Raw genomic sequence first — 142,085 nt, 5'->3', positions numbered from 1 at the left:
TTGCCTCCTATGTGGGAGACCTGGACCATGTTCCCAACTCCTGGTCCTGGCCAGCATTGCTGATACCTCGGGAATGAACAGGCAGGTAGATTTGTCTTTCAAAAACAGAATGAGGTAATGGTGTCGCAATACAGCACCATGTGTGACGCCAACATACTGTATGAGTGCTGGTCTGACTCCTGGCTCCACTTCTGCTCTAGCTCCCAGTTCATGAGCCAGACAAGGCAGTGGGGGACAGTTCAAGTACTCAGGGCCCTGCCACCAAGTGGTAGATGAATTGGCTGGAGTCCCAGGCATTTGGCTTCAGCCTGATCCAACCCTGGCCACTGTGCCCATTTGGAGAGTGAGCCAGTGGATAGAATACTTCCATCTCTCCCCTCTGTAACACTGCCTTGCAAATCATTTAATCAATTAAAAAAAAAAAACACCCTACCCCACAAAAAACAATCTTCTTTGGCTTATAGATCTTATGTCTGCTTTAGCAGGACTTTATTATTCCAAAATCATAAGCAGCTAACCCAGGCATGCTTCCAGAACATATAAGCCATCCCTTATCATCCACACCTTCACCTCTGTGAACTTCCAGTACAAGCAGTGGGACTAAGATAAGAGACTGCTGACTAATGGATTTGCTTTCCATTGGCAGTTTGCTTAATTTAAACACTTAGAGCATTTGCTTTTTTCCCCTTCATTTCATTCTTTTTCCTCACTGACCCAGTACTAACCTGCTTTAACCGACTGTAGCAGCAGATGCTATCAGCAGAGCCAAGTCTACCTCACGAGGGCATGGTGTCTTCCCATCTACAAACTTCACGGCTCTGAAGTACTTTTTTGGTGAAGTCCAGGCTGCCTCTGGTGCTGAGCAATTTTCACCTTTTCAGCCACTAGCTATGAATAGGTTGCTAATTCTAGCACGTTTTTTGTCTGCACATGAAAAAGTTCCCCATTCTTGTGGCTGGAGCTCGGACTCAGCCAACCGAGCCCTCCCACTATTTCTCAGCTTTCCGGGAGACTGCCCTGACCACAGGCGACAGTGCCCACAGAGCATTCTGCCTTCTTTTCAGCAAGGGAGTTCTTGCTTTCTTCCTTCTCACTGGGCTAGCTAAGGCTTCCTTGAATAAAATTATGGTAAGATGAACAGCCCATAATTTTTCTTGACTTTAGGGGGAACTCTGCCAGAGCTTACCATTAGGCAGGATGCTGGCTTCCGCTTTGAACAACAGGAAGTTCTTGTCATCCGAGGGTTCACAATCCAGGTCCCAGTGGTTTTGCGGAGACCAAGCACCATGACACAGCTGAGCCACGCAAGGTCAGTTCCTGCTCCCCATTCAACCCATGTGTCTCATAAGGGGCACAGACATGAAGGACGGTGCCCAAACCCATTCAGTCACTGCTCTGATCTGATGAACTACACTAAAACCACAAAACTTCAGGCTCATCCAAAGAAATACAAATGTGGCAGTAAAAATATAAATTCTTGCCCCTGCCACAGTTGATTATAAAACTGGAATTCGTTAAAATAGATTCAATTTTTCTAGTACTAATGCTAAGCTTAGCACAGGAAACATACACTTCTGTGTGCCTGAGTTTAGCCCCGGCCCTCCTTTGCCACTGTCACTCATGCAGGGCAACCCTGCGCTTGGGCGAAACGCAGGAAGCCTCCGGAAAGCATGGCCTCATCCTGATCCCAGGCCACTCCCACTGTATGACCTCTGATGTCACTCCCCTCTCTGACTCAGTCTCCTTGTTTTGAACAGGATGATACCAACCCCTCAGACTGTCTGAACACAGGTCAGGTATCAAGAGGACTGTGCGGGGCACAGGAGGGACACACCAGGACCAGCTGTTGGCATGTTTGTTTCTGAAGCTCCGAATGGGTGTGCACCATACCTCAATGTATATGGTGGGACTGTGTCCTAATAAACACATTGGAAAACACCCTAAGTTAAAGGGGAATTTGATACACTCTACCCACAGTGGAGCTCCTCAGCCTCACAGACCCAATGAGCTGCATCTGCCCCAAGGAAAAAAAATCAAAATCCAGGGTGTGGCTGCCAAGGACCACGGGCCATTTTCTGCACCATCACAGAGCTGAAAGATTGTCACCTGAACAATCAGAATAATCAGAAGTAGCAGAGACTGTTAGGCTAGCAAGCTGCCTGGCTGTTTCCTTAGCCTGTATGAAGGGGGTGAATGCTACTTGGCCATCTCTACTCACTGGCTAGCAACTGTTTCTAATTTTCCCTTCACTATTCCATGTCAGGCTTCTGGTTTCAGTGCTACCTTCCGCTCAGGCCCAGCATGAGCAAGCCCCTGGCCTCCTGGCTGTGGAATCAGTTATCTGCCCCTGAGATTTCAAAGGACTCACCTGTCACCTCACCTGCGCCTGCTGCTTGGAAGCCACAGAGACTTCTGTCGGCTTTCCTGACCTCTGCCATGGTTCCTGCATTGGCTGGACTCTGTCTTTGGCAGTCGGCTGCAATAACTTGATTTCCTAGAGGACAAGGGAAAAAGGAAAGTCTGGTTTAAATTCTACAGCCGTATAAATTGCTTTATGTTTTAAAAAGTTACTTGTAGGGCCCAGCATGGTAGCCATGGTAGCCTAGTGGCTAATTTCCTCGGCTTGCATGTGTCTGGACCCCATATGGACGCCGGTTCATGCCCCACCTGTTCCACTTCCCTTCCAGCTCCCTGCTTGTGGCCTGGGAAAGCAGTCGAGGACGGCCCAAAGGGGGGGCCTGTATCTGCGTGGGAGACTGGCAAGAGGTTTCAGGCTCCTGGTTTTGGATCAGCTCAGCTCTGGCTGTTATGGCGACTTGGGGATTGAACCAGCAGATGGAAGATCTTCCTCTCTGTATTTCCTTCTCTGTGTATCTGCCTCCCCGCCCGCCCCCAAAAAAATGTTAAAAAAAAAAAAAAACAAAAACACCAGTTATTTGCAACCTTGTGCCTTTATGTTCTGTTTTCTTCTGGAGAAGAGTACCCAGTTTATCTACTTTTATATTCCTCTGACCTCTAGCAGATAGTCTGTTCTACTACCCATTTATTCTTTCATCTTTTTTTTTTAAAGATTTATTTTTATTTTTATTGGAAAGGCAGATATACAGAGAGGAGAGACAGGAAGATCTTCTGTCCGACGATTCACTCCCCAAGTGAGCGCAACGGCTGATGCTATGCTGGTCTGAAGCCAGGAGCCTCTTCCGGGTCTCCCACACGGGTGCAGGGTCCCAAAGCTTTGGCCCGTCCTCCACTGCTTTCCCAGGCCACAGGCAGGGAGCTGGATGGGAAGCGGGGCTGCCGGGATTAGAACCAGCACCCATATGGGATCCCGGGCGTGCAAGGTGAGGACCTTAACCACTTGCGCCATCGCGCCGGGCCCTGTCTTTCATCTTTGAAACTTGCTTTTTCTCTTACTACCTCCTTTCTCTTGCTTTTTTTCATCTTCTTTTTCCCCCAAAGTTTCAAGCTGGATCATTATTTTCATTAAAATTTTTTTTTTTCCTTTATTTTACTGGAAAGGCAAATTTACAGAGATGGAGAAACAGAGGGATCTGTCTTCCATCTGGTGACTCACTCCCCAAAGGCCACAATGGCCAGAGCTGGGCTGATCTGAAGCCAAGACCCAAGAGCTTCTTCCAGGTCTCCCACGCAGGTGCAGTGTTCGAAGGCCATCCTCTACTGCCTTCCCAGGCCACAAACAGGGATGGGAACTGAAGCAGCTGGAACACAAACTGGCACCCATAGGGATTCTGGAGCTGACAGGGGAAGGATTAGCCAACCGAGCCACTGCACTGGGTCCTATTATAATTTATTGACTGTTTAAGGCTAAACATTGTCCTTTGAGCAAAACTTTATTGCATTTGATATTACTCCTGTTGCTTCTAAGCTTTTGAAATCATCAGCTACTGAGCCTGGTTCCTTTATCTGCAATAAATGTGTGATTTAAAAACACCCACTAGGGACCTGTGGGTTGGAGTATAACAAAGATCCCCTTGCCTGTGGTTCTAGCATCTCATGTGTGCAGTGCTCTGAGTCCTGGCTGCTCCACTTCTGATCTAATTCTCTGCTTATGACCTAGGAAAGCAGAAGAGGATGTCTCAAGTCCTTAGGTCCCTATATTCATGTGGGAGACCCAGAAGAAGCTCCTGACTCTGGCCATTACAGCCATTTGGGGTGTGAACCAGCAGACAGAAGATATCTCTAAAACTCTTTCAAATAAAATAAGTAAACCCAGAACAAGCAAATAAACAACAACCATAACAACAACAACATCACAGTCCTCTCTTATTTTGTGACTTTAACATGACTCATGTAAGAGAACATTCTGCAGACACTTGCTAAATGGAGCAGGGTTTGGTCATCACTAATCACCTAGTCGACTGTTAGCTGATCTCACAGCAATGTACTTGGTGCACAGAGCCTATAATAATACATGTGGTCAATAGCATCAGACTTTACAGACCAAGGATCATACAGGATAAGGGAGGGAGCATTAGCTTATCAATGGAACACGTCAATTGTTTCTATACTTTTGTTTGGAACTCTTTTGTTTTGTATATCCTACCAAGTGTTCTCATTCACATGCTATCCACTCAGTTGTTCTCAAATGATATCAATTTAGTTATACGAATGGTATCCACTCAGTTGTTCTCATACAAGTGTTAGCCTATCAATTATAATCCTGTGTTTGCTAACAATGTCCTTCTACAAATCCCCCTTCTGTGTTTTTTAAAGTTAGGCCTGAAATATGTAGCTGGGGGAACATGCTCTTGGAAGAGAAGAAAATGGGCAGAATCAATACTATATATTATATAAAGATGACTTCACCAGGGACCACATACCCTAACTGCCTATTATCCCATCTAGCTTCTCAACATCCTTTTTCCCAGGAGAATGAACCCTGGCTGCTGTCAGGGATAGGAGCCCCCGATGATGACCACCCTGGCTGCTTCATGCTGAAACAGAGGAGAAAGGGGACCACAGCAGCCAGGCATTCTCCAGGGAATGCATCTAGGGGTCCCTGGTAGAAGGTAGAAAAATAACAGCTACAATTTCTCCCAAGCTAGCATGTTTTTGAGTTCAACCTAAATCAGAGTGGCACAGGAACAGTGAAAGGATCAATATTAACATCCATCATATATAACAGCTGAGTACAAACTTAACATCAAAATTTCTATGCAGTTACACCTTATTTAGCACTAATAGTTTTTTAAATCGATAAAAATTTTTTGTGGAGAATCTTAACTCACAAGTTAAACTTTGCAGTTTATAGTATTCAAGCATGATTTTACAGAACTTCGTGCATTTCAGGATAATCAAAACAGTTTTATAATTCTAATAAGCTACATGATAACAATTGAAGAAAAGTCTTGGGCAGGTGAACAGAAAAATCCCCAACAACTCAGTGAGTGAGGAAGAACTGAACTCTACTTAAAGGCCAAACAGGACGCCTGTCCAGCAAGTACAGGTTAAGCAATTATAGGCGAGCTGGCCTTCTACTCTGAACTAATTTTGGGGGCTCCTGAACAACCTGATGGTCGGTCAGTGTAAGAGGGCTGGTAGCCAAGGCTGGAACTAGTAAGCACCAGAGAAAGCTCCTCTCCTGAGTCCAGAAGGAAATATACAATCCTTTTATCTCTGAGTTCCACCCGGGGCTCCTGGCTGTACTTCCTATGTCACCAGACCCTATGAAGAGGGTACTGGACTGCTTCCATCCTGTGTGGAAAATCCGATAGGAAATGACTGACCTCAGAGTTCTCGGCCTGCGAGGGCATTCAAATTCCCTGTGAACTCCTTGGCAACTGGGATGCTCGGTGTCCACTCCAACAATCTTTGATGAAATATCCACTGCTTCTGCAGCAAAAGCACCTGGGAGGCCTCTGGGGGTCTCTGGGACTAGGATACAGACTTCCTCCTGCTCCGTTATGGGGTCCCCTCCTGCTCTGTACACACAACCTCCTTTAACAGGGTGTCAGGGTTGTCCTTGGATACCACCATAAGTTTCTATGGTTTTTCTAATGTCTAAGGCAGTTAAGAATTTGTTATCTATAAATAATAAATTACAGTTAAAGTCTTTCTCAAACATTCTAAGAAGGTGGAGAATTTCTCTGCACTCCTGACCTGTAGTGGAACAAAAAGAACATTAAGAAACAAATCTGGTTTTTTAGTTCTTTTAGAGGCAGCTCCACTGGGGATTCCACCTTCACCAGGGTCAGGCTGTATCCAAGGGAGTTGCTGCACTTCGAGGTCAGATGAGCCATAGGGAAACCCACAGTTTTGAGGATCCATCAGGAATTCTAGGGACAAGAGCATAACCTTTCCCATGGGTTATTAGTGTTCCAGAATAGCAATCATTTACACAGGGATTTGTAAAATCTTATCAGAGAATGTAGAAAAATGTTTATTAACAGGAGTGTTAATGCCTCCTTGTGGCAAATCTAAAAAATTAAGTGTTAGAGACAGAGTATCTCTGCGTGATATAACCCCTTTTTTGTTTTTATGGCCTTTTAGGGTACAGTGTGCACATTCAATAATAGCTTGGCCTTGAGGCTTATAGGGAATACCTGTAACATGTTGGATGGCCAACTCTAAACAAAATGTTCTGAAACTTACTAGTTTATGCAGGTCTGTTGTCTGTTTTGATAGAAGAGGGAATTCCCATTGCTCCCTGCTCCAGCCATTTAAATATTCCCACACATATGAAGAAGTAGGTCTGTAGGACACACAAGCCTTTTTAAAAGCAGTGATGGTATTAACATCTAGGCTTTCATAGGTAGGCTGATTATTTTCTTGACTAAGTATAATTGGAAAAAGCAACTGGAATTCATGAAGTCTCCAGGGAATATCAGACATGGGAACGTCTTTGATCAGATTCAAGAGACTGCGTTGGCTGATATTTATCCTATCCTCATTTACCTTACTAGAAGATTCAGAGAAGTCATGGGATTTTACTATTTTAACATGGGAGCTTTAGTTTCTTTCCTAGCCACATTACAGTGGCATCTCTCATTAGGGGTGTCTCTCCTGAGTTTTCTAATTTCTGCATCTGTAGTACAAGGCCTTTCTCTTTTAGCTGTGTTAAAGTGGCATCTCCTGTTAGGAGGGTTTCTCACAGTTCTTTTTCATCTTCCTTATCCGCAGTAAAAGCCATTTCATTCCTAGCCACATTATGGTGGTGTCTCCCATCAGGGAAGCCTCTCACAGGTTCCTCTTTGCCATCCTCATCTGTACTATGAGGCGTTCCTTTTGTAGCCATATTACAACAGTCTTTCCGGTTAGGTGGATCTCTTAAGGATTCCCTTTCTCGTTCTTCCTTGTTTGTACTATGAAACATTTCTTTTTGGGCCCGGCGCGGTGGCGCAAGTGGTTAAGTCCTCGCCTTGCAACCCCGGGATCCCATATGGGCGCCGGTTCTAATCCCGGCAGCCCCGCTTCCCTTCCAGCTCCCTGCTTGTGGCCTGGGAAAGCAGTTGAGGATGGCCCAAGGCTTTGGGAACCTGCGCCCGTGCGGGAGACCCGGAAGAGGCTCCTGGCTTTGGATCGGCATAGTATCGGTCCGTTGCGCTCACTTGGGGAGTGAATCATCGGACGGAAGATCTTCCTCTCTCTCTCTCTCCTCTCTCTGTATATCCGCCTTTCCAATGAAAAAATAATAAAAATAAAAATCTTTAAAAAAGAAAAAAAAAAAAAAAAAAAAAAAAAAGAAACATTTCTTTTTTAGCTACATTTTGGGGGTGTCTCCTCTTAGAGGAGTTTCTTGTAGGTTCCCCTTCTAAAATTATAACAGCTTTAATTAAAGCCCATGTAATCCAAAAGCTAACATGAATACCTTATATCCTTCCAGCCTTTTCACCATTTTTTTTTTGAGTAAAATACTTAAATTCAGTTTCTAGTGTCCCTTCATCTGGGGACCAAAGGTTATATTCACAAATAACCTCTAGGGACTATGGAATTGTATCATAAAATGATTCAATAATATTAACATGTAAAAAAAACTGTATAAAAAGCAGCTTTATACAATAAAAATTCACTGAGTAAATGAAAAAACAAACAAACAAAACTAAATAACCGGGCCCGGCGCGGTGGCGCAAGTGGTTAAAGGTCCTCGCCTTGCACGCCCGGGATCCCATATGGGCGCTGGTTCTAATCCCGGCAGCCCCGCTTCCCTTCCAGCTCCCTGCCTGTGGCCTGGGAAAGCAGTCGAGGACAGCCCAAAGCTTTGGGAACCTGCACCCGCGTGGGAGACCCGGAAGAGGCTCCTGGCTTCGGATCGGCATAGTATCGGCCCGTTGCGCTCACTTGGGGAGTGAATCATCGGACGGAAGATCTTCCTCTCTGTCTCTCCTCTCTGTACATCCACCTTTCCAATGAAAAAATAATAAAAAATAAATCTTTAAAAAAAAAAAAAAAAAAAAAAAACTAAATAACCTCTAAATAAGAACGCAATTGCTGCCTAGTTACCTTTATTCCACTTTTCACTAAAAATTTCTGCATGAGAGACAAAAGACTATGCTCTACACTGCTTCTGGCCCACGTTCCCACTCACCACTTTCTGTGGGGGTCTCCATCGCACGTTTTTTATTCTTTCAAGTCCCTGTTTGGCGCCACTTATTAGCTGTCCTTGCAGTGATGGACTTGTGCATGGAGCCTATAACATGCGTGGACTCTGACAGGTGATCAAAAGCCGAAGTTTATTAGCGGCATCAGACTTTATAGACTGAGGGTCATGCAGGATAAGGGAGGGGGTATGAGCTTATCAGTGGAATCCATCAATTGTTTTGTATATCCTACCATGTTCTCATTCACATGCTATCTGCTCAGTTGTTCTCATACAAATGATATCAATCAGTTATACAAAAGGTATCCATCCAGTTGTTCTCATACAAGTGTTAGCCTATCAATTATAATCCTGTGCCTGCTGACCTTCTAGGATCACAATGTCCTTCTAGTCGACCACATCTTTCCACCCTTCCATTAAAAATTCACCACTCAGGCCCCAGCGTGATAGCATAGCAGTGGCTAAAGTCTTCGCCTTGACCATGCTGGGATCCTATATGGGCGCCAGTTCTAATCCCAGAGGCCACACTTCCCATCCAGCTCCCTGCTTGTGGCCTGGGAAAGCAGTGAAAGACATCCCAAAGCTTTGGAACCCTGCACCTGAGTGGGAGACCTACAAGAGGTTCCTGGCTCCTGGCTTCAGATCAGCTTAGCTCTGGCTACTGCGTCCACTTGGGGAGTGAACCATCCATCGGATGGAAGATCATCCCCTGTCTCTCCTCCTCTTTATATCTGCCTTTCCAATAAAAATAAATGTTAAAAAAAAACCCACACCACTCATATTGTTAATCTTTGATGAATCACATTCTTTTAAAAGTTTACTATTTTCACCAAGCAGAGCGAGACAAACCAACCTTCTCCCTGTTGCTTCATGCCCCACATGCCTGCCATAGCCAAGGCTGGCCTTACTAAAACCGAAGCTGGGAGCTTGAAACTCCAACGGGGTTATGGCAAGGATCCACATCCTTGAGCCATGTACTGCTTCCCAGGAGGCACAAGCCAGAAGCTGGATGGAAAGCCAGTGAGCTGGGACTCCCCTCGGAGCTTTCATGTGGGGATGCTGGCGGCTTCACCCGCTGAGCCACAAACCTGCCCGCCACTAACATTTGAAGTCCTAGAAATGCTGGACACCCAAGAAATGCTCTGCTCTTCTCCAGGTTTCAGGATTTAACAATGCAAGATCAGGAGGAACACGTCTGGTAACTTTTCATTTGAGAAGCAGCGCATACGAGCAAGAGTGTGTGCAGGAGCACATGTTCTGTTGTTCACTGATTCATACCTCACCAAGACCTGGGCCGTCCAGCTCTCCACAGAGGAGGCAGCAACCCAACCACCGGAGTGACCCACAGTGCCTGTCAGGGTCTGCACCAGCAGCAGGCACACTTGGGAAATGCCTACGACAGGGGACATGGTCACCTCTCCACCTGCAGGCTGAACACCTGCTCCCTTCAAAACTGCTGACACATCCATGCTCACCAAGCTACCCACGTCCATGAACAACAGTGTCAAGTCTACGCTTCTCCTTTTTAAAAAAAGTTTATTTTTATTGGAAAGTCAGCTATACAGAGAGGAGCAGAGACAGAGGAAGATCTTCCATCCGATGGTTCACTCCCCAAGTGAGCGCAATAGCTGGAGCTGAACCAATCCGAAGCCAGGAGCCAGGAGTTCTTCCAGGTCTCCCACACGGGTGCAGGGTCCCAAGGCTTTGGGCTGTCCTCAACTGCTTTCTCAGGCCACAAGCAGGGAACTGGATGGGAAGCAGGGCCAGTGGGATTAGAACTGGCGCCCATATGGGATCCCAGCGTGTCCAAGGCGAGGACTTTAACCACTACGCTATTACGCCAGGCTCTACACCTCTCATTTTTACTGGAATATTTTATTACTTTCTCAAATTGTGCAAATGACAGTTACTTCATCTAGTGTGTACTGACTCTCAGAAACAAAATGGAAAACTGGTTAAGGAAGCCAGTTATTCATGGACTACAAAATCAAAGTGTTCTAAGAAAATTTCTTTTCAAAAATTGATTTATTTGAAGGGGTTGGGAGAGGCAGAGAGAACAGAAAGCTGTCTTCATTTACTGGTTCACTCCTAAGAGGCTGCAACAGTCATGGCTGAGCTGGGGTCAAGTCAGATGCCAGAACTCCACCAGGATGTCCCACAGGAGTGGCCCAGGCTCCAGTATTTGGGCCATCCTCACCGGCTTTCCAGGCACATTACAGGAACTAGATCAGAAGTGGAGGAGCCACATTAGGGCTCCTACGGGATGGCAGTGTGGCTGGTGGCAGTCTAACTTGCTGCACGTCTCGGGTCCCTATTTTAAGGCATTTAAGAACACTAAAGCACATTATAATCTGACTTTCAACAAGGAAAGCTGGATGGGAATGAGGGATGTTATGAAACCCTCCTGGCCTTGGGCCATTCGGGCTGTCCTCTAGCTCCCAGCTGCACGCCAGGGTGTGAACCGGCTCTTGGTGGGAAGACAGCGTGCACAGAACTGTGGGTCAGAGCAGCTTGCAGTTTTTTGTCTGCACTGTGAACATGGCTAAATTTGTGTTTGAACTGAACTAACTCAGGTATTTAAAATCTTCAACAAGGATAACTTTCTGCAAAATTAATCCCTGTAACTTGACCCTTGTCAGCTACCCAAAGCACCACCAAGGCAGGCATGCTCTTTAGCTTCTTTAGGCTGACTTTCAAGCGACCAGTAGCGAGTGCCGAACTTCTGTGGCCTAAGAAGGTATAAAGTCCGAAAACACTCACTGTAATTTACAACCCCTGCGGGCTGCACACGCTCAGATGTGACCCCGGCACGAAGGTCTCAGTGCAGAAACTGGGCAAGAGGGCGAATGTAGCTCTCCAGGGATGCCAAGTCCCACGACTCAGCCCGGGGTTCTGGCCCTGGCTACCACACGACTTGAAATCCACTCCTCGGGGCTCAGGTACACAGCAGATGCAGCAAACACCGCTACCCTTTGAGATGCGCTAGGGAACCCCAAAGTCGCCTAACCTGGATTCAGAACCCGTAAGGGACCGGGTCCGCACGAATCCCAGCGCGTTTGAGCGTCATGGAATCCAAAAGCCAGGGCAGGCTCAAACTGCCAAGGTGACCACCGATTTCTTTCCGAGGGTTTCTCTTCACAGGTACACAAGACCGAGCAGGGCGCAAGACCAGCTGGGTAGAGCCATATGGCACCAAACAAAGCTCTCGCGGAAAAGGTAAACACAGCTGATGTGCTGACACACCCCAGGCAGTCACACTCTGCACCAGATGATCCGCACGCGGACGGCCACCCCCCAGGCTCACCCCGAAAAGCCCTGCACCCGCCACCAAGCTTCCCATAAGGCTGTAAACACGGTGTCGCACAGCAAGCGTTCTCAGGGAGTCCAGTGCCCCGGTCCTCCCGATCGGTGAAAAGAGATACAGCAGCAGGTCGGACCCGACCGCCATCACCACGGCAACCTTGGGTCTCCGACACTCCGGGGTGTGAGGAGTCCCCAGGGCAGCCGGCCGGATGCCCGGGACCCAGGGTTGGGGGAGGCCCTGCGAGGAGCGTCCTTGCCCTGGCGGGTCCGCGCGACCCAAGGCCCGGCACAGCCGCCGGCGCCGGGGAAGCAGCCCCGGGAGCCCAGCGGGAGCACGGGAGCCCAGCCGCTCCTCGCCGCGCGCACCGCCCCGGGCGGGGCCTGCAGCCGCCGGGCCCGAGGAGCCGGGGCGCGTCCCGGGGCGCAGGGGGCACGGGCTGGGCTCCGGGGAGGGCGGCCGCCCCCTCGGCTGCCCCGTCTCCCCACCTGGGACCGGGGGCGCCCCGCTCGGCCCCGCACTCACCCATCTCCGCGGGCGCCCAGGCCCGGAGCCGCGCAGGACGCCCAGCGAGCGGCCCGGAGCGCCGGCAGCCCCCGCGCAGGCGCACACCTCGGCCGAGCCGCCGCCGCCGGTCACGTGACAGGAGCCCTGCGCCCGCCCCGGGCCTCCCGGCGTCCGCAGGCGGCCGGTCGCGGTTGCGGGCTTCCTCCTGGTCGCTGTCCACCGGGCCGGGCAGAGGGTCACCCCGTCAGGCTGCGGGATCCCGCCAACTGGGGCACGGAATCCCGGTCGCCGTACGGTGGCCTCACCGGGCCAGAAACAGCCGGCGCCTTCTGGAGCCGTGTCAGGGCGCGTGCGCGGACCATGGCACCGTGCCCAGGGCTGGCTCGTCTATTGGGTTTTGGCCCGGGACGGGATTGGGGTCCCCAAGACGTCCGATGCAGGTGCAGACCCGCTCCGGGGAAGGCTCCTCAACACACCGGGCTGAACACCCAGAGCCCGGAGGAGGCTTTTCTCGTGGAGAGGAGGAGTTTCGCACTCTGAGGTGATGGATTTCAAAGGGCTGGTGGCCCGGGCGGACACTCCTGGGTCCCTGGACTATCAGAGGCGGACACCTGGTGCCTCATCAGAGCGCAGAAGGAAGAGATTGGGGGCACCGGGAGCATTGAATGGGGCAGCAGTCAGGGAGAAGGCGTTAACCACGAAATGGTGTTTGCCTGTGTGGTGCGACTGCCTTGTCTCATTCTCAAAAAATAAAGAAGCCAGGCAGCCACCTGGCATGTTGGTAAGCAGAGGCAACTAGTACAAGATCAGAACACAGTGGTCATTCCCTGAAACATACAGGCGGGGGCATCCCTGACTCAGGAGCTCTGGGGTAGAGGGCTGCAGGCCACGGTGGCCAGAGACCCGCAGGCCCTCCACTGGCTGGTCCTGGGCTGTGTGGAAGACTCAAGGCCCAGTTCCTGTCATCCTGTCAGCGCCACCCCCATCCCCATTGCTCCGCCTCCTCCACCCACTCTCCATCCTTATTCTCTCCCTTCAGCTGCTGTGCCTCTTTGCAGCCTGCAGGATGGCTTGTCACTCCCAGCTCAGCAACCTGCCGAGGAGCCCCTCAGCCTGTCTGTGTGTCAGCCATGGGGGATCTCTCAGTGTTCTGCACATCTCTGTGTTTCTTTAACCCTGCTTTCTCCTTCGCCATCCAGTCGCCACCAAACGTGGTAGCCCTTCAAGGTCCTCTGGCCTCCTCCTCCTGAAGTCTTCTCTGATCACTCCACACTCTTGCCTTTGCCATTGGCACAAGGTTTGGGGAGGGGGACAAGGCTGTTTTGATTTCCCACCCCGTGTTATAGTCACCTGTGAAGGCATCTTTCCCACTGCCAGCTCCCAAAGGTGCTAGCTTTTCCGTGGTCCTCCAATTAAGTGCTTGCCAAAAAAGAAAGGGGGGGGGGGCGGTGCTGGGCAGAATGTGCTTTAGAGAAATGGAGAGGAGTGCTAGTGAAACTGAGGATCTTGGGGCCAGTGCTATGGCACAGTGGGTCAGGTGCTGCCTGCAGCTCTGGCATCCCATATGGGAGCCGGTTCATGTTCTGGTTGCTCCACTTCCAGTCCAGCTCTGATTGTTGGGAGCTAATAAGGGATTTAATCAGTGGAGGAAATAATTTTCTCTCTCTTTGTAACTCTGCCTTTCAGAAAAGATTTTTTTAAATTTACATTTTATTTATTTTTATTGGAAAGTCATATTTACAGAAAGGAAAGAGAAAGATCTTCTGTCTGCTGGTTCATTCCCCAAGTAGCTGCAATGGCCAGAGCTGAGCTGATCCAAAGCCAGGAGCCAGGAGCTTCCTCCAGGTCTCCCATGCGGGTGCAGGGTCCCAAGGCTTTATGGCGTCCTCTGCTACTTTCCCAGGCCACAAGCAGGGAGCTGGATGGAAAGCAGGGCTGCCGGGATTAGAATTGGTGTCTATATAGGATCCCAGAGCATACAAAGTGAGGACTTTAGCCACTAGGCTACTGTGCCGGCCACCAGAGAAATCAATCTTTGAACAATAAAGTGAGGATCTGGATTCTTAGGGGGAGCATGTTCACATCTACTGGCTGCTCCTTCAGTGCCACAGTGGCCAAGGCGCTGGGGCAGTCCAAAGCCTGTCCCATACTCCATGCAGGTCTGTGTGTGATGGGGGCCACGCCCTGCTGCCTTTCCCAGTGAGCCCCAGAAGAAGCTGCGATTAGTTGCTGAGCTGGGACCAGACCCGCCTGTGGCCCTCTGCAACCCTGTACTGGATGCTGGAGCCTGCTGATGGACATCTGCTCAAGCACTCCTGGTTCCCCTACTCCACACAACGCTTTCTAGAAAGGTTCCTGGTACCCTCAGCTTTCATGGTTTGTGTTCATAGAAACAGCTGTGTGCAAGCTGCCGGGGTCAGTCTCAGCTACTGCCAGGCAGCAACTGGTCATTTGTACTCAGCCCCAGCAAGGGATCAGTGTCCTTTCTTTCCCTCTGGCTTGCACTGGCCAGGCCTGTGCAATCCTCTGCGCATTTCCACATCACTGCCCTTCTTGCCCAGGCTCCCTCTTCCGGGCCAGCCTGTCCCTGTGACTGTGGCTGTTGCTGTCGCTGTGGTTTTGTATCTTGGTTCACGCCCCCGCACTGCGCATGGTTTGTGCCGGGAGGCTCTGCTTGTGTCATGATCATGTCCCGTCACTGCTGACCTTACAGCCTCCCACTGCAGAGCCCTCTGTGCTGTCAGCACCCTCCCCCTTCTGGCCCCGGTTGGGGCTCGAATTGTGCAGTCCTCCTGTCCCTGGGGCTGGTCTGTGGCTTCCAGGACTGTCTCCCCTCCCTCCCTTCTTGGCTCATCTTCCTGTCTTTTTTTTTTTTTAATTAAAAAGATGTATTTATTTTTATTACAAAGTCAGATATACAGAGAGGAGGAGAGACAGAGGGGAAGATCTTCCATCCGATGATTCACTCCCCAAGTGAGCACAACCGCCGGTGCTGTGCTGATTCTGAGCCAGGAGCCAGGAACCTCCTCCAGGTCTCCCACATGGGTGCAGGGTCCCAAAGCAGTGAGGCCGTCTTCGACTGCTTTCCCAGGCCACAAGCTGGGAGCTGGATGGGAAGTGGAGCTGCCGGGATTAGAACCAGCGCCCACATGGGATCCCGGCGCACTCAAGGCGAGGACTTCAGCCACTAGGCCATGCCGCCGGGCCCATATTCTTATCTTTTTTATAAATGTACTTTGTTTTTGATGTTGTTTATGTGGTTGAGAAGGATGTATGTCCATGTGGACCACTGGTTAGGGTGGGAAGGGTCAACATATGGGGCAAAGTGGATGAGACAATCACTTCCATTTTTTTTTCTTCTTCTTCTTGTATCTAGGGGAGGAGAGAGGGAGAAAGGGCCGCTCCCAGCAGCCAAATGCATCAATACCCAGGAGTGGGGGGTCGGCCACTTGATGTCATCCTAGGGTCCCCAAAGTGGGGCATGTTCTGAGGGTGCTGCTCAAGTGAGTTTGATAGCTCTGAGACACTGTTGATTTTGAGGCTCCAAGGATGAGAAAATCCTTCCAAGGTCCATTGGTTGAGATAGTACATTTTAGAATTTCCAATCACCCAGATATTTGCTGTGAAAGTTTGGCCAAGAGGGTTGTCCAATTTGTTCTGCCCTCCATGCTCTGCCATGGTACTAAGCGTTCTCTGCAGGCTTCAGTGGACTGCCCATCCCGCATGTGCACCTGGGCGTGCCAGCCACTGCACAGGCTTCAGCGAGCAGGAGGCCCAGTTCTGATACAAGCATTCCAAGGTCAGACCACAGATTCTATGATCATCCCTGTAGTCAGATTTTAAGCCCAGTCATCCATTTGGTGGTAGAAGGGTTCCTAAAGAAACCTCATGTCTTATGTGAGCCCAGACCTGACTCCCGCGTTTGCCAGCCAGTGTGGCAACTCCGGTGTGTCTGCATTCGAGGGCGCTTCAAGTGGCTGGTGGGAAGGCAGAGAGAAGAGGTAAACGTATTCCATGCAAAGATGGAAACCATCCCTGTTTTTGTTGTTGTTGTTGTACCACCCACTTCCCATGTGTTCTTTGAAGACCCCTTTACGTACAACACACAGAAGGAAGCCAGGTTTCATCCCACAGGTCTGTGAGATTGTTCCATTTTTCAAGCCAGCAGGAGAAAGAGAGACAAGTCTTCCATCTCTGGTTCCTTCCCCAGCTGGTTGCAATGCCAGGGTGGTTCAAAGCCAGGAGCCAGGAGCTTTCTTCTGGGTCTCCTACATGAATTCAGGGACCCAAGGACTTGAGCCATTCTCCACTGTCTTCCCAGGCCATGAGCAGCGAGCTGGATCAGAACTGGGGCAATCAGGCCTGGAACCAGGGCCCACTACAGGCAGAGGCTTAGCCTACTCCACAGTAATATTCACCCTGCTTTTGTTTGTTCTCAGGTGAGTGAGGCCTCACTAACAGTGAGTTTGAGCTGTTTTACTTTACAACCATTTTCAAAACCAGCCAAACTTCGAACAGTTCCCCTGTCCCCATTTGTGACTGTGATCTTGTGGGTGTGCAGAAGGGGGGTGGGGCTGGGCTCCCCATGCATGCTGAGGGGGAGCCTGAGAGCTGTGTTTCCCTAAACGTTAGAGCCCCTTGCAGCTGCCCAGCAACGCAGGCTCTGCAGATGGCAACACCGTGTTACCATGTTACCTAGGAGCTTGCTGGAGAGACAGGCTTCCAATCAGGTGAATCCAGCTCAAGGGTCAACAGGCTCACCTTGTGACACATCATGGCAAATGGGAGATGGGGCCTAGTGTCTCGGTTATAGAAGTTCCATTAAAACAAACAAAAACAAAAACAAAACAAAAAATAACAAGCAAAAAATCCCCCATTGTGCCCAGTGTGATGGCTCAGTGGCTAAATCCTCACCTTGCAAGTGCTGGGATCCCATAGAGGCGCCAGTTCATGTTCCAGCTGCTCCACTTCCCACTAGCTCCCTGCTCATGGCTTGGCAAGGCAGCAGAGGATGGTCCCTGCCACCCACATGGAGACCTGGATGGTGACCCTGGCTCCTGGCTTCAGGCTGGCCCAGTCATGACTGCTGTGGCCACTTGGGGAGTAAACCAGTAGATGGAAGATTTCTTGGGCCCGGCGGCATGGCCCAGCAGCTAAAGTCCTCACCTTGAACATGCCAGGATCCCATATGGGCGCCGGTTCTGATCCTGGCAGCTCCACCTCCCATCCAGCTCCCTGCTTGTAGCCTGGGAAAGCAGTCGAGGATGGCCCAAAGCCCTGGGACCCTGCACCCGTGTGGGTGACCTGGAAGAAGTTCCTGGATCCTGGCTTCGGATCAGCATAGCACCAACTGTTGGGGTCACCTGGGGAGTGAATCATTGGACGGAAGATCTTCCTCTCTGTATATCTGACTTTCCAATAAAAATAAAATAAATCTTTTTTAAAAAAAAAGACAAAAAGATTTCTCTGTCTCTGTTTCTCTTGCCCTTACTCTGCCTTTAAGATAAATAAATAAATCAAAAGCAAACAAGAATTAGTGTGCCAGTTCATCCTAATGAGATACAGGGTGAACACGGGGTCCCTCCTGTAGGGCTCAGAGCCCAGTCAGTCCTAGAGACCAGTGCTGCTTGAGAAAGGCATAGAACAAACACAGCGCATATGGATCAGAATGGGAAACTCTATCTGCTGCCATCCAGGAAGGCTCCTTGGAAGAGGTGAGCCACCAAGCACTACTGGGAGTGAAGACAGGCAGGTCCTAGGAAAAGTCCAGGGCTGGAAGAAGCACTACAGGGCGAAACAGAAGACCTCTGCTCTCCCCGCCACCCACCTAGCTTGGGGCCGAACCCCAGGGACAATTACAGGTGGCTCAGAAAAGTGGCTGACCTCTGGGTGGGGTCAGGGGACACCTTATTTGGAATTGGAGTGAGCTGAACTTGGGAAACACAAACACGTTTTTATCTAGAAAAGATTGGGTCGATACAACCCCGTACGTTTGCAGGTCAGCCTGGGCCGTCAGTGCTTGAGATTTCCACCTCATTTGCATGTTTGGGACACTCTGCTTGGAATCTGGGAACCACCCCTTCCTGGTGATGCACCTGCCAGGAAATCCTCCTGCTCTCAGGGCCTCAGTCTTCCTGTCTGTAGAATGGGATCCTACTTTCTGAGGTCCTGCAGGAGGCACCTCTGGGATGGGCAGACCGCACCTGGTAGATGAGCTCAATTGTCCTCCAAGGAAAGCAAAGGGACTCAGAGGCTGATGTCACCCACTTCCTGGCTCCTGGGGCAGAAGCGCCCATGTCCTCCCCTCCTCCTGTCCTCTGCCCACCTGTGAACTGGGCCCGGCTGCTAAATTCAACTTCTGACATTCACGAGGCTGGAGTTCATAAGGAGCCCGAAGCTGGGCTGTAGGCGAGCATATCCTTTATCTGCACGGGGACTGCCAGCCCCACTTGCCCCTCTGCCAGGGCAGCTTCCTGCCCTTGTCCCCCAGGCCCTCTAAGAAGTTTCCTTTGAAATTCTGTGGCATCGCAGCTGCTCTTCTGGCTGACCTCATTGGAAGGCTGACTTCTACAGCCGGGGCTTGCTGGGGGAGTTGGCACAGGCCACTTGGGAGCCCCGCAGTGGCCCAGTGCGCTCACTGCTTCCGTGCCTTCCGCCGGTGGAGGAACTGGAAGCTTTGGGCAGCTCGTGGTGTGGCTGGTGGGGGTGGAGCTTGCCCTGGAGCTCGAGTGGCAGGCTCTACCCCAACTCCCCTTCACCCTGTCTCCTGTGCCCCAGGAGGGCAGGCCTCCCTGTGAGCCGCTCTGGGTACCTCCCATGCCTCCCAGCCCAAGGTCTTGTTCTCCCAAGGTGACCTCAGGGTCACTCTGGGAGATGGAGACTAAGGTGACAGAATCAACTGCTGTGGTTTTGCTCTGCATCACCCCACTGCAATGTGGAAAGACTTGGGCAGCCCCTAAGCAGGGACAACTGGTCACCCACCAAGCAGTGTCGGGCAGCCTTCCACCACTCTCCTCCCTTGCCTGAGCACTTGAACTTGGCTTGCCCAGCTTATACTGTGCCCAGTCCTTCCATGGAACTGAGCAGCCTTGCTTTGGGGTGCACGTGGGTGCTGTCACAATGGGGGGCAGATGATCTGCTGTGTCTCTGGGGGATGAAAGCCCAAGCTGTTCCTTGCCTCCAGCCCAGGGAGGCATTCCTTAGGAAGAGTCCAGAACACAGCACCCTCACAACTGCTGACATATCAACTAGATATGTCAGCAAAGGGAGCAACGAGCAGCTCTGCAGAAAAAGCTCATGAGAGCTTGCATGCCATGAAGCCCAAAAGGACATGGCCCTGCACGGTGGTGGGTGGCAAACAGGGCACATGGAACCTGGGAGTGGAAATGCCGCTCGAGGCCGGTCGTATTGAATTCATTCAGTATGCTTAGGGAAAGAGCTGGGCGGCACTCAAAGACACTGATGGTACAAGGTTCTAACTTCAGAGCTATTTTCACTTTCTCTTTTGTATTTTTCTAAAAAGACAAATTTAGGGCAGTGAAGTTAATCATTGTGTGAAACAATTTATTAGCTATTTGAAAGGCAAAATGTTAGAGACAGAGCTTGCATCCACTGAGTCACCCCCCCAAGTGCCCACAATGGCTGCGATTGGGCCAGGGACTCACTGGGGTTTCCCACGTGGGTACTGGGGCCCAAGCCCTCAGGTCATCTGCTGCTTTTCCAGGAGTGTCAGCTGGGGGCTGGGACAGGAGTGGGAGCAATCAGGGCCTGAAAAGACCCCCAGACATTGGGATGCAGGCTTCATGCCAACACTCTGGTCGCATATTAATTTTACAATCAGTAAGAACTGTTTCTGTGCTAGCATGGCCAGTCCTTCCTTCTCAGTGGAGCCGGAAACTGAAGCCTTGGAGCAGGGTGCAGAGGGAAGATACAGCACTACTATTTCCTTAGCCTGAGCTGCCCGTAGACCCTGTATGGGGGTCTCCTGCTGGGGCTTCCACCAAGCACCACTCTGGGCAACCTGCCTCTTCCTCCTAGGGGTTTCAATTTCTGCCATTAAGACCTGTTGACTGCAGTTCCATATGCAACCACACGAGGGCAGCATAGCCTCACTGATGGCTCCTTCAGCGCCTGCCCTCCCAAAGCCCCTGCCTCCAAGGCCAGAGGGGACAGTGGTTACTGCGGGACCTGACACTCCCACTCCAGAGGAAACCAGCAAGGACAATATTGTTTCATAAGCTTGGGGAAGACTCTCCCACCCTCTGTTATGCCTCCCAGCCTTGCTGTGCTTGGAATAGTTCACCCTCTGAGCTGACCGTTTGAGCCCCACCCAGCTTGTGGAGATGGACTTGCTGTGTGGTCCTGAACAAGCCTCTGTGCCTTCCTCGGCCTTAGCAGCTGGCCTGTCCAGCTGGGTCCCTATGCAGCTGGCCCTCCACAGTGGACTCTGGCTGGAGATGATGCGTTCCACCAGTGCCCAAGGGCCTACTCTTGGCCATCCGTTAGCTTATTCTGTTCAACCCAATTTTGAAGGGAAAGCAGCCCTGATGTCCCAGCACGCTCCAAAGCAGCATCTAGGAGTGGCCTCTCCTCTTTGTTATCCTGCTTGGCCCCTGAGTCCTGGCTGACCCCATGGGCACTGTGGCCAGGACACCATGCCCTCTCCTGAATGTATCTGCCCCTTGGGTCTGTGTGAAGGGATTTTGAGGGGCCTGGAAGTGTGGACCCAGGGACAGAGGAGGAGAGGTGTTCCCCCACCCCACACCCTGACTCCCAGGAAACTTCCTCCTCCAGGACCTGACTGCGCCTAATTCCCCACCCCTAGCAGACCGCTGGGCTGTGCTCCCTCTGTCACACATGATCCAGTGTCTACCATGCTGGAGACTTCCTGTCCAGGAGCGGTGGGTGGGCACTCAGCGAATGTCTGCTGACACATGCCGTTTCCACCATGGAGCATGCTGGGAAGCAGGAGGGTCCCCTGCTCGCTGGGACAGCCTGAAGCACTGTGTGCGCCCTCTATCTTACCAGTTTTGTGTTAATACCCATCCTCATGTGGGTCACGGACCAGGACTATTTTAGCAGCAGGTTCCCGAGATAGTTCAGGAAAGAACCAGCACCTTCTGGACAACTTTGCCTGATTCGGACTTTGGCCAGTTCTGGCAGGTGGGAGGGACAGTTCTCTGTCCTGCACACCTGCTGGGGTTTTAGCACACACTGACCCCAGGGTCCAGGAGGGGCGCAAGGTGGGCCTGGTGGGCTGGTTCTGACTCTGCCTGAGGGCCAGGGTGCTGGGACTGCAGGGGAGGCTGACGGGCCCTTGTCCCCAGCTGCCTGGAAGCCTGCTGGATGTCTGCAGGGCTTCCCTCTGGCCTGGCCTGGGCAGACTGGGCCTGTGGGGAAGCTTGCAGCCTCTTTATTCCTTGTAAGCCACTGCAGTCACCCGGGGCTGATCAAAAGGCATGGGCGTGGTGCAGCATGACAAAAGTTCTGCCATGGGAGCTCTGGGATGGTGTGTGCCTTCACTCCTCTCACCTGCCCTCCTCTCCCTTGGGCTGGCAGCAAATGAAAAAAAAAAAAAATACAGGGCCCAATGCAGTAGCCTAATGGCTAAATCCTTGCCTTGCATCCACTGGTATCTCATATGGGCACCGGTTCGTATCCCAGCTGCTCTCCTTCCCATCCAGCTCCTGCTTGTGGCCTGGAACTTCTGTCTGTCTTCTCTGTAGATCTCCCTTTCCAATAAAGATAAATAAATAGTGTATATAAACTGAAGCAGCAGCCCAGACACCCCAGCCCACAGCGGTAACCTCTTAAGGGCGTTTCGATTGTTAGGTGTCCAAGAAAACGTGCACACACGCTGGCGAAGGAAGTGGCCACAATGGGAGGAGGAAGAGGGAGCGGTCCAGGGAGCAGAGGGGGAAGAATGCCTTTTGGCAGCTCCCATCCTGTAAGCTGGCTCCTCTACCCGCCTGGGCCCTGAGCACGGAAGCAGCAGGCAGAGGATCCCAGGAGTCCCTCCAGGGGGCAGGGCGGCCTTTCCGGAGGTGAGGTGGCAGGCGTGGCCGTGGTCCTCAGAGCGCCCTGCAGGCCACGAGGACAGAGCCTTCCAGGGTGCAGCCTCAGCCTGCCCCGCCTGCCACATGCCTCAGCTCTGTAGCAGCTCCTCCCTGGGACAGACAGGTGCACACTCCCTACCTCCTCCCCCTCGTACACACCCCTGCCACGCTCAGCACTCCTCCCTGTCTCCTTCCCCTGATGGGAGGGATGCTTTGGAAAAGGTGACAGCTATGGAGTCAAGGTTGACTTCTTCGGCAACAGCCTGTGGTCCCAGGAAACACACCAGGATGACCCCAGAGGCCGGTGGCCACTAATGATAAACCACCAGGAAAACGATTTTGCCCACCGAAGGCAGAAGTCCACATCATCACCTAGTGGGCACAACTTTTAGTTCCACTTTGCCCTAACTCGGTGGGAGGCGTGGTAATCTCTCCCCCTTTGCAGCTGCCATCCTCTGCCCCCCAGAACTGCTTGTGACAGAGTAGCACCCAGTGCCAGCACCTGCTGGCCACGGCACCAGGGAGGACGGTGCCCAGATTCATACCATGCAGGTAAGGGTGACGTGAGCTTGGCGATGGCTCTAGCACCTGTGCCCAAACTAGATCACTTGTATAGGTGGTGTGTATGTGTGTGTAGCAAAGACCAGGCAATGCGTGGTAGCACTCTGGGGGGCCATCTGTCCCGAATGTGCCAGTAGAGCCCTGCTCCTGTCAAGCATGGGGCAAGACTGATGTCTGCCAGTGCACAGGTGACTCCATCTGTGTGAGAGTGGACAGACCATGGCAGGCTCCATGTGCCCGGGGAGCTGGGCTGCTGCCATCCTGGGGCCAGGGCACGGGATCCATGTGCCCGGGGAGCTGGGCTGCTGCCATCCTGGGGCCAGGGCATGGGCACCATGAGTTCCTGGAGCTTGATTAGCTGTGTGCCTGCAGGCAGGTTCCTGTCCCTCTCCCTGCCTCCCTTTCCCTCAAGGCAGTGCTGCTGCACGGATTGGGCCGGAAGCGCCCTCTGCAGATCCGCCATACTGGAGGGCCCTGGCAAGGTCACTGCTGAGGCCAGCGGGTGGGGGCAGGGTCTTGCAAGACACTTTGGGAAGGGGAGGTTTCAGGACCACCCCATCCCTGCCCCAGTGTTGTCCCAGGTCCATGGACCACTGCTGACTGTCCAGTCTGCGATCCCATGGAGGACCCAGAGGAGATGGCCCTTGCTCTGGGTATGACAACAGCAGGAATAAGAGCTCCATCTCTGGAAGATTTTTTTTTTCAAAACAGGATTAAGAATATATATTAAATGACTGTTTTATTTACACGCCCTCTTCATAAATAATTGAAGCCTCTTTTGGACCGCACACCATTGCTTGAAGATGTCCTGTTGATGGTGCTGAGCTGCCGGGAGCAGAGCCTCTGTCCATGGGAGCCCACGTGCACACACACAGGCATACCCCCCAGGCTGGGCTGGGAGCCCTGGGCTTCCTGCCCACCCTTCAAGGTGTGAGTTCCCAGGGAGAACAAAGCAACACGCCCCGGGGAGCCGGTGCCCTGCCCTCCCTCTGGGCAGCTCTGTTTTTGTTCATCCTTCCCAGGCATCTCTTTGGATTTGCAAATAGTTTAATTCACAGAAATTCAGGAAGGGTTTGGGTGGGGGCTGGGATGGCTTCCGTCCCTCCGGCTGCTTTCAACTAGGCCTTCTTCCCCAGCCCCGGCCGAGTGCTGAGTGGCGACAGCCTTCTGGGGACACGCAGTGGTACCATACACATGACACAGACTGGTCACTGGCAGCAGGCAGGCAGGCAGGCGGGCGGCTGCGGGGTCCCAGCCCCCACCCGGGGCCGCTCTGCTCACAGGGTCCGCACGGCCACTGGGTAGAGGAGGGACAGGTGCTCCGCACCTTTGATGGGCAGCTTCCGGGTGGTGTAGTAGTGGATGACTTCCGGGACACTGTCAAACGGTGGGCTGTTCTGGCCCAGGACGTACTTCTCTTTGGTTTTGGCCAGTTTCATGTGCATGAAACCCTGATTACTCCTGTGGAATCAAACACAGAGATTGGTTAAGAACCTGCGGGACAGGAGGCCAAAGTGACCCTGTGGCCGGCTCGCTTGGTGGCATTTGGCAATTCTTGCTCCAGTGGTCGTCAGCCCCCAAGCAGCCGGCAGTTGTACACCAGAACGCTGGCCTGGGAGCAGCTGAGACGAAGCTGGGCCCGGGAGCACCCCTGAATCCAGCACCTCACCAGGGACAGCAGGGGTCACTACTCTCCTTCCCCGACTGATGAATGAGGAGACTGAGTATGGCAGGCCAGGATGGCAAGCAAGCTGTTCCCACTTTAGCAGTAGCACCTGGTCCTTGGGAAGGGGCTGCCTGGCCAGGGACTACATTTCCCAGCTTGCCTTGCATGTAGTTAGCCAGGGGACTAGCTCTGATCAGGCCACTGGGGGACATCATCACCCCGAAGCAATCACACAGCTCCTTGCACAGCATCCACCCGCCTGTGCAGTGTCCCCCAAGCTCCCGTGGGAAAGCCACGCACCATGCCATGTAGATCCTGGGGGCTCTCCCCAGAGGAATCAGCCTCGTTGTTAAGTCTTGGGTATTCTGTCTGTCGGAGTGTCAGAAAGCAGATGAGACATTCCTCTGAGGCCCAGCAGTATCTTTCTGGCCTGGTGCTTGTCTGATGCCTCCAGGGACACCTGCACAGCCACCTGCTCTTGCCTGCTGGAGCCCAGTTCCACAGAGAGCATCACCCAGGCCCCCCTCCCTGCCCATCAGGCCAGCTTCCCACCTGCCTGGAGGTGTCTGCTAGGTGCAGGGCACTGGTGGAGACGAGGGCAGAACAGGTGCCCTATGGACCAGGCAGCCTCCCCTGTGTCAGCACTCCAGGCGGAGTACAGCCTGAGATGGTCACAGTGGCTGGGACCTTTTCACTAACATGGGTGAAGCCCACTGCCATCTCTCCAGCCACTGGGCCTCCATCCACTGTCTTTCCTTCGCCCTTGGTCAATCCTGGACACCTGTGACCTGACAGTGGCCGAGGGCTCATCAGGGAGCAGGAGGTGGTGGCCTGGCCAGCAGCTGCCCTCTGGTTCCTTTCTGTCACTTGCATCGCTCCCACCTTTGCACTGGGGGACCCCACCAATGCCTCCTGCTGCTGGCACTGGGTTCCTTGAGAGCCCGCTCTATTAATACCTTAATCTGGGTTCCAGGACCATTTTCAAACGGGCAGAACAAATGGCTAATGAAGTGCAGGCGCCGAGCACTACATCTGTTCATAATAATGTATTTAGAGATGTCACCCCTGGCTTCAAGGAAATCATTTGGAGAGCAATTACAGTTTCAAGAGAGAATAATTCCTGTAAAGAATTGAAATTTAAATCAAGATTTTTTAAGGCTGCTGAGGTTCTAATTACAGCGCCTGTGGCAAGCTCTGCTTCCCCAGCGAGGGGTCACTGCACCGGAGGCTTCATTACTGTCGCGGCTGGGGAGCATCGGGTGCACTGGCTCAGGCCTTGGGGTGCCAAATGAGGAACACGAAACCCCACGGGGGCCAGCACTCCTCTACTGGCCATGGCCAGGATGGCCGATCCCGAGCCAGCCCGCCAAGGACTGTGACTGTGCCACGGTGCCGAGTGGCTGGGAATAATACAGTGGGGAGAGTGGAAAAGCTGGTTCCAGTCCCACCACCTATTCAGGTCCCTGCTAATGTGCCTGGGAAAGCAGAGGAGGATGGCCTTTGTGCTTGGGTCCTGCACCCACTAGGGAGACCCAGACAGAGTTCCAGGGCTGTGGGCATGAAGGATGCTGGGCAGGGAGCAGAGTACGACCTTGGGAGGTACCAAGCTGGTAATGCCTGGGGGAGTAAGAATTCAGGGCAAAGCAGAGGCTATGGAGGACAGGTGGCAGGTGGGGCTGAGCCCGACACCTCAGTTGTGCAGGCAAGCAGGTTCCGGCCAACTTTGCATCCCACATGAGCTTCCGTGACATTTGTCACTCAGCAGGGAGGCCAGTGATGGTGGCAGTGTCTCCAATGTCGCTGAAGGTTGAAGGTGGCAGAGGGAGGAACCTCTGAAGGTGTTGAGAGATTCCAATGGGACAGACATTGGACATGGTGGTGAAGATGCCACCTGATGTGCCCAGGTACCTAGCTGAGGGCGTGGGTTCAAGTCCCAGCTGCCCTTGTACCTGCGGCCTTCTGCTACGGCACGCCCTAGGAGGCAGCAGGTGACAGCGGCAGCATTTGTGCCCCTGCCATCTATGTGGGAGATACGGCAGAAATTTTGAGTTCATGTGGCTGCAGGCACTTGGGGAATGAATCAGTGGAGATGGAAGATCTGAGTTTCAAATAATAATAATGATTAGTAATAAAAAAATCCCCATGTGTTGTCTTGGTCTCCACTGCTGACAGGGAGGTGGGACAGCTGTCAGGCTAAGGGCCGCCACACTTTCCTCAATGCCTCCCAACCAGTGGGGCCTGCTGGTGTGCAAAGGAAGAGATGAAAATCTCAGGGTAAGGTGTGTGCCCAGCAGGGTCGGGGCTTCTTTGCAATGGCCAGAGACCAAAGACGGGGGCTCTCTCCCTTCATCACCCGCTTCTGGGCGCCTTGGAGCCTGCAGTATGAGTAAGGTGGGAGGCCTGCAGGTGAAGTCAGACCCAGCCAGGTGGGCCCAGGGTTGGGCCTGCTCCCAACGGGGCAGCACTGATCCCCTGGGGAGCCACCCTGTGGTCTCCTTTGATAGGGACAGCGTGAGAGAGCGAAGTGAAGGGAGGAGTGTCCCTCTAGTGGGTGACCTGCCTCATTACCATCACAAAACGCTCCTCCCCAACACCCGGATTATCAAACACACCCCACCTCACTTCATCATCACGGGTTTAATAAAACACTGCGCAGCCTGCAGCTGCCTCTGGCCACCCTCTCGCCCATGGGAGCGGGGTGTGAGGCCTCACCTCTCGCTTTTAGACCTAATTGCTCAATGCATATTTCATGAAGGTTTGCGGGTGATAGTTATGTTAAATCGCTTCTTTTCACGATGAAATGACTTTAAAAAAATACTTGCATGCAATATTTATGCAGGAGAAGGGAAAGGAATTGTCCTCGGGGGATGGCAGGGGAGGACCCGGTTACAGAAAGTGGCACGCACAGGCTTTCTGGTGGCCGCTGAGTCGGAAAGGGAATTGGGAACTGCTCTCTAGAGCCTGAACGATCCGTGGCTCCCCAGTGGGCAGGCAGCACGCCCGGAAGTGGGCTCTTACCACTGCAAGCTCGTGAGATCCGCATGCAGGGAGCCCTGTCCTGTGTGTTCGTCCTGATGGCCATGCCTGGCACACGGAGGGGCACCAGGCCCACTCTGAGGTGGGATAAGCAAGACCTACACACTCAAACTCAGATTCCACTGATGACATGGGTACAGTTCTGTCTCCCCATCAAATGGGTGCCCTTATGGTGGCAAAGAGGCGGTACAGTCCCAGTCCCAGTGGACCCTCAGGCTTGAGACAGTGGGATGACAGGGTGAGCTCTCTATGAAGTCTGCACCAATAGCATGGATGCCGCCACTGGGGCCAAGGAGGCTTCCCTTCTCCTGAGGCCGACCCTCACCAGCCTATGCTCCTCTGAGATCAACGTGCTCACTGTCTGCTCTGCACTCCCCCCAGCACCTTGAGTTATCCAGCAGTGTTTGGGGGACACGGGGGTGCCCCGAGCATCCAGAGGCCAGGGATGCACCCAGACACATGCCTGCTCCCTGTGACCAGTCTGGCCCCAGGTGCCAGCGAGGTTAAACTCCGGCCTTCCCTAGTGGGCAGTGAGTGCCTTGAACTCACCACCTGTGAAAAGGAGGTACCAGCAGAGTCCACCCTCGGGGCTGCAGAGGGAGACAGGACACTCCTCCCCACCCAGGGCAGGGTACTACACTGGGGCCTGAAGACACTGGGGGATGGCCAGCTCGAACCTGACTCCAGGACAGTTAGCTTCCACAGCCCAACTGGGCATCGAAGCGGGCACCCCAAAATTCCCTCAGGAGCCTTGTTCCCGGGCAGTGTTCTGGGAAGCAGGCTGGCAAGCTGAGATAGGGCTGGCAGCAGATTCCAGCTCTGGTTTTTGAGGTCAAGAGCAGGGCCCTGATGGAGATGCAGGACTCAAGGCTTGGGGGCCCTGGCAGGAGCCTGCTTCTCGCACACTGGGCAGGAGATGGCAAGTGAGCTGCTGGCCATCTGGTCTGCCTGGCTGGCTCCATGCCGTCGGGGCCGAACCCTGAGCGCGTCTGTTGTCTGTATGTCTGGTCTGTTGCTCTCAGCCACACTGACCATCCAGAAGCTCCGGACACAGCTATGCAGTTCCTGGGCTAAGCAGGAGAACCTCAGTGCTGGCTGATGTTGGACAGGGCTCTTCTGCCCTTAGGTCCATGTCCAGGAACACCAAACGGGGACTTCACACCATCTCGGAGGCACGATGCCACACAGGGGACCTGTGAGCGTGGCAGTGAGGAGAGGCCTCTCTGTGAACACAGTCAGGGTCTCCGGCATCTATTGAGTGCCGACTGTGTGCATGGCACTGCATCCAACAGGGGGAGAGGAGACCCCAGTTGGGGGCTTTGAGACTACTTGGTGTGGCAGAGTTAGCTCCATTTGGTAATGCTCAGGGGTCAGAATGCCCTTGCTCCTTGCCCCCATGCCCCCCACTGTGGACACCACCATTGGCTCTGACTGCTCTAGCCCTGCAGTGATGGCGGCACGCCCCTCATCATGCCCCATCCTTGAGTCAGGAGCTCTTACCTGCTCCCAGGCTCGTACCCTAGGAGCCCTGGCCACAGGTGACATAGCTGCTGGCCTTAACAGCTACTCCTACAGCACTCATTAACTGGCACATCATCACACAGTGCACACAGTGGCACCCCCTCCCTAGGATGGTGGAGCCTCCATAAACACAGCCCAGGGACTCTCCTGATGGTATGGCCTTTGTCATATTATTCAGCATGCATGGGCCATGGGGATGACCAGCTTTCCCAGTATAGCCGCATGCTATGGGCTCCCAACAAGTTTTTCACTGTTGGGACCAAGTACTTTGTTGAGAAGCACAGCTCCCGTGGATGGAACACCTGAGTGAACGACTCAGGACACAGAGAGGCATGTGTTTCCTTGGTGGGAAGCCTTGTGTCCACGATGTGGTCATGTTGCCACCTGTGCGGCTGCCCCAGCTCAGCCCCGGCTCATGTCAGAGCTCACATAAGTACCCTGGTTTCATTGGCATTGCTAGCACACACCTCTGAGGTCTGTCCTCGAGGGCCACGCAGACAGGCTGGAGGAGCTGGACAGAATGGATCATGACAGCTCAAAAGTGCATAAGGCGTATCACTGATCACTGCATCGTTTACGTCCAGAGGGGCCTGGGAAGCAGTCTGGCCACTGCCCCCATTGTACAGAAGCAGGAAGTGAGGCTGCAGGGGTGCTAAGAGGTAGAATGAGATCTGAACCAGGGATGGTGGCTCTGGGCAGTGCATACTCTTGCCTTGATGCTCTACGGTGTGACGACCAATCCCAAACAACCGGCACAGGTAAGCCACACAGAAAAACTCAAAATGGAACCAAGAGCCAAATCAGGTCTCCTACCACCCACAGACAAGGAGTTTCTGGCTTCGCCTTACTTCAAAACAAAACAAAAATGAAAACAGGGGCTGGCATTGTGACAGCACCTGGTAAAGCACCAGGTATCCCTTGTCAGGATTCTCACTGAAGTCCCCAAGCTGCTTCGCTTCTGATCCAGCTTCCTGCTCATTCACTTGGGCAAAACAGAAGACAGTTCAAGTGGTTGCGGCCCCTGCCACCCATGTGGGAGATGAGGATGGAGTTCTGGGCTCCTGGCTTTGGTCTGGCTGTTATAGTTATTTCAGGAGTGAACATGCAGGTTAAAAACTCTGTATTGGGCCCGGCACAATGGCGTAGTGGTTAAGGTCCTCACCTCGAACGCGCCCGAATCCCATATGGGCACCGGTTCTAATCCCGGCAGCCCCGCTTCCCATCCAGCTCCCTGCTTGTGGCCCGGGAAAGCAGTCGAGGACGGCCCAAAGCTTTGGGACCCTGCACCCCCCTCCCCCCCCCGTGGGAGACCCGGAAGAGGCTCCTGGCTTCAGATTGGCTCAGCTCCAGCCGTTGCAGCCGCCTGGGGAGTGAATCATCGGACGGAAGATCTTCCTCTCTGTCTCTCCTGTCTGTATATCTGCCTTTCCAATAAAAACAAAATAAACCTTTAAAAAAAAACTCTGTATCACTCTAGCTTTCAAATAAAGAATTTTTTTAAAAAAAGACTCATTTATTTTTATTGGAAAAACATACTAATAGAGAAAAAGAGACACAGAGAGAAAGATCTTCCATCTGCTAGTTCACTCCCTAAATGGCTGCAATAGCCAGTACTAAGCTGAAACAAAGCCAGGAGCCAGGAGCTTCTTCCAGGTCTCCTACACGGGTGCAGGATCCCATATGGACGCTGGTTCGTGTCCCAGCTGCTCCACTTCCCATCCAGCTCTCTGCTTGTGGCCTGGGAAGCAGTCGAGGACAGTCCAAAGCCTTGGGAACCTGCACCCGTGTAGGAAATAAAGGAGGTTCACTGTAGAAAATCTAAAAACACAAGCAAAAGGTGCCAAAAAAAAAAACCCAAAAAAACAAAATGAGTCACCTGTCACTTCACCTTTTCAGACAGCCGCTGTTCCTCACAACTTGGTACAAGAACTTCCTTTACTTCTGCCCCACCCATGAGCCTATGTCTGTGTAAGCACTTCTGGGCTGGGCTGAATGCTACGATTCACTCACAGTCATAGCTATTCTAGGATGCTGTCATTATTTTTCTCCTGAATAGAATCCCGCCTGTCCCCCCAAGCACCTGCTATGTGCCAGGTCCACTGGCGGTGGGGAGATAGGAAGACAGTGACAAAGTGACAAAGACATCCTCACTCAGCCACAAGGTCATACTCTCATCTTGAGGGTCAAGGTCGGCAGCTGTGGCTGCCATAGGGGTATTGGAAAGCACGAGCTCCAAGTTCATGCACTCCAGTTTCCACCTGGAAATTCAAACTGAGTGATGCTTTATAGAAGAGAACCCAACTCGGAGGCTGGTGGGGGAGGGGCTGCCGCAGAGGCCGCCTGGTTAGCCATAAACCTTGCAGAGGCTACCTCCTCCTGAAAGCCCTCCAGCAGAAGACAGAGAAAGAGGAGCGAGAGGGCCTGGCGAAGTTGCCTAGTGTCTAAAAGTCCTCGCCTTGAATGTGCTGGAATCCTATGTGGGTGCCAGTTCTAATCTTGGCAGCCCCACTTTCCATCCAGGCCCTGCTTGTGGCCTGGGAAAGCAGTCAAGGATGGCCCAAAGCCTTGGGACCCTGCACCTGCATGGGAGACCAGGAGGAAGTTCCTGGTTCCTGGCTCTGGATTGGCATAGCACCGGCTGTTGCGCTCACTTGGGGAGTGAATCATCGGATGGAAGATCTTCCTCCTCCTCTGTATATCTGACTTTGTAATAATAATAATAAAAAAATCTTAAACAAAAATAAATAAATCTTAAAAAAAAAAAAAGGAAGGAAGAAAGAGAAGCAAAAAGAGAGATTAGCAACCCACCCCCCCCTCAGCCATGGTCTCCACCTAAAGCATTCTAGTTGCTTCCTCCAGCTGTCACTGCTGAGAGGCCTGGGGAATGACCCAAGCCTGCACTTGACACTGCTGCAAGCCCACAGCCTGAGTCCCACTGAATGCCACTGGGCCAAGGAAGGGGGCAATGCCATTTGCCCCAGGGGCCTTATTGTTTACTGAACTTGAATCGATGCAAAAGCCCGCAGCACACTCATGTCCCTAGGGCCGACACCACGACTGTGCAAATAATCCCACTTTCGGTTCCATTTAGCTTCTGAGTCCTCCCTGCCAGCGGGGATGGAGGAAACACTCGTGGTCCAGGGCTGCTGTTGAATACATCAAAGTAGAAAGAGGTTGGAGACGTGAGTGGAAAGAAATGCTTTTCTTCCTTGGACCACCTGGAGCTCAAAGGGAGCTGCCTCAGGGCCTAGGAGGCATGGACCAGCTGGCAGGCCAGGGAGACCCGATGCCTGCTCTGGCAGCCTTACCAGCCAGGCAGATGCTGGTGGAAGGATCCCAGACCCCAAGAGTGGCCAGGAAGGCTGGACAGGACAGAGCTTTGTTCTCAGGGTACAAAGGGCAACTCTGCCTGCTGGCAGGGAGGGGGATGGGCAGGTCGGGAAGGACATCCTTCCTCCCCTCGCCCCAACTAGTCAAATAGACCAGGAATGGCAGAGTGCAGGCATGGCAGAATGTGCGAGGGCTCCTCTAACGGCTGGATTTCAGGTAGTGGTGGCAAGACAGGAGATGAGTTGGGGAGGGAGGGGAGCCTGTTTTTCTCTCAAAACCAACTATATTTCAGGTCCATGTTGCCAGCTGGCCATGCTGTTCCCCACCCAGCTGCTCCCAAAACCCACCCATAGCACTGACTCCACGCCCCTCCTCTCTTCTCCCACTGCCTGCTCAGCAGCCAGTCCTTTCCCTGCTCCATCACGTATACACAGCCAGACAGAGGAGGGTCTGCACCCCTGAGCCGGCCCCGGCCTCGCTCCCCTCTCTGGCTTCTTCTACTCCCAGCCCCTTGTGGGAGATGGAGAACGTCTGAGAACAAACAGCCGACTCTCTAGGCCTTTCCTGGTCACGTGTCCCACTCGGGACGCAATCCTGAAGCTGTCAAAGTCTCAGTTCCCCCTCCTGGTAAGGGGGAGGACCACAGAGCTGTGCCTTCTCTAACGGCTGTTTGGGGGCCGGAAGCAGATTTCCCTGGGGGCTGGTCAGGCATTCTGACCAGGGGATTGCAGAGTCAGACAGACTAACCTCTTCAAGCCCAGGATATCCCTGGCATGCCGCTGCAAACCAGGGAGAAGTATCAGAGAAACACCTGGTGAAGGAGCCCGGCCAAGGTCCTGGGGCCAAAGCATCCAGAGACCTGGCTGGGCCCAAGATCCTCGAGAAGAAGAGGGTGTAGTCCATGAGGCAGAGCATCAGGGTGACAAGCCCAGCTTTTTTTCCCCTAACTGTGATGTAAGGTGAGTGTAACTACGTAAGGATGGAGGAGAAGGGCATGTGCAGGAGCCTTGGTCAGCCAGCCTTCAGCTCGGTCGCCCACCCCGCCCAGCATTCTTCCTGCTTGCTCCTGGCTGTCAGCCACCACAAACCATGATTGATCAAGCAGCTGCCCACCGGACCCAAACAGGCCACTGTTGCAAAACATGCTCCTTTGCTGCATTAATTCATGAGGGGACAAGAAAAACTCACTCAGCAGAGGAAGTAAGTGGTGTCTTCCTACCATCCCAGCTGGAGAATGGATCCTGGGACCTCCCCCCAGCCCCCCAGACTGGAAGCAGGTGCATTGACCCAACCCTGGAGCCTCATTCTTACAGAAGCACAAGGCAGGAGAAGTGAACCCACATCCATGGAGCAGAGCAGAGACAAGCTGGCCTTGTCACCTAGGACTCTGTCCCCTTTGCAGCTTCTATGGCAATGTCTAAAGTCTCTAGAACAGCCAGGGAGCAGAGATGACCAGCAGCTCCTAAGGCACAGTGCCATGCAAGGGGCTTTCCTGCCAAGCCCTCCTTCTTCGGCAATGATCAGGGACGCAGAGCCAGTTGCCTAGCATTGCATGGTTGCTGAACGGTGGCAGTGGGACTTGAACTCGGGGCTTTCTGACTACAGAAACTGTGGTTTTCCCTCTGCAGCTTGCAAAGGGCTTCCAGCCCTGGACTTGGCCAGCCTGCCTGCTCCTGAACTGCCCACCATCTCCCGGGCCTCTCACGACAGGTCTCCCTTGCAGCTCAAGCAGCCCCCTTGACATTAGTGTGGTCTGTAGTTCACAGCCTCTGGGCCTGGTCTGCTCTCACTGCACTGTACCTGACCTAAGCCCTGCTCTCCCTTCAAACACCTCCTCTTCAAGTCCCCGCTTTCCTTGCTGGCCCATAGGAACATCTCCCTTGGGTTGTTTTTGATATATCTTCTATGGGTGACTAGGGGAGGATTCAGGGACTTCCTGCTAACCTGCAACTCCATAAGTCACTGACATTGAACAGGGATGGAGGTGGGAGGAGGAGGAGGGAGACATATGGGCCATCAGGCTGGAGCACCCGGAAACAGCTCTGGAGCACTGGACTCTGGCTGTTTGCCTTTGGGATTCCAAAGCCAGAGGCCCCTTTTGTGAGGACTCAGGGGCGGCTTCCTCCGTTGGGTTCGGGACTTTCATGACTTGTTAGAGCTGGGGATTTCCTGTGTGTACTGTCCCTGCTCCTCCCTACCCCTGGGGAGTTCCCATGTGCCTCGTGTCTGTATTGCTTGGCAGGAACTTGGAAGCCAGGACTTGTGGAGGGCCATCCATGGAGAAGGATTGGTGGGGATCCTCCAGTCTGTTCCCCTCCACCTATCTTGCCAGAGGAGGTGGGAGATGATGCTGGAGTTTGATTTCTTTTTGCCAATCTCTCAAGACCAAGCTCTCAGCTTCCCAAGGCTGGTGTGAGCGTGTCCAGGGGCCAGGAATGGGTGCTAGGATTAAAAGAGGGAAGGGGAGCCCAACGACCCAGCAGAGACCCAGCCAGGGGAGTAGGGGGAGTGGGAAGTGATGGAGGCAATGAGGTCTCCTTGTGGAGGGGGACCTCTGAGACACAGGGGGGTGGCAGCCTGGCCATGAACCATTACAGATGTCAGCTTCCTTACATACAAAGCAAAGGGACTGGGGCGACCCTAGTTGGCCACGTGGCTCCCTGCTCCCTGGGATGAGCAGGAGGGCAGTGTTTTCTGGTGCCGCTGTCATTTAGGGCAATGGCAGGCTGGTATGGGGAGGCCCCCAGGATACCTGTGTGGGACTTCTGGCACATGCAATATCTATTGACATGGGAAAGTAGAGATTTGGGAATTGGAGAGGGGGTAGGGAGTTCGCCCAAGTGGAACCTCTGTGGCGGGGGGGGTCCCTGACACTGAGAACTGTGTTCCAGCTCCTCTGTGGGGGGAGATGCTGAAGTCTGCAGGGCTCTCCTACAGCGTGTGGTGGTTTTGCCCAGGCTATTGCCTCCACCTGAGACACATGCCTGACTTCTCCCTGAGGCTCCCCACTATAGCTCTTCCTGGCTGTCCACCCAAGTGCCAACTCGGGGTCCTAGATTACCCCATCCAGGCAGACTGTCCTGCAGTGAGACACAGCTGGAACCACCTTGGCATGCTGGCTTGCTCTCTGATGCCCAGCCAAGTGCCTGGTACAGAGGGTTCAGATGCATGGGATGGGTGGAGTGCCTTGTCCTCCGAGGCTGGACTTCCCCAGTCTTCCCTCCATGCAGAGCAAAGCTGAGGCTCTGGGTAGAAGCGGCTAGAGGCAGGCGGGAAGCAGCATAGCTAGGATTCCAGTGTCAGTGCGCACCCTGCCTGCGTGGGGAATGCCGTGCCCCACCCCACTCATCCAGGCAGGCCCTGCCCCTCACATGCCAGTCGACAGAGCTGGTATCCACCCCAAGCAGCTAGGACACTCAGTACTAGGACCATCCACCACAGTCAAGGTGATGAATGCCAGGATCTTGTTCTGTGGTCAGCAGGTGCACTTTGGGCTGTTCTGGGAAATAAGCCCACCTCCCTCTCAGCGGTAGTCTGGCCCAGGCCAGGATGGGTCAACTCACTCCTCTCTCACCCCAGTGTGGGGATTCACAGGACAGCTCAGCAGGTACATCCAGCCTTCTGGCTTTCAAGGGTGGTGACCTGATAGCTCTAGACAAGCATGCAAAACTATACCTCCACCTCCAGCCCCTCTGGGAGCAGACCAGCCAGCTAAGCTGCAGTCCCTGTGATTGGACTGACAGAATGAGTAGGAGACGAAGAGCCTGATGCCTGAATGCAGAACATTCTTGCCTGGGGTCCAGCCTGCATAGGCTTCTGAGCCATCTCCCTGTCACCCTCCTCTTCTCCGGGCCTGGAAGGTGCACTGGATTTAGTCAGAGCACACGGGGAACAAAGGGGTTGCTGGACCTGCAGACTGGGTTACCTGGATGTGTGTGGAGTTTTAACAACTCCTAAAGCAGAGATGGGAGTACCCTGCATGGCCAGCAGTGGTGACCCCAAGACTCAGAGATGGGAAGGAGCTTGTTCAAGATTATCCAGTGAGCACCGAGCAGTGTCCAATCCTGAACTTTGGACATTAGGTCCTTCCTGTGGCTCTCGGGGAAAAAAAATGGACTTTGTCCTAACAGTAGGGCTGATCACAGGAATCAGGGGCAGGAGGCCATGATGCCAAGATGGTACAGATGTGGCTGCCTGGGAGTGGGCCACTGCCACCTCCAGGGCATAGATGAGGCAAAGTGCAGAGAGGTGGTGGGACCAGCCAAGGTCATGTCCCTAGCAGATAGTATACACCAGGGAGGAGGAGCAGGGAGGAGGGAACATGGCCCTGCTGGCATTGAGACCTACTCGTGAGCTGGGCCTGTGTGTGTGGCTGCTGTCTGGGCATGGCAGGGTGTGGATTCCACAGGTTGGCAATGGTGTTGCTCATACAATGCCTTGCTGAGCTGCCACATGGCCTGGCTGCTCAGCAGGTGGCACCACGGGCCTTGGCACTGGCCTGGGACATAAATAGAGCAGCTATCCCAAGCTCTGCTTGGCACTGGGTACCTACCCTTTTGCTGTGTATTCAGTCAGTTCTTCTGCAGAGGGCCCTTGGGCCTTCAGGCCTGCCCTTCCCAGCCCCAGCCCAGACAGATGGGTTTCCACAGGAGATTCTCTGATAGAGTGACAGGGAACACAACCCAGGCCTCCCGGGACAGCTAGTGCTGCCAAGGGCTTCCTTTACCAGTCCCTGCCAGGGGATCTGTGGGTGAAGGTGGTGAGCACAGTGCCCTCATCAGCATCCCAGCAGGCCAGCTTTCTGTCACTGAGTGAGTGGGACAGAGGGCCTCACGGCTGCTAGGGGATTTGTGCTGGCTGAATGAAGGTTTATACCCCAATTATGTCATGAAGTTTTATTTGTGCCTCTTTCTCTGGGCCCCAGTTTTCTTACCCATAAAATGGGCTGTAGACAGTCTCTTAGGCATCACTCAGTAATGGCACTCAATAATGGGGTCCCTGTCCTAATGCCTTTCCCTTACTCCTGGGCCCACCCATCCTGATAGCAAGGTCTTGCAGGTGAGGAATAATTGAACACATGCATGTATACAGGTGCGAGCGAGTGCGTGCAAATACACACCCCTTCACCACTCCCCCCATCCCCAACACTGCTTGGATTCTTCCCAACAGGTATGAGGCATGTAAATCAGGTCAGCTGAGACAATGGCCGGGGCACAGGAAAAGGGCTGCTCTCCCAGCAGCAGTGGAAGTCCAGCCCTGGCCCTGCCATGTGGACCACACCCTCTCACTGTGTGCCTCAGTTTGCTCATCTGCAGAAGGGGGCCATATGTCCCTCATCAGAGGGCTATCATGAGGTTGGAGGGGGCTGAGGGGCTGTGGGTTCCCACAATCCTGGCTGGATAAATCCTGGGAGAAGACCCTCTCTCTCTGAGCAAGGCAGCAATGGCTACCACAGAGGCTCCTCAGAACGGAGGATGCTCCAAGAGCTTTGGGTTCCTGTTATTCACATAGCAGACTTGGAGTTCCACGCTTGGGGCTTCAGCCTGGCCCCAGCTGAAATCATTTGGGGAGTGAACCAGCAGATGGGAGATCTCTGTAACTCCTTTTGTAAAATAAATAAGTCTCAACAAGGAAATAAATAAATCATTACAAAAGAGAAGAGAAAAATGAGGGTCTGCTGTAACTCATGCCAGCAAGCTTCCTGAAAGGACACAAACTCGGGGGGGAGCGTGTGGCCTCACGGAGCTGGGTGGGCAGGGGTGGTACTCACTTCAGGGAGAGGGAGTAGTCGTGCTTGCTGGTTTGGCTGTTCCGGACAAGGTAGCTGCACTCCTTGCACAGTCGCAGCAGGTTCTCAGCGTCTCCTCTGCTGATGGCTCCGTGATACCATCTGCGGGTAGGGGGAGGCAGCGTGAGCTCAGAGCGCAGCAAGCACAGGGCAGCCAAGGGGCGCCCACGGTCCTGGCACCTGAGGGAGGCATGCCCTGAACGTCTTTGGTTGCTAGGTACACGTGTATCTGTCTGCTCATGGAACAGATTTTCAGCAGCTCCCAGGAGAGAGTGGTGCTGGAAGCCCAGAGTACCCTCCGCCAGGGGAAGTTCCTGCTGTGGTGGGGGAGCTGGGCAGCAGGCCCACTGGTTGTCACACAGCTGGGCCACATGACCACAGGGCCTGGGAGTTGCAGGGAGACTGTCGTTTCCAGCAGGGGGCCGTGGGGGACATCCCAGAGAGAGTAGTGTCTCAGTATAGACTGCGAGGGAGGAAGCTACGAAAAGGTACTTTTTCTGGCCTGGGGAAGGGCCGGTGTGAGGGCCTAGGCAGGGGCCTGGCAGGTGGGTTTTGGAAGCAGCCCAGGGCCAGAAATGGCTAGAGGGGGATGTCCCAAAGCAGGTGCCTTTCTCTGAGTGACAAGGAAGTCATCAGAGGACACTGACTCGGGGGCCACTCTCTCTCTGTGACATTCATGGGCAAGCTCGTTACTTTGGTCTGGGCACAGTGGTGAGATGGCTGCATTGTACTGCTGGCCAGTGGCCCTGGTTGGGCGTGTGGACACTCCAGCATCACAGAGGGGAGCAGCAGAGAAGGGAGTGGAGCCTGCATCTGCCCAATCCCCCCAACACAGAACCACTTGTAACTGCTGGCTTTTGGGAGGGGTGGAGTTTTTGTTCAGCAGACTCTCATCTGCCTGACAGCAATAGGCCCAGAATACCCCTTGCTTCTATGAGTGTGTCTGAGAGGCAGGCAGTGTAGAAGGGGCTGCCAAGAGCAGCAGAGATGGTGGCCAGGGTTGAGGCAGAGTCTGGCAGTGGTAAGGTCACCAAGAAGCATCGGCAGCAGCTAGAGTCTGATCCCACCACCCGCGTGTGGGTGAGCCCCTCTTCCGCCCTCTGCAGGCTCCTGCCTGGCCAGTGGCTGTATGTGTGTGAACGAGGACACTGCGCTGTCCTGCAGGTGGGGGGAGGCCCAGGGTGGATATTTCCATAGGCACCTGCCACCGTGTGCTACCTGTTCCTCAACAGCTAGCAGCATGACTGTCACACAGTTATCACTGGTGCTTAGAAAAAGCCAGGTCTTGGAGAAGCAGGTGTGACTGTCTCTATCTAATGAGAGCAAGACTGGACTGCTGTCTGTCCAGGAGGTGGCTATGGAACTGGCCAGTGGAGGGGAGAAGTGTGTATGTGTGTGTGTGTGTGTACACATGCAGACTGCAACCCCTCCTTCCTGAAGTTACAGAGAAATCAAGAGGGACACGGAGGATGCATGGGCTGCCACCACTAAAATGTACCTAGAGACCTGAGGCCCAAGCTGTGTTGCCGCCAGTTAGCACGGCTGCAGCTGGGAGACGCAGACGGAGATACCCAAGGAAATGGGAGCCCACGGCCTGGGTGAGTCTGCCTTAGGGAGAGACTGTGTGAGGCGGCGCTGGGGAGCTGACAACACCAGTGACTCAGGATGTCCCCAGAGAAGTGCTGCCCGGCATCTGCAGCTCCCAGGGCACAGCTCCTGGGGCCTCTGGGTACTTGTTAAAGGTAATCCCGGGGGTAAGCAGGCTAAGTTGCTGTTTCCTTCCCCTGAGACATCACAGGCAGACAAAAGCCGGGGACCTGGGGTCGGGGATGCAAAGAAACAAGGGGTGGAGGGCACTGGGTCAAGGTGCCGGGGATCTGGGCCAGCTCTGGGCAGGCTGGGCACCACTAGCCCCAGGGGATGTCCATGACAGCTGCTGCTGGGCTTGGCTGCTAGGCTCTGCCTGGACGGAGGAGATATTCCGGGCAGAAGCATGTAGGGGACGTAGCTGGATTTCCTGGAGCCACTGGGTCAGGGCACAGCTGGGGATTAGCACGACTCCACTGTCGTTGTCACATGGTCCCAGCAGAGGTCCATTAACTCGCCAAGTATTTATTCATCACTCGCTACTCCCTTGATCTCCAGGGCTGATGCAGAGTCGGGGGTGGGGTGGGGGGCAGTCAGCAGGCTGACCTAGCAGCTATGTCAGACAGTGGCAAGTGTGAAGTGGGCGTGATCGCAGGAAGTACAACCTTCAGGCCAAGTAAGGCAGGGAGGGAGGGTAAGGGAGACCAGCCAGGGGTAGAATCAAAAAAGCAGAGTTGGGGGGCAATTCCCAGGGCAGATGGCAGGCTAGAGAAATGGAACTCCTCCCTACAGGTGAGAGGGAGTCTTAGAGAAGGGAGATGATGACTGTGGCTAAAGGGCAAGGCAGTGAAGTGCCTGGCCCAGGGCAGTGCTGGGGGAGGCTAGGAGGGAGAGGGCTGGAAAATTCAGGGACAGGCCAATGAACACAGGTGGGAAACCTCTAGGGAAGGAGATGGAGAGAGGAGAGGGTTTGTTCAGCTGGGACCCAGCAGCCTGGGTGTAGAAACAGAGCTGTAAGCCAGAAAAGAAATCAGGCCCTCAGAGGTTGCAGGTGGGCCAAGACATGGCCTGGCTGCCAGAAGGGGCATGCAGGAGGTCAGGCATGTTGCTGACTTGTGAGTGGCCTTGCCCTTCCATGAGCCTCAAGGTATACTTGATCAAGGGAACAGAGGGTACACGAGGGGACCCCTGAAGTCCTGCCAGGCCCCCCTCCATCCCATCATGCTTGATGGCACCACTCCCACACTTACATTTGCTTCTCGAGTGGGACGGTGGGGTCTACTCTCTCACCCAGGATCCCGCAGAACTCAGGGCTGCCATGTTTGATGGGCTTGAAGCCTCCTCCAGGGGCACGAAGCTGACGTCGCCGGTCCCGGGAAGGTGAAGGGGATGACTGTCGTTTCTCGTTGCCGTTGAACTGGGCTGCAGGGCACAAAGCGAGTGCATGGTGACTGGCAGCTTGGCCTAAGGGTTGTGGGGAATGGGGAGCAGTGGCAAACAGGGCTGATGGGACTCTAGCTTTTGAGGACATGACACAAGTGCTGCTGAGCCCCACAGCATGTTTGAGGGTCTGTGAGGTTCTCCAATGAGGGGTCAAGGCTCTCCCTCTGGGCCAGCAACTTGCCTCCAAGGAGCTCCTCCCCTCCTGTCCCTGGCGAGGGCCACACTGGTCCATCTAGCTCCTTGCTGCTGTGGGAGCTCTGCTCAGGGGTCCTTTTGCAGTCCCCAACTCTGCTCCTCTTTATTCAAACTACCTGTGTGGGCCTCAGGGTACACAGGCAGCCTGTCCTGGGCTCAGCCAATATCTGGGTGAAGCTAAGAACCTACAGATAACCCTACAAAGGTAAAACAGCAACTGCTGGTCAGGGTCCTGGGGAACAACAGCTGGTCTACCTCACAGGCTGCCTATGGGCCTGATTCCTCTGAAGCACGGGGTACTGAGGGCTCCTACTTCCTGAGGATTTAAATCAACCACTGCACACAGACTGTCTTGTGGGGAGTCAGTGAATACTTCATAAATATTTACTTCTGAGACCAGCACTGTCTTCAGTGGATTAAGCTGCTGTTTACCAAGATGGCATCCATACTAGCCTGTTGGTTTGAGACCTGGCTTCTCTGTTTCTGATCCAGCTCCCTGTTAATGCACTTGAGAATGGAGGAGAAGACAGCCCAGGTACTTGAGCCCCTACCCTCCACATGGGAGACCTGGATGGAGTTCCTGGTTCTTGGCTTTAGTTCCGTCCAGCCCTGGCTGTACTGCCCATTTGAGGAGTGAACCGGCAGGTGAAGATCTGTTTCTCTTACCTTCTGTGATCTGCCTTTCAGGTAAATCAATAAACCTCAGAGACAACTATCCACTTTTATTATCATCACATCAGTTCCGTGCAAACACGGGGGAACCCAGGAGGCTCCTTCGAAGGTCCCAAGGGTCCTGAACCCCCTTTCTGCATCCTGCCAGGGACCAGTATGGCCTTGGCTAAGTGAGTGAACTTTTCTGAGGCCCATCTCCCATGTCACCACTTTGTGAGGCGTGACAAGAACAGGTGCCTGGCACGCATGGGTCATTGGGTCAACCAGGCATGGCTGGCAAAACATCTGGCTGTAGGTCCACAAGACACGTTCTTGGCCAAGCCACACATACAGGCAGAAGTTTTCCCGCTAGCCTGGGAATGCAACTCCAGGTTGACAGCACTCAACCCTCGCTTGTGGACAGTGGTGCAGTGCTGTCTGCTGGGACCTAGAAACAGGCATGAAACCTGTTCTAGACTCAGCCACCAACAACCACCTCCCTTGGACACCTCTACGTACCCCTGACTCTTACAGACACTCCTCTGTAGGGATGTCACAGTGGACAGCAGCAAGGGCCATCTCCGGCCCCTAGGGACTGTGTAGAACATGTGGCCGGCCTGTTTGTCCTGCAGTCCTGTAGATGTTACCTATGACCTTCCACAATGTGCATACACTAGCGCCAGCCATGGTTCAAGGTCAGGAACAAAACAGACAGAGCTCTTGGTCCTGGTGAGCAGACATAAGCACTGGACGTGAGCTTCTCAGCAGCTGGTGATGAGTGAGGGCCTCTGTAGAAACAGCTGGGGGAGGAGATACATCCATGGGAAAGACATGTGCAGAGGAGAGACCAAGCTCCTGGGGTAAACTTCTGCTTTGAGTGCTGCAGAAACAACATGGTTCAGTAGATGGAGAGGAAGGAGGAAGACATGGTGCCAAAGGTGGGAGCTGCTGAGACATTCTGATGGGGAAAGTCAGAGTGACAGAGAGATAGGGACAGAGATTGAGATCATTTATCTGCTGGCTCACTCCTCAAGTGGCTGCCAAGGCTGGGGCTGTGCCAGGCTGAAGCCAGGAGCCAGGAACTTCATTTGGATCTTCCCTGTGACAGGGGCCAAGCATTTAGGCCACGTTCTGTTGCTTTCCTGCGTGCCATGAGCAGGGAGCTAGATTGGACGTAAAGCAGCCAGGATTTGAATGGGCATTCACATGGGATACCTGAGCAGGCAGACTTACTTAATCTGCTGGACCGTAACTCGGGCCTGAGTTTTACTTTTTTCAACGGGATATTTGCTTTATACTTTGTGACAGGACTGCTGTATGGCAAAGAAAGGAAGGGCAGGGGGTATGTGGTAGCTCTCTGTCTTTTCCATTCAATTTTGCTGTGAGCCTAAAATAGCTCCTTAAAAAAAGTTTTTTAAATGGGGTTTAATGGATGATGAGAGCAGGTGCCGGGGGTATAAGGGAAAGACAGCAGGACCTGTGCAGGGTCCCAGATGCAGCATGAGTGCAGGAGTGGACCGGCCCTGAGGCCTGGGCACTGCATGGAGGGGCAGGAAGACTCTCAAACTTGTTGAACGAAGGCCTGGTGCCAGCCTAGAACTGCCCACAGCCCTGGATGCCAGGTCGGGGAGCTGGTAGGGTAGGTACTTGCTGAGGGCTCCAGCTCTCTTGTCTGGCACGGTTCTGTCCTGTAGCCAGCCACATATAGACAGTGAGGGCCTCTTGGCTGTCCCAGGGAGCAGGGTTGGAGCTGGGGTGTGAGCCATATCCATGGCAGGCACACTGGGATGGCACCAGCTAAGATCAGGGCAGGGATTTCTGTGGTGGGATGGCAGAGGTGTGCACATGGAGCAAGCAGGAAGGGGTCTCCAACCTCTTCTCCTGCCTGATTCCACTTAACTGTCTGGGGTCACCTTTCCCAAGAAGCTGTCCCTGACCTCACCCCCAAGACTCATTTGGTCAGTTTTCTTGGTCAGTCTTCTTGCAGGGTGCCCCATGAGCTGAGCGCAGGGGGCTGTACCACCTCTGTTCCAGTCTCCATGCCTAGCAACACACCTGCTGACATAAACAGGTACTCAAGGGAAGACGACAAGAGGAGACTTAATGAGCTCTTGTTTTGCTTTATTGGGGAGAAAAATATCGGTTTTCATATACGGTAAATTGGATAAAACCTCCGAATGTCCTAGTCAACACCATAATTCCCCACTGAATTAATTTATACATTCGCTGGCAAGCTTAATAATATAGCCATATAGTTTAGAGAGAACAGGTGGTGATGACTGACAGGCTTAATTAGGCAAATCATTTCACCTAAAATACAAATATGCAAACTCCCGGGTGCAGCAAAAGAAAAAAATTAAGAACAAAAGCTTCAAACACAACTGCTTTCATTCCTTCTAATTAAGTTTCTCTTTAATCTGCAATTTAAAGTGGCAATTCTTTTACTTTAGTGATTTTTTTTCTGCCAAAGATAAAGACACAATTCCCCCCAAGAATATCAGCATTTAGACAGAGACTGTGCATCGCCCCCCCCCCAGCCACCACGTGAGCTGTTAAAATGAGGAAGCCTAATTAATCCCACCTATAGGCAATTAAAAATGGAAGTTGGGATCCCTGCAGGGGCGAAGAAGTGAGGGTTGGAGCTGGGAAGATGACGTGCTGGGAGGACCTCTCATTGCACTGGGGCTGGCCTGGCTCAAACACACTCCAGGGCTTGGCTAGCCTTCCAGCTTGGTCTAGACACCTTCTGGAATGTTCTGACATCCCTTCAGATCTTCCCCTTGTTCTGATTCCCCTTCCAGGCTTTTGGAGCCCACCATCTGGAATTGGCAGACCTGACCTCCATCAATCTCGAAGTGTGATCCTCGTCAGTAACTGGAGGTCGATTCCAAGGCACCTCCATCAGTGCCCATGGTCACAGGAGAGCTTACAAACCCTCCTTCCAGGTATCAGATGCCACCTTCTTCACACCACAATACCCCAGTGAGCCAGAAGCTTCGAGAGACCTCAAAGCCTCCACTGATCAATCAGAAAGGCCACATGGGCACCAACAGTTTGGAAAAATGGCCTCATCTTTACTTAGTGCTTCCTATGCATTGACGGGCACCGTGGAAGACTCAGGGGGTACCTGCTCCTCCAAAAATTTATTCATTCATTCTGTTTGAAAGGGAGAAAAAGAGAAGTTGGAAGGGAACATGGGCTGCATTTGCTAACCACGTGCTGAGACGAGGGCCTGGTATTCACTCCTGATGTCTATCACTCACCAGGTCCAGGAGCCAGCCCCAGGCATGGACCCCTGAGCTATGCAAGCCCTAAGCTGGGACTCCCCGTGTGCTTACTGTGCTACAGCTGTGTCCCTAGGAGCAAACAAGGAGCAAGACCATGTGTTACTGGTTGGGAAGGAGGGAATGGATGACTTAGCCAGAGATCCAGCAAAATGCCAGAAACATTCACAACAATGCAGACACCTGCTGATGGCAAACTCCATCTGCACCACAAGTCCCTGCTGCTCACTTTCCAATCACAACTGATCCTCGCCGACAAACTCCAGGGAAGTAAACAACCTGAAAAAGCTACGCACGCACACCAAATCCTTGTGTAGCAGAATAACCCTATACAACATAGCTTTGTTTTCCTCAAATGTCTTGAAAGGATCTCCTTGAAGACCCATTTTGTGGATGGAGAAATGGACGCCCTGAGAGCCTAGCTCTCCTTCCAGGCAGGTTGTAAGATAGCATGCACCCCAGCAAATGTTCAGCTTGTGCTTGTAGGATCACCAACAAGGGGCCTCTGTGTTCACCTCACAGCCACTGGCAGGCCCTGGGGCACTGCATGGCCACCCGGTGTAGGAGGAGCAGAGAACAGAGGCTTTCTTTGTCACCGCCACCTGGGCCCCAGGAGGGCCACTGGGCTGGGGAGGCAGGCTTGGTTGAGGAGGTGTGGCTCTGCCTTCTGATCTGTGGTCCCCTCCCATGGGACACGTGGACAGCCAGAGCTGGGCACCTGGCCACAGGCAATCCAAGGCACAGGCCGTGGGTAGAGGAAGCCACTGTCCTGTCATAACTTGTGTTGCAGGTGAGAAAGAGAGGCCTGCAAAAGTGATGTCACACCCCCCCTTCCACCCCTTGCCTTGTCAACAGTTCCACTTGAACCTGGACATGACCCAGCTCTCCCAAATCCTGCAGGCCATAGCAAGTTGGGCACAAATCCTGTCCACGGAGCACCATATTCTTGAGACAGCTGTGGTGATGCCAGTGATGCCAGAAGCCCCCCTGAGCATTCACTATGTCCTCAACTCTTACTGCCAGGCACCACCTCACTTTACAGATGTAGAAGCAAAGGCAACTAACTGAACAGGCTTTTACAATCAGTTCACCTGGCCCAATCCCTCCTGGAGTCCCTCCCTGAGTTCCTCCCTGAGCTATGGGCCAAGCCCACCTCTCTAACATACTTGGGACCTGCTCAAGTCTGAGGCAGGTGGCCCACCAGCAGGCATCCCCCACGCTGATATTGGAACCCCAGTCCCTGAGAAATTGACTTTTCCATCATGGACAAGTCTAGGACTTGCATGGAGCCATGCAGAGACGAGTTGCCCCAGCTGTGTGGTTCACAGTCTCAGGCCAGCTGTGTGTTTTTGTCACTGCCTGCTGTACACAGCTAGGAGGGGGGCTAGGAGGATACAAGCTGGGCGCCAGCTGTACACACAGCTCGGAGGCTACCTGACATGCCTGGACTGCCACCACAGCTCAGCCACCGCCTGGCGTGGCCTCTTGATTGCAGCTGATTCTCACATAGGCAGGAACCCTTTCCGTTCCACCTGGGCGTTCAGATAGGTTGACCACAGCACCCAGAGCTCTCACCTGCAGGCCTCCCAGCTGGGGGACAGTGCATGGCATGCAGGAACCGCGCACACTCCCTCTGGGATAGCAGCCTTGCCCCCTACCCATTTCCTGAAGGCTTCCTGCATTCCTGAGGTTCGAGTTCTTTCATAATCCAACCCCTAAGCCCCTGCTCCAGCACAACTAAGTGCTCCATGGCAGGGGACACTGAGCTAGGTGGGACACAGGTGGGGACCACGACAGCCATCTGGGATCTCTCAGATCCACATGTAGAACTCTGAGCCCCCAACACACCTCTCGGCCTCTTCCCCCAACCACAGGAGGAAAAAAGCCTGTCCAGCGCAGCTAGCAGGCGATGCTGATGTCTTTCTTGTGGGTCACCCAGTGAATTCAGGCGAATCTCAAACAGAAAGCCGACTGGAAAAACCTGTCTCCGGTAACACATTAGCCACAGGAAGCTGGCGATCCAGATCTCCTGCTGAAACCCACCCCCTTTCCTCGTCAGACCTGCTGTTCACACGTGTTAAACATTAATTACAACTGTTACTCATTACAGAGCACAAAGCTCCCGCCTCCCAAGCGGCGATTGTTCATTTCCTTCCGGGGCCCAGGGCATTCTGGGTGGCTATGCAGAGGGCAGGAACCATCCCGGAGCCAGCTGCACGGAGACGGCATTGGTGGGTGTGCAGCAGGTGGCTGTGGCCAGGTCGAAGGTCTCCCCTCCCCCGCAGTCCACAGAATCCGAGTCCAGGCGTGTTTACCTGGGCAGGCGGGGCTGAGTCACAGGGTGCTGTGGGCACAGCAAGCACAGGGCAGTGCCCCACATGTAGCCTCCGTGCGTGTACACGGGAAGCATACAGCAGGGAGCAGGGAGCAGGCAGCCCTGTTTCTGCCTCAGCTACCCCATTCCCACCCAAGACGAAGGGCTCTGTTTGCAGTCGCTATGTAAGGGCAACTGAAACAGCACCCAGGGACACCCCAGGACCAGCGTCCAATCGTTCCTTATCCCCCCCCTCACTTTAGGGTTTTCTAAATTCAGGTCCCTAATTGCATTAGTTCCAAGGTGACTCAGGACTGCTTAGGGAACAGACACAGCTGACACCTTGCTTTCTCTGCCTCTGCTCTTGCAGCCTCACTGGCTGAAATCCAGAAGGGGTCCAAAAGGGGTGACTGGCAAAGCTGCGAGCCCTGCTCACGCCAAAAGTTGCAAGTGCAGATCTGACTGGTGACACCGGTCCAAGCTGTGGTGTGAATCCAGAGGAAGGGACCTGGTTTTAACCAGGGTGAGCCTAGGAGACTTCTTGGAGTAGGCGACATGTCCCCCTAACTCCGTTCTGACCCTAGCGTTAGCATGTACTCTGCTCTGGCTCTCACAGTGGGGTCCCAGGTCCCCAGAGCCATCTGCTGAAAATGCAGGTTCTTGGGCCTTCTGAATCAAGGACTCAGGGTGGGGCCACACAGTGGCTTCAACTCTTCTCTGGGTGACTCAAGCTCGAGATTACCTATTCCAGGTAAACCAACCAATGCACATGCGTCACCCCTGGAATGGGGAGGGGCTCCCCACGCCCAGAGCCTCATCCTTGGGAGGGACTGAATGAAGAACAGAAGCCTCTGGAGACTTGGGGTGCTAACTGCTGGTGGGATACATCCTAGGGTTTCCTACAGGACTGGGGGCTGTTTTACCACTCACTGCCAGAATGAGCTTAGTGAATGGGCCCTCGGTGGCTGCTTTAGAGTCGGTTTATGAATATGGCTTCTATATGAAACTAGACTTTATTTAATACAGCAAGCCTCCCCTGCACACTATAAGAAGTCTGACAAATGCGACACCCTTCAGCGACTTGCAATGACTTTCTGCCCAATCTTCTCACTGGATTGTCACAGAGCCCCCAAATGGTACACAGCTGTGCCTAAGCCCATTCTACAGCTGGGAAAACTAAAGGTTGGGGAGACTACACAGCTCATCTGAGGTCCAGAAGCTGCAATCTATGTGAAGGAGAAATGGTCTGATGCCTTCTAGGTGAGGAACCCACCAAGCAGTAGGGTGAGGGGCGGGGAGTTAGAGAAGGACCCCAAATAACCATGTTGTGCCAAAGAACTAGTTTGAGTCATGTCTGTCTTCTACCTATGCCAGCAGGCAGACCTGTCTCAGGCTGAGCCCAGGACGTTGCCTAAAAAGTAATTTCGCTGGAGATACACCTTCAGACAGTGAGTCACACATGAGAAGATTTTGTTTCTCGAGGATCTCTATCTGGGGTGCCACACGCACCCCATCCTCCCCATCTGAATGGCTCCTCCTTCACACACCCTGATTACCTGCATCTCAACCGCAGATTAACACACCCTTAGCTCTACTCGCTGGGTTAAAAGGAAAATGTGGCTCCACCCCCTGTGCCTGGCCTGGCTAGCTCTGCCATGGAGTCTTCAGCAGCCCCCTGGCACACCTGTGCCTGCCTCAGTTTCCCCAGAAGGTCAGGTGCAAATGGGACTCTGCTGTGTGGGGTCCCTCCTTGTTTTGAGTGGTGGCAGAACACAAGCAACCAGCAGCACAACTCCTGTGACCCCTGGCACCTGTTCAGAGCATCCTCAGTTGCAGCCTCTCCAGAGGCCCTGCACCAGCTGAGGCTGCAGGACACAGAAGGCACAGAAGACTGCTGGCAGGCTTCAATGATGGTCACGGATGCACCTGGATTCAATCCATGGTCATGGATTCAATCCAGGCTGGCATGGGGTGAGGGGTTGGGGAGAGGTACACATCCCATGGGATTAGGGCCTGGTTATTTCTTGTCTTTGGGCCTTAGTTTCCAAAGTAAGAAACTAAGAGAAGGAAGTAAGATCCAGGAGGAATTGGCAATGTACACACAGCAGGCACATGGCAAGCACTGGCTACGCCACCCTGCTCCCCCCGATGTGCTATCTTGCAGTGAGGATACCCTCCCTTACTTCCCTGATGAGGGAATCAGGGCTCCCAGGTCAGGTGCAGACCCTGCTTCTCCAGCTTGCCTGCTCAGCCTGTAGCCTCTCCTTGTGTGCAGGATCCACCTGCTCCCCTCACCAGCGGCACCACCAAGCCATGGAGTCAGGAAGACTCACTTTTCCAATACTTACTTCCAGACATCCTTTGGCTACACATCGAGGGGAAGGAGGCCATTTCTGGATTTACCTGTGGCCTTATAAAATGTGGCCATGCAGACTTGCACAGGGTGACTCACACCAGGCCACAGTGGGACCCAGCTCTGGAAGGCAGCTGTCCCTTGCACGTTGTGGTGGGAGAGTTGGGGGAGGGCTGGTGGACTGGCAGCTTGGTGGACAGAGCCTGTGGGGAATGGTCTAACCGGCTGTGAGTCCTTAGGAGGCAGAGACTGGGCTCTGACAAGCCACAGGGGTTTAGCTGAGGTCACACCAACCTCTTACAGGGTGAATGAGTGGGAAACACTCAGGGCCCTGGAAGAACACATAGATGTCTCATTCAGCAGTCTGCAACCTCTGGGAGAAGTGGAGGGTTGTCAGTTCCAAGGAACGAAGACACCGCACAGTCCAGAATGGCTGTTTTACTCATGGCTGGAGGGTGAGAAATCTAAGGCTGCGGACAGACTGGGCATCAACACCTACCTGTGCATGTGCTGGGCTGCATTCTGAAGCAGAGCCCATGGGCCCCCTCCCCAGATGCAAGACAAGTGGCAAAGAAGGAGGGTACTGTGGCAGCACAGGTGGAGCCTGGCTGTACTCCTGCAGCTGGTGGCAGGGCCAGCCTCCTGTTGCCAACCCTGCCTCGCCAGAGCTTCTGCCTGCAAACCCTTGAGGGGTGAGCAGCTCATGACACATTCGGAAATGCTGTCCACGGACCTGGGCTGGCAAGCCTGGCCTGGCCCACGGGGCCCTCTCACAAGCTCTGCCCTTGGGAACTGTGAACACATTCCCCAGGATCCCTCACCCAGCTTAAACACACTGAATCAGAGAACACGAGGGTTAAGCACAGAAGGGGATGTTTTTGCCCAGGTAAATTCACCCCATGGATCCCATACCCCAGGCTGCCCAGTCCCAGAAGCTGAGAGGGACTGAGAGGCATTTCTAATAGGTACAGCTGATGTAGTAAGGTCAGGGCCCAACCAGGCCCTCCTTAACCATACAGGCGACTTGTTGAAGCAGGAGTATCCATGTATGTGTACACACACACCCACTGATGCAGGTGGGAACTCTGGCCTACATTCCTGAGTAACTGCACTGCTGGGTGAATACACAGGGCCAGCAAGACACTTTTGCAAGCCCAGCAAGCTGTTGCCAGCCATCCTTACTGTACCAGCCTGGGAGGCCTTTCAACCTCTCATGTTCTGCTACTAAGGGGATGGGAACTTGTGAAGATGCATCCTACCTGCCCATGTTGTGCCCCATCACGCTGGGGGAGGACACGGCCATGACTAGTGGCCAGTGCGAGCATGGCATCCCTCCAGCATGGTGGACTGAGTGGAGCCAGAAGCAGCAGGTATGAAAGGAAGGGACAGGGACGGGAGCCTGCATCTGTCTTCTCTCAACAGCCCAGGATGGCTGATTCATGATGACACAGGGGAGCAGTAACCATCGATGCTGAACCAAGGCCGCAGTGCCCACTGTGGGCTCAGAAATTAGTCTTAGGTTCTACTGGGCAGAAGGGGGCAGGTCTGGCCTGAGAAGTTTTGGAAAGATGTGGTCCTCGAGGGTAGGTGCACACACACACACCCTACCCCCAGCCCCTACCTGGGCATTTTGCTAAAACATGTTCAGTGTGCTGAGGTAGGCCACTGCTTGCGACATTGGCATCCCTTATCTGAAGGCCAGTTTTATTCCCAACTGTTTGGGTTCCTTTTCACCCTTAGGGGTTATCTTGGTGTAAGGATTCTGTGTGTCACTCTTGAAAATAAATAAAAGAAAATAAATAAAAAAGATAGCAACCCAGACTAACTCTACACAGGTATAGGGATCTGAACCTTGCTCTTGTCCCCAGCTCTTAAGGGGAGTGGATGCTGCTGGTGCAGTTTCCACGCTTTGAACAGCAAAACAGACACAAGCTAAGAGCACCCCAGGGTGATCTACGGCTGGCTGGTTCATGCCTGGGTAAGCACCCACACCTGCTGCTCTCACGGCACAGCCCTTGGCCCTCAGTGTTTGTAGGAGCCAGTCAGCCCTTTCAGCAAATGGCTCTTCCCAGGCCTCCCAGGCCTGGAGGGAACTGACTTCTTATCCATCAGCCAGGGGCACATGGAGTCCAGTACCATGCCCGAGCCAGAACCTCAAGCCACTGCGTGGAGGAGGTGGTGTGAGACCTTGATTCTGGCTCTCCACCAGGTGCTAAGGATGTGGTGAGGTTAATGAGATGCAGTGTCCCTGGGGAGCCTGCGGCCTGACAGGTGATAGCAACACCTACAGAACTAATCTTGATGTGGTGCAAGAGATGTTCCACCAGTGATGTGTGTGGCAAACTCGATGGGGCAGTGGGGAGGGGTAGGTGAGAAAGCCACTGAAGCTGTGGTGCGATGGCTATGTTTCAGCTGGCTCTGATAGCAGGTATGGAGTTGTCCCGGGTGGCGGGAGGCAGAGAAGGCTGTTTCATGGGACGGGAACGCGGGCTTTGCATAGGACATGCTGTGTCCAGTGACATGTCTGAGGCAGGACAGCTCAGCTGATAATGTAGGGGCTCAGGACTGAGCCAGGGTTCACTGCTGGGTGTTGGAAAGAGAAGATGGGTCTAGCTGTCTATGAACAAAGGGCAGATTCAAGTCCAAGTGTATTTTATGGGAGCTTCAGCGTGGTGAGAATTAATTGGTTGCTGACTTCTGTCAGGCCCCAAATCTCAAGTGAACAAACACATGTTTGCATGTGGCTTGCTGTCTCCCAGCATTAATCATGAACACTTTCCTAGGCCATCCTGTTCAGTGGCTGCGCACGGATACACAGACACCCAGCAAAGTTACCTCTCCCAGTGGACACTTGGGCTGTATCTTATCTTTCAGGATCACACTCTCCACCTTGTCTGACTCTCAGACCATAGTCTGTGCACAGATGTGAAAGAGGAGATCAGGTCTGTGGCGTGGAAGCACAGATGAACTATGTGGGACCCCTGTGGCTAGGCCACAGGGCCAGAAGGGTTGCATGAGAGTGATTGTGGCAGAATGATGGACACTCAGCTTCCAGAAAGCCTCTTGGAGAGATGTGTGCATCTCTTGATGGGTTCTTGGCTAGGGGAGGGCCAGGCTCAACCTCTTAAGGGCAGCATGCCAAAGCTGCTGGCTCCTGCTGGAGAGGCGGAGCCAGGAACCATATCCTGTAAGCTGGGCTGGGTTGCCTGAGTCAAGCTGGCCCAGGGTGGGACTGTCCAGTCTCCTTCCAGCTCAGTAGGAGCTGCAGTGTAGACTAGGGTTTCTCTTGGTTTCTTAGAAAGCTCAGTCTGAACTCTGGATGTGGCAGAGTAAGGATGTCATTTTCTGTAGGACCAAGAGAGTGAAGAAGGATGACAGCAGCTGGGCCCTGCAGAAGGGACTTGGGATCCTGCAGGGCAGAAACCTGGAGCCTCTCCACGGCCTGGCACCCTCTGAGACCTATGTCATTTTTGAGGGGACCCCAGCTAGAATGGCTGGCTGGTCAAAGCCCCCAGGGTCTGTTGCAGGGCAGGGGGCGACTGTTGCCCATGTATGCTTCCTTTACCCATGGAGCACGCTGAGCAGGGCAAGGGTTCCCTACCTGCCAGGGCAGGGAGGGTGACCCGGTTCCACTCCCAGGGCTGGTCATACTCGTCGGCAGGCCTGTCATCATCCTGGGGCAGCTTGCTCTCGCGCAGCCGGGGACTGACGGTGCTCTCTGAGTCCGAGTCGACACTCTGGCCTTCGGGCTCATAAGGGGTGTCGTACAGTTGGATGCCTCTGTGCTGGGAGCGGACGCTTTCCTGCCGCTGGAATTCTGCGGGCCGACAAGGAAGGAAGCAGAGATGCCATTGGGTGTGTAGCACGCGCTTCCTCCCCGGGGATCCCCACCACGGCACGCCCGCCCACGAGCTCAGAGACGCTGGCCAGGGAGGCGAGGGCAGCATCCTGCTCTGCTGGGCAAAGCTTGTGCACAAACAGTACAGGCTCTGGGCTCTGCCCGCATGTACCCACTGAGATCAGTCATTTCAATTTCTCTCTCTTTAAATGTTCACTTACATAAACTGAAAGCAAGTTTCCACCTGCTGGTTCGTTTCCCCAAACGCCCGAAGTATCTGCGGCTGGGCCAGGCCCAAGCCTGAATGCAGCCTGGAACTCTATCTGGGTTTCCCACATAGGTGGCAGTGACTCAAGTACTCGAGCTGTCACCTGTTGCCTTCTAGGGACCTGGAGAGTAAGCCAAGTAGCTGGGTAGGACTTTAACTGGCACTCCATTACAGGATGCTGGCATCTCAAGTAGCACCTCCACCCACTGTGATGCTGGTCCCTAACCTAAGTTTTAAAGGGCAGTGCCCAGACATGAATATGAAGCCACAGATGTGTTCTTACAACCTCCCAGTCCCCAGCTGCACAACCAGCATACAGGGCCAACTGATATTCTCTCTCTCTCTCTCTCTCTCTCTCTCACACACACACACACACACACACACTTTTCAAAGAACCAACAAGCAAGGGTCTCCCTAGAAGGATCCCAGATGGTGCCTTTCTCCCTTGTGAAGCCCAAACAATCTTCCCCTGCCTTTCAACCTGTCCTAGAGCCTGTCCTAACCAGCCTGTCATCTAGCTGGACCCACACATTCGGGAACTTCTGAGAGAGGAAGGGGCTCCTGTAGTCTTCCAGAGAGGATGCCGAGGCCGGGCTTAGGTGGGCTAGAGGATGACCACCCAGCTGGGCCAGGCCCCAGACATCTGTATTGGCTGCTGCTTAGTCCATGAATGGCAACAGTGCTGGAAATAGAGAAACTAGGATGTGCCATCAGGGGCTTTCTGGGTAGAGGGTGAGTTGACTCCCTGTGGGTTGTGGACACACGTGTGCAGGAACTCCGTGTTGGAGACACGGGGAAGGTGGGCTGTCCAGATTACTCACAGAGAGCCCACAGGGACCCCAGCCACCAGGTTGCAGGAAAAGGATGGCCAGAGAGCTGACAAGAGGGGGTTCTGCATGCCCTGCAGGAGGACTAGGCAAGCCAAGGCAGTACCAACGGGAAGAACACGCTGGATGCCTCCTTGAGGCTTCGGAGAAGCAAAACACTCCTAACCACATTCACCGTTTTGGCTCTGTTGGAGGGCATAATTTAGTGGCCTGGATACATCTATGAAGTTGCACAACCACAGCTACTCTCTGCCTTTTGCACTTGGTCATCTTCCAAGCGGAAACCCTGCATCACAGAACACTGAGCTTCCTGGTGCCGGACACCCTGCACGCTGGCCTGTGCTCTCCCACTCTGACCGACCTGGGTGCCTCTAACAGCTGCAGCTGCTATGGGCTCGTTCCACTTAGCATGATGCACCCCAGTCTCTGGCATGTTGGAGCACCATGTGTGGTGTGGCATCCTTCCCAAGGCTGGGGAGCATCCTGCCACACAGGTATTTGTTGCCCACCCATGCCATGACACGCAGTACAAGGAGGTGAGATCTGATAGACAGTGGTGGGGGAGGAAGGGTAGGCCCATCTCCTTCCTCAGCCAGGAATCCTGAAGGCGTAAGGACCAGGCAGAAACCCACTCGCACCTTGAGGAGCAGCTCACACAAGCTAGGAAGGAAGGACACAGCCCCTCCAGGGCAGAGCAGGCGCTGCTTTCAGGCTTTGTGCTCCAAGGCCAGCTTATGGGGCGTACAAGAAGCCCAGCCTTGGTGAAACAACAGAGGTGCCGCACAGGCAAAGAATGAATGAGAACAAAAACCACTTAGTGGGGCCTGCTAGGAGGGGCCTGGGGCTCTCTCCTGATGAAAAGCCCCTCACAGCGGGCTTGGGGGTGGGGCCAGATCCTTTCTTTGGCAAAGAATAATTTTTTTCTCTCTAGATGGAGTATAGAGAGAAAAACTTTGCTACCTACCAGATTCTCAGAAACCCTAAAACGAAATATCTGTGAGGAGGTGTTTCAGACATTGGCAAAGCATGACTTCTATTGGGTTGTGTGAGACACCTGGGATGGTTGGCACAGAGGGAGGGAGAGGCGATGAGGAGAAAGGGCCACAAGGTAGAACTTTGCTACACTAAGGTGAAGACCAACTGGTAAGTGCCATGGACAAGGCTGTAGGGACCCAGTGCTGTGGTGCAGGTATGTTAAGCTGCCACCTGTGTGTTCATTTGTCATCCCAAATGAACATTTATTTGAGTCCTGGCTGTTCTACTTCTGATCCAGCTTGCTGCTGAAGGCCTGGGAAAGCAGCAGGGGATGGTCCAAGTGTTTGGGCCTCTGCCATCCACATGAGAGACCCAGAAGAAGCTCCTGGTTCTTGGCTCCAGCCTGGCCCAGCCTTGGCCATTGTGGACAACTTGGCAGTGACCTCTGTCTCTGTGTGTCTCTCCTTCTCTGTAACTGCCTTTCAAGTAAATCTTAAAAATCCCAAACCCAAACCAGCCCACAACAGTGTAAATTCCTAAGTCTACCAAACTGTTGGGCTGGCTCTTGCTGTTGGTGTGGGTCACCCCTGGCCTGGAAGCATTAGCTGCCATCTGGGGGCGGTGGGCTGTAGGCCGCAGGTGGACAGCTGGCAGGGGCCTGCCCTGGGTGAATCACCTTCCTGTTCACAAGCACCGTACAGCAGCTCACACACGCACACTTTCCAGAGCCCTGTCTGCAGGAGCACTACTGCTGCTGGCTCTCGTTCCAAACGCCTGCCGGTCATGGGTAGGATGGACAGCCGGAAGCTACTCTTGACCCCAAACTGTAGTGTGTGGTGGAAAGTCCCTGACAGCTGTGAGAAGGCATGGTGTTCAGAGGAGGTGAGGATCCTGGACAAAAGGCATCCCAGGCAGCAGATGAGCTGTGACGTCCCACACCTCTCACCCACAATTTACTGTTGCAGGAGCATCTGTGCCTTTCTGAAGCTGAGCCAGGCTGCTAACGCGTGCAAGCGAGCGCAGCACGGCGAGAACGGAAACCATTCAACCCAGCCTCCTTCCCCTTGTATTACACAGTGAATTGGAATTTTCATTAAGGCCTTGACAATAGTCAACAGTTAAGTAAATGATGGTATGTTAACTGGATGGAATATTAAGCAGCCATTAAGATGACAAATCAGAAGATTATGTAGCTCCAACGGCCGAGCGTGCATGAAATTATGCAGAGCTGAAAAAGCAAAGCGCCGGGACTGTTTATGCGACCTGGGCAAAGCATCTCGTGCAGGTTTTCAGGATACATCCTGCCCTGTCACAGCTACACTCTGATGACAGCAACACAGTAAATCCAGACACAGGAATAGGGGCTGTAGGCTCGCAGCAGCGTTGCAGACAGCCACTGCATGCTGGGGAAGGGATGAGGGCCTTGTTATTTCTGAAAATTGTTTTTAAATAATGAATAAAGATACTTGGAAGAGGAAAGACTGTAATTAAGGCAGAAACACATGAAAGTAAATATGATTTCCTGCTGGGAGGCCTTGCGGGAGCCATGCAGCTTTAGGAAGCAGCTGCCACTCCCTGGGGAAACGGCCTGTCCAAGCGGCAGCTCCCCTCCCAGGAGAGGCTGGCCAGAGCCCTGGGAAGCCGAGGGCCACCCTCCCAGGCCCGCTCGGCAGCCCTCACTGTCTCTGGCCTAATGACCAGGCCCATCCCCCTTATTAGCCAGGCTGATTCATGATGGTCCAATAGGGGAGCTGGGGGGCCAGATGTTTTAAGTCATAGGTTCCTGGGGCCTTGCTATCTATGCATTTATGGAAAGTGCCCTTTACTCTCGGGGTGGCAGGCTGTGATTTCATGCCTCTTAGGCAGCAAGCAGAAACATTAAATTGACAGGGTGGGGATTTCCGCTGAACTCGGGAGCACAAAAGGGTTTCAAGTGGAACGGCGTGTGGAGCAAGGACAGAAGAATGGGGCCTTTTCCTCAGAATCGGAGAAGGCAGGGAAGGCCTGGGCACACTCACTGTGAGGGCCAGGCAGGTGCGCGGCCCACAGACTGCTGCCGGGAATGGGTCATGAGCTGAATGAGGGACTCTGCCCTCACAGTCCCCTCCACCCCCGATGATGAGGCATCTGTGACAATAGATGAGCCTGCACTTTGACACAGCATCACCATTCGGAGTCACAGTGGTCACCAGCGACTCCGGGTACGCATGGAATGCCATGTGTCCACCCTCACAGTGTCTCACAGCAGCCACCCCACCCTGAGACCCTTGTGAGCCACCTCTTCCTCCCTTGCCCCAACACCTGCAATCACTGCTTCTTTCCTGATCATTAAAAAATACATTTCAAATGTCCATATGGGATCCCGGTGCATGCAAGGTGAGGACTTTAGCCATCAGGCTACTGTTCTGGGCCCTTTCCTGAACATCTTACAGGCAGAATGACACCAAACACAGATTTCCAGGTCGACTTTTTCCTCTTCATCATATGATTTTAGTTTCTCCTATGTCTCTTCATGCTTTGATAGTTTATTTTTTTTTAAAGATTTATTTTTATTTTTTTATTGGAAAGGCGGACATACAGAGAGGAGAGACAGAGAAGAAGATCTTCCATCCGATGATTCACTCCCCAAGTGAGCACAACGGCCGATGCTATGCTGATCCAAAGCCAGGAGCCTCTTCCGGGTATCCCACACGGGTGCAGGTTCCCAAAGCTTTGGGCCGTCCTCGACTGCCTTCCCGGGCTACAGGCAGGGAGCTGGATGGGAAGCAGGGCTGCCGGGATTAGAACCGGCGCCCATATGGGACATCGGGCGTTCAAGGCGAGGACCTTAAACACTGTGCCACTGTGCCGGGCCCGATAGTTCATTTTTAAAAAGTATCAATTTAGGGTCCAGGGCTGTGACATAGTGCCTGATATTCCGTATGGGTGCTGGTTTGAGTCCTAGCTACTCCAGTTCTGATCTAGCTCCCTGCTCATTTGCCTGGGGAAGCAGCAGAGGATGACCCAAGTGGTTGGGCCAGTTCTAGGTGCTGTGGCCATTTGAGAAGTCAGCAAATGGAAGAGCCCTCCTCTCTCTGTTCCTCTCTTTGTGCCATTAAAACAAACAAACAAACAAAAAACCTTAAAAACATTAATTTATTTAAATGGCAAAGAGATAGAAAGATGAATAGAGACTCTTGTGCCTATTGGTTTACTCCTCAAATGCCTGTTATAGCCATGGCTGGGTTAGGCTCAAGCTGACGGCCAGAAACTTACTTCGTGTCTCTCCACCAGGAGAGACCAAGTACTTGAGCTTTCACCTGCTGCCTCCCAGGGTGTGCAACAGGAAGTGCTGTAATCAATAGCAGAGATGGGATGCAAACCTGGGCACTCTAACATGGGATGTGGTGTCCCAAGCAGTAGCTTGTCCGCCGTGCCAAATACTGCCCTTGCTCTTTCCTTTCAGTGCTCAATTGTCCAGGTGTAGTGAAGTTGACATATCCATTCACTTACTGAAAGAAACATCTTGGTTGTTTCCCAGTTATAAATACCCATGTGCAAATTTGTGCATGGCTAACAAGGTTCCGACACTTCTGGGTAAATCCAAGCTACAGGTTGAAGGTCTCTTGGCTAAAATGCTTTCAGGCAGAAGTGCTTTTTTGGATTCTGGGATGTTCCCATCTTTTGCGTTTCAGACTTTGGATGCCTGACGTTCCACTTGTAGCATGACTTTTGGATCCTGACACAAGCACGCCTGGTTTTGTAGGAAGCTGTCACCCAGTCTCCCCAAGTGGCTCTTTGGTTTCTGCACTCCCAGCAATGCACCAGACCTTCTGCTGAGTGCCTTTTCCCTTTTCTTGCTTTAGCTGCTGATGCACTGAGTTAACTGTGACCCTGAACCTCAGCAGCTGTGACAGCTTAGGGAAGGGTCCCTGCACCTGCCCTTTGTTTTAGCCAGATTTGTACTCTTTCCCTAACAGCCTTGTTACATGTGGACATTATGGGAAGCCTCAGATCTATACTTTGATAGCAGATAGTCATTCCTCTAAGTACACATGTAACATGATTTATGATATATTTATTAATAAGAAGGTTAGAAGAAAAGCAAATGTTCGGGGTGAGGCGGTATAGTACAGTGGAGCCGTAGCAGCAGAGTGCTCATGTGTGTCTACAATCATCACACTAACTAGATTGGGAAACTGAGGCCCAGGGATGGGGACAGAGCAGCAGGGAAGAATCTGCAGGAAGCAGGGGCATCTTTCTCCGGTATTAACAAGCACATTCAGGGGGCCAGTATGATGGCACAGCACGTTAAGTTGATGCTGGTATCCCATACCAGAGAACTGGTTCAAGTCTCAGCTACTCCACTTCCTGATCCAGTTCCTTGTTAATGTACCAGGGAAGGCAGCAGAAGATGGCCCAAGTACTTGGGCCTCTGCACTTACATGGGAGACCTGAAAGAAGATTCTGGCTCCTAGTTTCAGTCAGGTCTGACTCTAACAATTGTGGCCATTTGGGGGAATGAACCAATGGCTGGAAGATCTCTGTGTGTTGCTTTGCCTTTCAATTAAATGTTAAAAAAAAAAGCGCAAAACAACAAAAATATAAACACAAAAAGCACAACAGTACCATGGTCTGAGGGATGAGTTGCATAGGAGTGGCGGAAGCCATGGCTCACTGCACACAAGCCGCAGCCCAGCCAGCTTCCAGGCACTGAACAGCCCGGACCTCCCCTCCCCACCCCGACAGGTGCTGCAAGTCAGGGGCCAAGGCTGAGGGTGGCAGCCTGGGCTAGCAAGCCTCCTGTGTGTGCCCCTTGTGGGCCAGCAAGGGAGGGGTAGGGCAGGGCAGGGCAGCTCAGACCCAGGGCCTGGAGACAACTCTCACACAAGCAGGAGGCTCCCCTCACCCCTACCCCTGGGGCCCCGCCTCATTCTAGTCGTTTCCGGAGCTGTCCAGAAGCCAGGAGACTGACTAATTAGAGTTCTTTTGCCATCTCTTTTCCAGGCATGCATAGCAACACCCAAGCAACAGAGGGGGAGCTGTGCGGAAGCAGGGGCGTGGGGCAGGAACAATAGCTGTGTAGAGTGGCTGGGGCGGGCAGGCAGGCAGGCGGGTGCTCCCAGCAAACCTGCCTGGCCTGCTTGCCTATGTTCAGCTCCACGGGGAGAGAGGAAAAGGCCTGGCTGTGGAGCTAGCCAGCCTTTCCCACATGCCCAGGAGCCCTCTCTGGCTTGAGGCAGCAGAAGGGAGACACTGCCTGTGCACTTGCACTTTCATCACGGAGAACAAGGCCATGCAGGCCTCAGCAGGGGCTTGGTGACCATCAGCCCAGTGAGTCCATCAGCCCAGCCTGTCACTCTGCATCTTTCAACTGGCTGCTTTTGCATGCAGGTCCTCTGGGAGACTTGCTGGGGTGAGTTCACTGTTGCTCCAGGCCCCCGGGAAGGGTGTGAATGGGACTTCTCTCCTTAAAAGAGCCACTCACTTGGGAGACAGCTGTTGGTTTCTAGGTTGACCAGGTGGGAGGGCCTACCTGCTTATTTTTCATCAAACACCTACAGCGTTCCTAGGTGGGAGACTAGGGACCCAGATGGTGCTGCTGAGCGCCACCTCCCTAAGCACCACGTCAGTAACAGAAAGCTTGCAGCACCAGGTGCTGCTCCAGACACTGGAAGGAAGTTACTTAGCCCCAAGATGCACAAGTGAGAGCCAAAGCTTTCTGGGTGCTGACATGATGCCACGAGAAGAAAATCTAACACCTGACCTCACCTGACAGGTCATGGTCAAAATACAAGTGCAATCAATTAAAAAAAAAAAAGTGTGCAAAAAGACCTCCAGGTGTATGTAGAAGGTATCTACGAGGTATGCATAAATTTCAGGTTCAGACTTGGATGCCATCCGACAAGGGATATTCCACCTGCAATGCCTTCTTTAGGGTACAAACGGAGGTTCTGACAGCGGCAGGGGCTCATGGCTCCAGGGAGCATCACTGGCAGCTTGGTGGAGGCAGAAGGGTTTACAAAGACTTCCTGGAGGAGGTGGCAAGTCCTAGGCCCTCAAATCTGTGTGCAAGGAAACTGGTCAGGGATGCTCCGAGGAGGCCAGCCGTGTCACCACTAACAACTGGTGGACTCAAGAGAGGAGAGTGTATTCAAAGAAGAGGCTGGAAGACACCGGGCAAAAGGCAACGGAGGCAGCCCAAGCACACACAGAGCTTTGGAGGGAGAGAAAAAAACCCAGAGGGCTTTGTAGGTAAAATTCCACTTTTGCAAGTTTATGTTGCCTGACGTCTGGGCCTTGCAAAGCACATGGGAATGGGGAGGCCACCCAAAGGAGGTGAGGCTGAGTTCTGGAGGACCCGTGGGTGCAGACGCCGAGGGCAGGAAGCTGGAGGAGGACTTGTAATCAGGTTACTGCCCTGTGCCTCCCTACCACAGCCCTAGTAGAAGGCAGCAGGAAACTTAGGGTGTGGTCATGGGCCACTGATAACACCATTCAGGCCTCCGCCCTTCCCAGAAGTGGGCCAAGGATGCCAAGGATTCCGGACAGAAAAGAACTGAGAAGAGCACTAACATAGCAGCCCTGGCACTTACAAGGGGTAGAGGTTGGCATAGGCTGGCAGTGGCATCCTTGGGGTGGACATCGCTCACCTCCCCATGCTGCAGGAAGAGGTCGGGGCCTCAGTAAACATGGCCAGCAGCAGCATGGCCAGCAGCAGCAGGGCTCCTGAGTACTGGCAGAGGAGCCCATACTGGGAGGTCAGTCCTACACTGATGGCAAATCTTCCAGTCTGCTGGGCACGGGGGGTTCTGGGCTCCAGAGAGGGCTGACATCCATTCTAATGGGACCACACCATGGGAACGGCTTTCACATGGAACCAGTAGTGATGGTGGTGGTGGTGCCTTCCCTGGGCGGGGGAAGGGTGCAGTGGGGGTGAATGCTGCATGTTCTCATCCAGGCCCTCACAACACACATGGCCCCTTCCCACCTAAGTGACATATGCCTGCAGCTGAGGGCGGCAGAGTGGCTGGGGCTGGGTCCGGCAAGGCACCACCTCAAAGCATTGCCAAATGCTGGGGCTTGGGCCACGAGCAGTGCAGCTGGTCTCTGGCAGCTTTCTGAGGTGGGACTTCCGGGTGACAGCATTCCAAGGATGGCCACAGAGCCAGCCTGACTCCAGGGACTCATGCCTTTGTCTATGAAGTTGTCTACAGTGCTTTTCCACCCCCTGGGGTAGTGATCCCTCCATCCTGCCAGGTACAAAAGGAAACGCATACGTTCAGGTCTGCAGCAAGCCCCGCCTCCCCTCTGCTGTCAGGGTGTACACCCATCAGGGTCACGTGGGTCATCTTGCAGGCCCCTCTCAGCCTTGAAGTTCATCTTCCAAAGGCTACACACATGTCTTGATGAGAACTGTCATGGGCAGTCTGGGAGGAAAACGGAGGATCTGAGGAAGAGGCTACCCGTTAGGGATGCAGTCTAGGGGTGACCACCACTCTGGCACTGAGGCACTGATACATAGACGCAGCAGGTGCAGAGCTAGGACCCTCTCTTGGACATGACTCTTCCCTCCCCCTGTCAGGTTCTCCTGCCAAATGGGTCAAATCCTACCTGCATGCCTGGGGCTGGCCACGGGCTCACTGCTTGATACCAAGGCGCTTGCTGTTGGCATAGTGCCCTACACCCAGGGCAGCCGCCCAGGAGGAAGCAACTTGCTGAAATCTGGCGAGGTCTCTGCTTGGCCTCCCTCTCTGGAACTGCTTCAAGAGACAGACTTAGTGACAACCTGAGCCTTCCGGACAGCGATAAGACCACCAGCTCAGGGCCAGAGTGGCCCTCATTCACTGGCTGGGTGACCTTAGTCAATTGCCCAACCCATGGTGCCTAGATTCCCTGGCAGATGAGGCAAGTGGGTGCAACTGGATGGCCTGACAGGTCCTTCTGACTGCAGAGTCTCTAGGGTTTGACTCTCTGACTCGTGCTTAGACACGCATGGTGGCTATGGTGTGTGAAGGCCAAAGTGGACCTCTCCGGTGGTACCCACCCCACATGTGGGGGGTCTTTGACCTCAGCATCCTAGGCACCTGCTGCAAACTCCCCCACAATTCAACTCCAATGGGTAATGAGAACCTTGTTCAGTGGACCAACCTGGATGGTGTAGGGGGTACCCAGATATTTGATCACACCTGATGCTGGGTGTCTTGGTGAGGGTACTTAAATGGGTAAACTGAATAAAGCAGATTGCCCCAAGCTCCATGCATGGGTCTCATTCAATCCACTAAAGGACTGCCTGCACAAGGCCCAAACAGGCAGGACCTCCCCACCCTTCTCCTCTCCTGCCTCTGAGCTGGGGCAGCGGCCCCTTGCCTGCTATTGCACTTGAACTATGCCTGAGACTCACTTGGTTCCCAGGCCTTCAGGCTTGGTCTGGAAACTCATCAAATGGCTGGTTGGTTTGCAATCTCACCAGCCAATGGGATGACCCACTAGGCTTCACAATCCTGGGGGCCAACTCCTATCTATCACACACACATATCAGAGAACCCTAACAAACACGTCCCTGCTTCCGTGTAGCTCCCCTCCCTGTGGAACAGTTCCTACAAAGACCAGATCAACACAGGTAAGGATGATCCTGAGGAGGAAAGCTCTGTCCCACAAGGCAGGGGGCCTTACTGTCACTCTTCTTCCTGAGCTCAAAGAGCTAGGCATGTACCTTCTCAGCAGTTCCCCAGGAAGGACCTGCAAGTTCACAGCCAAGAGATCCTGACAGCACCAAAGCCACAAGAGTGCACCACGAGAAAGTCCCACCTGGCCAGAGCCATGGGGCAAAGATCAACACAGGACCAGCCTGAAATACTGCCACCTATCCCAGGAAATACAAGTCCCTTTGTGTGTTCAGTGTGGGACACCAAGTACTGAAGGCCCATGGGACATTACAGAGGTAATGCTAGAGTTTAAAGATGAACCCAACTGAGTTGCTGGAGGTCCCTCCTTGCCTTGGGGTTGGTGGTGACTTCTCTGACACTTTCCAGCTATTATGCATGCTCAGCTCCCATCCCCAACCCAGTTCAAGTATATCTCTTCTGGACATAGCTCCTGGGAGTCCCAGCACAGAGCCTAGCTCCAGAGATGCTCTGAACGACACATACCACGTTTCTCAAATTCTGAACTTAGCAGGTGTCTATCCTTGCAAAAGGCACTGTCCTCAGAGGCTGCTGGAGGAATTTTAAATGGGAAATAGCCTTTTCAGAGGTGAACCTGGCAGCATGGAGGAAAATGAAACTCTACTTCCAGAAACCTACTCCATGACATTAGCGAGACACACACTCAGAGAGAAACAAATGGGTAAGGATGTTTGGGAGAATGACTGGGCACCCTTGGGCCCAGATGCATCACAGAACCAAACAAAAGAGGTGACAGACAGCCCCCCCGACAGGAGTGGTAATGGGGAATGGTGTTTAATGGGATGGTGTTTCAGCCAGGCCCTTACACGGCCCACAGAATCATCTACTCTGGCCCTGCCAAGGCCACCTACAGGCAGGACTTGAAATTCAATAATAAATCCACAGCAGGCTCATTTTAAACTTAATCATTTCTGTATGGCCTGTCAACAGAAAAAAGCTCCACCACTCCAGATTATACGTAGATAAGTATGTTTATAGGTATGAGGAGATGCGTAATTTTGTAAGCGCATGAGTGACGAGCTGAAAGAATACACAAATGATTAAGACTCATCTCTGGAGACAGATCTTGCCTTCTATACATCACGTGCTGAATGGCCTTATTCAATGGTGCATATTCTTCAATGGAATCATTAAATACACGTATAACAGGAAGTTGCAAATGTGGTGTGCGCACATACTACCCTCTTGCGTATTATTGTTGTTAGTGCCGGCACTTGTGAGTTGGGCCTTAAGCTGGGAGTACTGTACCAGTCAGCCCCGGGGAAAGGCCAGGCCAGGGCAGAGGCAGGGGATGACATGAGCGAGGGCCTCGCTGGCCCATCTCCAGAAAGGTGACTCCTGGCCTGTGGGTGGGGTGCGGCTAGAGGGGGAATACTTGCAGTATGACAAGTTCACATCCATGGATGGGAGAGGTTGTCTGACCCCACGTAAGAAAACGGGGTGGGGGAGGCATGGGGAAGGGTTAGGGGAATCCCAGAACCTATGAAACTGTGTCATAAAATTTAAAAAAAATGCTCAATAATTATTTGCCAATAAATAAATTCAATCCTTCCATAGCTGTAAAAAAAAAAAAGAAAAGAAAAAGAAAGAAAAAGAAAGAGAAAAAGAAAAGAAATGGGGCAAAATGGGTGATGGGGTGAGGGTCTCGACTCCGGTGAGAGAGGGTGAGGCAGGGTCTGGTCCGTTCAGCTCGGCTCATTCTCTTGCCTGCTCATCCTCCCAGGCACCTGTGTTGCTGGTTTATGGGACCACGCTCATCCATAAAACTGGCCCCAGTTCTAGAGAAACTCACACTCTAAAACCACAGCCCCCTCTGGGGTTATTCACCCAGGTGTGTCGGCTGCACATGTGCCACCAGGATAACGAGGCTGCCGTGTCAGTGGAGGGGAGGCAGGGAGCTTGTACCTCCTGAACCCATCACCTTTATTGCAGATCTAGAGACTGGGTAAATTCTGTTCCCAAGACTCATTTCTTCAGACTTCAGGCTGGATTCTCACAGATGCCTGGCTGCCACACACAAAGAGCAGTAAATGACCTGAATAATACCAGCACATTGAGTCCACTGACCACAGGTCCTCAACCAGCTACCTGCAACCAGAGCCAAATGCTGTGGGTACCAGTGATGGCCACAGGGTCTCGGGGACGCTAAAGTTAGGTTCTAGTCCCAGGCCCCTCGGAGCCCCCCAGCCCATGCTGGTCAGCAGGTTTCCTTTGTATGGTGGCCCACAGGAGGCACATGCATAAGGCTCTCAGCCAGCACTGAGTGGCAGAGATGGAAAGACCACTGATGCAACCGGCAGAGGGCTTTCACAGAAGGCACTGCCCCTGCCCCTTCCTTCTGTCTGGTACCAGGTGAGGGTCAGCACTCGCCTTCTAAAGTCCTGTGACCCAGCGAGTGGGAACCAGGTGAAACTGAGAAAGGGGGCAGCGTGCATGTGTGTGCCTTAAATTAGAAGAGAAGGGAAATCAGAGAGAGAAAAAAAATGAACCAAGTTAAAAATACGGCAGCTGAGACACACATGACTGCTAGACAGAAAATGTAACCCCAGTGAGACAGGGCAACCAAGTGGCACCAGACAGAAAAGATAAAGTTCCCACCCCAAAATAACCAGCAGTGCAAGCACGGGCTCGCGATGAGACATGAGCAACTGTGGTAGGAGCTGGGGACTGCAGTCCAGCTCTGAAAACGGGGCTTGTTTGTAGCCTGAAATTTAGGGTTCTCATCCAACCAGGAAGCTGAAAAGCTTACACAGAAACAGGCCAACTCCAAGAGCAGCGCTGCTTGCTGGCTCAAAAAACCCACAGAAAACTCAGTTCAGGAAGGGAGGCCTGGGTGGGGCAGGGGCTGGCAGCCAGGAGCTTGGCCTGTTCTTGCCTTAGTGCTCCAGGATCTGCCCCTTTCCCTCATGCAGCAAAGGGACCCCGGTCATCCTCATGCTGCCTAAGCCTTCCTTATTATGCTTTATCCACAGCTGCAACAACACCAATGAACAAGAGAGATGAGAAAGCCTTAGGGACAAAAATGCCTTGGACTCTAAGTAGGGCCACCGAGCTGGGTGACCCAGCAATTCCTCCACCCTCTCTGGGCTCCCAGATCCTTGACATCTGTACCATGTCAGCAGACCCCAGTAAGCAATAAGCCAACAGAAAATATGACACTCTTCTGCCCCACCCTCCCCCAATCTCACTCACACTGGCATAAGTGCAATTGCATTTCAAAAGCATCTGTATCTCCCCACTGGGACTCCAGAAACAGAACCCATGGGCCAAACCCTGCAAGTACAGGACTGGGAGTTGTGGATTCAAGCTTTGCCGTTTGCTAGCTTGGCCCTTGGGGAGCAACCAGCTCCAGTGAGGTACCTTGGCAGCTTGTGCTGTGTTGTGGAGAGCGCATCAACTTCAACTTGGGGGGGTTGGTAAATAAAGCCGGATGAAGGACATATGAGAGCCTTGCAGACCACGTCATGTGTTCCACATTACAGGGGATTCTGCGCACATGTGTGCACAGCCGAGCCCGAGTCCTGGCTGACAGAGGGGATGAATACGCCGCCAGCCAAATGGTGCTGTGTCCACCAGGAGAACACGACTGTGACACTGGCCTTATATGGCACCCTTTGACAGAATCTGCTTCAGCTTCACGAATCTGAAGTTTGATATATGGCCCGCCGAGGATTCGCTGTCAAAGTTCTGGACAGATATCACTGGATCCCTATTTTGACACGGTTCCTCCCACAATGCACCCTCCTTTCTTTGCATTGTATCATAACTCCCTCCTAATACGGAGATGTGGAGCTGCCTTCCTGGATGTTGCACTGGGTAACTCATGTGCTTGCATGAGGTGCTTGGCCAGCAGCTGGGACCCTATAACACTGACACGGAGGGACAGCTGAGTGGACGGGCCAAGCAAATTTCACATGACAGTTGCTGCCATGTAGACAGACATGTGACACTTCAGATTTCACTCACATACCCTGGACAGAGGGAGGCGCCAGTCACAGGCCACATGATTGTGGGGGTGAGGGGCATCCTGCTCTCACTCCCGGGACTGAGACAAAGAGGCGAGTTGCCTCTGGGAGAAGGGGAGTCCCATCTACCACACCCTCTGGAGGAATCCTCAGACTCTGCTGGGCAGACCCACTGGCCCCGAAGGCCTGATATTTCAGGCACCTGCTGGCTGCCATAGGCGACAGACAGGCTCCATTTCTCCTGGTCTTGCTGCCAATTGAGGCCAAGGGCTGGCCGTTGCCTGTCAGTGTGGGAAAATGCTCCAGCCTGGGGGAGGACAGGTCCTCCAATGTCCCAGTGAGATGTTTGCCAGGCAGGGGAAGCTGCCTGCCCAGTTTGCTTCTTCACTGACAGCATCATGCTCAGTGGGAGCAGGAGGCGCTGGGCACCGGGGAGCAAAGAGGAGAGTGGACTCAACAGGTGGAGGAGGACACATGGCTCCAGCAAGGCCCTAATTACATGCCAGGAAGGAGCTGTCAAGGAGCCCACTGCTTAGCATCAGAAGCGAAGGCAGCTGTTCCTGAGACCCTCAATGTTGCCTGCACTCGCTTTGGTCCGCCAGAAGCAATGGTTTCAGCTCACTCAGACCCAAGTCGTCCTCATTTTAGCCAGATGTGTTTCAGCATCCGGCTGGCTCACATCCATCACTTCCACACAATAGGTCAGATCACTCTGCTTCCTGGGAGTTTTCACTTGCCACTAATTCCTCCTACCACGTTCGCTAGGAAACTCCCATTGTTCCAAATGCTTTGCTGCTGGTGGAGGGAGCGGAAAGGCGAGGGGGGCTTCATAGAGCTTCTCCTCTGTGGTGGACATAACCTGAAATGGCTGTTTTGCAAAGTGTCCCAGCTGAAATGGCAACTGCCACTCTGTGTGCCCATAGGGGGCTGTGGTCGGCCCAGAGAGGCTGCCCTCCTTCTCCACCTACCCCCCACCCCACAGAAGCCAGCAGGTCTATCTGTCTACAGCCATGACCAAACATCTCAGTTTTCAGATGGACCTGGACCCTGCCCTACCTTATGCAATACCAGCCTGTCAAGCTTCCTGCCCGTATCACAGGCTCTGTGCTTATCTGGGGCTCCTGCTGAGCCTGCTGAGGAGGGCAGAAACTAAGCAAGGGATAAAGGCTTTGCAGCCTGGCTGGCCATCAGACAGAGGGTCCTTCACACAGGTCTGAGGCTTGAACATGCGTGGAATCCTGGGATGTGGGTATTCACAAGGCACAGACCTACCCTAAGTAGGTCTGAGGGCAGCACTTAGATAAAGCGGTGGGAGCCGACAGCCCTTATCTGTACCACACTAACTGCCTCCCTCCCCCTGCTGCCTGAATGTCAAGCAGAGTCAGAGTCACGGCCATCAGGGTGACTGCTGGCGTGCAGGCATCTGGCCAAGGTCACAGGCTGCTCCCTAACCCCCAGCAGACCCTCTTTTCAACACCCAAAGGCCCTTAAGGCCAGGCCTGACTCTTACCTCCTTCAAGAGCTGTCCTTAACCACCTGGGAGAGGGAGTCTGTCCCTTGAGCACCCGATGCTGGCATTGATGATATTGGAGTCACACACCAATTCATCCTGAGACATCCACACAGCTGGCTTTCATGGCCCTGTGACTTCTTTGATTTCTGGACCTGGATTAATTTTCCAACTTGACCTAGGTTTTGTTTTTCAATCTAGAGTAAAGGCTCCAAGGGATAAATCTGTGTGTCTCAAGTGGCCCGTGGTGCCTGCCTGGTATCAGCAGGAGTCCCATGAGCTCCATCATCAGATTCAGGGGAAAAGAGAAGCTAATGGATAGGTAGGGGGGCAATGCTAAAGTTCAGAGAATAAAGCCCAAAAACCCTCTCGGGGGCTCAGAAAGTACCCAGTGAACAGCAGGCCATGAGGCTCCAGCTGTGCTGACCACACAGTGCTGCTGGCATCCCTTCCAGCCATCTCGTTCCTCTTTCCCACACAGCATCCACCTCTGTATGATCCCCACAACCCAGCCTAACACTTCTGAAGCCATAGGTGTGTCCCTGAGGCCACCATGCTAGCCCTCCTCCAGGTCCAGCTAAGGTCTCCTTCCCTCCTGGGCTCAAGTCAAAGCCTTGACTCCTTGGATGTTGCTCTAGCCTGCCACTCTTCCCTGGGATCCACGCAATTGTGACATCCCTTTGGGCATCCCCATCCCATTGAGTGAAGGAGCACTACTTGGACCCATACCTGCCTTCCTCTGCAGCCTCTGTCTCATTTATGTCTGTCACATGGGGGCTCAGCTTAAGCAGGTGGTGCAAAACGACCATGGACGTCACTGCTGGCCTTCTCTGACATGTGCCACCCCCCCATAACCATCTTGTCTTGTGGCTGACCTTGTGGGTGGTCTTGCTGCCTCTTCCGAGGCCTACTGCTCTTAAGCCATGCATCTTCCCTCCTGTGAGCGGCCTTTTCCTTCTCCCTGAGGCCAATGGGCAAATCTGGCAAACAGCAGGTGTCCAGGGTAGATAGCAACTTTGCAGTACATGAAAAGGGCATGAGAATGGACATACTTGGGTCCTGAGATGGGGAGTGGGTGCGATCAGGGCCACGCTTGTTCCTGACTCAGGTATGCACTGTGTGTGGGCAAACAAGCTGAGCCTGTGGCCAGGCACTGGCCATGTTTTGTTGTGGCACAGTTACAGCTGCCTTCATCCAGTGCCACTCCATCCCCAGGAGCTGCCTTCTCACAGAGAAGGATGTGCGGCATCCTCAGCCCTGAATTCAGAATTTCAATTCCAGGCACCAGTGACCAGTGGCAGGTATGGCTCGGGAAGCCTAGCCTGGCACTCGGTCCCACTGCTCTCCTGCCAGCCTAGGCTTTCTGACCACAAAGGTTTCTGTAAACTGTAAACTTCCAATAACCACAGACAGACACCCAGAAGGCTCACGGCCCAGCCCTGCCAGACAAGTGTTGCCGCGTGACAACCCTGAAATCCTCGGCAGGGGCTTATCTCACAGGGGACCACTGGAGAGCACCCACTAGCCACAATAAGCCAGCTGGCTTCTGCATGTGCAGTCCTCAGACCCCACTTCAAAGGAGAGGCTTGGACGACAGCAGGGTAAAGGCTGTTTCCATTCCAACTCTGCAAGTCCTTCCTGTGCTGCTTTCTACCCTCTAGGCTGGACATTATGGAGGAGAGGATGTTGGGTAGGTCCTATGGGAGCAGAGGCCAGTGAGAGTTCACACAGGAAAGCAGCAGGTGTGGGAGGGGTGCTCCAAGCATCTCAAGGGGGGGGCTGCCTGGGATTGCTGTGGCTGAAGCAAGCCTGCATCTGGATGTGTGGGACAAAGCAGAAGGGTAACCTGATCCTCTAGGCCTGCGAAACTCATCAGGGGACAGAGAGCAGGCAGAATCCAGGGAGACTGAGCCCAGCGGGCTGGAGCTGGGTCCTGCCAGCCCCTCTCCTTTGCGCTCCTCTGACCTCCCCACAGCTCCCCTACAAGAGTGAGGGGGGCAAGGCGAGGAGGGCAATGCAGACACTGGGGAGACCAGGGCAGGGGGGGGAGGGAGCATGAAAACCTGCTCCTTTAATGATGCACATGATGATGACAATCCTTTAAGGTACATGCAAAATTATTTTGAAAGTAAGTGACGGTGAAATTAGGACCTCATTTGGAAGCTGGCTTCTGTGGAAAAACATCCCCCTGGGGAGGCTGGTGTGCCGACAGCTCTTAAAACAGGCTTCCAGGGCGCTGAGTGGAGGTTGCTGACACCAGATGTCACACACGGAGTACAAGTCTGATGGCAGCTGGGGATGAACACACAAATGCATGAAGGCTCCCGGATGACAGCAGCCAAGCCCAATGGGCAGCATGCATGAGGATTTTGTATGGGGTGTCCCTAATCCTGGGAGCATCCAGTGTGTTCACTGATAATACAACCATCAGCAAGACAGGCAAGCACCCAACACTGCCTATCAGCTCCTGCAGCTCACCATCCCCCAGGCTACAACCTCCACCTCCAGCTCTGTTCGACTTGGCTGTTCAAAGATGCACCTGCCGCTGATGGCAAGAACTATGGCTCTAGGCCCATGCAACCGGGATCCCCACCCCAGAATGAGAGTTTTCCTCTGCTGTCTACACCCTGAGGCAGGTCTCTAAGACTTGTGTTGGAATGGTGGGAAGACAGAAATGTCCACTCTTTGCAGTGGATAGAGATACACAAAGATGGCAATAGTGGAAGTAGGGAAGAAGGATACTATAGACATCCAGGCCCGAGCAGCACGAACTCCCAGACTCTGGGCTGGAGCCTCTGCTACAGCAGGGGCTGTCTGCACCAGAACCAAAGACAGGCTGGGAATCTGTATCTTGACACTGCCTACCCACTTTGCCCTTGGCTTGCTGTGTGACTGTGGTACGAGCCGACATGGAAGGGCCTGCACTCAAGAGACTTGAGGGAAATTTGCCCTTCAGCCTGGCCTAGGTCAGGATTGAGAGCCTGGCCAGCCAGCCAGCCCCAGACAAGTACAGATCCCCCGCCCCCAGGGAGGCTGCCTCCAGGCCAGACAGGGTTGCTTTGTGTGCTGTGCTGGGTTCACCTGTGCAGTACATCTGTGGACTCTGTACAGGTGACTTAGCCTGCAGCACCAGCCCTTATTCACAGTCCTAGTGCATGCTTGGTACTCTGAGCCCTCCAAAATCGGTGAGCCCTGGGGTCAGGGTTTGAGAGAGCTAATAAAATTAACCACAACAACTGGCTTGCAGGGGCCTGAGCTCTAGACAACTTCAGCCCAGCCCCTTAATCTCTCTGGAACTCTCTTATCCTGCCTCTATCATGTGGACAGCACCAACCCCTCTTCACCTGCCTGCAGGACTGGAGCAAGGCCAGAGGAGCAGCATCGGACATGGTTCCTTGCTCGCTGCTGCTTTTCTTTTGTGGTATCAGGATAAGACTTGGTCTGTCATGGCCTGAGACCAGATGGGGTGGGCAATCATCTTCTGTAGTGGGCAGGTTAATACTGATGTAGTTTCTGCCAGGCTGGACCCTGGGTCCCAGAGAAGTAAGCAGCCATCCCTTGCAGAGGGCACTCCAGACAGATGGGGTTGGCCTCATTAGTGGAGGAGCTAAGGGCTAAGCCCAGCTCTCTGATGGAAGCACCATTGTATGAATCCAGCTCCACATCTAGGTTCAAACCCAGGCTCCCTATGGACATGATTGAGCCTTCCCCACCCCAAGTGGGAACCCACACAAGGTTCTCTGTGGGCTGGGCAGTTCCTGAACATGTCTGACCTTCAACTGAAGGCAGCTGGTCCAGGCCATACCCTTTGTATGCTTTGACCTGGAAGCTTCATTCAAGGCGGGTTGGGGGAGAACCCTGTTGGAGCTGGGTACTCTGCAGTCCTGTCTTGCTGCAGGGTGAGGTCAGGGTCCATGGCCATGGGAAGCCCCTGAGGGTGGGAAGGAGGCTGACTGGACCCTCTGACTGGGCGAGTTCCCTTGGAAGCCACAAGCTGTCTTTCCCAGCAGCCCACACTAGCATAAGGAATCCTGGACAAGTCAGTTTCCCCACATGGATCTGTGGAAGCCTCCACAGACTGGGAATGTGTAAGGGGGAGGAAAGGAGGGAGGAGAAGAGACCATGTGCTTCCGCAGTCCCTGAGCTCTGGAAGGCAGGGGAGATGGCGACTGACTCATGGACCTTGATCCCTCCTGGCAGGACCTGGCCCAGGGCCCAAGACTGGCGCTTGGCAGCAGGGAGGGAGGGAGGGAGGGAAGGAGACAGAGCGAGAGAGACAGACCCTGGCTCCCACCTGGGAATGCCTCCTGCTGGCCCCTGGTTTCTGGTTTTAGTTTCTCTGTGTTAAATAGGCAATGAACAAGCGCTGCCTCCAGGGTTATTCTGAGGATGAAATGAGATAATGTCTAAGAGAGCGCTCTACAGTCCTTTGGAAGGATAAATAAATATAAATGTAGATGGGCCAAACCCCCCTGCATGGGAGTCAAGTCCAAGCTCCTGGAGGAGACAGAGAGCAAGGCCAGCTAGCCTGACTGGTCACACAACCCAAGACCTCCTGAAACAAACGGGCTTCCCTCACAGAGAGAGGTGAGAACCTGCACCCTGAGCAGACAGGAGGACTCAGATGGACTCCTGCAGAGGGAAGTGGGCGGCAGCTCCTAAGGCACAGGTCACTGCAAAGACTGGGGTATTCATCACAGGGAACCAGCCTCCCGTCCCTCGACCAAGGGACCCTGGCTGCAGGAGGCCATAAGCAGTGACCTTGGGCTGGGGCAGCCCTGCTGCAGCCTTCTGTTGACCTGAGCAGGTGACTAGACAGCTCATCAGTCAGTCATGCCTGGCTCTTAAGATTTTCACTTTCTCAAGGAACACTGCCATGGACAGGAAAGGTTTGGAGAGCTAAGTGCAAGCTTTTCCATCAACATCAGGTATAGTTCAGGTCAAAATCAGCCAAACAAACAAACAACAGCAAACATACCATATGGTGGATTTGACCGCAAGCTTCTGTGACTGTGAGGGAGCCACACACACAGCACAGGGCTTGGCATGACAGGCGACAGGTGGCCAGGAGCTTTTTATCAGCTGCATGGGGAACCTTGGGAATTTATGACACCTCTTGGTCCAGATGAAAATCAGCTGCAAGTCCAGAGTCAACGGGCTGAGTATATGAATCACAAGCCCAGCCTTCTTAATTTCTGGGCATAAATTATGAAAAGAATGCAAACATCGCCTATGCTTGGGAGAGAAAGTGGGGGCAGGGCTGAGCAAGCCAGCGGCCTCATCCAGTCCATCCTGGGTGGGTGTCCTGTGTTATTCTGAGGCCCCTACTGCAAAACACAGAGGGTGTCCTTGGGTAGTTCTGTGTGGGACCAAACCCTCAGTATTTTTTCCTCAGTGCCTGGGATAGGGTCATGCCCTTCACCCAGCACCAGGTGGAGAAGACTGCCCTGACCAATGCCCATGCCCTAGAAGCAAATGGAGGCCACATGCCCTGCAGCCCCCATTACAGGACAGGGTTCTATGCCCACATGGGCCACAGCTCTATGACAGGTCACAGTCACACGGCCACCCTGCCTCGCACAGGTGCATGGTAGGCCTCAGGCAAATACTACCATCTAGCTCTGTACTGAGTCCAGCACCCTAGTATAGTAGGGACTCAAAAGGTGTTCTGTAAAGCCCCCTCCTCAGCTTCACCTCCAAAAGAGTGAGGATAGAAACCTGAGACATGGCTGCTCCTCTGTCCTGTCTTACGTGGATGCTGTTCTCAACCGCCCCATGCACCCCAGTGCCCATCCCCGACCATGGCTCTGGGTTCTCTTTCCTAGTCAAGGCCCTCGTGGCAGAAGTGGCTCGGAGTAAGAGAGTGGGAAACAGCACAGGGCAAGGAAGCGGGCACTGTCCCCTGCCAGCTGTTCTGCAGCCTGCTGGAGTGGCCCATGCTGATTCCAGCCTTCTATCTCTTGCATGCAGATCCACCTAGGCCCCAGGGACCACTGACCTGCTTGTGAGTGGTCTCGAGGACCAAGAGGAGTGCAAAGATTTGAAAGGATCCCCTATTTTGGAGTGGGATATCATAGAGCATGGCCTTGTGAGAAGCTGCGTGGTGAAAGGACTACATATGCCAGGCCCCACATGGACACCCGAGGACTAGCAGATAGAAGGGATGCCTCCCGCCTCCCTCAGAACCACAGGCCAAAAGGAATTGGGGGTGGCTCAAGGCCCCTCCAAGGATGGGAGAGTCTGTCATTTGGGGAAGAATTTGGTGATGGCTTGCAAAGCATCCGGTAAAAGCCAGCAGGTTCTGGGGGAGGCAGCATCCTTCCCTGGGAAAGCCCCAGGCATCGATGGCCTTGAGGGGAGAGTCCTTACCCCTGCCTGACCCCTCACTCTACCCTATCCCACCCCATCCCCAGGATTCTGACCTCCCACTCTCCAGCAGATAAATTAATGACCAAGGGACATGCTGAGTGCTATGTCAGCAGGAACACAGATCATGGACAGGGTGGAAAGGAGGACAGTACCCCAGGAGACTACAGCTCCTCCAGTGTCACTGCTTCAGGGGGCCTGGTGCAGTGCTGAGCCTGCAAGCAACCGAACAGGAGAAAGAAGAGAGACAGGCTTTTATTGATTTATGTTTGCACTGCCTGTCCATGAAAAGGCCAGCAGGGCAGTGCAAGGGAAGGGACTCATGCAGGCCCCGGCACCTGCTGCATCACTGCCTGCAGCGCAGCCTTCACGGCCCAAGTCTGGCACCTGCCATCTGCCCTGCAGCACTAAGGTTCCCAGCCTAGCCTCTGCTGGGGCCACCCCGTTGGAATCTTGCCCACATTTCTGTAAGAAATACTTCTCTGTATTGATCCAATTTTAGTATATATGCTGTCCCTGTGCAACAATGACATGCAAATTCATGAAATGTTCCATATTAAAAAGAAACACCTGATTAAAAAACAAACTAGACCTAGAGTTGTGCCTACTCAGCATGCCTGTCCCAGTTGGGCAGGGAGCAGGGGGCCACCATGACTCAGCTTGCTCACCTGCAACATGGAAACAGTCACACCTGCTTTTGCCTGGGGGGTGGAGGGGTGAGGGGGACTGGCCTTATCCATCAAAGGCTCCGTTTAAATACAGGGCTCTGTCATTTCAGCAGGCTTCCAGCAGGAGGGGACTGATTAATTAGCCAAATCACAGGGTGTGGGGTGAGTCACTGCATCTTTTTCAGACTCCAGAGGGGTGGGCCGAATGGCCCCCTTGGGCCTGCCCTGCAAAGCAGCCACTCTTTGGACCAGCAGCTCCCAGGCCCTGTGACCTGATTTGAATGCACCAAGGCACCTGAATGTCTCCCGGGCACCCACCTCCTGGAACCTCCCTCCCACTTCTCAGCTGGGATAACTGATGCTCCTGCCCTCCCACACACTGAGGACTCTGGGTGGAGCTCCTCCCCTCTCCCTGTACACTGCACCCCAGGGTCGTGCAGCACTAGCCTTGGCGTCCACCTCAACCTTCTGACTGTCAGGGCCATGGAGCTAGTCTCCCGGCCTCCTGCTCCTCATGGCACTAATCCGTTCCACACCCCCAGATGGACGCAACTTCATCAACAACTTCCTGATCTGCTCAACACACAGGGCCAGGAGCTAACCCTGACCCCCCTGAGCTTATCTTGAAACAGTGGTTTTCTGCCTGCTGTCCTGTGATTCTGATGTGCAGAGCTGCACAGGTGCAGAGTGTGTGTTGTGGGGCCACCTTGGTGAAACACATCTTTTCTCTCCCAGTCACCAGGAAGAAAAGTGGGCTCTGGTTGCATCTGTAGGCATCCGGGACCTTGATGGGACAGTCATAACTCTGCGCCCCCACACCCTGGGACTAGCTAACAGCAGCATGGAGAAGGGCAACGCTGACAGCATGAGCTCCAACCAAGGCCAAGAACACAGGGGAACATGCCCTTGTCCTCAGATGACAGCTGGGGCTGGGGTACCTGCAGACAGGTGTCCACCCTGATCCTGACTTGAAGAAAGTCCCTGACTTTGTAGGCAATGGTCCTAATGGGGTCCCGGCATCTGGGAAATGAACTGATGGAGGTCGTGGCTGGAGAAACCCTGCCCTTGGTGTGTACTGGAACTGCAAGCTCCAGGAGAACAGGAACCGTGTTCACAGATGAAGCCCAGAGCCAGCCAGGCCAGTGCTGCATGTGGCAGGTGTTCATCAACACCCACCAAAAACATGGTCACCGCCCTTCTGACCAGGTCCTGTCCTTTCAAGTGAGCGGATGGTGGCAAGCAAAAGCAGTCATCTGTAGTATTCATTGACTGTGTTTCTTGGTTTCTCAAATCTTTCCACACAGACCTGTATGCCTGTCACTCATTCATGGAGCTGGAACAGATGGGAAGATGTGGTGAGACCCATCCCTTACCCTAGTGAGCTGCCAGACCAGAGAGGCACAACCCTGTCATCCCCATGTGATCCGCCAGCTAGAGGAGACAGAACTGGGCAGAAGACAGTACCACAGGTTTCCGGCCTAGCTCCCACCTGGCTCCTAGCCCTTGAGGCCAAAGCCAGTTCCTTTCCAATCCTGCACCAACCATTTAAGAATGAGCTGAGCTTTGACCTTCCACATCTGGCACTTTCAGGGGTAGGTTAGGAGGTCTTTGGACTCCTGCCCTGGGTCCTTGGAGTTCATGGACACATTCACTCACTTGGTTGATATGTACCAAGCACCTGCTGCATGCCAGCCACTGCACTGGGCACCAAACAGACACCTGTGCCCACGTGACGCCTGCCTCTTGGGTTGAGACCAATTATCAACAGGATGAAATGCTGAGTGAGACACAGTAAACAGTGCCAAGTGTCACAGATCAAGATTGAGCTCAGAAAGGGACGACCAAGTACGGCTTTGTTAGCCTAGACAGCCACAACACCACCCTCCTATACCAAGTTTTCTCTTTCCTATCTGCCATACAACTACAGGTATCGAGGGCTTAGCAGGGTACCAGTGTACCCTGCAATCCTGGGGGCAGGGACCCTCACTGCTGGCCCTGGGTGGGTGCGCCAGCAGTGACAGTCTCTCCTAGATTTGTCCCAGACCTGCTACACTGCACCCTTCTGAAAAACCTGGATGTGCTTAAGTGCCAAGTGCCCCAGGGGAGAGAGGGGAGCGATTAGGAAGCTGTTCCCAGAGTGCAGCCCCGCTCCCACGCGGTCACCGTCACCAGGGAAATCCAGCTTCCAGCTGGCCCCACAGCTTAGCAGGTGAGCACCACTGGTTTGGGTGTGTGAGCCGGGCTGTTTCTCAACAAGAAGAAAGTCATCGGTGACTAACGTGAGATCTATTTACACTCGATTATCTCCTTCCTGTCCGGTAGGTAAGTCACTCTGGTAGATGACAGACCTGTCAGGGCACTCCGCATAGTCCAGGGGCCAAGCCTCCTTGCCTGCCAGGTGGGAGGAAGTGCATGAGAGATTCCCAGTGTTGTGTCTGGCATCACACATCAGATTTGCCTTCACAGCTTGCTATGTGACCTAGGTTGGCACGTGCTCTTCCCCACCCCCTATGGCATCAAGTAGAAAGAGGACATTGGATGGAAAGGACAGTTCCACCCTGTCACACACCAGCTGGGCAAGCACAGTGACCCAGCAGGATTGGTCGAAGTCTGCAGCCACCCAGAGGGGAGAGTAAGTTAGGGAAGTACGAATGCAGTGGGGGGTCAGAGTGGGTTCCTAACTATACAGAGTAGGCCCCAGGCACAGCAGGGAAACAACTGAGCTTAGGGGCCTAGCACAGGAAACCCTTTAATACCCTAGTTCAAGCAGAAAGAGTATGGCCTGGAAATTGTAGGAGGGAGGACATCAAACACCAGTGGAAGCTGGAATCTGGGGCGGAGGGGGCAGATGCAGAGCCAGCCCGACACCTGGTTCAAGCTTCAAAGGCCCCCTCCTCCAAGAAGCCCCTGCTGAACTTTCAGGAGGCCTAGTTTAGTTCAGAACTGGAGGGTAAGAGGGCTTGGAAGAGCCCCTGGGAGGAGACAGGGGCTAGGGGTGGGCTGGTGCCTCAGGTAAGGGAAAACAGGCCTTTCTCTTACCAAGGGCAGCAGAGGGAATACCCTGGGACTATAGAAGCAGGGCTGTAAGACGCCCTAGATCTGCTACCTCGTTGGATCCTCAAGATGTCCAAGGAAGAAGGTAGAATCTGATGCTACAGATGAGGGAAGGGAAGTGCGCTGTGCCAGAGCCACTGTGCCAGAGCCAAAGCCTGTGCGCTGTGCCAGAGCCAAAGCCAGCATCACCTCGGCCCCATCACACTTCCTTTCTCCTGGACACCAAAAAGCTGTTATTTAACACAGCACAAGCCATAGTTCTCTCGAAAAGCCTGGCTTTGATGGGAAAGGTCACCTTTCTTCTCTGGAAAACTGGGGCCTGGCTCCAGATTGAGTATGCCTACGGCTGGCACAATGTTGCCAAGGGTGGTTGGTGGCACAGCACAGACATAGGTGAGAGCCACGTCAGGGCAGCAAGGCTGTGCATGAGGTATGAGATTACTTTCTTTTCATTTCCTCTTATTATGCCATAAAGCTGAATTAATAACACAAACATGCTAAGGACTTCTTTATGTGTAATTGCTTGCATATTAAAAATTATGTGAAAAAGTTCTCAATGGATGCTCAGGTGAGTCACCCTGGGAGATGACACTTGGATTTATCAGGGATGCTGGTGGAGGTGAAGGGGTGCTCACAGCAAAGGGGTACTGGGAGCTGCAAACTTTCCAGTTCTGTCCACGGAGCACATGGATGCACATGGTGGTGGTAGTGGTATGTGTCAGCTACAGGTGAGGGTTCCAGAGGTGGATGTTTGGTCCTGGTACTGCGACTCAGGATTCTCCTCTTTGAAATGGGTATGGTGAATGTATCGTGCGGGTGAAATGTCAGGCTGCTGTGAGATGCACGGGGTAACTCAGGGAAGCCCACCATACAAACTGGGTGACCAATATAGATGTCACTACCTTGCCAGGGGTACTGTTAGGAATTCCCAGGAGCAGGGGACGCGGGGACGGGGAAGAAGGCCAGTGGTGGGGGAGGGAGAGATCTGGAAGAATTGTTCTGTGCTTATGGGTGAACCAGGGCCTCAGGATCCCAACTGAACTCTACATGCTCTCAAAACCTCATCATCACATATCTGGATGGAGCTTTCGGTTCCTGACTTCGGACTGGCCCAGCTCTGGCTATTATGGGCATTTGGAGAGGAAAACCAACCAACAGTAAAACAAAAACAAACAGCCATTCTCTTTCAAATAAAAAATGAAAACATTAATAACCATACAAAAGAGGGCCTTGGAAATTCAGCCCAGCAACTGACTGGCTGGTTGGGTTGCTCTAGGCTACTTACTTAACCTCTCTGTGCCTATTTGTTCTTGCCAAGTAGGGATGGCTGCAAGTGCTACCAGCAAGTGGGAGAGATCTGGGCTGGTGCTTCTATTGCCACTGTTTATTTAAAGATTTATTTTTCTTTTTTATTGGAACGGTAGATTTACAGAGAGGAGGAGAGACAGAGAAAGGTCCTCCATCCGATGGTTTACTCCTAAGTGGCCACAAAGGCCAGAGTTGAGCTGATCTGAAGCCAGGGCCTCTTATAGGTCTCCTATGCAGGTTCAGGGTTCAAGGCTTTGGGCCATCCTCTGCTGCTTTAACAGGCCACAAGCAGGCAGCTGGATGAGAAATAAAGGTGCTGGGAGATGAATTGGCCTTACTCATATGGGATTCTGGCATGCAAAACGAGGATTTAGCTATTGAGCCATCACATGGGGCGCTCCACTGCCACCCACAAGTGAAACAGGACATACCTCCAAGGTCAAATGTTTGTTTAGCAGCCAGAAGTGCTCCTTACTACACATGTCAAGGCCACTGCTATGCAGGGCACTACTGTTTGCGGGGTAGGGGCAAGTGGCTACTCCAGACCAGCAAGAGCCACAGCCTGGACCACTCTGCATGGGTTCCTGCTCCAGGCATGATCTTGTTACACCAAGAGGCTGCCCCGTACATAAGACCCATGCTTGCATGCACACATGTCCACTTCCCCCTCCCACTCAAAAGTAACATCACCCCATGGGGGTCACCCTAAAAGCTGGATCTTGCTTTTCCTACCACCTTCTGCCCTGCCAGTACCTTCCTAGAACACTGCCATGCTGAAGAAGGCTCCCCCTGGCCTGTAGCTGCCCCTCAAGCACCTGCCCATGGGGTACACCCTCATCAAAAGCCCAAGTCCCTCAGGACAATGCCACCTGGCTGAGGAGTTGTTCCTCCAGCTCTCCAAGGTGCCAGATAGGGGCAGATCCTCCATGTGCCACCCCTCACCTCTACTCCCAACTCTGCCCCCATATCCAGTGCACCAGGCCTGAGCCAGTTAACACACAGCTGAGGGACCTGGAGCCTGGACGGGTAGGAGGTGTGATGCCCACCTGCTATTTCTTTGTGTCGAGGAAACCCCAAAGTCTACCCTGAAAAGCACCATCCACTCTTGGCATTTGGCCCCTAACTCACTGTGTGTCTCTTCCCCTACCCCCAGCCTCCCTCATCTGTAAAATAAGGCTGTGGGGGTTAGGACGATTTCCAAGAGCCCTTGGGGGGCCTGACACGCTGACACTGCCAGAGTGTCCCAAAGTCGCCAGCTGTCACGGCCATTCGTCTAAATCCAGGCCAGGCCTGCAGAGAGCCTAGCTACAAGGAGGGAGGTGCCGGCTGTAGCCCCGGCCTATGTCTCTCAGTGGAGGGGGCCAGCTTTCCACAGGGCCTGAGCACCCATCAGTGGACCTGCTTCCCTGAGAAAGTGGAGGAAAACATCAGTCCCCCTCTTGGGGATCTCAGGACCCCCGGACCCAACTATAATATATCTCACACACTCTGCTGAGGCTGGAATTAGGGTGATGGGATAAGGGTGAGGGCAGGCCTTGGGAAGGCAGGGCCAGGGCCCTGTGGTCACCTGCCACCTGGCCCAGCCTCCACAGGAACATGAGGCTGAAAGACCCAGAGGTGGGTCCTAGATTCGCAGCCAAGACTCCTCGATTGTCTTGCATGATCTGCAGCCCTAGGAACTGATGTTCAGCACAGGTGCAGGGTATACTCAATGTTCTGTGTCATTTCCTGTCCCTTCCTTTCCCTAATTCACGAGGAATCAAGAGAAAGCACTCAATGACATAACAGCCAACAATGAGGAACTCAGGCCCAGACACGCAGGGCCCTGGGGCCTCCCTGCACCTGTCACACGGCCTTACCTGTCATGATCCTCTGGGCCTCGTAGGGCTCCATGTAGCCAGCACTCTCACCCTTTCCCGCTTTGCTTTTGAGATCGTTCTTGGCATCAAAGGGATCCGAGTAGTCATCAGCTATGGTCACCTGCAGGAGGAAGACAGTGCAGCATGAGGCCACCTTTGGCTATTTCTCTGTGGTTCACAGCCACGTTTTGCTCCAGCAGACATCAGCTGAGCTGGGAGAAGCACGGGGTGTGGCAAATGGTGCTCCACCTTGACATTGCTCTGGGCCTGAGGGAGGGTCCTTAGAGCCTGGGGTACACACTGCCTAGCTAGCTGTGGACAAGTCAGGTGAGACCAGAGGGACTACTGGAGCAGGGTAGCAACATGCATGGAGCCTACAAGGGTGTCTCTGGGGAGAATGAGCACCACTCAGTGCAGTGGCATGGAAATAGAGGAAAACTCAAGGCAAGATGGAAGGGAGACCACAGAAGGATCAGAAATGCTGGCACTCCTGGTGTGGACTGAGGCTTGGTGCTCGGTGAGAGATGATTACAGCTGGTGCTGTGCTGTCCCTCAGTGCTGGAACACAACCATGCCTTGGGTCATCACACAGCAATGTGATGACATCAACACAGGGCAAAGCCCAGAGAAAGCACGAGAGCAGCTCCGGGACGGATGAACCGACAGACACACACTGCCCCAGGGAGGATGGCCCAACTGAAGGAGGAGGAGCAGGACCTGACCAGGGTCCTCCATGGCCTCCTAAGAGAGGTGAATGCACCAGGTAAAACCTCAAGCAACCCAAGACTGGCAGGCGGAGGGGGAAGAGATTGCCTGTCGCTCTAGGGGTGGGCAGAGGCCAGGTCCATACTGACCCCACGCCCAAGATGTCACAAAGGGATGTAGCATATGGGAGAGGCTGGGAAAGGGACCCCAGTCTTGGCACAGACTCCACAGTGCCTGCCCCCGAGGGTCACACAGGCATACAGTGGCAAAGGGAAATGGGTCAGGTCAAGTCTCCAGGCTGAAGCCACCTGGGCTGGCTCTTTTGGGCAAGGGAAGGCTGGTCTTTCTCTACACCCTATTGGGGCGGGGATGTCCTAGGAATTGTTATTTAAATGGTGGGCTTAATTAGAAACCCCAGGAGTCTCCTCTTTCCCAGCTCCCTGGAATGTGAGGCATTTGAGGGGCTGTAAACCCTTGGGGAAGGGAATAACCACCCCTCTTTGTCTGCCTGGTAAAGGGTGGCTTGTGGCAGCACTTGGCAGGGTGCTCCAGTGACCGCGGGAAGCAGCTTGGAATGTAAAGTCCCACAGAGGGATGGCAGGCTGCAGCTCAGTCCCTGGTGCGCGTGGTGGGAGTGTGTGTGGGGCTGTACGCTGGAGGGTGGGGGAGAGTGCACAGTGGTCACTGCTCCCCAAACAAGAACAAGCTTCGGAGTAGAAAGCCTTGCTGGGCGTCAGCTGCACCCTGGCTGCCTCGCAAGGAGGGAGTCCCAGTGGGGAGCCACTTCCAGATGCTGACAGGGTAATCGCAGCCTTTCGGGAGGCTCACGGACTCCAATGACAGGACGCCCAGCTGGGGAAAGGAGGGGGTGGTGGAGAGCTAGCCCGGCCATGTCTTTCATTTGATATTTCTACTCTGCCATTTGCAAGACACATTAGGCAGAAAATGACACAAAGAGACAGACCCATACTGTCTGACAGAATGGTTCAGCTGCTTGGGAGGGTGGGGGGCACACAGTCAGGGGCCCACAGAGTTCAGAGGACCTCAGGGTAAAGAAGATGAGGCACCTGCTGTGGCCAGCATGGAATGGCAGTCCTGTCCTCCCAGACAGCCTCGTGGTCACTGTTCCGTATGAACACCCTAGTCTAAAGGAGCCAATCTTTCCCTCAAGAAAATAATCATTTTGAGGGGGGGGATTCACTGGGGCGCACAGAAAACTGCAGGGAGCTTGGTGCTCCAGCTCTCTTGGAAGGGCTCTGCAATCTGTCAGCGGCAAGGCTTGGAGGACATAAACCACATCTTTGTTCGCTGTGGAACAGGAGCTCAGGGAGCTCAGCGATTCAGTGGGCGCCATCTCTATTTTCTAATTACAGTGAGATCTGAGTGCAGGCTGTCACAGGGCCCCCAAGCTGCCTGCCCCGCTTACTTCCGTTGTAAGAATTTACAAATCCTAAAACCCAGCAGAGCCCCTGGTCTCCACTGACATATGGTTCCCGTTACACCTGCTGACATCTGAAAAACCCTTCCATTAAAAAAAAAAAAAAAAAAAAAAAGCTTGGGATTTTGTTTGTTCAAGCAGTAAGTAGGAAGTTTCCTAAGAGGGATATTTAATCAATTTGCTTTCCAACTTCAAAGTGATGGTGGTGGGGGGAAGGGAATTGGAGGTTTGAAGAATCTGAAGCCCAGAAAACACGGTATGATTCCACTCAGCCTTATACACAGTGCAGTGCTGGCTTAAGGAGTAGACAGAACCAGGTGTTAGGAGACAGTTCTCCTAGAGTTCTCCAGAGGGCCGGAGCCTGTGCTGTGGACACCAGTCACCAGGACCAGGCAGTAACTGCTGTCCAAGCTGCGTGGGGCTCAGTGTCAAGCAGGATGGCCCAGGAGGTGGCTCCAGCAGAGCCTGCTACTCTTCCAAAAGAAAGGGAGGCAGTTTTCCCAGAGGTGGGCCTGGATCCTGCTAGGTTTGCTTCTGTTTTGCTTTATGACGCTCCAGTAAGTGAACAAGTGCCCTGGATCTAGTGGAACCATCTGACCAAAAGGGACAGTCAGGGACTCTTAGGCAGTCCAGGTCACCTAGGTGTACCGGAAGCTTTCCTTTTGGTTTTAGGCTGGCAAAGATGTGGTGTCCATTAGATCCCTTCCTGGGTCTGCACAGCTGCGTGGAGAGGAGAGAAGTCAAGACTGACCTGAAAACTAAGGCTGCACTAAGTTCAAGTGTGGGGAGCAGAGGCAGCAAAGGGCAGGCTATCCCCTGCCGCTGCCTAACCAGCAGGGCCTCTTCTTCATGCTTCCTTTCTCCATTCCACACATACTGTCGGGTGCAACTCAGTCCCTTCCAACAGTCTTCAGGCCCTGGTAATTTTAGCTCAGGGGTTTAGTTTTGTGGTAGGAAATTGTCTTCCTGTTCCTCCCCAAAGGGGAGGTATTAGAGAAGCAGGTGTTGCTACCTGGCCACACTTGCCTGCACGCTGAGGAGGTGTTTCGGTTGCTTTTGCAAGATATGGCTACACCTGCGTAGAGCCCTAGACCCTCTACCCTATCCTCCCTGGGGCGTACAGGGGCCGAGCTGCTTTGAAGGGTAACTTTGGGACAAATCTATTCAAATCCCCAGATGCACAGACCTTGGCCCAGTTATCTGCTTTCTCAATACTTATTCCCAAAGGTATAGAAGGAGATATGAGCAAGGATGCTCCCGGAAGCAAACAAGGAGGTGACAGCAACTACTCTTGCCAAGCAATAGTTCCACCCTGTGGGATAATACAAAATTTAAAAAGAAAACCATCTCCATGCCTTTGAGCAGAAAGAAAGGTTGAAGAAAGAGAAACACAACACACTACCAATGTGTGCAAAATGTAACAGAAATCAGCTCTAACTCTTAATTCCAACTTCCTGTTAATGCCCACCCCAGTGGACGGCAGTGCTGGCTCTAAGACTTGGGACTTCACCGCTGGATTGAGTTCCTGGCTCCCAGCTTCAGCTTTGCCCTGTCCCAGCCTCAGCAGGCATTTGGGGAGTGCACCTGCAGATGCATAAAATGGCAGCTTTGGTACACTAGATAGGCTGTTTCCCAAACATGCCTGAAGATAGGCCTGACCTGGAATGCTTGTTAAGAAAATAGATTCCTAGACCCCCAATAATCCCTGAATTTAACAAGCATGTCAGGCGATTTGCATCAGAAAAGTGTGGGAATTAGCAGGCTGGAACCTGTCCTTTCCCCACAGGGTCCAAAGGCATGCTGAAATTTTCGTTTTTTCCAGCTTTCTCTCTCAGCCCTGTTCCTCAAAGCAACACCTGTCCTGTGAACTGCAGCACTCTGCTTCCTCCCCCTGGGGGTCAGTGGTAGTAAGGGCAGACCTAGCATACACTTTGGCCTTGGTTTACTTCCAGAAGCTGGGATGTAAGGGGCTGGCCTCAGATCGAGCAACACGTCCCGGGGAAGAAGCTCCCTGCCCCCCAGAGGAAAAGTCAATGGTTCTCTTATTACAGACACTTTCAGGTTAAGTCCGCTGCTGGCTCTTAGCAAACCCTTCCAGGAAGATCACCTTGCCTACGAAGAGCTGCCCGCAAGAACCATTGCTGAAGTTACCACACCCGCTCAAAAGAGGGACAAGAGACCCATGCCATCTCCATCAGCTCCCTTAGGCCACCTGCTCATGCCCTTGCTGTCCACTGCAACTAGCCACGCCATGGAGCCTTATCCCTCCCCTGGAATCTGTGGATGGGGTGGGGGCGCAGGTTCTGCACGGCTTGCACCTCCTTGGAAAGTGAAGGGGCAGCACCCCACAAGGCCCCCGATTCCTGCCAAACCTATGACTTCCCTCTGCTCTGCCCCAAGGCAAACTGCATGTGAACACATCTGGGAAGATGCTCCATGGCCCCAAGGGGACTGTGTTCCCACTGATGGGTTATCAGGCCTGTCCGTTTCCAGGAGAGCATTGGGGTCAAGGGATCTTTGAGAATTTGACAACTGATAACGTTGAGACCCCCATGGAAGTGCTGTTAGGGAGGTCACAAACCCCCAGTGGAAACCCTTCCATTAGAATTGCTTTCACCATCAGGGAAGAGAATGCATTGTCTCTGTCTTTGCAAGGCAACTGCAGGGTGCTGACTCCACTGAAATTCAACACCCAGTGCCCCGCCTGCAGTGGACCTGTGAGGCCCACTGGGACCTGGAAGACTCTTTCAAGGGGTGGCTGCTGCAACCAGAAACCTCCACACCTCTGCCCCATTCCAGGCTGGGCAGGACTGAGGGCCACAGGAGAGGTCAAGCAAGAGAAGATAAGACAGACACAGGGTTCTGCAGGGGGCTAGTTGGTGGGGAAGAATCTGTGGATAGATATTTTGCACTGCCCTGGAAGCCCCAGTTGCCATGCTTGGTGACTTAGGAAGGACCTAAGACACTCAGGAATGGGCAGCTCACTTGAAAAAGGGAGCCCCTGTCATGTGGGGGCACAACCCATCATGTACCAGGTAAAGGCCCCCTGGCCCATCCCGGGCATCTAGGACCTGGCCAAGTACTTAACCTTGGCCCTGGAGAGACTGAAAACTGAGGCAAAGACTCTCACCTGGGTCCCTGCGATGACAGGGAAAAGGGGGACCATCACTCCCTGCTGTGATACGTTGGGGCACGTGGCCAAGAGGCACAGAAACTCTTGGGACCCTCATGGCCACTCTGCCTGGGTGTGGGAGGCAGAGCAGGTGCACTCCTCATCTCTGCCCCATGTCTGGGCTGCACAGAACTTGGCTGTGACACCACATGGGGTTACGGTGTCACCAACGTAGGCCAAGGCTTCCTGCTCACCTTTCCCAATCCCAGGCTCTAACCATTGTGGACCAGCTCTCTTTGCAGGTGTGCCAATACATCATTTCTGACGTGTTTAGAAATTCATTTGGGAAAGATTAATTAGCTCTGTGCACACCATCAGCTGCCAACCAGGAAGGTGGGGTGCACACCAGGACAGCTTCCTGGCTTCGTTTCTACATAGGAGCTATGCCCTCCCCAGGTCCAGGGCGCCCCTCTCTGCCACAGAGAGCTCCTTGCCAAAAGGGCTCTGCTAACCCTTACAGAGCTAACCCTGCAGAGCTGGGCTGGGATCCACCTCCCTACAGCCATCCTCCTGCTCCGTTTCTTCATGCTGACCTCTGGGGTTCCACTGTAGACGCCTCTTTTCAGACTTGCCCCATATGCAGGAGGAGAGGGGGGTCACCACCACTGGTCTTTCCAGTCCTGCCCCTCCCACGCCACAGCTGCTTGTTGAGACACCTGCAGGCTCCAGCTTGTCAGGAAAAATGCACTCCAAATTACAGCCTCTGCCGCCAGCTCCTTGGGGCTCTGCCTCCTGCCCGCCTCTCTTTCTCTCTCACATATATATCACACTCTTTCAGTTTAACCCCCTGCAGTGTGGTCTGTGGAGGCCCCTGCTGCAGAGCTGAGACCTGTACTCTGTTTACCCAAGAGCCTCATGGTCAGGCAGAAGGGACAGCATGTCATGAGCAGCAGAAGGTTCTAGTTTGCACTCAAACACAGTTCGATCCTAGAATCTCCCAAACTGCTCTCAGCCAGGGCCTCCAGGTGGAGAAGCTGGCGCCACACCCTTGCCCCTGAGGACAGAAGCACCCGCAGGCCTGCAGCCTCACCAGGAGATGTGCCTCCCTATGCCTCCCACTGATGCCTGTGTGGTTTGTGCCAAGGACTCTGTTGTGCCGTCCCTACCTGCACTGTGAAAAAATTAAATAAAAAAATGCCACAATCTCTGAATTCACAAGGGACAGATCAGGAGGGATGACCTTAGCAAGGTCAGTGCGAGAAACACGTAACCAAATTTGTGTATGCTAACACCCAGGTCCACATGGTTTCTGACACACCCAAGTGGATTTTTTTTTGGTCCTCTTCTATCCATCTCTCAAATTCTCAAGACATAACTACCCCATGGGAGGACTACAGCTGGCTCCCACAGGAGGCAGGTCTGATGCTAGTAAGACAGGTCCACATGGAGTTCCCCTCCAGTCCCACCCAAGCTCTGACCTGACTTTCTTGGACCCTGACAACGATCACTCTGTGACACTCCTTCCTCTCCAAGTTCAAGTTCCCCCACCCTGGGGCTAGGCTGCTGGCTGCAAAATGCTCACAGCAGTCCTAGCCAGGAAGCCTCAGCCAGGTTTGCCTCATCTTCCTCCTGCAGGGCTGAGGCTGGGAGGGTGAGGGGAATGTGGTAGCCAAGAGCAGGTACACAGGTGGCAGAAGGCTCAAGTCATCATCCTCTTGGTGCCTCTGCCAACTCATCTCTGAAAGGAGCCTGTGAGTCCAGGCCTGGAAGACAGCAGGTGCTCCACAAGTATCCCTTTTGTCTTAATCCGGCCCTTGTCTCATGGAGGAAACTAAGTCTGAAAGGAGCGGTCTGCCTGGCCATTCAGTGACAGACACAGGCCCTACAGTGGACTGGACGAGTAGCCACCAGAGAATTCCGAAGTCTACGGGTGACACCAGCAGAACTGTAGGTGACATAGTGACAAAACTTGCCTCCCACTAATCCTAAGTAGGAGAGAATCTCCATTATTGGCTGACCTGTATCCTTCAACAGCCAGCTTGCTTCCCCAGTGGGGTAGGAGGCAGCTTCACTCAGGGCATTCTTCTACCCTGCTTGGACACGGCTAGCCTGTCCCCCGCTTGCTTCCCAGGAAAGGATTGGGAATGCCTGCGAGGCTTTCTCACGGGTCCAGAGGTTCTGTGCAACAGCAGCAACTCCAATGTGCTCATGGAAGAAGTATGCAAAACCAAACAGCAGCGCTCCCAAAGCCAGGGCCTTTCCTGCCCAACAGGGCACCACTGACAACAGCCCCGCCCCCCACCCTGTGCTCTGTGTGGGACCTAGGGTAAGCAGGAGTCCCTGAGACCCCCTCCTCACCTGCTTGGGTATACTTCCTGCGCTCACCGCTGAAACCCCAAGGGAGAGTGAGCTGCAGACAGGCGCAGCGCATGGGAACCTGGTGCCTGCTGATAACCAACAGCCAGGGGAACCAGAACCTGGCTCCATTTTCTCCAAGTTGGGGCCAATCAGGATGATTCATGACACGTCTCCCACGAGGTGGACCGGGGCATCTGCAAGTCATAGGCAGCGCTGGTCACAGGTACCCCACAGCATTTGAGGCTCCCATGGACAGGGGAGCATCAGACCATGTTGGTTCCCTGTTGGAAGTAACACCAGCAACCCCGCTACCAAGATCAGGGTGATTTTGGTCATGCGTAGTCACCTAAGCTAAGAAACGGTCCTTTTGCGCTGGGCACACCCTAGTGTCTAGCTCAATGACTGTGGACAGGGCTCTGCAATGTCACCCATATCAGTGCTGGCATCATTCAGTTCTATGTATTACCCATTAGGAAGCTGGTTCTATGCAGGGCTGCTCTTGGGAGCGTCTAGCCACTGTTGAAGGCAGATGCTACTCAAAAGGCATGTGAACCAGGCAGAAGAAACAAACACTAAGACCCCGCTGTGTCCCTGAGAGGCCCTCAGGGCACTCAGCCTTTCGGCTCCCCAAACCCAGATCCTGGACCAAGTGGTTTCTCTGAGGGGAGACAGGAAGGTGGCACTGCAAGTTGCAGAAGGGAAGGCCCCCCCGCAAGGTGGACAGTTGGAACTGAGCACACAGGGAAACACTGAGAAGCTGTGCCCAGCCCTTACCCTTACCCTGCCAAGAATGAAGGATTTGGGAAAGGGCATCAGATATCACCCTAGCAGACACTGGCATGGCCTCTCCTGTCCCCAAGTGTGTGGGTAAAAGCTAACCCTACTCCCAGGTTCTGGACATAGCCCTTGGGTTCAGAGATATGGTGTCCAGCTGGCTGGAGAAGGCCAGAATGGTGGGCCCTTGACCATTCCTGCTGTCTGCGCCCGTGCACAAAACTACCTAGGTTGAGTCCTCCTCCAGACTCTGCATAGCTGGAGATGCCAGAAATCTGGCTTTGCTCTCCCTCACTCCCCAAGATAAGCACATGCCTTCAGTGACCTCTTTCTTTTTTTAAATATTTATTTTAATTTTTTTATTGCAAAATCAGATATACAGAGAGGAGGAGAGACAGAGAGGAAGATCTTCCGTTCGATGACTCACACCCTAAGTGCCCACAACGGCCGGTGCTAAGCCAATCCAAAGCCAGAAGCCAGGAACTTCTTCCAGGTCTCCCACACGGGTGCAGGGTCCCAAAGCTTTGGGCCATCTTTGACTGTTTTCCCAGGCCACAAGCAGGGAGTTAGATGGGAAGTAGAGCTGCTGGGATGAGAACCAGTGCCCATGTGGGATACCAGCACGTTCAAGGTGAAGACTTTAATTGCTATGCTATCATGCCAGACCCAGTGACCCTTTTCTTGGCACCTTTCTTGGCTTCCTTTTTATGTCCTGCTCAGATTCCAGATAGAAGTACAAAAGGGGTAAAATCCAGCCCAAAGGCCTGAGAAGACATCCTATGCTGTAGAACCAAGTGGCTAGGAATCTACTCACTGCTTAAAACACGGAGCTGATGCTGTGCCATAGCCACCTGTAATGCCAGCATCCCATAGGGCTGACAGGTCAATCTTGCTGTTCCACCTCCCGTTCAGCTACCTACTCCATGGTGTGGAGAAAAAAGCATAGGAGGGCTTCTGATACCCACATGTGCAAACTCTCCACCCAGTCACTGCTGTACCCATCGCACCTCAGAATCAGGACTGGTGGGCACAGTCCAGTGAGTTTTGCCAGGCTCCAGAAAATCTCTCATCCGGGAGCCTCCCTCCACACCCCGGATCCCTGGTCACTCCCACATCCACCTAACAAGTCAACATGTAACTAATTCTAGAACAGGGCAGTCTGCTGAGGGGACCCTATGTGCCAACAAGGGGCCTCTCCTGTTAAGGACAGTGCAAACAGTCACGTTGTTGCTCAAGGACTGGCCTGCTTCCAGACTGCAGGACCTTGGCAAAATGACACAACCAACTAAACTCTCCATGCCTTACTGTCCTTATTTGTAACGTTCTAGTACTAAGACCGACCTCATAAGGTTGCTGGGACATTTAAATGAATTAGTACCTGTCACATGCTGAGGTGGGCACTGTAGTGCAGCAGCTTAAACTGTTGCTTGTGCTGCCAGCATCTCATATCAGAGTGTATCAGAAAAATTCAGGTCCCTGATACTCCACTTCTGATCCAGCTCCCTGCTAACGCACCTGGGAAAAGCAGCAGAGGCTGGTATAAGTCTCTGAGCCATTGCTACTCATGATGGAGACCCAGCTGGAGTTTTAGGCTCCTGGCTTTGGCCTGATCCAGCCCCAGCCACTGCAGCTCTTTCAGCAGTGAGCGAGAAGATGGAAGATCATTCTATAGCTCCACCTCTATCTCAAATAATATACCTTTTAAAAAAAGTCATATTCAGTGCACATGACAAGCACATCTTGGTGCCTGGCACATTTTCCTCAGCCTGCATGTAAATATGTGCACAAAGGCAGATAATGCATGCACTCCTCCACACTTTGACATGGCACAAAGTGCATTTGTTTTCTCTATAGGTGCTATGGAGTTGGGAGTTTGAGCTTCTGGCACAGCCCAGGAAAACAGGGAGAAGGATGGCAGCCTGCCCTCCACCCAACAATCCAGCAAGGGGAGTCCAGCAGGGGCACTGACTCACAACTGTGGCCAGTGAACCCTGTAATTGGCCTGGGCCTGGCTCTTCCACACCCACTGCAGCTTGTTCCCGGTCAGAGAGCACCTGCTTGGCCCCTCCCCCACACCTTAGCCTACATAAGTATGGCCTGGGCTCCAGGGACAGATGACCTTAGGATCCAACCTCAGACCCATTGGTCCCGGATATGTTGTTCCAGGGCAAACTCTCTGCGGACCGGATGTTCAGCCAGCCCTCCTCCCTCTTGGCATCACTTCCACCACTGCCTGGATGCCCCTCCCCCAGCTTCATCCCAGAGGGCTGTCAGAGCAGAGGATGCACTTGGACTGGGATCTTGGGGGAGGGTAAACAGTCTGGCTTCCATACACTTGATTTCTTGGGTTAAGTACTGTAGGCTCTTACGTTAAGATGCCCATATGTCAGGGGCTGTGACATTTATGGTCCCTAGGGCCAGGTTCATCTGTGAGAGGTATGGCCTTGTGGAATTACATAGGGTCCTGCCCTTATGTGAACACTCCACTGTCAGCATCCTGAAATTCTTAATTCTGGAATGAAGGACCCTGAATTCTTATTTTGCATGGGGCAGGGTCCCCATCAATCATGAAGCTTTTCTAAATGGCTCCCGACATCCACAGGTTTCCATGGAGAGTTTCCTTCCTCTCACTCGGCCAGGCACCCTTAGCTAAACCGTGCTGTTGGTACCTTGGTTTCCCCATCTGTAGAATGGAAAGGGTGGCATTCATTTGCTGTAACAGCAAACAAGAGGAAAAACACACAATAACGACCACTTCTTAGTTGACAGCTCTGCTCCCATCCACATTTTATAAGGGAAAGAATAAAAACAATCAATCAGCAGCACAAAGGAATTGAGGCAAAAGGACAGTTTTTCAAGGGAAAAAAACTTAACTCCACTATGAATACCTATGGGGCAGGTGTCTGGTGCAAGTTAGGATGCCCACAACCCATACTGGACTGCCCATGTTCGAGTCCCAGGGACTGCTTCTGATCCAGCTTCCTGCTAATATGTACCCTGGGAGGCAGCAGCATGTACCACCACTATAGGAGACCCAGATAGGGTTCCCAGCTCCTCGCTTTAGTCATTTGAGGAGTAAACTAAAAGAATCTTTCTCTCTGCCTTTCAAACAAACCTCCTTGACTTTAACATGTTATCACTGCCCTGGGACCACAAGGCTTTTCAGGGGACACACTAGACCAATGGGCATTTTAGTCTTTTCAGCCTGCTTTTGAAAACAGCAAAGTCCCTTGGCGGACCCCTTGGGAGTCTGGTGGACAAGTCCTGGCTTAAGCTTGCTGGCCTTTCCTGTCCAGCTCGTCCTCTCGGAAACATCCTAACACTGCTGGCTGGAGCGAGCGCTTCCTGCACCGGCCCGTGGTCACATCCCACCCCCGCCTCCCGCCCCTTCTCAAAGGCAGGTCATCAATCACTGGGGAGGTGGAGGAAACAGTCCCTCCTGACTAGAGAGCAGGTCTCTTGTGCTGGATTCCAGCACAAAGTTTGCAACAGAGCAAACTTTGATCCACTGCTGAGTACACTGGGATGGGGGTGGAGCAGGCAGGAGGCTAGCCCCTAGCTGATGCTGCAGCTGTCACAGGGATCCTCAACACACCGTCCCCCATCTCCACCCACTGTGCTGAGCCCAGCAGCCAGGGTTAGAAGGCTTATATGACCTGTGAAATCACAGGTTCTGGCACTGCCCAGGTGGTGGCAGGCAGGACTCTCAACTCCACACACTACAGCAGGCTGGCTTTTAAGTTGATGGCTTTGTGTGGCCTATGAATGACGTTATAAATACCCCCAATGGCCCTTGGCAGGAGGTAGGTTCCCCACCCCTACTCTAGAGGATTAACAGGTGTCTCTGGGTCCACCTTCCTCTTCAAGGCGGGGAGACTGCCCCCCGCAAACCCCCCAAAGAGGCAGGTGAGAAAAACTAAAGCTCCAAGAAGCCTCAAGAATTTCCTCAAGGTCTCAGAGTACCCAAGACCATGCTGGTTTTGACCCAGGCGGGTGTCACTCCAGCACACCAGCTCTCCCAAGCCACCCAAGGGCTGTGGCGGGAGTTCCTCATGTACCAGCTCCTTCCTGGCAGCCGCAGCACCTCTGATGCGAGGCTTGATAGGAAGAGGTGGAGGCTCTGCCAATTTGGCTCACAGGTGCTAACCCTGGGAGACAGTCACCCGGACACACCCTCCATCAGCCGGGTGCTGGGAACCACCCTTCCTCTTCCTCAGCTGCCCCAGGGACTCCAACAACACCCCTGCACCTGCCCAGCCACACCTAGGGAAGCTGGGCTTCCGCTCAAGGCCTGCACTTGCTCTGCACTTGCTCCTGGGTTTCCAGCTCTTCCCCTTCCCCATCCTCCACCAGCCTTACGCTTCCTGCCTTGGGCATCTCGTTCAACATACTCTCCCCACCCACCAAAAAAAGCAAAGCAAAACAAAACAAAAAACCAAAACCAAAACAAAACAACAACAACAACAAAAAATCTGTACTGTATGGGGGAGTCCTCTCCCTTACACTAGAAGGAAGCAACACCAGTGTGTTTACTCACTCCATGAATAGTCCCAGGTATACCCTCCCCACACTCTAATCCCGCTAAACCTTTTTTTTTTTTAATTTATTTATTTGAAAGGCAGACACACAGAAAGAAATCTCCCATATACTGCTCAAATGATCCATTCCTCAAATGCCAGCCACAGCCAGGTCTGGGTCAGGCTGAAACCAGGAGCCAGAAATTCAGTCCAGGTCTCCCACTGGAGTGGCGACAACCCAAGGCCTTGGAGCATCACCACCCACTGTCTCCCAGGGTGCACACAATAAGAAGCTGTGACCCAAGTACTGAGATAGCAAACCCTAACCATTGCACCAAACACCCACTCCTGACCCCTGAATCTTGGCCAGGCCCTGGTCACCATGGGAAGACCTAGACGGAGTCCTGGCTCCTCCTTGCTTCAGCCTGGCCCAGCCCTAGCTGGGGAGTGAACCAGATGAGAGATCTCTCACTTCCTCTCTTCCTGTCACCTTGCCTTCGATGGAAACAGTCTCAAGGGGATGTTATAGCAGAATTGGTTCATTTTTCATCATATTAAGATTAAGCCCAGCTGCAAGTGAAGATTGGAGGATGTTGGCTGGGGCCACCAGCCAGAGACCAACATAGGGTTCATAGTTCAGGGCTGGTGGTGGTGGTGCCCAGGGGGCGTATGTGTGTCAAGGATGAGCTTGAAGCAGTGTCCTTCAAGCTCATGGGAAGGCAGGCATGGGAAACCCCTCAGATTCCTGGGTGCTGCCTAGCGCCCATTTCTTGCAGATAACAGAAGCCACCAGGACCACTAGATTAGTGGGAGGTGGCTTGGCCAACCCACAGCTCCAGAAGCCAGCCAACCCTTTGAGGCATTTCCTTCAATGCTCTAGTGATCCAGCTAGCTAGGGATTAGGGGTGGCGGAGCCCAGAGAGAGTTTGCTTGAGAGAGCATGTGCCCACATTTTGTCATGTCATCCTCTGATTAGCGGGTAGCAGGGCCACAGACCATCCCTTTGATCCTGTGTCCCAGAAGTGGACCTGTCGCAGACCCAGCCTTTCAGCCTATGGACTGGTCTGGGCAAGCCTGTTTGGCGAGCAGAAGGTAGGAGGGGTCCCCAGTGCTGACCACAGCTTCCTCCACCCAGGCAAAACTGCTGTAAAATGCTGACGCTCTCCCCAGCACTGTCTCCTGGATTTGGGAACCACTTCCCCAAGTGGCTTGGGTTTTCAGGAGAAAATTGGATTCCCATTCTTGACCTCCCCATGCTGAGGACATCTAACAGGTAAAACGGGTTCTGCCATTGAGGTGCAAGCCCCAGTAATGATGGGGCTCCCACCCTTCGCCACTAAGAACATTAACCTCTGTTCAGGCCACATGAAGCTCTCATAGCTATACGTCCCCTGGCAGGTGAAAGTGTGCCCCTCCCACCCTGGGGGCAAGCCTTCCAGGCCCCTGGGTGAAGTCCTCTGGCACCTGTAAAGCCGACTCTGCAGGAGGGGGAAATAGTGTTACAATGTGCCACACCCATGTGGGACCCCCATGATGCGGGACTTTAATTCAAGTAGGGTTGTGCTCCTGTGGTCTGGCCAAGCTTCCCAGTGCCGACAGGACTACAGTGCTGACCTGGCAGTATCTACTACTGGTCCCTCCACTGTACAAACTGGCAGGCCCATGGGCAGCCACATCGCCTACTGGTCCTGAACTTAATCTTTTTTTTTTTTTTTTTAAAGACTTGAAAATCAGAGTTACAGAGAGGGAGGGACATCCACTGGTTTACTCCCCCAAATGCCCCAACAGTCAAGGTTGGACCAGGTTGATCCTGGGAGCCTGCAACTCCATCCAGGACTCCCATCTGGGTGGCAGGGACCCAGACACTTCTGGGCCATCTTTTGCTGCTTTTCTGGATACCTTAGCAGGGAGCTGGATCAGAAATGGAGTAGCTGAAACTGAAACCAGTGCAGATATGGGATGCTGGTGTGGCAGGCAGAGGCTCATCTTGCTGTGCCAAAAGGCTAGCCCCCTCTGGGACCCTGCACATTAAGAGCTGTCAGTCACCATAATCATAGACAGCCTGGACTCTGTATCTCATGGGTGTAATTGACCCAGGAAGAGGATGTTTGAGGAAAGAGGAGCAGATGTGGGGTCAGAGGGCATAGAGTGTGTATAGAGCTTACAGAAAAAGTAAAATTTGACTTTAGGAAGAGTATCCAACAGTGAGCTTAGACGCTTGGGGCAGGAAGTGATTTGGCACCTGGCAGGAAGAAGGCCTGGGACTAAGGCTCCTCCTGACAGTTTTCCTGTACCCCAAAGCACAGGACTAAGGACCAGGGTGAGGTGGGGAGCAGCATTTGCAGGTTGATCCCCTCTCACTTTCTCCAGGCCTTCCTGGCTTTAGGAACCAACAGGTGCTCTCTGCCATGCAAACAACTCCCTCCCCAGGAACACGGCATGATGACAAGCATGACACCCAGAGACAAGATGCTGGAGGTAGGCAATAACCCTCAGGGATGGGATCTCATTTCTCAGGAAGCACCAGATCATCCCAAACTGTCTCAGTCCTGAAACTCACAACACTCCCAAGGTCCCAGGTCCTGAGGACAGAGATTGGACAAAGACGCGGAGTGCCTCTTTTCAAGATCTAGGAAGGTGTCAGCACACCTTTTCCAGAAAGATCTAAACAGTGGTTACTTCAGGGTCTCTCAGGGCTCAGCATCTATGCACACCACTATGGCCACATACAGAAACAGTTGCTGTACAAACAGGTTAGCAATCCCGGCTCCAGTCCAAAAAGGCTCATACTACATGAGTACCAGCTGGGAAGCTTGCACAATCCTCCAAGGCTTGAGCTCCACACCCAGAAATGGGCCAAGATGGGGTGGGTGATCAGTATTTTCCAAACTATCCCAAGGACCTGGGCTACTGTACACCCACAATGGACAAACAGGCAGGCGCCAACATCTTGTTACCCAATCATTGATTCCCAATCCCAGGCCAGTGACTCGCACAAGGTGTGCAGTGAGTCCAAACTATCTGTAAGGGCTCTGACCTGCAGAATTGCAGCCCCAGGTCTCTGCCCTGTACCATGGCAGGTGCACATGGACAAAACCCCCTAATTCCTGGGCTTGGGGTGCTCAGGGCCAGTACAATTCACAGAGAAACACCAGCCACAGGGTGTTTCTAAGGCATGGGGCTCCAACTTCATGACCTCAGATGCACCAAGAGCTCCCAAAGCCTCTATCTTGCTCCCCCAAAGCAGCATTTGAACCCAAATTTTGAAAATTTATTAGCATCTTGGAAGAACAAAAGGCAGCTGTAAAACCTCTGCTTCTCCAGCCCTGATCAGCGAGTGCAGCCACAGGAAACTCTTTACCAATGACACCACTGCGGACCTGCCAAAACGTGCCAGAGCCTGGGGCGCTGCCCACACACACAGGGCTCAGGCACCAGGAACCCCCTGCAGCCCTAGGCAATGTTGCAAGAGCTTGGTTGGGGCTGGGCAGCCACCGAGCCGATGATCTCAGCGTCTTCAGAGCAGTTGAGAGCCCCAGCACACAGGACAAACCTGGGCACCCTGCCCTCTCCCAGGGGCATAGGGGGGCAGCCTGCAGGAGCTCCATGGGTGGCCCCAGACCTTCCCTTCTCTCTACTGAGCCAAGGGATGGTCAGGCATTCAAATTCAGGTGCTCTGTCCCAGAGATAGGCTCAAAGGACTTTAGACATGACCTTGAAACTGTCCCCATTAAGAGATGGCAAGACAGGCCAGAGTGCAGGGTAGCGTCACACAGGCTGTGGAAAACCCAGCTCTCTGTACCACCCCTGGCAAACCCTGGCTTTTGGCCTGGGGCAAGTTAGCAAGAACCCCTCTCTTCCTAGAGAGAGTCAGCTATCTCCTCAGGACAGGCTCAAGCAAGGCACTAAAGGCTTGGTGGCGGGAGGAACGTCAGCCCTGTCTTGGCACCACATGACTGGGGGACCCTGTGACACTTGGAGACTTCCCTGTCTCACCTCTGTCTAGGTTCCCAGTCCAGTGATGTCATCCCCCACTGCATTCACCAGCCCCAACTCCTTCCCCAAAGGGTCTGCCTGTGCTGTGTCCTCCCACGAGATGGTCCTTTTTTTGTCACTGGATATTTAGTTTCTTTCTAGTCCTCAGAACACAGGGTTTGAGGACAGGAATGCCCACAGTGGCTGTGTCACCTTGGGGAGCTTGTTCAAACCTCTCTGAGCCTCTGCTGCTTTGTCTGTAAAGTGGGCAGAACAGCCAGGCCCACTGTCCTCTCTGGGACACCCTGACTGTCCCCCCGACCCCTGTGCAGAGGACCCCTCCCTTCAGGCTTCCTGGGGTGGAAGGGTGGGGCGAAGCTGAAATGGGCTCTATGCTGATCCTGTGGGAGTTTGCAGGTCAGCCAGGGCCCACAGATGGCCAGCCTGGAGGGGGTACTCAAGAGTGATATTTCAAAGCCTGCCACAGTCTCATGAGACTTTCAAAACATCTGGATCCTTTCCCACAAACTAAAAGCAGTCTCACCGACTCCTGATGAGTTGTAGGAGCTTCTAAAAAATCAGGTCAAACCGCATCTGGAGAACTCCAAACAGCTACCAGAATCATCTCCACCCAGCCTGAGTCTGGTCGTCTGGAGCTGTCTGACCCCTTGCCCCTCCACAGATGTGCCTGAGCTCATGTGGTCCATGCTGGGGGTGAAGTGGGGCAGGAGATAGCTAGGTAGCAGCCTAGTCAGGACCTTCAAATATCAAAAGCAAAGGACCCAGCAGCCCCAGGTTCCAGCCCTCTTTCCAGGGGTAACACCCTGCAGAGTTGATGAAACGTTTCCGGTTCTGAGCATCACCTGCTCATCTCATACATCTGGAAGTTCTCTCTCTATGATCACTAAGGTGCCCAGAACTGGGGGCTCCAAGACAGGGTCTAGATCCAGGCCTAGGTATCAGGGTTTGGCATATGGCCAATGAAAAATATGAACTTTAGAAATGAGGAACTGGACCCAGAGAGGTTAAGAAACATGCTCACGGCCACAAAGCACAGGCAGACAGACTCCCAGGTTCTCTCTTGTCTTCACCCTCCACTTCTTCCTTGCAGACACAGGGACATTCCATCCCCTCAACTCTGCTCCCTGCCCAGGGGATTGTTGGCCAGCCTAGGAGCTGCCTAAGCTACTTGGAGCTGGAAAAGGGACAAGATGACAGCAAGCAAGAGTTGGCAAGGCAGACCAAACTCCAGAAGGGGACAGCTGTCAGTCAGAGCATAAAGGCATGAATGAGAATGGCCTGGGGGTGAGAAGCCAGGCACCTGCTTAGACCGGGCTGACCCAAGCTGGTGGTACAGGCATTCTTCACGCTGTTGGCATAGAGCAATGCTGTTGTCAGGCCTGCCAGCCTCCGAGGCTGCCCCAATGTTGGGGACTGAAACTCCACCAAACAACCCAACTCTCTCCTGATTGGTCACAGCATCTAAGTGAAGAGGATGTTTTTTTCTGTGTTGGAAGTTCTTTCTAAAGTCAAGTTGAAACCTCTCTGTTATGCTGTGTGCTGAGGCTGCACAGCCAGGTTCAGAGAGACCAAGCAGGTGCAAAACAAGATGGGGAACGGCTAGGCTGCAGGCCCCGGGTTGGCAATGTGTCTGGCCTGGGCAATCTCTGCAGCTTGGTGAGCACCACAAACAGGATGATCTGTGGAAGGTGTCAGAGAAGAAAACGAATGCATGTGTGGCAAGTCACATGTTCAAGTTCGTGTTATCACTAATGCTGGGGTTGCCTCAGACGTGGCGTGAAGGAGGGGCTGCAGAGACAGCCCAAAGCTGCTTCCTGGAGGATGAGGTGGTTTCTCCTGGATTCAGGTGGGAGCATCAGTGCCAAGGCATGTAGGGGAGATCACAGAGGTAGGAGGGGAGTAGCGACAGGTTCCTGCCAATATACACAGGGGTGGGGAAGAGGGGAATCGGACAGCAGCTGATGACTCCAGTGCCCCACAAAGACCTGAGGTCCTGCCATTGGCTGCTGTGGACACTGGGGATATGAACCATTGGATAGTATCTCTGCCTCTCAAATAAAATGAAAACCACTCAATTTGCAGCTTAAAAAAGAGCTCAGTCTATTATACTGGAGGGTTTGGAAGCAAGTGAGGAGCGCAATGGTAGAAATGGGAATTTGGGGTGAAGTTAGAGTCCAATGCTGACCTCAGGGGGGCCTGGTGATGAAGCAGAGCTGTGACACCTGCTCAGGGGGACAGTGTGCAGGGTGGGATGGAAGGAATGCAGCTGCTGCCCCCAGAATGCTGCTGATGCCCAGAAGGAGGTCAGCTTCCAGGAGACTGATGTCCTGGGCAGGAGCTGAGATATGCCCTCTTCTCTTCAGACTATAACATACACCCTAGCAAGAGAGTGCCACAACCACCACACTGACAACAGATCCTGGTCCCACGTGTCCTGGTGCCAGGCAAGCCCTTGCCCCTGAGTCCAAGCCTACCTCCTGGTCAGGCCAGCAACCAGGAAGCAGGGGGACAGGGCAGTCCTGAGCCAGGCACAGGGCACAAGTGGATGGCAGACAGCTACCCCGAGGGGCACCACCTGAGCCCAGATTACATTCCCAACCGGGATCAGGCATGAGCACAGGGGAAGATGCTGGGGCAGGAGAAGACGGTCTTGGTGTGACAGGTGGAGGACACAGGGACCACTGTGCTGGGAGTGGGTGGGGCTTGAGTGCTGAATAACTGAATGTTATTGCTAAAGGCACCAGGGGTTTCTGAGAAGCTGAGCGATGCTCAGAGTGGTGCTTTTGCCACAGGGACATGATGTTGGCAGAGGTCATTGCCAGGCCAGTGAGGAAGGCACACACTGAGTCCTGTTATGGCAGCACAGTGGGGGGAGATGGTGAGGAGGTGTAAGGCTTCCCACATGCCAGAGCGTAGCCAGCCAGACTAGGTTGCAAACATGTTTTTCAGACGGTGCTTTGGGCCTTGCTGGGAAGCAACCCACCTCTTTCCCTGCCTGTTTTTTGTTCTTCAATTTTCTCCTGGGTCGGTGCCTTATCCATCTCCTGGGAAAGTCATTAGCTGCAGCTGCCGGGGTTTCTAATTATAAAGCCCGCCCAGGAGCATCAGGGCAGACAAGGAGAACGTGCTGAGGATGCTGTCTGATTTCCCAGAGGCACTGGTGGTCCTCAAGCAGGTCGAGGGCGGAGGTCCTGGGGCAGGGCCACTGCGTCTGTGTTCAGCTTTGGTGGCCGATCCCGGAAATCCAGGAAGGCTGTTGAGAGCACAATGCTATACTTGCAGTGAGAGCTCCTGATGTCCCATGCAAACTACAAGCTGTCCACTGTATTCAACTGTCATCTAGTGACAAACCTTCCCTGTAGACAGCTCACCTGCCCTTACATTGCTAAGGGGGCAGTGCCAACTGCAGGCAATGCATGGGCAGGGAGGCTCCAGCCCTGGAACAGGAAGTGAAAGTCCCTATGCTCTCTGCCTCATGGAGCGGGAGGGGGCAAGCTGTGAAGTGCCTGAGGAGGAGCCAGCATTTGCCCGCCCCCAGCTGCAGCGGGGTGCAGGAGCGGGCATCTGCCATCTCACCCATCTGTCGCTGTCCCTCGGAAATTGCTTCTGACAGGCTCTGGCCAACAGAGCAGGGCAGCCGTGGCCAGAGCAGCAGGAGTCCAATTCCAGTCTGGCCAGGCACCGGCTTTCCCGGGGCGACCTGACCCAGCCTATAAGTCGAGTGTCTATTAATTCCCATTGTGCTTGCCAAGTACCCACATGGTGGGTTGGGCCTTGTGGATTCCCTAGGGTCCATGCAGGGACCAAGGCCCATCCAGGGGCCTGGCAGACCCCCTGGAAGGCCCCGGATGGCAGGTGCTCATGGCTTCACTGTCCCACGCTGCACTCCAGCCCCCATACCTTTCCTACCAGTTCCTGCCTGCCCTTGCCAGTTGCCATGATCAGGCCCAGGCTCTATCCTCTGCTTGGAGATCTATCAACTCTTCCACAGCCAACCACTTTTCAAGGACACCTCCTCCAAGGAGACTCCCTGGCTTCCCTTCCTAGAAGCCACTCTGCTTGGCCTTGCTGGAGAAGGAAGGGCTGGTGTCAGCTCTTCCATCCCCACCTTCCCTCTGCCTACCCTACAGCACTCTGTTCTGCATTCTTCACAGCACCCACACTAGGGGGCACCCAGTAAACAATGTAACACAACCCTGCCCCCTTTATTCCCATCTCAGATTCTGGGGGTTGGTAGCTAAACTGGGCATTCAGTTCTCCATCTAAGCCACACCCTCCCTTGGTGATCCTGGGGCAGGGTGGGGTGGAGGAGAGTCAAGGGAGATAGTCAGAGACCACCTGGAGCTGGAGGAGGGGTAGCAGAGAGAAGGAAATCAAGCATCGGTGGTACTTTCTATCCTCACCCCAACAGAACCTTCAACTGCATCAGCAAGTCCAGGGAATGAACAGGCCAAACCTGGGTGCTCTTAATCCTTCCAAAAGGTGCTAGCACAGCTAGGCCAGTTCTCTCAGGGCAGGCTTCCCAGCAGGACCACAGCCCCTGAGCTGCAGCCGGCAAGCCGGCAAGCCGAGGCGGTGGCCTGGAGAGGCAGGCAAGCCCTGGCTCTGCCTGGCAACCCACTCCGACCTGCCACTGCATATAAATTACAGGGAGGAGGCCTGTGGCCAACTGGCTCTGAGGCCAGCCTTGCCTCTGCGGCACAAGGAAGCACTTTGTGCAGCCAGCCCAGCACCTCATTAGCTGGCATTTCAGTCCTACTGGAAAGGGCAAATCATGGGGTGTGCATATCCCATGTGGCACAGTCGCCCCTTCTTGCACACACCTGTCCCTTAGTGTCCCCACTGCCTATGGGAAGAGGTCTCAATGAACTCCTTGGTATCTGCAGCCTTTCATATCTGGCTGCACCCAAATCTTTTCAGAAAAATCTCCTAGCCTCATTCATCTGTGCCAGGTGGATGCAAGAGGAGCCCTGACGCTGGTGCAGATCATACCCGTGAGTTCTGAAGTCTTAAAAGCTGGGCATACTTTGAGGCCCTCAGAAGACATCTGTTATCATAGTAGTGGAAGAACAGAACAGAACAAATTGATCATGTACCCCAGCCAATGATGACCAAATATCTGGGTGAAAGGAGACTATAAGAAGGACTATGTCACCAATGGACACTGAAAGTGTTCTCTCATTCTTGGATTGGTGAGATCGATAACATTTCAGAACTTTTTAAACCACTTGGGCATAACCCTCGCAGCATACGCCACATTAGGACCCTGGGTCAATAATGGGTGGTTGCCCCCAATCCCCGGGTGCTGGGGTGAGTCGGAAGCTGGGTATGGCTTCTCTTGCCTAACCCTCCCCCAGATACAGGCAAAATAAATAGAAAACCTGCAAACAATGATCACACCCACTCTTCCCTAACCCTTAATCCCTCCCATTCTGATCAACTATGTAAGCAGCATTAAAAAAAAAAAAAAGCTGGGCATACTGCAAGCATCACTCAGCACTTGGTCATAAGCACCACTCCCACCTACTGCTCTTCTCAGGTGCTCCCTGAAGTCTGACCGCCACCCCACAGTCAGGCAGCCCAGTCTTCAGCCTATTGGTGGCCACCAGCTACTGGGAACGTAGGGTGTCTTGGCTCTCTGGGTGGGACTACCAGGGCTTTCTCCCATGCTGGAGTTTCTGGAGGCTTTGAGACTCACACTGTGACCCTGCAGGGGCAGCACCACACAACGACGTGCTTTGCTTTTGGCACACAGTTGGGACACAGGTGCCTGCAGACAGGTAGGGCAGGGGAAGGGGACATGTCCTGAAAAGGAAGGACAGCTGAACCAGCCCTCAGATGAGGAGGCTTGATACAAAGATGCTGCAGGCATGTGCGGACACAGAAGCATGGAACGTACTCTGCATCCTGCTGCAAGGGGGAGAACTGATGGGGCCAACGAAAAGCTTCTCTAAGAGTTAGCGTGAACCGGAGCACCAGACCAGAAACCTGTATGCGACAGAAGCCACATCCTGTCCGGAGCCACTTCTGGAGGATGGGAGGCTCAAGACTCAGGCCTCAAGACCTATCAAGGACGACGCTTTTGTCCTGACAGCGTCTTACAATGTGGTGACCTGGAATGCCCACCTCTTTACTATGAATCCAATGGACAGGGGTTCCTGCATGTAGAGGATGCCAGCAGTGTTTGAAGACACAAATACCTTCTGACATGTCTGTGCAGCCAAAGGCAGCTGGCAAGACACCGGGGTGGGTGGAAAAGGTGCTTTATGCAATCTGGATGGCCAAATAGGTTTGCAAGGTGATCCTGTGAGACCATGCAGAAAAGGTGCCTACCCCTCCTTTTAGACCCAGGATTGGTGAAAGTGCACCTGGGACACAGCCACCACACCCATTCTTCTACGCACCACTCTCCCTTCTGCATTACAAGGGCATAAGGGAGTCCCTGCAGCAGAAGTTGGGCTGCCGCCAAGTCCCAGGTAAGTTTGCTATGTTCTGCACAGGAAATACCTCTTGACTCTGTTACAGACATGAAAGAATTCACATGTGCCCACCAGAGTGGGCAGTTACCATGACCAGGGAGTCAGATTCAAGCCCAAAGTCCCTCGGGGAGATGGGGTTTCTCCAAGGAATGCCCTCAGAGGAGGTCTCACATTTTTCCTATAACATCTTCGGGTGCTAAATCTTTCACTCGTTGGAGTGGAAAGTGCCCAGGGCTTCTCCAAACCCATTCAGGTCAGAAGGTGGGTGATACTACCAAGCAGAGAACTGTGCTGGCCTGCTGGGGGCAGGATGCCTGCCTTCCACCCAGGAGGGACTGCAATCACGGGGAGAGATGTGGTTTCACGAGAATGTTGTGCAATTTGACTTCTTATTGTCTCTTTAACTGGGCACAACAGAATTGCCTGGCATTTGGGACTTTGCCTGCACATGAAAAAACAAAACAAAACCACCACCAACAAAAACCCCTCAGTCACTTGGGGCTTATGACTGCCTCTTCCTAGGGTGCCTGTGGTCCAGGGGTAGCTGCTGAGGGTCTGATGAGAGGACTCCTGGCCATCTTAACAAATGGTCCAGAGATGGGAGGCCGCTTGCCCAAAGTTATCCAGCCATGGGACATCCATGAGTTCTATTCATACTGGTGTCCTGGATTCCATGTGCCCCTTCACTGTGTATGTGTGTGTGTGTGTGTGTGTGTGTGTGTGTGAGAAAGAGAGAGAGAGAGGTGGGTAAATCAAAAACAAGAACATATTCTCAAGGAGCCCAGTGCCTAGTCTCCAAGCTAACACAGGAATGTCAACAAAAATCTAAGCCTAGCAGGCAGGACTTGGGCACGTCCCTTGGCCCCCACCATTTCTTCTTCCTTGTATGGAAAGGGGAGGCCATTTTCCTTCCCGCTTTCCCGCAGGGATCACAATTCCCAGCAGAGTAGTGTCCAGCAGGTGCTCCCCCTCCCCCACACACCTCTATCAGAAGCAGCACAAAGTTTCAGGCAGGCACGAGGCGGGGCTGTTTTCCACTTGAAGCCGCATGGCTCTTCTTACTCAGAAGCATGTCTGCACACACCCCTTTGGCACAGAGACCTCTTGGATGCTGCAAGGCATCACTGGGCACCTGTCATGTGCAAGGCCTCCCACAGGGAAGTTAGCAGGAGGGAGACTTGCAATCTGCTTGGAGTGCTGTGATGGGGGAGAGGGCAGGGAGGCCAGGCCAGCCCTGGCCTCAGCATGAAGAGCACACTTAGGGCCTGCCAACAGCAGGTCCACAAGCAAAGCAGGCTGCTCTGACTTTTGCAGGCAGCCATGGGAACTGTTTTCCCTTGGCAAGATCCCCAAGTCCAGACTGGATTATGAACAATGAATGCCAGTCACTCAGGTCCTTCACCTTACGGTAGAACAGCCCCACGTGAGGCAGGGCATGACTTGTAGCTTCCGGCACCTGACTGTGCAGTTCCCATACAGGTCCCGGTATAGTAAGTGGGCACGGACAGGGAGAGGGCATGGGCTAGAGGGGTAGGGAGGTGGCGTGGCTGGCGCTGGCACCCATGAGCAAGCCTGGTGAGCTTATATAACAAAGGGCCTGTCACCACTTCCTGCAATCCTCATCGCCAGCATTCCAACACTGTGAGACACTCTGAGCCCTGGCTTTGAAGTTCAACAACTCATTCAGATGGCCCCAGCAAAAGCTCCCCGCTGGGAGGACACAGCCCCAACTTCCTCACCTTCCCTCCCCTTACCCCTCCTGACCTCCCAACTCAAGAGTCTTTTAAATTCACACTAGCCACCAGACATCAATCTCTTTAAAACCTGCAAGCTCTTCCAGCCTGCCAGTTTTCTTGGCCAGTTTCATGCCGGCCTTTTTATCTGCACGCAGAGGTAGGCCATGGGGTAAGGGGCCAAGAACACCAACGTTTCTTCTCCTCTGCTTCCTGGAGACTGTTTGGCACTGGAGTTGCTCAACCCAACTCTCGCTGGTTCACCAGTGGCATGCATCACGTGTGAGCTGGTCCCCGTGGTTGGATATTTTAGGGAATCCCCAGCTCTTTGTGCTTGTTTGTTTTTTCCCAAATGCTCTTATGGGACTTACACAGAGTCACTATTTTCATTCCATCCTCAGAGTAAGTCCCTAAGAGGGCTCCAGGGGGTGCCACAGCAGCAACACAGGGTTGGCTTTGTCCATGCTGTTCTCCATTTTCAGCTCCCTTCCTGTCGCTCAGAGTCAAGTCTATGGCATTCTGGGGGCAATGTTGATTGACCAAGTCCTTCCAGAGCTGCATTCCTGGCTGACAGATGGATATCAGGATAGGGAGCAACAGTCTCATTTTAAAAATGGAAAACTGATTGGTGGGGTGGTAATAGGGGAAGGTCAGGTGACCTGCCTTAAGTTGCAGCCCCACCCGCTTGAACCCAGAGTAAGAGGTCAGGGGTTCAGTAGATGCGAGTGCGACGTGGGCTTTTTCAAATCAAGTGGGTGTTGATGTACAGTGCCCGACACACTGTGTGACTTTAGCTCCACCTGTCCACAGCAGGCAACACTAGGAGCCTCTAGCCCCAGAACCACTTCAGGCAGATGCCACCTTTCCCCAAGGGCTCAAGTGATTTCTCTCTTATTTAGCCATGTGAAAAAAGTTCTCTGCCACAAGAGAACCAGGAAGTAGAAAGTGGCATGTCCATGATGGTTACTGGAGGATTTAGCAATGACAACTGAATTCACCAATAAGTTTCAGGATGCGACTATAAATTCCATCTCACATTCAGAGGAGGCTTTTAAATTCCAACCCACTGATCTCCTAAGGAAGTCGGGCCTCTTCCTACTCGGTAGGCCCCGACTTCCCTTGCTGCAGGTTTTGAGGAAGAACCTGGAGAAGACACTTCTTACTTGGTTTTGCAGATCCAAAATCTCTCGCCTATAACCAGGAAGGCTGCCACGAGAAATGTCCCAGTGTCAAGTAACTCTCAAGCAATCAAAGTACTCCACTAACATCTCTTTTCAGACTAAGGAAAGTGTTGGAGTGCAAGTGGAACGGCAGACTGCTGGATCTGGAGTAATCTCCTAGTCTGGCGTGTATGCCAGCACATACAGAAGCAAGCTGAAGCCAGAAGAGGCCACTGACCACAGCATTTTATCTGGGGCAGGTGTGTATCCTGCATCCCATATTGGGGCACACATCCTGGGAGGTGCAAGGAAGTCCTTGCATCCATGTGGGAGACCTGGGTCAAGTTCTCAGCTTCAGACTTTGGCCAGGCCAGCCATGACTCTTGCAGGTATTTGGGGAATGAAGCTGCAGAAAGTCAAAATTAAAAAAAAAAAAAAGTGTATCTTATAACCACTCCGGAGTGACAGATAACTATTCCCTCAGGGACAGAGCACTTCTACTTGAGAGAGGGCTGAGCAGCAAAAGAAAGAGATGGAGGAGGAGCAGCATCTCCCCACCCCAACACTCCCTGCCAGCCTAGGCAGCCCAGCCCTCCCATCAGCAAGCCTAGTGGCTCTCACTGGAGGTTCCCCAGCTAAGGACTATCCAGGGCCCCTCCAAACCCAGGGATCCTCTCAATGATAGGAAGCTACCCCCCGCCCGTGACCTCAAAGCCAGGCTCTTGGGGATTACAGAATCAGAATCAAGTGTGTAGGCAAATCTTGGGATGGGTAGGTGAGACCCCAGGTATGTGCAGGCTCTGTCAGTCCTCGGGCCAAGGTTTAGTGATGCAGGCTATCTTGATGTTCTTGGTTGTTCTAACGGGCGCCTAGGGGGTAATGACACCACCTCACGTCTTGTCACTCCACAGTCACACCACAGATGGTCTGCCGAGGGAGCTGGAGCTCTGTGGAAGCCAGGCAGGCAGCAAGAGCATACTGGCAGTCATCTGGCTCCTGGACTCTGCAGGCCAGGAGTAGCTGGGTCATGGGCTTGACCCAGGGTCCTGGAGCGCTTGCTGAGAAAGCTCAGCAAACATCCTCCTCCAGGCTCATGTTTCCCTCCAGGCATTGTGAAGGATCCTAAGCACTTAGTGTCCCTTGGAGAACCTCCCAAGGTCGACAATGGCCTGAAGCTGGCTTCCTTCTCACTGCCTTGGACATCCTGGGACTCACCGAGCCTGCACCCCATCTCCTTGGGTCAACCTCTCTTCAGGGGTTGGTCATCTGTGGCTCTGTCCTTTCCTGCTCCATGTTTCTGCAGGGACTAGATGTGGGATGTGTTCAAGACCATCCTCTGTAGAGCTCTCCCACCAGCACAAAGTGAAGGGATCGTGCTTAGCGACCCCTCCCCCCACCCTTGGGCAAGCATTCTGTCTGCCTCTAACAGGAGGTAGATAAATGGTTGGCTAGACCGAGTCAAGGACAAACTCTGAGAAAGGGCATCTTGGCTATGAGACATCTGGCCATCCAGAAAAATCCCTCTTCCTGACCCATGCTCCATAAATGCCCCCCAATGGGCTGGTGCCATCTGAGAGTGGCAGGGCAGACTGTTGTAGTACTGGGGATGTAGACACAGGCCGGACCCTTCCTGCCTGCACCTGAAGTACCTGCTAGCCCCACTCCACCATTTCAAGCTGCAGACACCCTGGTTTTCCCAAGGCACAGAGCCCATTCTTTTGCAGTCTTGCTCCACCTGTTTTCATTACCCACAGAAACCACACCAAGATGTGCCTGGCCCTGAAGGCCTTCACACCCACTGCATCACCATCAGCCACTGGGACCATCACAGGACCCCTCCTAGACTATACTGCTTTTTTTTTTTTTTTTAACAGGCATTTGTTTTACTTAAAGGCAGTTACAAATAGTGAGAGAAAGATCTTCCTTCCTTCTATTAGTTCACCCCTGCAAGTGGACAGAACTGGGCCAGGCTCTAGGCAGGACTCATGAACTCCACCTAGGTCTCCCAAGTGAACACAGCAGCCCTAGTATGAGGCCATTCTCACATGCCTTTCCGGGTCACAGTAATAGGGAGCTGGATCAGAAGTGGAAGACCTGGGACTCAAGCAGATGCTCTAATAGGATGCCAGGATGGTAAGTGGTAACTCAACCTGCTATGCCACAAGGTGGCCCCTGCCCCAACCCTCCTTGTCTGTAAAGGCTTGGTTTACAAGCCACCAGTTCTGTGAAGCCTTCCTTGACACCTCATAGCAGCACTATCCCAAGGCAGGGTACCTGGCCTGCACCAGAAATTTCATCCACAGCAGAGAGCTATGGTTTCTAAACTGCTCTGGTCTCGTGGTTCTGAGGTGGTCAGATGACACTGATCTGACCTCTGTCACCGTTATCTGCATCTGTGGAGTATGGTGATCACAGGACGGACACAGAAACCAGACTGCCTGCCTGTGCTTGACTCCCAGCGCACCTGCTTGCCTCAGTTTCCCTGGTGCGTATACAGGTCCCTTCCACACAGGGGTGACCCCAACGACAGCTTGAGCCTCTCTCCAGCCATGGGGACTGACTACAAACTGACCCATTGCAACAAGGACCTGGGCCAGGGAGGGCGGGGGGAGGGGGGGCGGTCCCAACCCCCACCCCCCCAGGCCAGAAAGGGAAGCAGCAGCAATGTCTTGGCAGTGGCAACTGGAAGTCCAGAGTTCAAGGGTGGACTGAGGCCTGAGATGGACTGTGGCCAAGACAACACAGAAACCCGGGATTCTCCCACCCCTAATCCCTACAATTTACCCAAAAAGCCACTCTTGCTCCCTACCCAGTCACCTATTCACCCAGGAACTGCTCGACACCAGCTGGGCCCCAGCTACTCACACCCTGCTCCAGCACGATGCCTGGCCATTTACTCAGCTCTCACAATGACCCAATACATGGAGCTCCATCCCCTCTAATTCTCTCTGAGAATCGGTCTCGATTTTTCAGAGACCAGCAGAGCAAACAGGAAAATGCTATCTGTCATACTGGGTCATGGGTGGGGGCATAGAGGGGCGGGCAGATAGGGCGGTGGAGGCAGTCTCCTCCTGCCCCAGGCTACTGAGTTAGTTGTCAAGCATCAGACTAGGATTTGAGCTTGGACATCTGACCCTAAAGCCAGTGCTTAGTCCTCAGCAAAACACTCTCAGGGTCCTTCTGTGTCTGCAGCAGCAAGTGGGGGCACCTACACTGGCCCCCCAGCCCCGCGCCACCAGGCAGCTCTCAGCTGAGCAACTGCTGTCCCATTTGCTATCAACATAGGCTGCAAGGTTCTGGATGGATGGTAAGGCCACCCGAGAGCTACCCTCCTCTCCTTCCCCAAAACCCACCTAACGACATCAAACTTGTTCCCCATCCCATCACTAGTTTGCCCAGTTAACACCTCAGTGGTCCACTCACTCCCTCCTTCAGGCAGTGCATTTGGGGTTTGGGCCGCATCAAGACCCTCCTCACCTGTGACACTGAAGGGCCCCTGCTCTGAGCAGGTGGTGCACCTTCTGGGCAGCTGGCTCTGTGGGGCGGTGCTGCAGCCTGTGGTTCCTCTGAACCTTGAAGATACCATCACACATCTAAGGATTCTCATGCGGGAGGAGCCGGGCTGGACTGGTCCGACTGGACCTCAAAGACTCAGACCAAGGCAGCGGCTGACCCTATAGAAGACGCGAGTTCAGCCAACAGAGCTCCTGTCAACACCAGCAGATGCATATGAAGCCAGACTAGACGCCAGAAAAACAAACTTTCAAGTAACGCCACTTGGGTTGGCCTACATCCCATAACAGAGTGCCTGGTTTGCCTGTGGTTCAGCTTCCTGCTAACACAATCCTGTGAGGCAATAGGAGGCAATGGCTCAAGTGCTTGAATCTCCACATGCCTCCCCTGGCTGCCTCCATGTATGGAATACCCAGATGGAATTCCAGGATCTGGGCTTTGGCATGGCCTAGTCCAGGCTGCAGCGTAGCAGGTGAGGAGTGAACTAGCAGATGGAAGAGCCATCCCTCCCTTCTATCACTCTAGCAAATTAAATAAATAAATTCCTTTCAAAAGAAACACTCCTCCTTCCCCTCACCCCTTTCAGTCCCAGCCTTGCAAATGCAGCGGACCTGGGAGATGACAAATCTTTCCTCATTGCCAGCGGTTTCTAGGCACAGATAGATGGCAGAGGGTCAAATCACCCAGAGATGTGAGGCAGCGGCCCTGGCTGCGGCCACTGTCACCTGAGGAACATCCAAAGAAACAAACAAAAAAACAAGGTAACAAAGAGAGCCTGACATCCATGCTCTCTCCTGGGAAATCAAAGCCCCATCATTACAGGGCTGGAGCCCAGGGATCCTGAATTTTAAAAAAAAAAAAAAAAAAGGCTCTGGTGGTGGGGATGCATCGAACTGGGCAGAGACCCCGAACTGTTGACGCGCTTTGAAGTGTCCACCAGTGTGCCAGGAGCCCCCTTGAGTTTCTGGATTTATTTCCCTGGGACACTCCTGCAGGGCTCTGCTCCGTTGACAGCAGTGTCAAGCAGACACGGTAAGACAGAACTCCCAGACAGAAGACCAGGGCCAGAGAACAGACAGGCAGAGCAGTCCCAGAGGGGCTCTCACTGCTGGACACTGCAGGACGGTGGCTGTGGTGCCAACCAGCCTTCACCACAGTCTCCTCTCAGCGGCTGGCTGCAGGCCGCCCTACTGAGGGGGCAGGGTGGGGGATCACTCCCCTGATTCTCTGGGTCTTGCCTGAGACATGCTCATGGGCCTTTCCAAGACTCCCTCCTAGGGGCTGAAGTTGGAGCTCCTGCGTAGGCTTGATTATTTGATTGACCCCAGGCGTTAGCCTGGTAGCTTGCAGGAACACAGTTGGGCAGGCTTCTACACTGAAAAATGTGCTGGGAAGGCAACCAGACTTCTTGTCCCTCTGTCCCTCCCTCCACAAAAGTCTGGAAACAGGCGCTAGTGCCATGGCACAGCAAATTAAGCCTCCACCTATGGCACAGCATCCCATACCTGTGCTGGCTCAAGTCCCAGCTGCTCCACTTTTGATCTAGCTCCCTTCTAAGATGTCTGGGAAAGCAGCAGAAAATGGCCCCAAGTGCTTACGCCCCTGCACCCACATGGGAAATCCAGAAGAAGCTCTGGACTCCAGGTTTCAGATCAGCCCAGCTCCAGCTGTTTGGGAGTGAACTGGTGCGTGAAATATCCCTCTCTGTAACTGCTTTTCAAATAAGACTCTCCCAGTTAGAGCTAGGCAGTGTAGACCACCCCACATATACCTAGATAGCCCAGCGTGGGGGTCCCAGAAGAGGATAAGGAGGACGAGAGGAGGAGGCTGACACTTCTCGGGAGTGAGGTAAGGCTTTCCTGGCTGCAACCCACTCACCACATCCAAATCCACAGAGCTAATACCCAGTTATCTCCCTCAGGTGTCAGGAGGTGAAGTTATAATAAGCTGCAGACAGGAGGTATCATGTTATGAAGACGCGCCTTCCCCATCGTGATCATAATCACCGACGAGATCTAGACACAGGAGGGAGGAGACGGAGTCCAAATATTTAAGTCTGAAAGGCACCTGAAGAAACACAGACAGATCATGAGCAAGCAAGAGCAGAGGATGTCCAGAAACACTCTAGCCGCTTGGAAAACAAAATTGCAACCCTGGCCTGTACCATGCAATCACACCACAGACAGATTAAACTTTCAAAGTAAGAAAGGCAGGTCGGGGGGGAACCCTTGCAGCGTTAGCACACAGAATGAATGGCAAAAGGGTGGCTTTTCCACATGGTACGATCAAGAAGGGTTCCAACAACAGAGAGCAATTCGCCTAATGCAGCAGTCAACAGACAGAACCACAAAACCAAACACAGGGGCTGGTGCCATGGTACAACCGGCTCCACTTGCGGCACCAGCATCCCATACGGATACTGGTTTATGTCCCTGCTGCTCCCCTTCTGATCTTGTTCCCTGCTAAAGTGTCTGGGAAAGCAGTTGAAGAGGGTTCAAGTCCTTGGGCCCCTGCACCTACATGGGAGACCCAGAAGAAGCTCCCAGCTTCCAGCTTTGGATCAGCCCTGCTGTGGTCATTGCAGCCATTTGACGAGTGCATCAGTGGATGGAAGACCTCTCTGTGTATCTGTCTCTTTTCTGTAACTCTGCCTTCCAAATAAAAATAAATCTTAAAAACAATCACAAACTTTTGAAAACCAGCAGGTAAACAGCTGTCTCCTTCACCCACAAGGTACTCTGTGTGGAGATGGACGGCCAAAGGATAGACAATTCTAGAAAGGCAGCATAATTGGTCAACGACAGCCTCCACCAGTGAGCACAGACACAATTTAAACTGCATTAGAATTCCCAGGGTTGTGTGAGAACAGGCGTGAACTCGTGAAGTCTGGAATACAACCTGAAAGCATGCATCAAGACTTGCACTGTCTGATCCAACAATTCTCCTTCTCGGAATCAATCCCGGGGAAGTAATCACAGACTCACACCAGGAACAGAGCCACAAAGGTGTTCATTTACAGGGCTGTGGGGTTAGCAAAAACCAGGGAGAGCTGAAATTGGCAGTGAGCACACAGTGCAGCCATCCAGTGGCTGCTGTCAAATGTCCAAGATGAGGTAGGCACTGATCAGTGAGTGTCTTCAGGAGAAACGAAGACAAAAATACGCACAGTATTAATTCTTGCACAGGAAAGATGACGAGATGGAATGACAGGGAAATGTTAACACTGGCTTTCTCCCGGTGGTAGAAGTGGGGCTGGTTTCTATTTTAACTTCACTTGTCTGTGTTCGCTCTAACAGACTTGTCTTAACTTTATTACAAGAGGGAGACAAGTGACCAAAGAGTTAAACACTGAAATACACCCCTAAATCTAAGCTCACCCTGCCCAGGAGGAAGTAGGCTCGGTGCATGACCACCTGGCACCAGTACCATGGAGGATGGCAGGTGAGGGGCTGTGTCATTCCACAGATGCCCCACAGTCCCCATATCACATGCACGGCTGTGGAATGCACTGGAGGGATTACAGGGCTATCTGGCTCTCAGGGCACACATGCTCTACAAAACAGTGAAGTCCCATCGTCCCCAGCTCCTGCGTAGTTATACATTGAGTTTCACCACAGCCTGGAGAAGCTTTGGGGGGGGGGGGGTTCCACCCCTTACAGCTTTGTGTGCCACATACAGGTGAACCCCAGCAAGCGGGCAGCAATGCACCACCATCACTCTGGCCATGGTGTGCTCACTTCCCCTTCTCCAGGTACCCGGCTCAGTCATGCAACACTCCACTTCTGCTCCCTTTCTCTCATCCTCTGCAGCTGCAGCACCACAGCAGGCCCAAAGCTCTGGCCACAATGAGTGCACAGAACAACGACTGCTCCACCCAACTGCCGTGGACCGGATTCCTTCTGCCTGGGGTGCCCAGTTTGTGCCTCCCTCTGGACCTGCCCTTCCTTGCTCATTTCTTCTCCTGAACCCCTGGAGATCTGGGGCCACCCATCCCCTCAGTGCATCCCAACCTGTGTCCCCAGGACTCAGTTGCTTAACGGACCCCCTCCGCAGAGTTGCAGCTGCCCCTTTAGAAGCTTCCCCGCCCTGTCAATGGCCACCTCCTGCAATGCTTTCTTATACTGCAATTGTCAGGGAAGCCTGTAGTCCTTGTCTGATGACACTTCCCCACCTGGGCTCCTCTGGTACCTGCTTTCAGCTGGGCTCAAGGGGTCTTATCCCCTTCACACTATCCTCCTTTAGGTAGCTAAACCCAAGACACAACCTGTTAACCCTGAGGCCAGCCGGCTCTGAGCCACAAGGAGAGAGCTGTCTCCTCCCATGTCCTGGGGCCAGGCCCTCCAGCTTCACCTGTCCCAGCACCTGCTCACTTCCTCACTCACTTGTGCTTAGTCCTGCGCTGGTGCTTGCTCTGTCTGGAATACTCTTCTCCAGAAGCCACTGTGTGACCCTGCCCCTGAGTCCCTTAGCCAGCCCTATACAGCCCAGCTGCTATGTGGAGCAGCCTCCACCTGCCCTGTAACGGGCCTGACTTCTCCCCGACATGACTGGCTCCAAACAACTTGCCTTGTGGGTTCAGGAGAGCACGGGAGGTTTAGCCCTTGCTCACCGCTAGGGCCCCAGCCCTTGATTAGAGCAATGACATGCACTGCAGTGATACATGAGCAAATCATGACAAGGGGCTGGGAATGAGCCCCTGGGGTGCAGCCAAGGATTTTAGGTCCCACTTGTGGGGTCATGGCTCAGGGATGGCCCATATCATGCTCTCCCCGTTCTCCCAACCCCTCCAGTCGGGAGGAACGCAGGATTCTCCTGGAGCCTCATCCAGACCATTACTCTCAAGGGCTGCTTGGAAAACACTGGCTGAGTCATTCCTGGGCTCCGCCTCTAACTCTCTCTGCGTCCCTGGATCCACCTCCCAGATCCTTCCTTGCTGCCTAATGGGAAATCCAGAGAGCTCCCCTCAGAGAAAATGGACAGGAACTGAGTGATTGAGAGGAAGACGCTGGCAAGTGAGAAAGCCCAAATGCTCAGGAAGCAAACGCCTCTGAAAGTGAAACATTAATAGAAATATTACTGGAAAATACCAAACAGGAAGAGGAAAAATTCCACTGTGGAAGCAGGGACCCCGGCCGAAGTTCCTTAATCGTCTGGGCCAAGTGTTTCAGAATCAAAACACAGAGAGAGACGGAAATCAATCAGGCTGTCACTCTTCCTGTAACCGACGAGCTGGTCGAGCCACCTCATACCACCCCAGCGCTGAGGGCACTCGACACACGGGGGCTGATGTGGAGAGGCAGGCTGCCAGCTGCAGCGGGGCCAGCAGTGTGGCGGGGCCCAATCCCTCCTCCTCCCCACCTCCTATCCACCAAGCCTCTGCTGTTGGGGGTGCGAAAGGGGGCGTTCCAGGGGCCAGCGATGCGTTGCAGCTGGGGAGGCAGTCACTAGGGACACTGGCTATCAAAGTCCGTCACTCACACACACACTGTGGCAATGGAGGACTCTCCCAAAGATGAAGTTAAGCCTCCCGCAAGCCGTGGAACCTTCAGGCATGAGTCTGGGCAGCCAGAGATGGTACAATCTGGCAGTCAAAAGACCAGACTCTGGGGCAGCGGAAGAAGGTACAGCCTGCAACACCAGCATGCCACATTGGGGAACTACCTGCTCCACTTCCGATCCAGCTCCCTGCTAACATGCCTGGGGAAAAAAGCAGAGGGTGGCCCACATATTTGCTCTTATACCCCCGTGGGAGACCTGGAGGAAGCTCCTGGCTGCAGACCAGCCCAGCTGATGCAAGATCTCTCTCTGTGTACACAAATGTGTCTCCCTCTTCTCTCCCTCATTTTCTCTAACTCTGCCTTTCAAAGATGACCCAGCTCTAGATCTGGCCTCTCAAATCCTACCTCTGTCATCTCTGGCTGTGTGACCTTGGACAAGTTTATAAACTTTCTATAACTTAGTTTTCTCACATGTATCAATGAGAACAATAATAACACCTAACTCAAAGGACTGTGAGAAGTGAGTGACATGGGGCAGCACTTGGCTGAGCGCAATGCTACCATGATTACTGTGGATGGTCCCTTGATTCAAGTGCCTTTTCTCCTCCAAGAAGCCTTCCCTACTTCCTTGAGCTAAAACAAACCCCTCCCCGCCCCCCATGATTTCCTGCCTTCTCCCTTCAGTGCGATCAAGATCCTGCCTGGAACAGCCTATATGCCAGGCCGATCCTCAGCTGACCCATGCCACTGGGTTGACTAACAAATTCTGTCTGCGTCCTGCAGATCTGGTGGCCCACTTCAACATGTGCCAGAAGATAAGCCCCTTCAGAGTAGACACCTCTCAGCATCTGGTTCATCCCTGCGTCCACATGGCTCCTGACAGCAGCCTGTGCATGGCACTTCTTAATCAACACAGGCCAGAGATGCTCCAAAGGCACAGCCCACTGCATCCTGCTTCTGCTTTCCAGGTAATGTGAGCACATGCACGCACACATAAACCACCCACCCCATTTCCCCTAGCATGCCATCCTGGCTCTGCTGCACATGAACCTGTTGAGCTGCCACTGTCCCACAGGCCATGACTTCCTGGCTGTCCCTCTGCCAAGTTCAACTTCGCACAGAAGGAAGCATCTGACCATGAGCAGGTGTGGCTTAGCTTAGGGATGGGAGGAAGTCATACCTGCTGCACATTTGTTCTCAAGAGCTGACCTGTGGGGTGAGTAAGTCACAGGATGCAGGGAGAGGACGGGAACAGGTCCTGTTGTGTGAATGGGGGGTGGTACAGTCAAGGCCTGTGGTCATCAGCCATGTTCTGAGCTGTTGTATTAGATGGAAGAGTCGACTGATCTCCCTGGAGGAAACTCAAGTTCCTTGTGGGTGAGGGCTGAGGCGTCATCCATGTTAGCCCCTGGAGCAGACATGCACACGTCTGTGCACACACACACACACCTGCCAGTCCTTAGATGATAGAAACACTTGGTGTTAGAAGGAGAAGACGTGTCAGTTACAAGAGATGCGGTCTATGCAGCAGTCCCTTGGGAGGTGCCAGTTCTGTGTGTGGAATTTCTCTATAAAATGACTCCAGTGCTGCCTAAACTGCCATGGCCCAGACTGGAAGGGGATTATCAGGACAGAGATCCACCTTGCTGTACCCCGAGAGCCTGCACGCTCCCTTTCAGTGGTGGAAATCATCAGGATAAAGCACGTGTGCTCTGTGTTCAGGCTGCACAGGTATAACCCTTGCTCTGTTATCTGGCAGGTCATTCACATTTCTAAGCCTTGGCTTCTTTACCTGCCAAAGGGGGTGGATAGGAGGGAACCTCCAAAAGCTTGTGCAAGAATGGATTCAAAGTTTATTTTAGGAGGGGTGGTCCGTGTTTATGGTGAACTGGCTAAAGCTGCTGCCTGTGAACCTACCATCCCATATGGGGGTGCTGGTTGCTGGCTGCTCCACTCTCTGGGAAAGCAGCAGAAGACAGCCCAAGTGACTGGGCCCCCAAACCCAAGTGAGAGACCTAGAAGAAGCTCCTGGCTTCAATCTGGCCCAGCCCTGGCTGTCATGGCAGTCTAGGGGAATGAACCAGCAGATGGGAGATCTGTGTGTTTGTGTGTGCCTCTCCTTCTCTCTCTCTGTAACTCTGCCTTTTTTTTTTTTTTAAAGATTTATTTTTATTATTTTTTTTATTGGAAAGGCGGATATACAGAGAGGAGAGACAGAGAGGAAGATCTTCCATCCGATGATTCACTCCCCAAGTGAGTGCAACGGGCCGATACTATGCCGATCCGAAGCCAGGAGCCTCTTCCGGGTCTCCCACAGGGTGCAGGTTCCCAAAGCTTTGGGCCGTCCTCGACTGCTTTCCCGGGCCACAGGCAGGGAGCTGGATGGGAAGCAGATCTGCTGGGATTAGAACCGGCGCCCATATGGGATCCCGGGCGTGCAAGGCGAGGACCTTTAACCACTTGCGCCACCGTGCCGGGCCCAACTCTGCCTTTCAAATGAAGAAGCATATAAACATTTTTCTTAAAAACATTTTGTTTAAATGGCTAGTGTATAGTGGGTAAAGCCATCAGCCTGCAATGCCAGCACCCTACACAGGAACCAGTTCTGGTCCTGGCATCTCTGATCCAGCACCCAGCTAATGTGCCTGAGAAAAGCAATGGCAGATGGCCCAAACATTTGAGGCCCTGCCAACCATGTGGAAAACCCGGATGGAGTTCCTGGTTTTGGCCTGAATCAGCTCCAGTCCTTTCGGCCATTCGGGGAATAAATCAGTGGATAAAAGATCTCTATTTTTTGCTATAACTGCTTTTTAAATAATCAATCTAAAAAAATTATTTTGGTGTGAAAAACTTTGAACCTTATGCATACATAGTTATTTCAAAATACTCATCTCCAGCTTTTGTGCCCCTTGTAGCAGCCAGACAGCCCCGAGGCTGCGGGCAGCCGCCTCGATACCTGCCCTTTGCTCCTGTAGCCAGGCTTTTTCCCCGGACCCCGGCCGATCTTGTGACCCGCTTTAAGGCAACGACGCAGGCAAAGGGACCCCTGTGTGCTGGGCTCCAACGTCAAGGAACCTCAGGCATTTCCACTGTCTTGTAAGCCTGCCACCACCCGTAGGATCACGAGCTGGAGAATGAGGCGCCACTGAGAGTTGCACTGTCACAGCCCAAGGCCATCCTAAACCAGCCAACCAAACACGGAGGCAGCCCCATGCACATCAGCAAGCAAGCCCAGCTGAGACCAGAACAACCATTCAAGAGGTGCAGGCTCCAGGGCTGTGATCTGACCACAGGTCAGCTGTCTGATCTCGTGAGCCAAGTCCCATTGCAAGGCAGCTATCTCCCCTCATCTCTGCACTGCCTTCCCGTGACAAGGCCTGCGCTGCAGAGCAGTGATGGCGGAGCAGGACCTGCAAGCCTGAAGCTATTTACTCATTGGCCCTTTAGTGAAAGTTTACAGATATTGGCTGATATTACAGATATTGGGGTGATTTGTTCAGCAGCTATAGCTGAAACAGCCTGTGGGGAACAGGAAGCCTTCTGTCCCTCCCAGGGAGCCAAGGGTAAGCCCTGGAGCTTGTCTGTAGCATGTCTCCCATTGGCTTCCAAGGCATGGGAAGACAGCAAAGGGAGAAAGGGCCCAAGCCAAACAGCAGCGATGGACCAGGTCTGGGTCTGGCCCTTGCCTCTACTGTCAAGGACACTGTCAGAGCTGGAGATCGTACCTGTTAACCAAACAGGAATGACTGAACTCCTGTCTGACCCTGGCTTCCAGCAAGCCCCACAGGACACCAGTGCTCTTCTCTGAAGAGGAACAAAAGGCAAGTCAAAAGATCTGGCAACTGGGCATGCAGGGGGAACACTTTCTTCCCCTGATAGGCTCCATTCGCCTTTCTGCCCCTGCCCCATTGAGCCTCTAGGCTTCCGGGCTGGGGGCACATGCAAGGGGGTCGTGGCTAGGAAACTGATTCCCATTCATCCTTGCAGAGTCAGCAGAGGTTGCCTGCTCCAGGAAGCCTTCCTGAGCTTCCCATTATGCAGGTGGCTTTCAGCCTGCTGTGTACTCCCTCAGCAGGCTGTAATCCCCCAATCTCTGGCTGCACCTGTCTCTCTGAACAGCCTTGAGTGAAGCTAGTCTAGTTACCTTTCAGAATCCACAGGGGATTGGGTCTGCGACTCCCCATGGATACTCAAATCCTAGTCCAGGATATCAATATTTGCATATAACCTGCACCCATCTTCCTGTATACTTTCTCTAAATTGCATACTCTCTGAATGACTTTAAATCCTTCTTATGGTATAAATGTTATGTAAATAACTGCTGTACTGGATTGTTTACAGAGCCAGCAATCCAGAAAAGTCAGCCCTTGTGTACAATCCAGACACAGTTTCCCTCCCCCTCCCACCAAAAATATATATTCTGCCCCACGGTCGCCTGAATCTGCAGATGTAGCATTACAGATCCAGAGTGCCGACTACCCCTACTTCTTCCCTGAGACACTGGCTATCAAGTATGCCTCTCTGAATTCCTGTGTACCAGACGGCTCCCAAACTGCTGCATGCTCAAAAACAGAAAAAGTTAGCCATGCTATTATTTATTCTGTAACTCTGGGAGACGTGTTATTTAACTCCATGCTGCGGATGCTGACAAAATAGAAAGTGTCGGTGCACATTAGCATGTGTCTAAACCCCAGGGGAAAACTGATGTCAGGCTTTATTTAATTATGATTAAAAAAACAACAACAAAAAAGGCAGCAAGATTTCAGCAGAAAGCCCAACTGGACAAGACCTGGCTGAGGGGGTAAAGATGGGGTGTTAGAGGTGGGACTGGGAGCAGAAAAGGACTACCAGGTTTTTCCTGTAAAGCACAACTTGAAGGAAAGGTATTCTAGACACTGTTGCAATGTCCCTCTCTCCACGGAGCAGCTGGGGGTACTCTCCACCTCACCCTTGCACTGCACTGATTGCTCCCCTAACTCCCAGCCCAAGCCCCCGGATGAGGAGGGCAGCTGTTTCTGGGGAGGAATGTCCCTCGCCTATGGCTCTGAGCACATCCTTGTCTTGCACCCCAGTTTTTAAGAGCTCCCCAAATGGGGCCAAACTTGGGACCCCACTTCACAGCCATCCCCAAGCAAGGCCCTAGTGTAAAAGCTCTGATCTGTGAGCACACGACCCACACTGCAGCCTTCTACTCACGTGTACACACACCTACTACCCTTCCACACACACACATGCTTACGTGACAGGAAAGCCTTCTGCAGCCCCTCCTTGCCCCCAGCCCTGCTTTGGAACCCGACCTGTGCCTCTGGATCCAGCTCTTACCCCAGATTCTCAAGGCAGAAACACCACGAAACAAGCAACCAAAATACCTGCAGCCCAGATGGCGGGCCTGGGATCCAGTCCCACCTCCTTCCCCGGCCTACCTTCCTGCTGTTGCACCTGCGAGGAAGCAGAAACTGGCCCCGGGACCTGGGTTCCTGCTCCCTGATTCTGGCCTAGCTCAGCACTGGCCATTATGGACACTTAGGGAGTATACGGAGGGTGGAAAATGGCTATCTCTTTCTTTGTTATTCTTTCAAATAAGTCACTCATTAAAAAAAAAAAAAGACAAAAAATTAAAAGATGCTCAAAACCACACACGCACAGGGTTTGGCACGCAGGCATTTAACACAGAACTTAAGAGTCTGGGACTCTTCCCCGCACACCTCATCAAAGCAGGCTGGGCTATAGCCCAAGTAGAATGCTGGGAGCAGGTGCCCCTGCATCCATGGGTGAGTGGCAGGGTCAGGACTGGAGCTGCAGTAGGCCTGGTCTTCCTGGCTAGAAATCCTGTCAAGACTAGATTCCCTCCAGACTGTCTGCATGCAGTGAGGATGGACAGGGGGTGACCGGCTCCGATCTGGAGGTGGCCACACACAGAGGACAGAGATAGGGCAGCAACAGCCTCTGCATCCCAAGCGACCTTCTGACGTTCCAAAAGTCCCAGGGCGAGGGGCCAGAAGTCTCCACTACATTGCTTAAAGTACGGTGCAAGATCAGCAGCCAAGAGTCTCTGGGAACTTGTGAGAAGGCCAACTCTCAGTTCCATTAGCCCCCAGCACCCACACAGGGTCAATGATACGCCATTCCAGCCAAGCCAAATCCCTTTCCAGGCCCCACCATTCTCTGCTAAACAAGCGCCTCCTTCACTCACCCCTGCTGCTCCTCTAACCCACCCATTCCACACACTGTGGCCTGCACCTGCCCTTCTTGAAGCAACAGGCTCTCTCTCGCAGCCAGCCCTGGTGAGCACCCCTTTTCTAAGACAGTGGCCCCACCCCTGTGAAGTGTACACCCACCGCTCATTCTAAATCCGCCTTTCACAAGGTCTTCCCCCTCAAGTCACTGACCTCGACCCCTGTGGTCATGAGCACTTTCTTGGTGAGGCACCACTTGAAGGAATACTATTTCACCCATTCTAGCACACAGCGGCCTCTGTCCCAGCATTCATCACACAGGCCACCTCAGCCAGAGGCCCTGCTCTAGTAGCAACTGGCAGGGCAGGGGACCCAGAATACCCACAAGAAATATCTGGTGACGGACTTAAGCCAAGTCCTCCGTGCACCTGACATTCTAGCCATAAAACACACTGGATGCCAAACAGTTTTGGTTGCAACTTGGGGCAGGGGGGGGAATGTACTGAAGTTCTGAAAGCTGTGAAGGATGCCTTCTGGGAACCAGCCGGACCTTTGGAGGTGGGCACAGAGTTCTGGCTCCCGGTCAGGGGTGGTCATGGGAAACAAAGGTGGGGGGGTGCTGCAAGGGAGAGGTCCAGGCTCCCCCAGTCCCTATGACAAACAGCTCCTGGGCCATTCCCAAGACTGCCAAGAGCCTCTTAGTACCTCAGTACATGCCCGGCATCTCCCAGGGAATGTGTCCCCTCTCTTGGGCAGCTCCTGAGTGGCCACCTGGCTCCTAGTTCCCTTGTCATGGAGGCATGGCATTCTGGGCTAGGAAATTACAGACAGGTTTCCCCTAAACTGGTTCCTGGGAGAGGGGTGCAGGTGGCCCATGCCACCCTTGGCAGACCAATGGGAAGGGTCCCCTAGGGTCTCTGTAGGGAGGGGGACCCAGCGCACAGAGGAGGGGTACCCTCTTACTCCTCCGTACTGGAAAACAAAAAAGGATCCCTTTCCAAGCACCAGCTGGCAGGTAGGAGCCTGCTTTCCTTCTATCACCCAGACCTAAAAAAGAGTCCAGACTCTTCAATCGGTCTGCCCCAAGCCAGGCCTGAGCCCAAGTTTACCTTGGGGAGAATGTTGGGAGAACAAGAGAGACAGTGGGCTGACAGCCACGCAACCCTGCCCTAAGCGCCCGCTGCTCCCCCTGGGCCTCAGATTTAATCAAAACACTGCCTTCCACCAGAAGCAGACAGAACAAGTATTATTTTATGGAGGAAGGGAGGACGTCCCTAGAGTGTGAAAGGGGGAGGGAGGGACGTGTGACGGGAGTGGAGCCCGGCTGCAATTAACCGGCCTGCTTCAAAGGAGGGGTCAAGATGGGCTGCTACTTGGGCAGGCTGATGTCACAAGGTGCCCTCAGCCTAGGGCAGTGCGGCGGGGGTGGAGCCAGGAAGGACGAGGGTGATGGCAAGAGGGCCTCCGAGAGTGCAGGCGTGGAGCGCTCCAACACGGGGTTCCGGCGGTAGCTCTTAAGTACAAAGGGCCGTCCGGATTTGGAAGCTGGCACAGGGGTGGGAGGTGGGAGGCAGGACCGGGGCAGTTAAGAGGGAATGACAGAGATTTAAAGTCAGTGCTACAGAGAAAGCTGTGCAAGATAGGCGAGTGCTTAGCCAGCTCTGGTGGTCCCCATTCAAATGCGTGTGGGGTCGGGGGCAGGAGCACACCAGAGTAAACGCCTTCTAAGTGGGTGACAGGTTGGATTACGACTCGTCAGGCGCGCAGAGTCCTTGTACTTCCAGCAAGGCGCCCAGAACCAGGCGCCCTCTTGGGCTGTGGACTCAGAACGGGGGCAATCTGAGGGCGCGCGAGTCCTAGCCCGACGCGGAGGTGTGGATTCGGGTTCCCCGCGCGCAGCAGCAGCAGGCGCCGCTCGGGCATCTGGTGGGGGGCGAGCCCACGTAGCGTCTTACCTTGTCTTTCTTGCCGGCTCCGCTCTCGTCGGCGGCCGCGGCGGAGCACTTGTTGAGCAGCTTCTTGCCCCCGCAGGCCGTGGGGCTCCAGGTGCGGCCGCCGGAGCAGGCGCCCCCCGCAGGGTCCCCCGCGCCGCCGCCCGCGGCGCTCTCCACTTTGATGAGCCGGTGCTTGGGGGAGATGTACCGCACCTCGGCCGGCGTGGCTGGCCGCCGCTCGCTGCTGCTCCGGTAGAGGTGCGGGGAGCCGGAGGACGACGACGAAGACGCGGCGGCGCCGGCGCCGGAGGAGGCGCAGCAGCAGCCCGCGGCGCCCGACGCGGACGAGGCGGAGAAGGCGCGTTGGCCCCCGCCTGGCTCCCCGCCGCCGCCGCCGCAGTAGTCCAGGCGGCACATGGCGCGCAGTTTGCGCAGCGACGAGCCGGGCCCGTTGTAGGGGTCCTCGAAGTCGCGCTCCTTCTGCGCGCGGTAGGCGCGAATAAGGTCGCTCGTGCTGCCGCTGTCGTCGGGCAGCGAGCCCGACGAGGCTGAGAAGCAAGAGGCGGCGGCCGGACCGCAGGACGCCGAAGCCGTTTGCGGCACGGCCTGCGGGGGTTGCGAGGGCCGCTCGCCCCGGCGCCGCTGCTCTCGGTAGTCCGGCCGCGGCGGCTGTGGGGGGCTCTTGGTCTTGCTGCTGCCCAAGCTGAAGTACTTGTTCAGCCACTTGGCCATGGCGAGAGGCCGCCTAGGGCCGCGGCGCGGGTGCCGGGTCCGCTGCCGCGGCCATCCGGAGGGCAGCGCTGCCGCCCAGGTCCCTCGGCGCCCCGGCCCCCCGGCGAGGGGCGTCCGGGGCGCCCGCTCCAGACGCCAAGTTCAAGTTCTCGCCGCCGCCTGCCGGCAGCTCTCGGGCTCCGGCAGCTGCAGCACCGCCCTCCGCCTCCGCCGCGCGCCGCCCGGGCTTCGGATCTCGCGCCCCTCGCGGGCGCGTCTCATGGGGTCCCGGCCCGCCGCTTCGCCGAGAACGGGAAGGCCCGGGAGGCCCCCGCCGCGACGCGCGCTCCTGGTCCCGTCGGAGCCGCAACCTCCGCCGCGGCCGGGGATCGGCTGCTGCTGCTGCTGCTGCTGCTGCTGCTGCGGGGGAACTTGGCGTCCTCAGCACACCCCCACCACCACCCTTCCTTTGCCGAAAGCGCCGGGGGCGAGAGCTCGGCCCTCTCAGCTGACGAGAAAAGCGGGTTTAGAAGAGAACGAGCGAGCCGTGAGAGGGAGGGAGGGAGAGAGGCAGCGGCGACCGCCCGGAGCTCGCGCGCCCGTGCCCCGGTGCCCGTCCCGGCGGCGCCTGTCGCCTGCCGCTGCCGCCGCCTCCCGAGCCGCCGCGTGTGTGACACCCGGGCGGCCAGCGCCCGCCCCGCGCCGCCGCCCCGCCCTCCCCGGGCCCGCGCGCGCCCCGCCTCGCCGGCCCGCCCCCGCAGGCCCGGCCCCGCCTCCAGCCCGCGAGCCGGAGCACCGCCCTCGGGGCGCCCGGTCCCGCTCCAGCACGCGCCACCTCCCGCGGCTGTCCCGGCGCCAGCCCCCCGGCTCGTGCCCGTAGGCGCGTTGGGGTCCCGCAGCGCGAACGGCTCCGCCTCGGGTGAGAGGGACCCGGGCTGAGCCTGGCAGCGCGCGGGGGGCCGTGCCAGTCCGCAGCCCCTCCGGCCCCGGGACTGGAAGCGCTGTGTGCCCCGTCCCCCTCAGCGGGGTCGGAGGGGGGCTCCCCCAGGATGGAGTTGGGCGGCGGGAGCGGATGAACGCGGGACCTGTCTAGTTCGCGACGCCGGTGCGTGCTGAGGAAATGCGCTGCGGAGCGCCCTGAGGGACAGAGTGGCTGTGTGTCACCCCCCTTTCTTAAAGGGACAGAGACTCCGGTTCAGCCCCCCCGTGCGCCGGGTCTTTGGAGAAATTTATGCTAATAGAGATGGGGGGTCTTTGGAGAAATTTATGCTAATAGAGATGGATTAGCAACCCAGATGACGGATGCGGCCGGGATAGGCGGCGGCGGCTGCGCGGGGCACCAATCGGAAAGCAGGGCTAGGAGGGCGGTCGGAATGTTTTCTTACCTTTTCACCCCTGAGGAAGTCGGCCCTTTAACCCGGTTCCCTGCCAACCTGGCAGAGCGAGGCTATGGGAGCCTTTAATGAGGTGGTAGGCGGTGGCCGGACTCCGGGTCAACCACGTGGAGAAACGAGGCCCAGAGGAAACTCACGGAGGTGCACTTGGGTTCCAGATCTTGAGGGTGCTGGCGCCATGCTGGTGCCATTCCGTGTTTAGTCTGTTTTTTGGTGACTTTCGCGCGGGTGCTTACAGAAGGCTGAAGGAGGGGGTGGAGTGTAGCTGGGTGTAGCAACTCCCAAGGTCAACACCCATGGCAGGCCTCTAGCTCCATGCTGATAGGATATGTGGCTGCTAGGGGTTGAATGCCACTGTGATTCCCGCTGGGGTAGGCCCCCAAATACGATTAACTCCAAAGTGTGGGTGTCTGAGGAACTAAAAATGTTGACTTCTAAAACCGTAGCCCAGTTAGGTGCCCTGTGTTTACCATCTGTGTGCCCTGGGTGGGTGTCTGAGGGCTGTGCTGGCACCGCGGAGTGAAAGCAGGACTGCCTGCCTCTCAAGCCAGCCGGTCAGACTGGACTGTGGATTTTGCAAACCATCCTGGCATCCTGAGACCCCTCACAGTCACAGAAAACAGCACCGATGACTCAGCCTGTCCTTGCCGAAGTAAATACAGGCCTATTTATTTAGCAGTTCAAGGAAATAATCTAAGAGTATGTGTGTGTGTATACTGTGTCTGAAGAAATGGGGAGGAGACCTAAAGCTGACCTAGCTAAGATGTTTATTTTGGGTATCCCTAGACTTAAACATCTCAAATTACCCATTAAGTCACTCCTCTGCTGCACCAGCACTTAATTATCCTGCATGTGGGGAGGCCCACATGAGGCCCCAGCAGAAAACCTGAAAGACCACGACTTCCTTGTCTTAAGCCCCGCCTTCCGCCCAGACACAGGTCTTCGGTCCCCTGCCTTCCCCACTCCCCGGCTAGGCCCAGGAGAAGGGTGCTGGCACTGGTCCTTTGCGGTGACGTGCCACGTGCGGTTTATATGAAGAAGCGTTACCTCTGCGTTTCCCAAAGGCTTAGAGAGAAAAATTGTGTTTTGTTTTTAACAACCCTGTTCCCCACCGCCCCACACACTTTGCTTTCAGCAGGCCATGGGATCAGACCTGCCAGCTGTCCTGTGCAATGGCCCTGCTGAGGTGTAATTTGCAAGCCATAATTGTTGTCATGCTGCAGGGCTATGCCCAGAGCTGCCCATGTCCTTGTGGATCCGTGCAGCCTCCAAGTGCTCTGTCATTGACCTCCTGCACGTATCTGCTGTTTGGGGTTCTTCCCAGCCTGCAGTTACTCTGGGAGCTTGAAGGGACCTGCCTTCCAAGACTCAGATGCAAAAAGCATTGTGCTAAAAGGCACCAGAAGTCTTGCTCAGGGAGCTGCCAGAGAAGCAGTTGTGTCCAGTGGTTGGGGGGAGACAGGGCCATGCAGGGAGAGTCAGAGCAGTAGAGGGTGTTCAGCTGGACAGACTCTTCTCAACTAGCCCACTTCATAGCGGGAAAACTGAGGCAGTGAGGACCAGAGGCACAGCTGGGATGGGTCCCCGATCTCCTGACATCGCTCACTTGACACCCTGGGGTGCTGCAGACCATGTCTGTCATCTCTGGCAGTTTTGCTTTGGTGCTCTCCCGCCTGCCCTGACACTGATTGCTTGTTAGAAGGGCTGGGTATGACCCTGCTTCTCTTTCCATGTTGTTTCAGCTTTTCGCTCCAGACCAACAGTTCCCCAAGGACAGGGCCTGGGCAGCTCCTGACTCTGCAGCTCCTTCCACCGTGTGTGGAAGAAGGCCAAGCCAGGCCATTTGTTGTGGCCCAGACAAATGACGCTGCCAAGCTACCAGACTCATCTACGTCTTTTACAGAAGCATCATTCAATTTGGTTGGTATCCGCTCCTCTGCCCCATTTGTATGCCAGGCCCCAGGGGATGCAGATGGTCGACATGGCCATTCTGTTTCTCACTAATCCCTGTGCATGGCCAGGCAAGAGAAGAGAAGCACAGGCAGAATAAGGGGCAAAGAGCCATAGGCACGTGAGAAGGCAGCTTAACTGATCGCAGAGGGTCCTCGTGGAAGGTGATGTCCTAACAAAGCTTGAAGGATGGATAGAGTTTTGGGATATGGACAAAGCAAAAAGATGGAAGGAATGACACAAGTGAAGGCATAGAAACGAGCATGCTGGCAGCAGTGACTGAGGAAGGAGATGAGTAGTTGAGAATTTAGGAAACCATGACATGGTAGTTTAAAGAGACACATAGGAAAAATGGTCCCTCAGAGTTGTGATGTGCCAGGTAGGGAGAATGGAGCTTTATCTTGTAGGCAGTAGGAAGCCATTGCAGGGATTGGAGCAAATAAATCACCTCTTTTTTTCTATAAGATTTGTTTTATTTTTGTTGGAAAATCAGATCAGATTTACAGAGAGGAGAGGGAGAGATGATATGCTGGTTCATTCCCAAAATGGCCACAAAGGCCAGAGCTGAGCGGATCCTAAGCCAGGAGCCAGGAGCTTCTTCTGGGTCTCCCACATGGGTGCAGAGTCCCAAGGCTTTGGGCCATCTTCTACTGCTTTTTCAAGCCACAAACAGGGAGCTGGATGGGAAGTGGTGCAGCCAGAACATGAACTAGTGCCCATGTGGGATCCTGGTGCTTGCAAGGTGAGAATTTAGCCATTGAACCAATGCTCTGGACCCTGCCTCATTTTCTCCCTCCCTACATTTTATAAAACTCTTTTGGGAGGCATTGTGGAGGATGCCTTTCATGAGCAGGTATAGCAGGCTTTTAACTGCTTTGCTTGTGCTGTGCCTTCTGCCAGTACACTCTTGTAGCTGTTCAAGAACCTTAATGTGGTATCTTGGACAGTCCCTAGTGCATGGAAGGCACTCGGTCCTTAATTATTGAATGAATAAATGGCATTGGAATAGTGCAAAACTTAAAAAGACTTTTAAAAGCTTATATTTTAAAAGACAGAGTAGCAGAGAAACAGAGAAGTCTTCCATTTTTTGGCACATAACAGCCAGAGCTGGACCTGGGCAAAGCCAAGAACCAGAAACCTCATCCGGGTCTCCCAAGTGGGTGGCAGGGGCCCAAGTTACTTGGGCCATCTTCTGTTGCCCTTCCCTGGCATATTAGCAGGGAGCTGGATTGGAAGTAGAAGAGCTGGGACTCAAATCAGCATGCCGACATGGAATGCTGGCATCTCAAACAGTGGCTTAACCCACTGTGCCACAACAGAAGCCTTGTTACACGGCACTGTTTTGGAGGCTGAATTCTGCCTGATTCCCACATCACTGGCTTTGGAGTACCAGTAAATGATGGTACTAAGGGTACCATTCCTAAGGGTAGTGACACTGAAGGGAACAGAAAGGGTTATTTTGGTTGACTTGGTATTAGCAACCTGTAGATACAAAATCCAGGGCAGGACATGTAGATGGGCAGGCATTGAGCTCTAGCTGCCTGACATGCTAGATCAGAAACCTCACTCATTTGTGCTATTTGACCCATCAGAAGGCGGGATGCAGAATCTAAATGCTTCCAGCTTGCTTCTTTGCTGTCACCGTGGACTGACTCCATCTCTGCCTGATTGATGGCCGGGATCTCATACCCACTTTTCCCACTTCTGATTCAATACAGTAGCCAGTGGTCCTGTTAAAAATGCCTCTAGGCAGACATTTGACCTCACAATGAAGATGCTTGTGTCCTGTGTCGGAGCGTCTGGGTTTGATTCCTAGCTCTGGCTGCTGATCCTGGCTGCCTCTAATGTAGCCGCTGAGAAGCAGTGGTGAATGCTTGCCCGTGGGGGAAGCCGGAACTGAGTTCCTTCTGCCTGCTGTTGGCCAGCCCAGCCATGCAGGCATTTAAATATATGAACCAGCAGGTAAGAGCTCTATCTCTCATCCTCTCAGATAGATGTAAAGTTATGTTTTTCCAAAAGGATTCAACTGGGGCCAGTTTGGGTTGTGGCAGAGCAAGTAAAGCCTGTGTCCACAACACTGGCATCCTATAGGGGTGCCAGTTCATGTCCTGGCTGCTCCGTGTCTGATGCAGCTCCCTGCTAATAATGACCTAGAAAAAGCAGTGGAGGATGACCCCAAGTGTTTAGACCCTGGCTACCCATATGGAGACCTGGAAGAAGTTCCTGGCTCCTTGCTCCAGCCTGGCCCATTATGGCCATTGGGGTATTAAACCAGCAGGTGGAAGATTTTCTGTCTCTGGAGCTCTGACTTTCAAAATAAATCAACAAAAATCTTAAAGGAAAGAAGAGTCTGGTTCTGTTTTTCCTCTGCTGAAAGTCCCATCTCCCTTCTAGTGAAGGCCAGAGTCACTGCAGTGTCCCTCTGGGACCTGGTCCCTTTTCTGCTCCTCCAGCAGAGTCCCCGGGCCCCTCCAGACTCATCTTTTCCTTACAGCGTGGGCAGTACTACCTAGAACATCTCCCCCAGATATCCCCAAGGCTTACCCTTGGCTTCTCTCAAGCCACGTTTGTGTATCATGTGGTCCATGAGGCTAGCACTGCAGCCCCCAACAACCCTCCCTGTTCCCTTTCCACGGCCTGTGATTCAGCATCGCTCACTCCCTTTTCTCTACTCCTGCATAGTTCTTCGTGTTTCTTGTTTAGTCCTTGCCCTGGCCCATGTAGGGAAAGGTCCTTTTGTTCACTACAAGTCTCCACTGTCCACAACAGTGCCTGCCAAGTGGTAGGCACCTGCTGTTTGCGGAATGAATAAATGACCAGGAGTGGAGGAGGCCATGCTGGGTAGAGGAGCTGTGGGCCGCAACTTGGCATCTCTGTTCAGGTTCGGGTTCAATGACTGCTGATGCTGAGCTGGAGGGGGTAGCATGTTCGACTTACAGGATTCGCAGAGATAGGTACAGACATGGACAGATGCATAGATATGGATAGTTACACAGATGGATATTAGCTGATATTTAAACTGTATACCATGTTTTGATATCCACATGCCTAGTGAAATGATTTCTTTAAATCAATTCTTTTAAAGGCAGTGTTAGAGAGAAGCAGAGACCTAGAGAGAGAGGTCTTCCATCTACTGGCTCACTCCTCAAATGACCAAAATAGATTCAGCCAAAGCCAGGCGCCTGGAACTTCTGGGTCTCTCATGTGGGTGCAGGAGCTTAAGTGCTTGGGCTATCCTCTGCTACTTTCCCAGGCCATTAGCAGGGAGCTGAATCAGAAGTGGAGCAGCTGGGACTTGAACCAGTGCTCATTTGGCCCAACCTGCTATGCCACAAAGCTGGCTCCTCTCCAGTCATTTCTAGCCAATTAATTTTGCCCCAAACTCATAGTACTCATAGTTGCTTGTGTGTGTGTGTGTGTGTGTGTGTGTGTGTGTGTGTGTGTGCGCGTAGTATCAGCACCTAAAATCTCTCAGAAATGTTCTGTATAGAGTGCAATACTATTCATGATAAAGACTCATTCATTCCGCAAAGCCAAACCCTTTGACATACCTGTATCTCCCTATCCTAGCCCCCAATTTTGCTCGAATAGCTACCATTCTATTCTGTTTCTGTGTATTCAACTTTTTAACATTTTAAAGTTATTATTAAAAAAAAGAAAAAAAAAACCCAAACCACTAACTGGACTAGGTGGAACCTGGGCTGGGTGTTCCCATTGGTTGGTAGTCACTGCTGCCTCTCGAGGCACACATGAGTGGGAAGCTGATTTGGAAAGAGAACTGGGCCCCTCACTCAGGGAGGGAGGCTGATATGGGATGCAGGTGTCACAAGCAGTGTTTTAGCCACTGTGTCAAATGCTCACCCCTCTATATGTTCAACTTAAAAAAAAAAAGTCTATAAGTGAGATCATGCAATGTTTTCTCTTTCTGTGTCTGTCTCATTTCTCTTACTATAGTATCCTCTAATTTCATGCATGCTGTGGCATGGTCTCTTTGAACAAGATTTCATTTATTCATTTTTGAAAGGCAGAGTGATAGAGATAGCGAAGAGGAGAGAAACATAGAGAGACCTTTCATCCACTGGTTCACTCTCCAAAGGACATCAGTTGTTGGGACTGGTAAGTCTAAAGCCAGGAGAGCGAGGGACTCCATCCTGGTCTTTCATGTGGATGGCAGGGGCTCAAACATTTGAGCCATACTTGCTATTTCCCAGGCACTTTGGCAGTGAGCTGGATCAGTAGCAGAGTATCTGGGACTTGAACCCTTGTTCTGGTATGGGATGCTTGTGCTGCTAAATAAGGGCTTAACCTGCTGCACTATGACCCTGGCCTCAAGATCTTCTCTTTAAAGGTAGAAAAGGGCCCAATTCAGTGGCCAAGTGGCTGAATGTACCGGGATCCCATTTGGACTCTGGTTCTAATCCTGGCAGCCCCACTTCCTATCCACTCCCTGCTTGAGGCCTGGGAAAACAGTTGAGGACAACCCAAAACTTTGGGATTCTGCATCCACATGGGAGACCTGGAAGAAGTTCCTGGCTCCTGGCTCCTGGCTTCGGGGTTGGCTCAGCTGTGTCTGTTGCAGTCACTTGGGGAGTGAATCAACAGACATAAGCTCTTCCTCTCTGTCTTTCCTCTTCTCTGTATATCTGACTTTGTAAAAAAAATAAAATAAATATTTTTAAAAAGGATAGAATAATATCTGATTGTGTGTGTTTATGTATGTATGTACTTCAAGGAATTACTGGAAAAATTAAACTGTAGTCTGTGGATTTTTTTTAATGGTCTGCATTTTCTATAAGTTTTCCAAAGACCTCTCATAATATAGTTGGGTTTTAATGTTTATACGAGGCCCAGCGTGAGAGCCTAGTGGCTAAATCCTTGCCTTGTACACTTGGGATCTCATATGGGTGCCAGTTCATACACTGGCTACTCTACTTCCCATCCAGCTCCCTGCTTGTGGCCTGGGAAAGCAGTGGAGCCTGGCCCGAAGGCTTGGGTCCCAGCATCCGAGTGGGAGACTCAGAAGTTCCTGGCTCCTGGCTTAGGATCAGTTTATCTCTGGCTGTTGCAGCCACTTAAGAAGTGAACCAGTGGACAGATCTTTCTCTCTGTATCTCCTTCTTTATGCGTATCTACCTTTCCAATAAAAAGAAATGAATCTTAAAAAAATTTCTGGCAAACTTTCCACAAACTTTCTGAAACACATATTATGTATATATAGCAATGCATTCATCCATCTCCAGATACTTGGCTAATACCGTGTTTTGGCCATTGTGAATAATGATGCAACAATTATCATCATTTCCTCTGAGTGTAGACACAGACGTTGGGTTGCTGGATCACATGGTGGTTCCATTTTAATGTTCTATGTGACTGCAAATGTTTACTCGCCCACCAGCAGTAGACAACAACTCTCTTTTCTGAACACCTTTTCCTCTGGTTCACTTGCCAATTGTCCACAGCAGCCAGGACTGGGCCAGGCAAAAGTCATACGCCTGGGACTCTATCTGGGTCTCCTATGTGGGTGGCAGGGACTCAAGTTCTTGAGGTATCATCCTCCAAGGTGCATTAGCAGGAAGCTGTGTAGAAAGCAGAGTATCTGGGACTCAAAGTGGCATGCCAATACGAGATGCTGTGTCCTAGGCAATGGCTTAACTCACTCCACCAAAAAGCAGGCTCCTTCCTTGGGGTTTTAATTTGCATTTCCCTATTCATTAGTCATTTTTGAGCACTTTTTTTCTCTACATGTTAACCGTTGGTGTGTATTCTTTGCAGAAATATATATTCAGAGTCTCTATTTTTTGAATTAGGTTATTTGGCTCCCCCCCATTGAATTGTATGAGTTCTATATGTATTTTGATTATTAATTGCTTTTTGGATGGTTTGCAACTATTTCCTGCCAATCCATAGGCTGTCTTTTTATGTTGCTGATGGTTCCTTTGCTGTACAGTAGCTTGATGTTTCAATGTACTCTCACTCGTTTTTTGGTTTTTGCTTTTGTTGCCTGAGCTTTTGGTGTGATATAAAAACAACAACAAACAAACAAACAAAAAACCCAAAATAACAAAAAAAAAAAAAGAACAAAAACCATTGCCAAGGCTAGCGTCAAGGAACTTTTCTCCTCTGTGTTCTTTCAGGAGTCTAAACAGTCTCAGGCCTTTTGTTTGGGTGTTTAATTCATTTCTGAGTTGATTTTTGTATATGGTTAAAAGATAAGAACCCGAGATCCTTCTCTTGCATATGGAGATCCAGTTTTCCCAGCAGTGTTTTTTGGAGAAACCATCTTCTCCCCATTGTGTGTGTGTGTTTCGTGCCTTTATTGAAAATTAGTTGACTGTTGAAGCTTGAATTAATTTCTGAGCTCGCTGTTCTGCTCCATTGCTCTATGTGCGTGTTTGATGCCAGTACCATACTGTGTTGACTCGCTGCGTTGCTGAGGCAGATGTGTCCTGGGGTTTGGTTGTTAGATGCAGACTCCTAAGTGGGGAAGGCAGACTGTGGCTCATGCCTGTCTTTCCAGCACCTGGAGGGGGCTCTGGGAATGTGGAGGCACCCAGTAGAGCCGCTTCCATGTGGTTCCCAATCCTGCTGACACACAAAGCCTGTCCCCAGTGATGTCGTGGAACCAGCTGCTATTCTCACATCAGGTACAACTAATCTTAGAAATCTCATTATGGGTGGAAAGATAATCCTCTCCATCTAGATTAAAGACTGTGTTTTGACCATTACTGCACATTGAGCATTGAGCCGACAGTTTAATTGAGCTGTTTATGCCGCTGCCTTGATCTCGTCCCAGAGAATTTACTACTAATTCCAAGTGTCTCTGTGAATTAAGTGGGCCTCTCCCAACAAGCTTTGCCTGTGCCAAATCCTGCTTGTCTTTGTGTTACCCAATTACGGGTTCTTGCTCACAGCCGTCTCTGGCCAGGGCCACTTCCAGCCTGCTTCCTCCCTGAGATGACCAATACTGATATGGCCCTGGGAGTAGCCATTCCCTGGGATGGTGATGGGAAGGGGCATGGAGACGGAATACAATGCAGGGCTGAGTAGATCTCCATCATATTGGCCCTTGAGGCAACTGGTCATTTCCAGGCAACCAGATGGCGGGACACCTCTAACAAGATGAGGACACATGCCTTGCATATAGTTCAGTGTCACAGGAGGAGAGAGTTCTAAGCTGTGTCCTGTTCCCAACATTCTGGCTGACCTCTGGGCCCTCAGTCTCCTTATGTGTAAAACGAGAACCACACCTCCTTGTCCCTTCTGCGTTCTGGAAATGTCTCCTGACAGGTTTAGTAAAAAACAAAACCACAATAATCGGCATCTAAGGAGCAATGGGGGCATATTTATAGTTGCATGTTGTTTGTTCATCTGCAGTTCAAATTCAACTGATGCCCCCATGACCCATCCTCAGGGGTCTCTATGGAAAGGAAAGGGGGTTCCCCACGCTAGCCTCTGCCAAATAAATTGACAAGAACAGAGTTTCTCAGCCCGAAGTCAGGCTTACAACAGTTTCTCCTGTGACCTGCTGGTTCCAGACCAATTCAACTAGAATTTCTGTGGGATATATTCAGGTATTTTTTTTTTTAAATAAACTCCCAGGTTAGTCTTGCTAGAGCAGGGGTTCCTTCCCAAAGTGAGGTCCCTAGACCAGAGCATCAGTCCCACCTGTGAGTGCCTTATAAATGCAGATTCCAGGCTCTTAGAGCCGGAAGTGAAGCGGGGCCTTCCAGGGAGTTCTAATGGGTATGGAAGCTTGGAAGCAGGTGGATGGGCAGGCTGTGAAGGTTTGTTGGATACCACTGAGGCTCTGCCCCAAGGAGCCTGTGCTACAGGTCAGCACTGGGGAGAGACAATTAGCTGCTTCATTTTGCAGGGACGTGTCTGAATGGTCCACTGACCTGCCATCTGCCATCTGCAACATGAATAATGGAGGCTGCAAATCCACTGAGTACAGCGGCTTTTCCTTCTCACACAGCGGTCTTGAAGGCTGCCACAGACACCTGCAGCTTACTGGCAATGGGCCAAACTGACCAGCAAGAGCCATAAGTTAGACCAGAAGGGTCTAAGATGCACAACGTTCTGGATTGGGGCACCTGATGGCCCTGCCGACGCCTATGATCAGTAGGTAATCAAAGTGTGGAAGGAAGGAGACATGCCAAGGTCAAATGCAGGTAGCCAAGGTCCTTAGGAGGCTGGTGGCAAGGAGAATACGACCCTTGGGGACAGCTCCCAGGGCTGGCTGGGCAGGGCCAGGTATGGACTGTGTTCAGAGCTTCTGCTTAGGGATTGTCCAGAGCAGGGGCAGATGGGAGGAGGCAGGTGTCAAAGTGGACAAGGCAGGCTGTGCTTGCTGGGCCTTGCACCAAAGCTCCAAGGTTAGCAGCTAGCGGTGGCAGAGACTTAGAAAGTCTTGGGTGTTGGTGTCCAGCACATCCCCTCTGCTTCTCTTGGGGAGAGGTATGCACACTCAATGTTTTTTTCTTCCTCCTTCAGCCTTTTATTTTGAAAACGTTCCAATTACAGAATAATTGCAAGAATGGCACAATGAACCCACTGAGCCTCTCATTGTTAGCGTTTTACCCTGTCTGCTCTGCCTCTCTCTTTTCCGATTTAATTTCGCTAGTTCATCTGGGAATTGCTTGGAAATGTGTTGGCTTATTTGTACTTCTAAATATTTCGGCTTATTTCTGAAGAGCAGTCACACAAAGGCATGCTTCCACAAAGCCATGGCGAAACGATCACATTGGGAAGTTTCATATGAATACATTGCTGCTTAACTAATATCTGGCTGATTTTCTCATCTGTGTACAAAATGTCCTTTATGGGGTTTTCTTTTGCATTTTAGGATCCAATTCAGGATCATTTACACATTTAATTGTCAAGTCTCTTTAGTCTCTTTTCATCCAGAAGTAATTTGTCTTTTTTCTCTCTTCTTTATTTTTTTAAAATTATTTTTTATTTGAAAGATTTGCAGAGAAAGAAGGAGAGATACAGAGAGAGATTTTCTACTCTCCTAGACCAGTCCAAAGCCAGGATCCTGGAGCTTCTTTTGGGTATCCCATATGGGTGCAGGGACTTAAAGATTTGGACCACCTCCTGCTGCTTTCCCAGGTCCATTAACAGGGAGCTAGATCGGAAATGGAGTAGCTGGGAATCAAACTGGAGCCCATATAGGATGCTGGCACTGCAGTTTGAGGCTTAACCTAGTATGCCACGGCATCGGCCTCTTTCCTCTCTCTTTTTCAACAAGTTTTAATTATTAGAAATCCAAAACAACATAGGGAGAGGGCTGTAGAGCTAGAGAAGCAAAAATGCAGGTCGAGATTGATCTTCCATCCACTGGTTCACTCCTCAAATAGTTACAATAGCCAGGACTGGGTCAGGCTATTGCCAGGATACAATAACTTCACCCTAGTGCCCCGTGTGAATTCAGGAACCCAAGTACTTGGGCCGTTCTCTGGTGCTTTCCCAAGTGCACTAACAGGGAGCTGAACTGGAAGCTGAGCAGTTGTAACTGGCACTCTGATATGGCATGCTGGCCTCAAAGATTGCCACTCAACTCACTGTGCCCCTTACCGCTCACACTGTTCACAGGATGAGGGGTGCGAAGAAAATGAGTGGAATGTGGAGGAATGAACGTAGGTGGTGAGGCCCAACAGAGTGAGCGCAAGTGCTGGTCCTGGTCCAAGGCTGACTGACCTTGAGTGGGCAGGATAAAACACTTCCCCAATCCTGGTGTTCTTGTGATTATAGAGGACCACTGCCTTGAAGAGTTGTGACTCATGCAACTAAAGAGCCCAGCAGATCATTGAATTCTAAATTCACAATGGCAGCCATTGGCAAGTCCTGGAATAGCATGCACCCAGGTGAGCCACTCCTGACTCCATACACCCGGCAGGTGCACCCTTCCGTGCATGGGCCCTCCCCGTCTCAGGGCACCTTGGCTGCCACTGCGTCCTTCCTGCTCCACACACCCTAATCAGTCCTGTGTGTGCTACCACTGGTTGCCCTCAAGCCTGGGCCTGGCTGTCATATTCCCCTGGTGTCCTTCCATATCACATGAAAACAGATCACCTGAAATTCAACACCTCTAGGAACAAACTCCCTCCCCTACGTCCCACTCCCCCACCCCAAAACACACAGCACCATTTCCCCTGGGAAGAGTGATTGCTCTTGGTGGCTGCCAACATGTCATCCCTTCTTTTCTCATGAGCCAGGGTCCCTTTTCCTGCCTCTACCAGGAAGGTTGCATGCCTAGGTCAGTTACAGTGGGGTCAGCCATTCCAGTCATTTCAAGTCATAAGGGAGTTATTGAAGGTAATTTGGCACTTACAAAATAGATACCTGGCCCAGTGGTTGAGAAACCATGTTGCTTATTGGGGTGCATGGGTTTGAGTCAAGGTTCCAGCTTCTGACTTCAGCTTCCTGCCAATATATACCCTGGGAGGCAGCTGATAACGGCTTAAGTAGTAGGGAACCTGCTGCCCATGTGGGAAAGAGATCTGAGTTCTGCTTGCTGGCTTGGGCCTGGCCCCAGCCTTGGCCATTGCTGGCATTTGGGGAGTGAATCAGCAGAGGTACCTCCCGCTCTTGCTCTCTTTCTGTCCCTCTACCTTTTGAAAAAATAAATCTGAACAAAGGTGGAAGGACAACCTGAACACACAGGTCAAAGACGGCCACTGATCCCACCACTGCTTTTGTCCCCAGCTTTTCTGGATGGGAATCAGAAGGAATTTGGGAAACTCCTTGGATGCTCACAGCTGCCTCCAAAGCCTGAGGCCTGTGCTTTTCAGGTCAGTATGCAAAGGCCATGTCAGGTCTGCCTACACCCGAAGTTTGACATTGGCCAGCAGCACTGAGATCTGGCTTCTGCCTTTTTTCTGCCTTCCAGCCCTTGGCAGGTGCTTCCCAAATGTGCTCTCTAATCTGGGCCTCTGTCGACAGGGACTCTGGCAAATGCAGCTGCGGGCTTCCAGCCCACGTGATCCAGAGGCGAGCACAGGAAGGGGTGCTGGGCAGCCAGAGGCTCTCCTGGGCTTCTGCTGAGGTAGGGGATACCAGGGAGAGAGACTTGCCCTTGCTCCTGGGGCCTCAGAAGGACATGAAACTGGTTACCTATGTGGCCAGCTTCCCTGACTCTTAGAGGAAGCCCAGCTGTGGGGGCGGAAAATAAGGCTCTTGAAA

At 53.2% G+C, this 142,085-nt stretch overlaps 2 protein-coding genes across 6 annotated transcripts in view; both read right to left on the bottom strand.

The window, feature by feature from the left end:
• Positions 1-12,877, bottom strand: part of SLC25A51 (solute carrier family 25 member 51) — a 21,083-nt gene extending 8,206 nt beyond the window's left edge. The window contains exons 1-3 of one of the 5 annotated variants that reach the window (XM_041004425.1): positions 12,384-12,877; positions 2,369-2,494; positions 1,187-1,317 (exon numbers count right to left, since the gene is read on the bottom strand). The gene's annotated coding sequence lies outside the window, so the exon portion shown is untranslated. Of the gene's footprint in view, positions 1-1,186; positions 1,677-2,368; positions 2,495-8,545; positions 9,024-12,383 lie in introns of those variants that run through there. The other 4 variants (XM_041004423.1, XM_041004426.1, XM_041004424.1 and 1 more) reach the window with 4 other exon arrangements.
• An 11,220-nt stretch (positions 12,878-24,097) lies between these two features.
• SHB (SH2 domain containing adaptor protein B) lies at positions 24,098-127,957 on the bottom strand. Its single transcript, XM_040963517.1, has 6 exons — positions 126,868-127,957; positions 83,454-83,574; positions 53,751-53,966; positions 41,160-41,331; positions 38,305-38,424; positions 24,098-24,442 (listed from the first exon to the last, which is right to left on the bottom strand). Exons 1-6 carry the CDS (start codon positions 127,576-127,578, stop codon positions 24,259-24,261), a joined length of 1,524 nt encoding a protein of 507 aa, XP_040819451.1. The 5' UTR covers positions 127,579-127,957; the 3' UTR covers positions 24,098-24,258.
• Positions 127,958-142,085: the final 14,128 nt, after the last annotated feature.

Source organism: Ochotona curzoniae, unplaced genomic scaffold, assembly GCF_017591425.1.
Source record: "Ochotona curzoniae isolate NIBS_2020 unplaced genomic scaffold, NIBS_Ocur_1.0 scaffold_3208, whole genome shotgun sequence".
Classification (NCBI taxonomy): domain Eukaryota; kingdom Metazoa; phylum Chordata; class Mammalia; order Lagomorpha; family Ochotonidae; genus Ochotona; species Ochotona curzoniae.
The sequence above is the reverse complement of the archived record's forward strand: the minus strand, read 5'-3'. Positions and strand labels throughout refer to the sequence as shown.

What these genes read in the sequence shown, in the direction of transcription:
- SHB (XM_040963517.1), bottom strand. Translation starts at nt 127,578, where the DNA reads ATGGCCAAGTGGCTGAACAAGTACTTCAGCTTGGGCAGCAGCAAGACC. An exon ending in GAGCCGGCAAGAAAGACAAG is followed by an intron (nt 83,575 to 126,867) that starts GTAAGACGCTAC and finishes TTCCTCCTGCAG; the next exon opens with GTGACCATAGCTGATGACTA. An exon ending in GACTACTCCCTCTCCCTGAA is followed by an intron (nt 24,443 to 38,304) that starts GTGAGTACCACC and finishes TTGATTCCACAG; the next exon opens with GAGTAATCAGGGTTTCATGC.